This window comes from Sphaeramia orbicularis, chromosome 5 (genome assembly GCF_902148855.1).
Source record: "Sphaeramia orbicularis chromosome 5, fSphaOr1.1, whole genome shotgun sequence".
In the NCBI taxonomy this organism is placed as follows: domain Eukaryota; kingdom Metazoa; phylum Chordata; class Actinopteri; order Kurtiformes; family Apogonidae; genus Sphaeramia; species Sphaeramia orbicularis.
In genome coordinates this window covers 29,043,068-29,147,311 of record NC_043961.1, presented here as the reverse complement: position 1 = coordinate 29,147,311, position 104,244 = coordinate 29,043,068, and the positions used below count along the sequence as shown (strand labels likewise).

At 36.9% G+C, this 104,244-nt stretch overlaps 8 protein-coding genes and 1 long non-coding RNA gene across 13 annotated transcripts; 2 read left to right on the top strand and 7 right to left on the bottom strand.

Annotated features, from left to right (window-relative positions):
* Nucleotides 1–1,855: 1,855 nt before the first annotated feature.
* Nucleotides 1,856–3,285, top strand: ghrl (ghrelin/obestatin prepropeptide). The gene is made up of 3 exons (XM_030134987.1): nt 1,856–1,969; nt 2,991–3,068; nt 3,154–3,285. Exons 1-3 carry the CDS (start codon nt 1,856–1,858, stop codon nt 3,283–3,285), a joined length of 324 nt encoding a protein of 107 aa, XP_029990847.1.
* Nucleotides 3,286–4,849: 1,564 nt separating this feature from the next.
* Nucleotides 4,850–10,608, bottom strand: tatdn2 (TatD DNase domain containing 2). Its single transcript, XM_030134986.1, has 6 exons — nt 10,306–10,608; nt 9,822–10,217; nt 7,199–8,116; nt 6,482–6,609; nt 5,982–6,165; nt 4,850–4,990 (listed from the first exon to the last, which is right to left on the bottom strand). The coding sequence occupies exons 1-6, from the start codon at nt 10,606–10,608 to the stop codon at nt 4,850–4,852; spliced, it is 2,070 nt and encodes a 689-aa protein (XP_029990846.1).
* Nucleotides 10,609–19,626: 9,018 nt separating this feature from the next.
* Nucleotides 19,627–22,152, bottom strand: vhl (von Hippel-Lindau tumor suppressor). The gene is made up of 3 exons (XM_030134032.1): nt 21,729–22,152; nt 21,387–21,509; nt 19,627–20,589 (listed from the first exon to the last, which is right to left on the bottom strand). The coding sequence occupies exons 1-3, from the start codon at nt 21,913–21,915 to the stop codon at nt 20,399–20,401; spliced, it is 501 nt and encodes a 166-aa protein (XP_029989892.1). The 5' UTR covers nt 21,916–22,152; the 3' UTR covers nt 19,627–20,398.
* A 661-nt stretch (nt 22,153–22,813) lies between these two features.
* Nucleotides 22,814–25,040, top strand: LOC115419311 (vasopressin V2 receptor-like). Of its 3 annotated transcripts, none has more exons than XR_003935422.1 (3): nt 22,814–23,914; nt 24,113–24,771; nt 24,802–25,040. XR_003935422.1 is itself a non-coding variant. In XM_030134014.1 (3 exons), the coding sequence occupies exons 2-3, from the start codon at nt 23,074–23,076 to the stop codon at nt 24,319–24,321; spliced, it is 1,050 nt and encodes a 349-aa protein (XP_029989874.1). In that variant the 5' UTR covers nt 22,873–22,885; nt 23,043–23,073; the 3' UTR covers nt 24,322–25,040. The 3 variants fall into 3 exon arrangements, 2 of the variants coding, with proteins under 2 accessions (XP_029989873.1, XP_029989874.1); XM_030134014.1 differs by having other exon boundaries at nt 22,873–22,885; nt 23,043–23,914; nt 24,113–25,040; XM_030134013.1 differs by having other exon boundaries at nt 24,113–25,040.
* Nucleotides 25,041–27,693: 2,653 nt separating this feature from the next.
* On the bottom strand, nt 27,694–46,341 carry crbn (cereblon). The gene is made up of 11 exons (XM_030134000.1): nt 46,226–46,341; nt 45,835–45,956; nt 44,475–44,677; nt 43,587–43,736; nt 41,699–41,861; nt 39,715–39,777; nt 39,528–39,612; nt 39,277–39,392; nt 35,546–35,610; nt 31,112–31,243; nt 27,694–29,488 (listed from the first exon to the last, which is right to left on the bottom strand). The coding sequence occupies exons 1-11, from the start codon at nt 46,296–46,298 to the stop codon at nt 29,299–29,301; spliced, it is 1,362 nt and encodes a 453-aa protein (XP_029989860.1). The 5' UTR covers nt 46,299–46,341; the 3' UTR covers nt 27,694–29,298.
* Nucleotides 46,342–48,155: 1,814 nt separating this feature from the next.
* On the bottom strand, nt 48,156–49,425 carry LOC115419328 (uncharacterized). Its single transcript, XR_003935423.1, has 4 exons — nt 49,353–49,425; nt 49,228–49,253; nt 48,744–48,766; nt 48,156–48,461 (listed from the first exon to the last, which is right to left on the bottom strand). It is a non-coding gene; the product is annotated as an uncharacterized LOC115419328 (long non-coding RNA).
* A 543-nt stretch (nt 49,426–49,968) lies between these two features.
* Nucleotides 49,969–57,029, bottom strand: pa2g4a (proliferation-associated 2G4, a). Its single transcript, XM_030134010.1, has 12 exons — nt 56,846–57,029; nt 55,391–55,519; nt 55,028–55,133; nt 54,139–54,208; nt 53,970–54,062; nt 53,006–53,069; nt 52,736–52,814; nt 52,324–52,536; nt 51,675–51,769; nt 51,452–51,579; nt 51,304–51,357; nt 49,969–51,161 (listed from the first exon to the last, which is right to left on the bottom strand). Exons 1-12 carry the CDS (start codon nt 56,925–56,927, stop codon nt 51,099–51,101), a joined length of 1,176 nt encoding a protein of 391 aa, XP_029989870.1. The 5' UTR covers nt 56,928–57,029; the 3' UTR covers nt 49,969–51,098.
* Nucleotides 57,030–59,210: 2,181 nt separating this feature from the next.
* On the bottom strand, nt 59,211–91,167 carry erbb3a (erb-b2 receptor tyrosine kinase 3a). Of its 2 annotated transcripts, XM_030133957.1 has the most exons (29): nt 90,770–91,167; nt 83,357–83,508; nt 80,166–80,352; nt 79,770–79,895; nt 77,858–77,923; nt 77,654–77,772; nt 76,842–76,983; nt 76,535–76,648; nt 75,109–75,226; nt 74,942–75,015; nt 74,772–74,862; nt 74,490–74,507; nt 73,850–74,067; nt 73,085–73,214; nt 72,853–72,946; nt 70,782–70,936; nt 69,200–69,253; nt 68,954–69,095; nt 68,748–68,867; nt 68,173–68,271; nt 67,095–67,280; nt 66,817–66,972; nt 65,864–65,939; nt 65,616–65,762; nt 65,356–65,453; nt 63,840–64,037; nt 63,681–63,749; nt 62,384–62,645; nt 59,211–60,363 (listed from the first exon to the last, which is right to left on the bottom strand). In XM_030133957.1, the coding sequence occupies exons 1-29, from the start codon at nt 90,864–90,866 to the stop codon at nt 59,606–59,608; spliced, it is 4,266 nt and encodes a 1,421-aa protein (XP_029989817.1). In that variant the 5' UTR covers nt 90,867–91,167; the 3' UTR covers nt 59,211–59,605. The 2 variants fall into 2 exon arrangements, with proteins under 2 accessions (XP_029989817.1, XP_029989818.1); XM_030133958.1 differs by lacking the exon at nt 74,490–74,507.
* Nucleotides 91,168–96,200: 5,033 nt separating this feature from the next.
* Nucleotides 96,201–102,564, bottom strand: arf3b (ADP-ribosylation factor 3b). 2 transcript variants are annotated; one of them, XM_030134029.1, is made up of 5 exons: nt 102,496–102,564; nt 99,510–99,745; nt 99,290–99,400; nt 99,055–99,179; nt 98,190–98,351 (listed from the first exon to the last, which is right to left on the bottom strand). In XM_030134029.1, exons 2-5 carry the CDS (start codon nt 99,655–99,657, stop codon nt 98,190–98,192), a joined length of 546 nt encoding a protein of 181 aa, XP_029989889.1. In that variant the 5' UTR covers nt 99,658–99,745; nt 102,496–102,564. The 2 variants fall into 2 exon arrangements, with proteins under 2 accessions (XP_029989890.1, XP_029989889.1); XM_030134030.1 differs by lacking the exon at nt 102,496–102,564 and having other exon boundaries at nt 96,201–98,351; nt 99,510–99,657.
* Nucleotides 102,565–104,244: the final 1,680 nt, after the last annotated feature.

Genomic DNA, 104,244 nt, shown 5'->3' with positions numbered 1-104,244 from the left:
TTACAGATCCCATCATACTGATGCTCGGCAACCATGTCACCGTTTACACTAATGATCCCTGTGCAAAAACTAGTATCAGAATTATTTATTGTATAGTTTATTATCATTCTAAAGAGTAAATAACAATATAGAATTGTTATTTCTTTATAAAAATGCTTATTATTAGAAAACTGTTGATTTAAAAAGTGACGTGTGACATTCTTAATGTATGTATTGACGTAACATAAGCAGGATGGATCAGTACCATACTCCATACTGCAACCTGTAAAAATAAAACATGTTATATGTAGGATATAATCTTGTAAGAAAAAGTGAGGAATCTAAAAGAGTAGAATATTTATTTTTCAGGTAAATTCAGTTAAAATATAACTTGGCCATTTGTGACGTGAAAATATAACATTAATTGTGATGAAATTAGACATTTTTGACCTGAAAACATAGTTCATATGACCATCAACATGTTGCAACAGAACTGAAATCCTGTAAATTTGCATAACTTGCATTTACCAACACAAAGTTCCTTTGGGGATTCACTTATATTGATTTCTTATGCACAAAGACAGAAATAAGACCTCTAAGCAAATTTTAGCCAAAATACATTGTTCAGTTGTCTTCCATCTGAAGCTGCCTCTTGCCAAGGTAATCATAGTTAGTCACAAATGATTTTCAATTAACCTACCTGGTTGAATAAAGGTAAATTTTATAATAAATATAATTTGTTATCCAATATAATCATTTTAATTGTGTATTTTTTTTTCTGTAATGTTTTCATCACTCATATAAACTAGATAAGCTACTTTAAAGACCCTTAAAACAACATTTTAAGACAAACTAGATCAGTAACAATGTTGATCTGGAGTTGTACGATGTACTGTCTGGTTCTATTTGCATTTGTGATATGGCTGTTGTAATGCTCTATTCTTAGTTCCCTGCCTACAGAGGTAAATGAAAAGTAATACAGTATGCTATTATTTATATAGAGCGCATAAGGAATACAGATTGGGTGTAGGAGTATGTAAGTTTTTACTTCTTCCTACTCCTTTTCGAGCATGTTTAATTTTATTTATTTTTATTTAATTTCTTTTTTTTTTCTCTTTTGTTTACTTATCAACCTTTTATGTATCATTACTGAATATTTTGTTGGTTGGTTTTGATTTCACTGTCTGCATGTTCAAAATAAAGATTTAAATAAATAAAATGCTTACATCTGACGATACTTTTATATGGATGTTCATCAATATGCACTCTCCCTATTAAATAAGAAAGTAAAGACAAATCTGAAATATCTAACAGAATATTTTAAAAGTGTCACATATGTTGAAGACCATCCATTATGATTTTGTTTACTTTTAGGGTACATTAGCAGTGACTGAATGCAAACAATGTCAGTCTGGTTTAAATGACAAACACAGAAAAAGAAATCAACTGAAAGTCAGTGTTTTCTTTGAGTAAACAGCAAGTCAATTATGCTCTTGTCCTCGACCTATTTATTTGTGTAATGTTTCTGTTCACACCCACAGATCTATCAGGTGAATCGGTCCGTATTGTCGGTATCTCCATGACATGAATAGTATTATCTCCATTGTTCTATCCTTGTATACACATGATCAAGGTCACAACAGAGCAATGCCTACTCTGTTATCACCTTAACATTTGAACAGGCCAATGCTTCCATGGTATGACTGCACAAGTACATGTTCATTTAACACATTCTAGACCTCTGATTAAAGGTATATAAAGGTATGCGACAGCGTGACATGTACATCAGCAGACAGGTTCCATACAGTTCAGCACTGGGGGTTTGTCATCCTTTTGTCTGCATTATTAGATAACCACGGTGGGGACTTTTTCCACCATGTTTTTGAGGGGAAACACTTGTCTGCTGGTCTTTTTGTTCTGCACTTTGGCTTTGTGGTGCAAGTCCACCAGTGCAGGCTCCAGCTATCTCAGTCCCTCGCAAAAACCTCAGGTAAGTGCTTTCACATTTGAGATTAAATGTTACAAAGTCAACTAATTTATTACAACCTACTTCAATTAGAGCCTAAACAAACAAAAATATATAAATATGAATTGTCTTCAGAATGATGAGATGAAATAAGTGTCAGGTTCTTCTATTCTCCTTCAGTATGATGATGATGTGCTAATGAACCAAAATAGTCATTTTTTCACCTTGTGGTTTTATAATAAATTGGACCTCTGAGTCTTCTGTTACTGTGTGGGTATGATTTCCTTTATGTCATGGAAATTTCTTAACTCAAATAACAGAAATACAGGAAAAACTTCTAGATACCAAATAAAGGAAGCGCGAATAATGTGAGTTTTCATGTATGCGACTTGGTGTAGGATTATTTAATCAGTCACAGTGAATACTTACATAAAAGGCATTAAGTATGTCGAGCGTCATGCTCAGACTGTTAACATTCTTCTGCTTTTAGTGATGATTCAACAAGCACTTGTAAATTCATTTCACAGTATAAGTTATCTGCAAAAACATGCTAAGTACCACTTGTGTGTAATGAAGTGAACAGCTCTAAGAGCTGTGCATTAGCATAATTCACACCCTAATTATACCATAAACTTTTGGATGTATTCAGTGCACTTACCCAAGTGTAAGTGCACATTTCTATACTATTGTGAATTTACCTGTTAATATATTTCACAGAACATGAATTGGATTTTGATTATCCCAGTATTACTTTAAACTCTAAATTCATTCAGCATTAGACATTCTTAAATCAAAGTCTTATAATGAAAGAATACAACAGGTCCTGAAATATTTCATGAAAAGTATGAGAAAATTGTTGAATGCTACAAATTCTCTTAAATCCCTTGAACATCACATTTACAAATAAATATGTTTACATGGGTCTCTCTTGCATGAGGCCTATTGTATAGTAGATTTGATTTATGATGTTAAGATACAACTGAAACTTTAACTTAAAGCTTAACTGGGCTCGTATTTGACATTTATGTGTTCTGACTGATTTCAGAGCAAAGGGAAACCACCCAGGGTCGGTCGGCAATTGATGGATGAGCCCACTGAACCCACCGAGGACAAACACATCACAGTGGGTAGAAACCGTAACTACAGAGGAGCAACTGAAAAAACAACCAAGTAGTATTAAACCTAGTTTCTTCTTGTCCTTTGAGCAGATAAGTGCCCCTTTTGAAATTGGCGTCACCATGAGAGGTGAGGAATTTGAGGAGTACGGTGTGATGCTGCAGGAGATAATTCAACGCCTGATGGGAAAAACAGAAACAGGAGGTTCATCCAGCTCTGCCTGATTAAAAAAACTATTTCATCTGCAGCATGTTGATGTGCTTTGAAACGAGTTTTTCTTAAACGTTTCTCCTCATTTCAGAGAAACCATCTCAACATTGACGATCATGTAGCAGTAGTGATCATTAAAATGTCAGTAGCCTGTGACATGACAGTCTCATTTGTTTGTTTGTTGTTTTTTTGCATTCCTTAACTCATAACACTTGGCTTCCGACATTTAAAAACCTGAATAATTTGCAAAAATTAGCGAGTTTTTAATGAAGTCTTTACTTTTAAAATTTAATAATTTCAAATCTTAAAGCTACTTATATATCTGAAACAGACCTTTGCCCACCCTTTCTACCCAAAAAAAAAATGTCAGTAAAGATTAAAGATACAGTAAGAGCACCTTCCATCTCTCATTTCATATGAACTATAATTATATTTTGAAAGTAGTGGCTTTTTGATATCACCAGACAAACTGCCTCTTTCAGTGGAATCATGGAAATGGACGAGCCATAATAATAATAATAATAATAATAATAATAATAATAATAATAATAATAATATCTTATTTTTTAAAAAAGCCTATGTTTTGTTTTGTTTTTTTAGTCACAGAGCACTGAATAAATGACACCAACAAGATTTCCTGTTCACATCAACAGAACTAGGTCAAACTCGACCAGGAACAGGTACATTGTGATTCACATTACTTTGATACATGTTTCTCTCTTGTGCTGCACTTCGAAGTCCTTATTAAGAAAAGCTACACCACAATGAACATAGTGCGTTGACCTATTTTCAAGGCCAGGCCTAAATCGGTTGGAATCAAAGTTTCCATTAAGACTCTGACAAGAACAGAAAAACATGTATGATGGCACACACCTCTTATGAGACCTGATAGACAAGAAGCACGTCTGTACATCTATCATTAATCTGTCAATGCCATGGTCCATCCACTAGGAACCGTCACAGGAGACTGAACTAATCAGTGTCAAAATAAAAAGCACTCAACCCAAATGTGTGACAAACATGGTGCCATCCAAGCAGGCTAATGGAGCCGTCTCACAGCTCCGTTCTGCTCTTGAATACTAATTCTGCTTTGTGGAGGGAAAACACCATGTCCTTCATTTTAGCACTATGCCTTACGCCTTATGTCAGTCTTCTTTATTTAGAAAGGTATACTTCCAGAACAGAAAGGCAAACTGAAAGGCTTTTAATTCTTCTTCAGTGAATAAAACCAAACCAGACATTTTAGTGGCCACACAGACACATACAGACAAATGAGAACATGAGTGCAAGGTCAAAATTATGGCTCAGAAGCATAAAAAACATTTAACTAACAATGCTTTGAAATTAATATCTACAATAAACAGTAGCCCTATAATAGTCAGAATTTCTATCAAACAAGAGAACAAATACTTAAAATGAGAATGCAGAGGTAGAGGTAGCGCTCTTCATTTCTGCTCCCCCGAACTCTTACGCTAAACATGAGGATTAACACATTTAAAACAATATCACAAACAAGCCTGAAAATGTTTATTCTGTCTTTTTTTTCTTACGGACTTTTGCCCCTGAGATTTCTGGAGATCATATGCCATAGAGCTGAACAGTGTTGTTGCGAACGGTGCTGAGGACGGTGGACATGTCCTCGCCTTTCAGCAGACTGACTTCTTGCAGAGTATGGATGCCCATTCCAGGATGAGAAAACCGGCAGACGTCTTTACTCACCTGAGAAATAAGAGAGTCAACATCAGGAGTAGTGTTCTACTGCACAGTGCACATCCTTCACAATGATAAACAATCCTGAAAGTATACTCTGCTTTACTGGTTCTTCTGTGCCTCAAATTTACAATACTTAGATACACCTTGTATGTTGAAGTCCTTAATGCTGACCTACATTCAAGGATAAGCTTAAATCTCTTGGAAATGAAGCTTCCATTAAGAATGACAAGGGCAGAAAGGTCTTGTAAAAGCAGCTTTACAGACATTAGTGATTGAGGGAAACTTACAACATAACTATCTCAAAATCAAGTTAAATAACTAAAAGCAGGTATGATAAATGGGATTATAGCAGATGTTTCAGTCACATTCATTTGTAGCTAAACTTGAGACCAAAACAGCCCAACACCAACAACATTTACATGCACAAAATATTGTTCGAACTTTTTCTGAAAATCATGATCCCTAATACATGGGTATGTGGTTAATTAAATGAATAGCTTGAAGTTCATGTGGAGCAACGGATATAAAAAAAATTTTTTTTTAAAGCCCCCTGGTGGCAAATCTTTCACTTTGTGAACTAAGCCGTCCTTTCCCTTCAAACTCATTCTTGAAGGTCAGTTTTTTGGATATCTGTACATACCCAAAAACCCACAGATATCCTCTTTCATACTGTTTAAAAGTAGGTGTGTTTTGATATCAATTTACGACCAGTAATGTGAACATTTCTTAGGTACATTCATTCTGTGGTAAAACCCACAGTTGAGATGCATGTTTCAAATGTACTGTGTACATGTCTGCAGACTCATAAAACCAGATTAATACTGGTCTACTCTAGGTCACAGCTGGGAAATGCATCATTTAATAAAAGCCTAATTCATAATATCAACATAGAATATGCCGTTTACATGATACCTCTAAAATTCAGAACATATTAGTGTGTATCTAAACAGACTCACTATCTGTTTTCAGATTTTCCTGTGCTTCCAGTTAAATGTACCTGTCTTGGTAGGAAGTATGGTGCGTCAGTCTCCAACAGAATGCGGTTGAGAGGGATTTTGCGAACAGCATTTCGGGCATCAGTGGCGCTGGAGTAGGTGATCAGAGCCGTGAAACCCACATACAGGTTGGGAAACTCTGTCAGGAAGGGCTCTATCACTGGGTAACTGCTAGTGAAACAGTGCCTACAGCCCATAAAGGAAATCAACAATGAAATGTAGGTGAAGTAATTTACTTCATCATATAAGGGGTTGAATTATTGCTTATGAAAATGAAGGATTAATTTGGAATCTTTTTTTATCTTTTGATTTCAGCAACAACTATTTACTAGAAAATGTAGCTACAAGTTATCATCATCGTTTCTTTCAGTATACTTTGAGGTTCAGATTTTTTTCAGCACCTGCTAAATCTTGTCCATATTATTTTAGTAGTAACATATACCAGAGAAAATAAGACTGAAAAGCTACGATGAGCATATGGAGTAAAATGCATCACACACACCGGTGAATTTTGTAGTCCCTCGGGACACACTTCTTCATAATTGCCAGGAGGTCATCATCTGCATCCCTGCAGTGGATCACCAGGGGCTTCTGCATGGCCACGGCCAAATGCAACTGACGCTCAAATACCTTCACAGAGAAAAGAACATAACATCCTCATCTAAATATGCCACATTTGTAGGAGCAACATCATGCGTCCCAACAGTTATTCAAATATTTTTTGGTGTTGCTGGACAAAAATCCCAGTATATTGTAATTCAACACATCAGAGAAATTGATTTCTGCATCTCATCTTGACTTTAGGCTTTAAATAATCTAGCATGTGACTGGAGACTTTAACTAATCACAGATCTTTTCAGACGGTTGTTCCTATTAACTGCTCTACTGATGCAATATGTTTAGAGTAGTAGAGCTGTGACACCATGAGTGGAACCAGCCTGATTATGACCTTCTGTTTCAACAAAGGGTGACTGAAAGGATGATCCACTCAAATTAAACCTGGCTTGAGAAAGACATCAATGGCTTTTGTTATCACACTGTAATAGTGACAAAGTGAGTATTTTAATTTTAAAGTTGAAAACTGAATGTTCAGCCTTTGTTTCTTTAACCCTCTGTAGCAGAAAAACTGCTCATCCTATGGACCAAATGGGATATTTGTGGACATCCTCCTGGGCCTACCTCCTGATTTCTACCTACCACATCTTTAATTAGACCTCACCTGTTTCTGCTTGGAGGAGCGGGTGGAGTTTTTATGCGAGTAGTCCAAGCCCATCTCTCCAAACGCCACAGCTTTTGGGTGCCGCATGGCCATAAGTATGTTGTGCTCATGGTTTCGTGAATAGTCATTGGCGAAGTGAGGGTGGCACCCAAATGCCCCCCATACCATGTCCTCAGCCAGCAACCCTTCCCACAAGGCCTCCTTTACCATGAGCCGTGGGTTGCAAAAATCTGTAATACATCCTCGAAAATCTAAAGGAAAGCTGCTTTTGTACAAACGTCGAAAACTGGTGAACGTCCCGCGGAAGCCCAGCTTTCCATAGAGCATGTCCAGATGGCAATGTGTATCCACGAAACCAACCTGATTGTCAAGATGGTGGTAACTAGTCCATGCAGACTCTGGCCCCACTGACCATCTTCTTTTTGGAGTACTAGCATGAGTAATGGAGTAGGGAGGGTAATGCATGGAACAGCCAACATCTGACTGTCTGCGTGCGGTGGAGCTCAGAGCTTCTGTACGTGAATGTACTGGCAGAGCAAATGGATCTGATAAACAGGCCATAATGTTAGAGGACTGTATACTCTCAGCATCAACTCGGCAGGTCTTTGAAGTGCGATGCTGCTTGAAAGATCCAAAAACTGTTCTCTGTGACAGTGCAAACGGACTCTCTATTTTTTCAGTAGACTGATCAGGGGACAAAAAGGAGAACGAAGATGTGTCTTCTTGGGGACACACTAAAGGACTCGGGTGTTCCTGGCTGTCATGGCTATGCATGGGAGTACAATGACACAAAACAGAATCTGGAATATAGTCCAGAGCCGGAATGGGCGAGTCACAGTCCTGAGCCGGTAATTCATTTTGTGGAGTAGATATCTGTATAAACATCTTGGGTGAATCTTCTCCCTCCAACACAACATTCTGAATAAGATAAACAGAAAGAACAAATTACAAAAATATCTATTGTCGTCATTTAGCCTCATTTTCTACAGTAGGATGAATCCTCCAAGGTGCCAGAGGCTATTCATGAAGAGACATAAACAACCCACATAGTGTTCATCAGATACAAACACCTGCTGATGACTAATACATTCTCCATTCACTAGGAATAACAAAGACCTGGCGTGTGCAGCACATGACAAATAAAAGCTAATAATGAGCACCTGCAGTTAAAGGGACATAGTGCTTTTAAACACAAGTAAGATGAACGCAACTCTGCGATGGTCCATATTTTTAGATGAAACAAGTTGATTTTCTTTACACACATCGTTTTTCAACGAAAACACTCTCATCCTCTAAAATATGTCTTGATTCTTTAATACTTTCCATTTATTAATAATAAAATCAATGTATTTCATTTTACTGATTAAATAAATAAAAGCTTTTTAGAAATATAACCCTGGAGTGTGGAAAGATATAAAAAGCATTTTTGCCATTTATATTATGTTTAATTATGACTACTTTAAAGCATATAATTCTTTGATTAATTGAAAAATCATCCAAACAATAAATAACACTCACACATGATACACAAATGAAGTCCTTTGCCAATTTTCTGACCTGAACCATATTAAAAACCTCTCCAAAGTCATCAACCAGAGGATTAATGAATGGTTATTTTTGGTCTGGCACAAACCACCACTAGAAATGTCAAAGACTGGTGGAGGTCACACCAAGACCGAGGTTTTCTGAACTCATCCAAAGTTCATTCACACAATAAGAGTGTGAATATTAACAGTGAATATAAGGTCTAATACAAATGTAAGATGTTGACTAATAAATTCATGAGTAATTCTCAGTTTGTCTGACCTGGAAACACATTTTCCTCTAGTCAGGTCAGGTCATGGATCACTTTCACAGAATTCAAGACAAATCAATTAATTTCTCAAAAATCAGCAAATACCTTAATTTTCATTCAAAGTACTTTACTCTGATGATAACTGAGTAAACATCACAAATGAGTGCTGCTGATTCTGTTGAACTTTCTCTTAAAAGATGTATGGAAGCATCTGTTGAATTAAAAATCTGACATTACCTAATGAAGCATTCAAAAAGATTAATTTTTTCCCCTATTCAACCACTGAGAAGAAGTCTGAGCTGACAGCAGGAAAAAGTTGGCTCTTCATCAGCAGTTCTAAACGGGGGGGTGTGGCCCACTGGGGGGTCTGAGAGCTGCCAGGGGGGCATTGAGATGGTCACAAATGTTTCTAAAATACTCTGACAGATAAAAAGAGACACAACTATCTAACTAAACAAAGGATCAATCTGTAATGGTTCAGTTGTATAAAATAACTGTCTAACCCAATAACAACAAATAAATAAATTGATAAAAATGGTGTCAGGCTGTAGCATGACTGTACACATCACTGAGGTCCACACTGTCCAGAATCTACATGTGCATATTAATAAATGTAGTGAACTGTTTAGAATGACTCCACTCAGATGCAGCAAGGCCTTTAAACCAAGATCACACATATTTCTCCACAATGCACGTATGTGTGTCTGACATATGTAGGGGGCCATGGAATTTTTTTATTAGACACAGGGGGGCCTTGTTAATAGAAAGGTTGAGAACCACTGCTGTATATGACACATAAAAGACTCCTCAGGTTTCATAGAAACTTACCCTTACATCTGCTTTTGTCTCTGTGCCATCACCTGCATGTATAAACGCCTGAGATGGAGACCACTGAGCCTCTTGGACTCCTGTAAAATTGTCATCAGGAGATTTCTTGGGTGTACATGAGGAGATATTTCTAACTGCTGATGTCAGACTAGTCATTTTGGTTATAACTCGTGGCGACACTGAGGGAGAACATTGTAAGTTAGTGTTGGGGCTAAAAGAAGAGTTGGGCTTTGCTTCTGAGTTTCCAATGGCTGCATTCAAAGCTGTCCTGTAGATGGCCCTTGAGCCTTCCTCAGAACTCCTCTCATTCTTTTTCAGGATGAAAGAATGAGATGACTGTTGCTGGTCATCTGTAGATTTCACTTGCTTGGGTGTTTCTTCCACAGCCTTGGTCTTCTAACAGTGGAAAAAAAAATCAAATCCCATAAATTCCTTCACTTAAGTTGTTTTCACAAAATATACAGGTTAAATTGTAACCATTTACCTCAGAGAATGAGAGTGCTTGAAAACATTTCCTGGATTGTTTCCTAAGCTTGGATGTGTCTGAAGACTTGTGTTCATTGAACACCGCTGCTTTTCTCTTGGGAGTATCCAGACTTAGGGCTTTAAATCCAGTAGATGGAGACAAGCTGGTAATGGGGGAAGTGGGCAAATCATCTTTTGGTGACTTGTTCCATGGGGAGGGAGTGCCTGAGACAGCACCTGTCTTCAGACATGATGTTGGGGAAGCTGCAGTACGCAGCCACTTGAACTTCAGCTTTTTTCGGCTGTTGTTTACGGCTGACATCTAAATCAAATTAACAATGAAAGACATTTACCTCAAACTAGTTAATACATGCTTTGAACAAGGGGAAAATATTAGTTTAAACATTAAAAAATTCAGCGTTTCCCTGTGAAAAACTGAGTTCCTCCTACATGTACACACTACATGTAATGACAATAAAAGTGAACCTTGAACCTTGAACATATATTTTTAATGAGATGTACTATATTCCCTATAAATTTTAGTTTTTATGCTTCCACCCAAGATGCTTTTTTACAGGGTTTTCCTTGTCAGCATAAGATGGTACAGGGCAGAGGCTTAAGAAAAAAAAAAAAACACTTTGAAGAGTTTTTGCAATTTCTACTAGCCAGGAGAGTAAAGGTACCACATTAGCCTGAACAGATAGTGCTTCTTGGAAACAAGCTTTTTAAAAGTGTGGGGTTTCTATGATACATGAAATTGGACTTCAGTAACGAATAGATTTCTCTTACTATCTCTCTCTCTCTCACACACACACAGACAAAATATGAGATATTTTCCATATAAACATGGTGGAGGGATGTGGCGTTGTTTTATATTAGAGTCTTACACATGTCAGAGATACACTGATGTCATTGCATTAGTACTTCTTATGCAAGATTAAATGTCAACATAAGTAAAGGTTTCATTGTAAGGCAATGACACATTTTATGCCATGCAGGTCTTGCACTGCGGAAAAAAAATAAAACAAAACAACAACAACTAGGTAATGCAATTAAATCTGTGTTACTTGTAATCTTTGATAAGTCCTTTCATATGAAACAATTCCATATCCCTTGTTCTTTTATTTTAATAAAACATGTGGAATTCAAACGGGCATTTAAAGGGTTAAAATCCTGCAAATTGCTGAACTGTTGATAGGTTGAGCATTACGGATTTTTGCAGGCAAAACCTATTTAATTATGATAGCCTAGTATTATAGCAGTTTTTTGTACATGTACATGTATTGGTTGAGGGTCCCCAGGTAAGAGTAAATTAGCGGGATCCACATGGATCAACCTAACATGACCTTGGATAGTCCGCTTCATTCGCCTTTTTCACCCACACCAGACGAAATGTAAGTCGAGTTAGAAAGTTTAGCTAATTCAGAACATTCACTCAGACCATATACTCAGAGATAAGCCGAAACAAGATGGACAAGTGGTTTACCCACTTGGAAAGCACAGCGGGAGTCTGAACAGGCCTTTACATAAAACTCATAATAAATATGTTAACTTTCTGACCTGATCGGTAGAAAATACGCAGAAACAAACAAACCGCCGTTGAAGAGACATCACATACACAGTAAAACAAAGGCTTAATGCTAATTAACCGTTAAACGTTAGCATGCTAATAAAACTGTACTTTAATGTGTTTCCTTTCACTTATGAAACGACATAGGTTAATATACACCGTTTTTACGTTGCACACGGTGGCCATACTTAACTTTAATTAGTTAATTAAGACTTTTGTTAAGTTACCTTTACGGCTGCTGAACACAGGAAGTCGAAGGGTGTCTGGAGGTCAAAGGTCAACATAAAGTGTCAGTGGGCCGGTGTCTGCTTGTTTCTATGGTTTCTACTCGTCTGTTACTGATGGGAAAAGACGTAATGATACAGAAAATGGGAAAAGCTTCCGTGGTTCGTTGACAAATTTTGCTTGTAAAACAACCGCTAGATGGTGTTCAAGTTTAGTTTTTAAAAGTGCCACAGTCAAAAGTGTTGAGTTAAAACATCGCTAAGTCAAATTTCAATAGATTTGGCAACGTGGTAGTAACTTCTTTAACCTTAAATTAACCCAAAAGATGATTATTATGGTAATTTGAGAAAATAACAAAAGGAGCAAATACACATTGTTCCATATTAGAGTTTTTGGAATTGTAATTTTTTTTCTTTTTAATGGACTCTATGCACAGCCCCACTACTTCCTGAACTTCAGGTGGGTCCTTTATTTCCTGTCTTCCATTACTGGACACACTGATTAATCCAGGTGTGCCTAATCAATCAGTTGTCCCAACAAGTAGCAGACACACCTGGATTAATCAGTGTGTCCAGTAATGAAAGACAGGAAATAAAGGACCCACCTGAAGTTCAGGAAGTAGTGGGGCTGTGCATAGAGCCCATTGGTTTTTTTCCCCCTCCCTTTGTTTTTGTATGCGTGGTAGTCACCTGACTGACTGACTGACTGATTGATTGATTGATTGATTGATTGGTTGGTTGGTTGGTTGATTGATTGATTGATTGAAATAGTTTTTTGTTCTTTGTTTTCTTTTTTTTTTTTAGAAAGACATATTTTGTAAATAAAAAGTTTAATAAACACACCCAATTTAGCTAGAAATATTGGTTCAAAACTCCTTTATTTCATAGATTACAACAAAATCCAACAAAACAAGTGTAAATCAGATTTCAAATGATAGAGTTTGCACTGTATACATCAAAAACACAGTTTACTTGAGTAACACTGGCTGCCATGCTTAATTCACGCCATGCTTAATAATGAACAGTGATATTAATAATCAGCGATTTCCAGGTTTCTTAGTAGATATAAACTATAATTTAAGGTTTAATCTAATTTTAAGTAACTGCCATGTCCTGTGGTGTGATGTTGCAAATATAATGATCGGAGGCCAAATGTTTACACCACTCTCCATTTGTGAGTTTACTCCTTCGGATTAAGTTACACTGAATCGCTGATAGATTTTAGAATATGTTCTTGGCATGAATCTGTGTGGAGAAAAAAAATCAAAACTGATAAAAACTAGAGAGCGCAGACCTCTGCCAAGGCAGATCAGTGGTCCCCCCTCCCCCGATCACCACCGAAATTTAATCATTTGTTCCTTGTGCCAGTATCAACATTTCCTGAAATTTTCATCCAAATCCGTCCATAACTTTTTGAGTTATCTTGCACACGGACAAACAAACAAACAGACAGACAAACCAACGCCGGCAAAAACGTAACCTCCTTGGTGGAGGCAATGAACAGTCTTTGACTGGTAGATAAAAGTAGTTAATTAATAAATCTACTACTGGACATCAAATTACTGCAAACTGCTTGAAACAAAATCTACATGAGAATGTTGTTTGTTGTTTGAACTAATATTTTCTTTCAAAGCCAGGAATTCCACTGGAGGAGCTTTATATTAGCTGTCAGCTGATAGTTCTGCACTACCAGTGGCTTCTAGAACATTATAATCAATCAGTGTCCAATTTTGAACACTGAAAAATAATTTTGCAACAGGCTGAAATGAAATGTGCATCATGTCATAGAACTGAACAAAATATTTTAATTCAGCAAATTAAGCCAAGACAGGTGGTGAAACATCAGCAACTCTCTTAGACTTTTGGTAATCCCAAAGATGTCTTGTAGGCACCAAAACTGTATCCTTTACCTGAGGGGGAGAGATAAGGATTAATCAGTCTGCTTGATTAAGAATGTATTTCTATCTTTGTGGTTAATACTTGTTAAAGGGAAAGTTTTTGTGGCGGTAAAGAAGTTTTTTCATAAGTAGATTTGTAGATAAGTAGATAAAATATGGTCTGATTTTCCTCTCTCTTTCTTGTCTTCAGATAAGTTAATTCCAATTATCCTTATTTGTAACAGTATGCAACCTAGATATTCTACAATCAGTGAAAATGACTGACTGTCATTTATGTAATGGACTATGGGCTTTTACTGTACATCCACTGTAGCAAAAACAACAATGTTCCATAGAGACACAAAAATATATTTATTTATTTATTTATTTATTTATTTATTTAAAACAATAGTAAAGTAGAAGTTTTCCATCCTGATGCCCACAGAAATTCACCAAAATTGGACAGGTGAGAAAGCAGGAAGGGCTATGTATAAAATGTTATCAATGCCCTAAAATATACACTTAAAAACTGAAGAGGCTGCGTAAGACAAAGCTCTAAGCAGCTGGACTGGCTTGAAAAAAGATTTAGGATATGACCCTACTCCTTCCAGCCGCACAACTGTGCGAATGTGACGCCAGGCTGATACATATGGGGTAGGTGACATATTTCTATAGGGCTGTGGATCAGTATTTACATGTTGGGGCCTTCTTCTCAATGAGCCAGTAGCAGAAACCCCTCCTGGCACGATCATTGTATACATTCCTGTACTGGGCCATGTGGAGAGGTGAGGAGCTGGTTTTTGGCCTTTTAGGAGGAATACCTTGAGAACAAACATAACAGTGAAACAGCAGGGAAACCAGTGATGAAATAATAACAGAAATATATGCTGTTAACATGGGACCTACCGCATGATTGTATTGTGGATAAAACAGGTTCATTAACAGCGGTTTCATCCAAAGTCAGGGGGGGTAAAAGGCTGTTAGGAGCAACATCATGTAATTCATGTTCTGGGGGAAATGAAAAAGCCAAATTAATAAAGATCACAGGTCACACTGCAGAGCTTTACCTTCTCTGAAAAGCAGTCTACAAATAATTTTTTACCTCTGCCAAGGATTTAATGTGACATTCTCAATTATCTGTCAGCAGGATAGACCTTTTTTCACAGCAGATCTTTTTACTCATTATGAGTCATTATGAGAAATATCAAATTAACAGGTGTAATGATTTTATTTCACAATGCATTTCATAAGTGCATCAGATTTGGTTTGTTACTGCTTGCTCATTGCCTTGGCTTTCTGGAACCCTTAAATGGAGCAGATCTGTCATCAATATTGCCTGGATGATCCGACATTTTCCTGCTGAAACGAACCTGTGTGTAATTATGCAATAACTGAACTGATTTTACCATAAGCAAGGGACAAAACCCTTCTGGAGATCCACGGAAAAGGGTGCAGGTGTAGTTTTTGTGTTCTTTAACACTGGAGAGCCCCAGGATAACAAGGAGTGAATATAGGTAGGAAGTGAACACTAATATCATAATATTTGACTCTGATTCTTCCATTGAAACATCAGTACAGAACTACACCTCCACCATGACTGAAAGAAAAAATGCTGCTGTCAAATACTCACCACAGTTTCACCTCTTTGCTTTTAAACTCGTTGAGGATAGTTTTAAAATTGGAAATGGTAACAGTTAAATCAATAAACTGACTCAGTAGGCACCAATTGACACTGCAGTAAAAAAGGAAGTAAATTTGGTGATAATTTGTAGTTTCTTTGTACTTTAATGAACCATGTAGAAAAGTGGGGAATGGTCCCTGGCTAACAGCTGTGCTCTCTGAGTGACTTCTAGTCCTTATCTATCAAATGAGGTCATTTTCACAAACCTGTGTTCTTCAGCAAAGCAGCTGGAAGTGACGCAAGATAAACTGGTACCTAGGTGGGAAGAATCGTGCACATCATAACATTACAAGAGACAAGTCTCAAGTGTTTCTGTTTTTAGCGACTCATGAATGTATTTATATATAGATATGTATTATATAAATACTATACAGTGTATGTGTTTTGTTTTCTTACCATTGTTTTCATTTTACTCCAGTGGTCTGTCTGAAGATGAGGAAACATGACTGGGTGACTCCTTGGCCAAAATGTCATACTGGTGAAGGATATTGAAGTACCATGAATATTAGTCTCTGTCTTTTCCATCTTGTGACCAAAGTTCTGGATCCCAGCAGCCAAACAAATACTGTAAATGTGTGTGAGACAAACATGAAGCACTTGGCAGTGACTGAGAACTTACTGCTCTTGCCTGAAACGACTAGAGTCCCATGTTTTTCTCTTTTCCACAGCCTGCATACTCCTGGACCCAGTTAACTTCTTTGCATGCAGACAAAGATGGGTTGTGTTGTTTTGTCGCTTAGCAACAAGTCTGGCAACAGTATACCTGCTGTGGTAAACTGGAGCAGGTTATAATTCCAGACTTCGACATGTCACTTGGAATGGATATCTATCTGTAGTCTGTGTGTGAGCTTGTTCAAAGATGTTTATACATTTGTTAATTATGTGGTAATTCAGCTACTATGGAGTTTGATATATTACAATAAATGTTATTACAATTTTTCCACAATTCCTTAGTTAGCTTGCATTGATGTGCCTTCAAATCCAGTAGGTTTAGCAAAGAAGATATTTGAAACATCATAAATTATGTAAATCAGCTCATTAATACACTCCTAAACATATACTAATTATACTATGCTATACTTGATACTAACATATATATTATTTAATTTGGTGTATAGGAAGCTTTAAGATAATATTGATTACCAGATTTGTGTATTTTATATATACTTTGTTCATAAGGCAGGTTTATTTACAGGGTGGGGAAGCAAAATTTACAATATTTTGAGGCAGGGATTGAAAGATAGTATGACCAATTAGTTTATTGAAAGTCATGAGAATTTATTTGCCACAAGAAAATTTACATAATAGAAAATGTTTTTATTCTATGTGTCCTCCTTCTTTCTCAATAACTGCCTTCACACACTTCCTGAAACTTGCGCAAGTGTTCCTCAAATATTCGGGTGACAACTTCTCCCATTCTTCTTTAATAGTATCTTCCAGACTTTCTCGTAATAGTTTTGCTCATAGTCATTCTCTTCTTTACATTATAAACAGTCTTTATGGAGACTCCAACTATTTTTGAAATCTCCTTTAGTGTGACGAGTGCATTCAGCAAATCACACACTCTTTGACGTTTGCTTTCCTGATTACTCATATGGGCAAAAGTTTCTGAAAAGGTATGGATAATAGTGTTAGGTATGATTATGACATCCATATATGTTTGGTTTCAAAACAATTGACGTAGTGCCTGCTGAGAAAAAACAACTAAATGTTCACTGTAAATTTTGCTTCCCCACCCTGTATATAGCACATTTCATGTACAAGACGATTCAAAGTGCTTTACATAAAACACTGAAAGCATTACAGTGGTGTGTAGGGGAAGCAATAAAAAGTAAAAGAAAAAGAGAAAAACTTTAAGCTGAAAAGAAACAGTGCAGGTTTGAACTTCCGAATAAGAACTCTATTCAAATGCAGCTGAGAACAGGTGGGTCTTTAACCTGGATTTAAATAAACTGAGTGTTTCAGTTGATCTGAGGCTTTCTGGGAGTTTGTTCCAGACGTGTAGAGCATAGAAGCTGAACACAGCTTCTCCGTGTCTGGTTCTGACTCTGGGAACTGACAAAAGACCGGATCTAGATGACCTGAGGGGTCTGGTGGGTTCATACTGGGTCAGGAAGTCACTGATGTATTTTGGTCCAAAACCATTCAGAGCTTTATAGACCAGCAACAGAACTTTAAAGTCTGTCCTCTGAAGGACAGGCAGCCAGTGTAAGGATCTCAGAGTTGGACTAATGTGGTCCACTTTTTTGGTCTGAGTGAGGACTCTAGCAGGAGAGTTCTGGATGAGATGCAGTTGTGTAAAGTGACTTGTTTTAGCTTGGACACTTCAAACAGAATCAGTGTGTATGTGTCTTACATTGTAAAGGGTAATGCTGTAGTTGTCAACAAAAATTAAAACCTCTCCATCCTCTCCAAGAAAGGAACCTTCAAGGATTCATTTTTCAAGGATAAATCTATGTCATCAGTATTCACCAAAGGACTGTTCCAATGTCCAGGATCATTCCAAGGACTGAGTCCCTCTTCTAGAAAAATTTCAAAGATGCATCTGTTGAGTTTATTTATTGATTTTTTTAAGAAATGCAGCTAAGTGAAAAAGACACAACCACAACTGCAAATCAATCCTCAAAGAAGAAGAGCAAAAAAAAATTGATTGTAAAAAAACCTAGAAACGTCAACAAATGAAAGCACAGAAAGTACAAAATCACAATAAAACAGTAATATAACTGAAGAACATTTAATATGGTTAACGGAACCAACAATCCTCCAGAGCTTATTAAGTCATACAGCGAAATAAGAATTAGCAAAGAGTTCCATCACAGACCCATGAGAAATGAAATATTGCTCTTGGATGTAAAAATATCGACCTTTGGGATAAATGTAAATGAAGTGTATTTCATCTTGCATTGGAACATATAAATATTGCTTTGCATTTATTATTGCCATTGTCAATGTAATTTCTAGTTTTCTATTAAATCCAGCTGTCATGTATATGAATGTGCTACTCTGTTGATCTACAGTTAGTAGATGTCCTCAGTAAGGACCTCAGAGTAGGACATTAGTCCAACTCTGAGATCCTAACACTGGCTGCCTGTCCTTCAGAGGACAGACTTTAAAGTTCTGTTGCTTGTCTATAAAGCTCTGAATGGTTTTGGACCAAAATACATCAGTGACCTCCTGACCCAGTATGAACCCACCAGACCCCTCAGGTCATCTAGATCCGGTCTTTTGTCAGTTCCCAGAGTCAGAACCAGACACGGAAAAGCTGCATGCAGCTTCTATGCTCCACATGTCTGGAACCAACTCCCAGAAAGCTTTAGATCAACTGAAACACTCAGTTTATTTAAATCCAGGTTAAAGACCCACCTGTTCTTAGCTGTTTTTGAATCGAGTTCTTATCCCAAAGTTCAGATCTGCACTGTTTCTTTTAAGTTTTTATCTGTTCTGTTTTTTTGTTTTGTTTTTAATGCCTATACTTTTTATTGCTTCCCCTGTACCCTGCTGCAATGCTTTTATGTTTTATGTAAAGCACTTTGAATTGTCTTGTACATGAAATGTGTTATATAAATAAACCTGCCTTGTCTTGCCTTACAGAGTGGGACATTTTCTGCTCGTTAGACTATTTCATTCATGAGGAAGTGGGGAAACAGGCTCATATTCAGTCTGAAAAGACAGAAATATGTTTTGAATTTCAACAATGTGATGATGGCGATACTATTATTAATGACTTCTATTACTGGTGTTATTTTTATGGCTATGATTGTTGTAGTTTTCACTGTGTGCACACATGCATGCACACACACACACTCCCTCTGAAACAATAACCACCAAGGAAAATTTAACATGGTCTCAGCAATGCCATCAATCTTTCACCCCTAGTTATTGCCCCTCAATCCACTCCCCATATATCACTGATAATGGCATCTGTAAACACTGAAACATTGTTTATCACATGCAAACATTTGCACTTTGCAATAATAAAAAAAAAAAATCACTAAAAGAAATATGGTTCATTTATTTAGTACACAAAATACTACAATTCTTTGAAGTCCAGTAACAAAATATGAATTCAAACCAGCATCAGAAAAGATCAAAGCAGGCAAACAGAATACTCTGACCAAGTTTTGTGTAAAGGTGCCCCAAACATGGTATTTCAAACCTTGAGTGATTAACTTGAGAACAAATGTTACTGTGTTACACATAAACCACCGTAGGACACTGAGCATGTGTGGTTGTATATCCTCACACACTGTCTGCATTTAGCTTGTTTGTTTGATACTTTCAGCATGAGCTGGACTATAAAGTGGAACAATATCATAATTTTGACAAAAAACTAAATGTGCATAAACAGCATAAATGTTTTATAAACTGTACAGAAATTGTGATCTTTTGGACAGGAATTCAGGATACAAATATCATTTATTAAAAATAACACTGATTTGTGTAAAAATACCAAAACAGAAATAGAATTAGGGACTTTCATACAATGAGGCTTGTCTACATAAGCATCCTTGAACTACATTTTTTCTGTTACTGAAAGATAAATGCAACATTGAGTTCTGCTGTGCTAGAAAAGGAAGGCAGTGGCAAAAGAAAGTGATAAACAGGCAGCAGGGTGCTTGGAGCCTTTGGAGCAGCTGCTGATTTCCTAAAGAAATTAACCCAGATGTTGTATCTTATGGTTAATTAATTCTGATGCCTTTGCTGTATAAAAGTGTCCAATATCACTGTTCAAAAACAATCAGCTTCCACACTTCTGAGCTTCATGTCTCATCCGTGGTGGCATCTTGCAGATACTGCTCTACTCTCTGGTTTATGCGATGCAGGTCTTTCAAAGCACTGGGCTTGTCTTCCAGCTCTTCATGGAGACACCGCGCTATTTCCAACCTTCTGTAGTCTCCTGGTTGTACCAGACACCGAATAACCTGAAGAGCACGATCCTTGAGGCTGTACACTGTATAAATCAAACAAATACTTGTCAAATATTAAGAAAAGAGTACAGGAAGTTATTCCTCCTGCTTATAAAAATAGCATATGACAAAGGTTGTGACTGACAATAATGCAGACAAGGAACATTCAGTGAGTCCACTAAGGGTTATTCTCTAGGTAAGAAACAAGGTGTGACTAATTCTTATCATATTGTAACTCTTAATTCTTCAAAAGGATCCTTATTTTTTCAAGATGAAGGGTATCAGCTAATTCCTTCAGAGAGAGATTAAAGTAGGAACGTTCTTTTGTTTCCCATAAGATCACAACAACCATGGGAAATAAACTGCTGCTGCACTTTGTTTAAAACAGATGTGGTGTCTGATGTTCCAAGTATGATGATAAATATAATATATGATACATTTTTCCCATTAGCTTTGATTTCTAACATCAACTAGGGAGAGGAAATTGTTTCTAAAGACAATTTTGAGCAATTTACCTTCATCGTTATAAATCAAAGTGTAGTGAGACAAGAAATGTTGGAAAGAGTAGGGAAAGTGATTTGACCAGCCAGGGATTGAACCACCAAATTTGTGCCCTAACCACTCGGGCCGAACTATTATGCCAACAAACCAAGTAGTCAGTGAAATAAAACACCTTGTCAACCAAGTTGGGAAAGAAAGTTGATTAAAACTGTTTACATCTGGTCTAATGTATGAAACTCTGGACAAAAGGATATTCAATGTAAGCAACAGAGGGAGGACACATTATCAGTAAACTATCAATGGTCTAATCATAAAATGATAATGGACATCTAAAGTTTACCTGGTAAAGTGATATTAGCAATTGTAGGGTGTCTATTCTCTGCTGGTTTAGGGAGAAACAGCTCTTTGCAGTTCACCCACATTGGCTCATCAGTCTCTGCATCTCTGAAGATCCAGGGGTGACCTGAGAAATGTACGTATACACTTCATTTAAATACACTGAGAAATGATACTCAATAAACAGGGTGAAATCTGGATTTGTCGCCAGATGACCTCACAAGTAAAGCATATCTGTGTTGTCCAGTGAACTGATGTTTAAATATTTAAAACTATGACATTGTGTCATTTCCATAGTAACATACTGGGATGAAAAGAAACCAGTGCTGAAGTTCTTAGAGTTTACCAACAAAGGTGTTCATTCTCCGGCCAGTCCCCGGCTGTATATCATCGTAGGGGTGAAGTTCCCCGCTGTAATTTATCCACAGTGGTCGTACTACTCGGGAGCTGCGGTTACAAAACACAGCATAAACTGGTATTTCACTGTTACGGGAGCGAACCAGTGAGACGGGCTGGTCTCCGTCCTGAGGCATCTCTAACTTGGAGCTAAAGCAGGCTAACCGTTAGCACAGTGAGATTTACCACTCCGGTAACGCCAGCTGGCAGCTATCTTCGCAAGTACCTGGCAATAGATGCCACAGGAAAATTTTATTGTAAATATGATTTTATCGTTTATATAAACTACAGTCTGTAGTTACTGTGTTAAAGCGATGGTCTCTACTTGAGTCTCTTCTTCTTAAGTATTTTGTTTACATTGACACTTCCGGGTTGAAGCGCCAGGACGTCAGTGTATTCTTAACTGTGATTGGTCAAAAGAATCACATGTCAAGTTCACGGGGGAGGCGTCAAAACTGACTAGATGAAGAGTGAAGAGCCCTCCAAAAGCTGTTAGGCACATTTCTAAGGTCCACGGATTTCATTAATTGTCATCCTGCTGTATAAGACATAACTACTGAGTCTGAGGAGGAGGAAGTAGTTTTAAAAGTGCAAATATCAGTTTAGAAACACTCAAGTTAAGAGTAGACAAGTATCATTAGAAAAATCTACCTGAAAACGTCAAAGTAAAAAGAAAAAAAAAAAAACATTACTGCTGAGGATTCATTTCAAAGTGTTATATTATCGTAGAATATTATATAATTTTCAGAAAATCGATAACTAATACATAAGAACATGTATTTTATGTAGGTCTTCAACTATGTGGAGCCAGTTTGAGATAATTCTGAAATCTATACTGATATGACTGATAAAGTATGATATGATTTTTTTCCATAAACGCAAAGACCATATTTATTATTTCACTTTCCAACTGTGTGTAATTGGCTAATGAATATTAGTAATCACAGAGCGGAATAGAGGCTCCACCCACCTCCATCCTCATAAAAAGCAGCGACAAAGCTTTCCACAGCAAGACCACTACCCTTTTAGAGATTGCTAAACCTGACTAACTTCCATTCCCCCTTGGACAATATTTGTTTTTATATGTACATAAATGTTTATTTAAAGGTAGGGAAATATATTTTGTTTAGGCCTACTTTGTTTTTTTTCCCTGATTGATAGTGGGTTTCTAGGTCATCAGTAAGTCTGATACTTAACAAAGGAACTGTGTAAGTTTTAAGAATATTTTAAAAATAATTGTACAATAAATTATCTTATTTTCTAGCACTGCCGTTGGAAGTTAAAAGCCCTGAGCAATGCTCCCTCTCAATAACAGTGGCTTTATGGATGTGGAGGACGTGGCGAGAGATGAGAGTCTGGCCAAAGTGGAAATCGCGCTGCTTGGAGTTATCTTCATCAGCGCTGCCATCCTCAACACCGCCCTGCTGTGCGTCCTCTGGAGACAGCGCAAACAGATGACCAGGATGCGCGTCTTCGTCTTCCACCTGTGTGTGGCGGATCTGGTGGTCGCCTTCTTTCAGGTGTGCCCGCAGTTCATGTGGGACATCACAGACAGGTTCATAGGACCAGACCTGGTCTGCCGCCTGGTGAAATACTTGCAGGTTCTGGGCATGTTTTCTTCGACTTACATGATCGTGGTGATGACAGTTGATCGTTACCAAGCTGTATGCAACCCGATGGTGAAGTTCCAACGGACGCGCACACGACTCAACATCCCCGTGTGCATCGCATGGGGTGTTTCTTTGCTGGGAAGTCTGCCACAGGTTTTTATTTTCTCACAGGTAGAAGTTGCACCAGGTGTGTTTGACTGTTGGGCGACATTTGTCCAGCCCTGGGGACTGCAGACCTACATCACCTGGACCACACTGGTCATTTTCGTTTGTCCTGTAATCACTGTTGTCATTTGCCAAGTGCGCATCTGTCGAGCCATCCAGATCAACTTGTACCAAAAGGCGCAGCAGCAGGGCGCGTCTACCCCTCTCCCATCAAGAGCCAGCGGTATGGCTGGCATGTCCAAGGCCAGGGTGAAGACGCTGAAGATGACGGTGGTCATAGTCCTGGCTTATATCATCTGCTGGGCGCCCTTCTTCACGGTCCAACTGTGGTCCGCCTGGGACTCAAATGCGCCAAAAGAAAGTAAGTACTAACGTCTGATGTAAAACTGATTTGATTTATTTCATTTTCCATTGTTTTTATATTATAGTAGTAGTCGTATGTTGGTATTACGCAAAAAACTACATCCATTTACGCACAAACATTATGTAATACTAATTAAAGGGAAAATTCACTTCTTTGTAAATTTGTGACATTTTTTTGCTTCTCTTCTTATTTCAGCTGCGACATTCACCATCCTGATGCTGCTGGCCAGTCTGAACAGCTGCGCAAACCCCTGCATTTACCTGGCGTTCAGCGGCCAGTTCCCCAAAAGACTGGTGTCATTCCTGTGCCAACGACATTCCGACGGTAAAGATTCAGGGCAGGAAGAGCTGACACTGGTCAGCACCTTGTACATGAGCTTCAAAAATGCATCCGTGTCTAAATGAGGACCACGCATGAGTGTGGGAACTTGAAGAACCCGTGAGAAAAAGCAGTCGGTGCATCTGAGCCTTGTCTGATTTGGACAACTGTGAATCTGAACAGAAAATACGAAGAGATAAAACATGTCCAACAGTGTCTGTGACATATTGAACATGTTCCATCTGATCGAAGGAGTCCCACACATGTCAATGATACTCCAGATGTTGGACGTAAACGGATGACAGGTTGTAGATGGGTTATATCATCACATTGTGACCCTATGTCTTGATGGCAGATAGAGTAAAATACCCCTCGTTATTGCTTAATAATAATTAATAATAATAATTGCTGGGTGTGACCTTCAGGAACACTAGAAGCTTATGGGTCAGATCCAGTGGTGGAATTTAAGCTACAGTTTACGTGCAGAAAACAACCTCAGAAATCAAATGTACTGATATTTAATGGTGGCAGAGCTGGTGAGTGAAATAGTAACTGCTTTACTGCAGGATAATAACTCATAATGCAGTCCTGTCTGTTATGCTCTGATGTGAGATATTTCTAAAAGAACTGTATGGATACATATATGGAAATATCAGGACACAACTATGAAATGCAAATATATTTGCCTTCAGAAAGTCTTTACAAATATGATTGAATGTCAAGTTTGTGAAATTTCTGTGACTTCTGTAAATATTCTGTGATGTTGTTTTACTTTGATGAACTGCATTTGTAAAATATTGTCATATGTTGCCACTGAATTTGTTGTGTAATAAATTAATTGTTCAACTTACAGTCTTCTTTCTTTAATTCCTGTGTCCTGCTATAACATGTTCAGATTTCACACTTACGTGTCATGAAGAAGAAGGTCACGCCATCTACAATGGGAATTTCTATATTTTTCCTTTACTTCATTATTAACTATAGAAATGTTAAAACCTTAGACACATTGATTCTAAATAGACAGTAAATGGTAAATGGTTTGTGCATGAATGACACATTTTCATAGTGAGGGAGCTGCATACCGAAAACTGACAGGGCTTGAATTATACGCAGAGTAAACATGCAGGGAATGTGGCCCATTTATTTTTGGTTACACCACATTGTAGGTGGATGCTGTCGTTACCTGGATACATGCACAGTGCTGAATAAGACCAAGAAAAAAAATGCTTTAACAAAATGATACAGACATTCTGATCCGGAGGTTACAGGAGAAAATTACTCTTGGACATAATTTTCTGTATGACAGTATAGCCCAACTGTCTTCAACAAAGGAGGCCAAGAGTTACTGTTAAATCTGCAGAAAGGTTTTTGTTTTGTCACTATGGCAGCGGCAACAGTCTGTTTCATCTATAAATGTTCATACCTCGATATTGTTAGTGTACTTTTATATGTCATTTGTTTTTGGTGCTAAAGTGTTGTTCTTTTCATCACTGCAGTACCTTTATGGTCATTATAGTGCAAAAACATACTGAATTATCATTTTCAGTTTTTAATCACATCCACAACTTCAGATTGGGGAGAAAAGTTTCAATGAAAAAAGTTGCATATTTAAGTAACTGCTAACTTGTTGCTGGCTGAAGGTTTCTGTTGTCCACGGTTACAGTTTACTCTTGTCTTGGTCAAACAGACTCAGGTCCTGTCAGGCTATAAACACAGATATAGCGGTCATCAGACTACATAACCTTAAATGTTGATGTGATTCACATAATTATACCGTGAAGTAAAAACATTACACTCAGAAACCTAATGCCATTTTAACAGATTCTTCATTCCCTGCAGTCATTGCATCTTTAAAAGTTGGTACTTTTCTAGATTAAATCAGTCTTCAGAGATTATCTTTTCCCTTGTGAATGCTGCCACAATAACTTGATTTCCCCAAAGAGATTAATAACCTTTCATCTTATCTTAAAATAGCTGGTTCAATTGCATCAGGGCTTTTAATAAATTATTACAACCCAGACTCATTTACAGACATTAGAAATATACAGATGGGTTATTTTACTCTTTTCAGAAAGATGTAAAACTGACTCCTGGAGGAAAAATTGATGAATGGCACTGTATTATTTTGGGACATCGTCAAAAGGAATGAAGATGGGGAAATTACATAAGCCCAAGTAATTACACCCTGCTAGTTTAAGGTTCCCTTCCCAAGGTTCACACTGGTTTTAGCCAGAATTAATAAATACACAAACGCAGACCTGTATAAATGCGTAATTCACAATAAAAACATAACTTGTGGAAATCACTCAAATTCTACTCACTGCACCATTTTGTGTTCATTAGCAGGTTCCCTTTGCCACATAACTCTAACTGTATAAACTTAACACTATTCATATTGTTTTTTCCTCATTAAAAGATGTAAATAACATGTGGTTAAGAGTAAACAGACCTTGAGTGCTGCTTCAAACATCTGATATAAACTAAACTGAGCCTTTAGCAACTGTCATAAAGTCTCTTAACACAGTAAACATCTACTGATGGGTTCTGTAAATGAATGAACAAATGAACAAACTCTCAAGTTCATCAAAATGCAGTGTTGTTTAAGTTTTTGTTATTTTTTTCAATAATAATAAAGTTCTTTGTCCTTTACTCTCTTTGAATTATACAAGTTACGTAACAGCTCACTCAGTTTACTGTGGCAGTAAACTGTCAGTTATTTCCCTTATTTCCTTAAAAGAAGATAATAGCAACCATCTAAAATGAAAAAAAGAGTGTTTGGATCATAGATAAAGAAAACCATTACTCTGTTGGTTCATAGTTATTTAAGTTAAATTAACATTTCAATCAATCATCAACAAAGCATTTGCTTCCATCTCATCAAATTACAGATTTTCTTGTTTTCTGTTCATGTAATATGAAGAATAATCTTTCAAGAAACAACAGAAAATCAGCAAATCACTGCTTAAGCCACAGTCAAGTGAAAAGGTATTTATGATATTAACCTAAACTGGTGAAGAATCATGTTCACTTATTTACGTGTCTACTAGGACAGCTCCTCACGTCCAAATCCTCACACCTCAAATGCAAAATTCACTGCAATGCTTTTCCTCACATGGCTTTTTCCACCTGCAGAGGCTCATTAGGCCCTCATTGTGTTTGCATGTAAATGAACCCTGTCCACGTGTATCTGCACTGGAGCTTGATACTCTGTAAAAGGCATTAAGGGAGTTTATATGCAGACACATGACAACACATCAACAGTCAAAGAACATGTTTGTTTATCTGTGAGCGTGTGGATTAATGAAGACATCACCTTGACAGTTCATCATCTCAACACGGTCCTGAACAGAGACTAACACGTGGTCTCCTAACAAATTTATGTAGCATGTTGAGTACATAAAAGTATGATGTTCAACTATTATGCAACGGGCTGGTGACAAAAACAAGTGACATCGGGGAAAGCGATATCATAACTGGATGTTTATTTTTCTGTGTTTCACAAAATGACATGAAAAAACAAGCAAAGGCCTTCTCTGGAGTCACATCATCAATTTTCTTGAATGACGCATCCTTAATTTTATTACTGTTACATGAAAGGGTGGAAACCTGGCAAATGATGAAACTCTGCTGTTACAAAGAAAAGGATCAAAAGGTTTTAGAGCAGGATCTGAGAGACGATGAGTTATTCTTAGGCTGGTAAAGTCACTGGACTGGTTCAACTTGACGAAATAATATGATGTGATATGTTGTGAGACAGAAAACTGTAAGTAATCTAAACAAATATCTGAGGAAGCTCACATTTTAAGATATTTAAGAGTAATATGACAGTTAATTCTAAACAAAGTCTATGTGAGTTAACTGTATAACCCATGTGACATCGTGCTTTGGCCTCAATGATAATCCATGAGAATATTTTAATTGAAAGTTTTCCCACTTGAAGAAACTGCCTAATTACTGACTTTTTTTTTGACAATTCAGACATGAATAAGAGTTAGATTCTACAAACTGTAGATCAACAGTTATATTACACAACAAATTCCATAACTGCCTCTTATTTACAGTTACATTTATACAAACGCGAACCAGCACCTTGCAACAAAAATCGCAAGAATTAAAATCCTGAAACCTATGAAAAACTGCAACACTGAAATAAACCCTGATAATCTTTCATCCACTTACATTTCAAACCTATCAAAGACACTGAGCTGGACTGTAGGCACACCATGTTAACATGCTACACAAGTGAATCAAAATGAAGATGATAAAGCTCTCCTAACCCGCCCTCTGACCTTTAGGGAAAAAAAGAAAAAGAAAAACGCCTTTAGGCACCAAGACGTCTGTTATTTTCTGGAGCTTCTAGAGATAAAGCTTATCAACACTGAAACTCATCACCTGACCAAACGCTGTTTAAATGAGGTTTATTATCCATACTTATTGTAATTTTGTTAATTGCACAAAAACTGGTGTGATGATGATTGTGATCTCCACGCACGGCTTAGCATTTTGTTTTCACTTCCAATCTTCTTTCGTAAAAAAATACATCCAATTTAATTCCGGGGTTCAAAATAACCCCCCGTCATAAAAGATCTACACAAACATCAGTGCGATTCTCATTCAATCTCATGTCTGCATTCAGTCACATTCTCCATCATACAGAGGAAAGGAGTCAAGGGACAACAGCACTGTGCATTAAGCGGTAATTTGTGTTTCTGAGTATTTGCAGTGACCATGAGAACAACAGCTGAACAGGGGTGCAGATTAGGGAGCTGCATGCTAGGACGACCACATGCCAAAGATTCTATTACATCTTTCTTGTCATGTCCACGTCGTCTTCGACTTTTAACAAGCCCTTAAGAAATCACTACCTGTATCCTTTTTACTTTGCTGTTAGAATGCCATTTAAAGACCCAGTGACCTTTTCACTAATATGATGAATTCGCTGCCAGGGGTGACAAGTGGTGTGCGATGCATTGATTACTAAATGTAATCACGGCTCAGACTGACTGAAGATCCAGGCTTGGGGGTTTGCAGGGTTTTTAAACGACAGAGAGGATGGTCCGACGTCACAGGCAGAAGAGACGCGAGCCTTCCCTCGCCTCCTCGCCCTCACCTTCGCCCTGGGGGATACGGGGAAGCATGGCAGAACGAGTCAGACCCCAGAAACGAGGCGGCGACAAGTCCTTCTTGGTGGCTGTGAACTTCCAACCCATGTGAGATCCGCAGGTTCGACACTGAGCGATTGTCCAAGCGTAACTAAGAGAGAAATGAACATGTGTGATGATAAAAGTATCATATGGCCCTCAGCTTGACAAGACCTTTTATCAGTGCTGGCAGTTACATGTAACATTTGCATATGTGAATTAAACTGTGGTTTCACACCTGATCTCACACATATTTCTACACTTTGCTCAGAGATAAAACAGTTGCAATGATAATGAAAACTGAAACAAAACTGGAATGGAATCAACAAAGAAGGAGGTTCAATAGCTGAATTAATAATGCGTCTGTTGAAAAAAATCCTATCAATTCCCATTTTAGCCTAACATTGTCCTTCAATTTATCCCAATAATGGTGATGTTGACTGATCACAGTTTCTGCCAAAATGACTCACGACTTTGAACCAGATTTTCAGAAAATACTTAATTTCCATTAATTTCCCATTAATCCCCCCCCCCCCCACTGTAACACGGTGACAGACCATTCTGTGCAGACCCCAATCAGACGGACTGGAATTCAGGAGATCCTGACACAGAACGACAGTGGGTCGCAATAAACCGTCATGTTCAGACTGTGTAAAAGTCTTATGCTGCCTTCATGTGCTACCGGGAATAGTAAAATTCACAAACCGTCATGTCCAGTCCTGTGTAAAAGTGCTGCCTTGACAGACCGTTCTGCCCAGACTCAGATCACACGGACCACAGTTCAGTGGATCCAGACACAGGACACCAGTGAGTCACAATAAACCGTCATGTTCAGTCCTGTGTAAAAATCTATGGTCCATGTTGATATCAATACAAAACAAAATGAGGGCCATTATATTTGTTCCTAATCTATGTGTTACACCAGTAAGCTCAGCTCAGCTCCCCATTTTATCAGCTCTACTACTTCTAGAACCTGTGGATTCCCACAGGTCAATGTGCTAGTGTGAATATTAAGAGTTGGTTCATCCTTTTATTGTTGTTTCCCACCTAATATGACATTTATGTTTGTTTTTATTACATTACATCAAGGAATGTTGAATTATAATCTATTTCCACCGCATTTATTCACAGTTACCTTATATCGATACACCAACATCTCAACCACTCCTAACTGTAAAAACGTGTTTGCAATATTTCAGTTTATTGTATTTTTTTTACTTTTCCATTTAGAGTTAGTTAATCGAAACCATGCATTAATAACCCCTGAATGAAGAATATGTCAGTATTTTCAATGGGTTCTAATCCTTTTTGAAAGCATGGCCTTTTACCAAAAAATAATAAGGTTCTAATTTGTGCAAATGTATTCTGAGGTAGGAAACTATTATTTTATTTGAGTAGTTTGATTTGAGTAATAGCGCCCTGTGGGGGCATCTCTCCTGCTACTCTCAGAAGTGTGAGGTTGCCACACTCTCAAATAAGAGGAAGACACAGCACTTTGATAAAGTGAATGAAAAATTATATCACTGGTCGTAACACATTGCAGGACAGCTTTGATTTCAGACTCTGAAGAGCATCACTATGGATTAAAGCGACCCAAAATACAGTATTAATGCATGTCACGCTGACATGCATTAATGAAATTGCAAACCTCAGCAAGGTGTCTGTATAAAAGTATGTGAGGTTATTATTCTCTATGTTCAGGCAGGGAACTACATGCCACAAGTATCAGAATTACCCTGGAAACCAGCTGTGCAGTGTGGAAGGCCTGCCAACCAGGTTGAGGTTGTTGGCTTTGTAGACAGTCAAGGTTTCGTGAACGTATCCGTGGGGATTGACGTATGCCGCCATGGGGCCATACAAAGACAAACTGCAGCGAGAGAAAAGACAGATGGTGAGATGTCTTGAGTAGTTGTTCTGACTCCAGTAAATATTTCAACAAGCTATAATTCTTGTAAATAATATGATCATTCCAGAGGCTGCCTGCACACTAACACTGTCCTGACAAACTAATCTAAACAAACTAAGGCTTTTTTTCCTCAACAATATGTTTATTGACTTTTCAACAAATGACAAAAAAATTAGGTAAACCGCTACAATATATAAAAGAAAACATTAAAAAATGCATGTATATAGGTAAATTACTAAAGCTTAGAGTTAAGTACATACTCAAAAAAACAATACAAGAGTTCATCCTGAATAAGGTGAAGAAAATCCATCATCTTATTCTGACAAACCAGAAGAGCAGCCACAGTGGATGACTAACATCATTAAGACGCAGGATAAAGGTTTAGAAGATCCTTCATCAGTTTACAACACGTCAGTCTGATGATTCATGGACTAATGATTACTGATTTTTGTTTAGTTTTCTTTCTTTTTATTGTGCTGATTAAGGACCAGTAAAGTTCCTCTGTATCTGTACTGTTTTTAGGGAAATCTCGTGTTCACATATTGTTATTAAAGCATAAACTTACACAACATATACAATATAAAATCAGAGAAGGTACTGTATACACTTAGAAGTACATCACAAAATCACTACTAATCATTCATCTGCAGAGGTTACATGGAACGACTCTGATACCGGTGCAGAAAAAACCTTCACCCTACCTAATCTAACCTCCTCATCACTGTCCCTTAAACAGTTTATATAAATTGGCTCCAAATACTTACTGTGAAATCTGTCTAGTTTTTCCTTGTATGTATATGTAGTGATTTCCCAAGGCAAATCTAACCTTATATGTGTTAAATACAGGGAGTGCAGTATTATGACATAAACATTAGAAAAGTGCTGCAAAAGTAAAAATCAAGGATAGAATTCAGTCAAATGCAAGTTCAGCTCACTGCAAGTTTACAATGGTGAAGAGCAGCCCAGAGGAATCCAAGGTTCTAGGGCACAGGTGTCAAACTCATTTTAGTTCAGGGGCCACATTCAGCCTAATTTGATCAACAGTGGGCCGGACCAGTAAGATGATAACAGTGAAAAAAGTAAAAATACATTACAATCAGGTTTACATCTACAAAGTTTCCTTAAAAATCTGAATAACATGAACGACTTGAATTGGCTTGAGAAAAACAAGTGCAATTTTAACAATATTATGCCTCGGTTTATCAGTTTATTGTTTACACATATGCATTACAATCACACAAAACATTTAGTAACAGGCAGAATATTGGTAAAATTGCATTTACTTTTCTTAAGACATTTCTGTTTGTTCATATTTGTTCAGGTTATTCGTGTTTTTTGTAAAAGTATAGTTTGGCAATGTAAACACCTTCATATAATTTTACTTTTTTACACCTAAAAACACAGAGAGAATTTGGGGTTGTCATTATTTATAGGTTATTATGATAATATTTTACTGGTCTGACCCACTTGAAATCTAATTGGACTGTATGTGTCTGTATGTGGAACATGAATAATAATTATTTTGACACACTTCAGTGTAATTTTTGCATTTCACAAATTCATCCCGTGGGCCGGATTTGGACCCTTTGGTGGGCTGGACTTGGCCCCTGGACCGCATGTTTGACACCTGTGCTCTAGGGGATGTGTTTTACAATGTAAAAACTAGATTTCACCACACTTCACCTAAAAAATAAATCATTTTTAAAATAAAGGAAATGTATAAATAATGAGCCATGGAATAAGGAAAAAACTGTATCATTATGATTCACGTAAGTTGAAATTGAAAGGGTTAGGCATTGTAGCATCTACTACCCAACTAAAACGAAGCATAAAGTGATGAGTTTGTGCATATTGAGCTTGTTGAAATGTTGAAAACAAGTTTGAAATGTTAAATATAACTATAAAGACACTAAAACCTGTAGCTATAATACATTTCTTTTCTTTTTTCGACCCCTGTGCTTTGAGATGTTTCAAAACTGGTTCCTATAACACAAAAACTTCTACAAAAATAAATAAATAAATAAATAAAAAACCTATACATGTTGGATTGCAAAAGGTTCATTTGTGTTTCTCAGGGAGGGCTTTTCTTTACTCTGCTTCTGGCTCTAAATTAAGATATTTTTTGTTGGCCAGAGGAAGTGTGTTTTAAAACTTTTTACATGTCTAACTATAGAAAGAACCTTCGACAAGCATCACTCATTCACTAAGATTGCCTGGTCATTCTAAAGAAAAACCATTCTTTTTTTTTTTGCTATAAATACACTGAGAGGATCTGGACGATTTCATCAGCGTAGGGGTTTTTGTGTGTCGCTCTTGGACAAACATATTAACCATCACACATCACAGACAGTAACAAAATTACATTACATAACAGCGTGTGAGTGTGTGTGCACAGATGAGACCAGAGTGTAGCGTACGGCCACTTATGTTCATGATGTAACCTCTGACTTTTATGCAACCTCCAGACAGTTAAATTAGACCCCACTCTGACAACTCAATAATTATGGCTATGAAGGTTAACAGAAATACAAAAGGCAGCTCTGAATTACGCAGAGCCAGATCATGCAAAAGTGAACATTCATGTCAAATATTAAAGTTTCACCTATCATTTCCCAAATACGCTCATTTTTTAGCTTAAGGACTCTGTAATTTTATGGAACCACTGACAAATTTCAGCATCACTTGTAGAAAAAAAAGATATAAAGATATAATCAATATAAAATGAAACCTAAAAAGGACTAAAAACTGTAAATGCACTATTAACTTTAATAATAATATTTTTTCTTGCATGTATAAGTGATATTTTACATATTCTTCCTCTGGGGATCTAAGTCTTCTACAGTCATTGCCTACCAGGTGTATTGCTTCAAATTATTTTTTATTTTGTCTTACAAATAAAGCATATTGAGTATAAGTGTGTTCTCTTGCTATTGCTGTTTGTTGATTTCAGCACACAAAAGGCGTATAATTTCGACTAAAAATCTTGGATTGTGTTTTATCTTAAATTCATGTAGACAGACAGTCCATACAACCAAAAAACTGTGTGTTTTTACATTATATGACCTGTTCTTTTTCGGGACACAACTAAGATAAAGAGCTTTTCAGGCCTTTTGTTGAAGGAACAGAATGTGTTGGACTTTTTCCAAATACGCTACTGTAAGGCGCACATTTAGGTTTTATCACTGCTAGTGGTTACTACAGCCCATACGCTCCAGTCACCATCAGGTTTGGTGTTTTGAAAGAACTGAAACATATGGTAATTATGCAACAAGCATTAAAAACACTAACCTTCTGTTTACGTGAGAAGTATTTAGTGAGACCCGCCTCTGCATTTGAAGCATCTTATATAATGTGTCAGATCACATGAGATTTACTGCACAAATCATCAAACTGTTTTCATATAGATACTGTTAATCCATTCAGAGACCCCAACTTTAGAGCCAATCTTCTGGCAAGGATTCTTTGCTTTGATTTAGAAAAAACTCCTCTCTCAGGGAGAAGGTGGGGTTTAACCTGTTGCTAGGTAAGACAAAATGATCTGAAAGACATGATTGGTGGATCATAGTAAACAAAGTACAGAGTCATTTTAAAATTTTATCATCATTATTTTCATTTCATTATTTTTTTCACTGTGTTTGAACTTATTTGAGTTTAGATTTAACTCTTCCTCCAAGTGCTTTAGGTCATATCTTGTTAGTTTGAGCACAAACTAATATAAGTTTTGCATAATTTTTGAGTTTTCCAGGTATTATGAATTCAGTTCTAGATGCTGAAAAAGGTATAATGACAGAACACATAACATTAAATTTGTTTTTAAAAAACAAGTCCTGTGTCATGCAAAACCTTTTTAATTTTGGTTCTCTACAAACTATGAACAGTGGTGTAAACTGGGATCTATTTGAGCAGCATCTCCTGTGAACTTTAAGGGGAAATTCTTTGACCACAGCTATAATTTCTAAGCATTTTCTTATCATTTACTCCTTGGGAGTTTGTGTAAGGAATTTTAATAAATACATCCCCAGGTTTCATTCAACACGTCAAATGTTATTTAATGTTCATATATATCCTGTAAGAGAACAATAGATAATAAATAAGTAAAAAAGCTATATTCATAAAAACCCTGCAAAAACAAAAAAAAATCTTCAATTTCACAGTACAAATAAAATAATGTTAGAATTTTTAAAAAGTAATGAAAAAACAATATAAGAGTGAAAACAAGAGTAAAAGCTGTAGTGGTAATGAAACCAAAAACTGTGTTCTCACCTGAAGATCTCATTTTTCGTGGTGATCTCCGTGTCCTGGCACTGCTTACAGCACAGTGAAGTGCACTGAGGAGAGATCAGTATTAAAAAAATAAACAGAATAGTAAATGCCAAATGTTCTACCTAAAAATATCCCACTGATTATATATAATAATAATCATCCTTTATTCCTGCACAAGAGCATCTGGGCAGAGTGTGATTATGAAGACTCTCCTGCTAAAGGACTATTTTGTTCAATCATACAAGAGGGAATATCAGATAACAAGCAGTATATTAACAGTGCATCTGTAGTGTCAGCTTTACTTTCAAAGGCAAAGTAACATGTCACACACTGAGAGGTCGAGTGTGAACTTTTTATCTCAGCTGAAACTTGCAAGCACTTTGAAAAACTCTTTAAAAAGGGGCTATATGTAGTATTTCTACTTACAAATATTAAAAATGACCTAAAACTATTATTAGACTCTTTAAAATGAAGAGTTTGGGGTTATGACAAAGATGCCAATGTACTGGATTGTAAAGATATAAAGTGGATAATAATAATAATAATAATAATAATAATGGATTAGATTTATATAGCGCTTTTCTGTGAACGCATATTCAAAGCGCACACAGTGGATCCATTATTCATTCACTCTCACATCCTCCCTCTGGTGGTGGTAAACTACATTTGTAGCCACAGCTGCCCTGGGGCAGACTGATGGAAGCGTGGCTGCCAGTCTGTGCCTACGGCCCCTCCGACCACCACCGAACATTTACACACATTCATACACCAGTGTGAGTAGCAGCACTGGAGTCAAGGGGGGTGAAGTGTCTTGCCCAAGGACACAACAGCACATGGACAGAGCGGGATTCGATTCGCCAACCCTTTGGTTTTTGGACGACCTGCTCTACCAACTGAGCCATGGCCGCCCCATGGATGTGTTCACAGTGATGGTCTGGGGGATTTATGTGGCCACTAGAGGAAGCAGTGTGTCACCCTGTCTGTCTCCCGTGCTGAGGACAACTAATACCACAGTAGTGAAAAGATGGGATGAAAACCGTTAGGAAAAGGTTTAGAGTCAAAGAAAATGACAAAGCAATAAAATCTAGCGGGACTGTGGTTGTTTTCTCCACTGGACACAGCTCTAAATGAAAAGAACAGAGTTTGATGCTGAAATGGCAGCGTTTTTTCTACATGGGTGAGTTAGATTATCCCGCTTATAAAAGGTATAAATGTATTATGTGATATTTTTATCTTTGCTAAGTTCACCATTTGTCGATTCATGGTTCAGACTAAACTCTGACTGTTCTGATCTTGTTTGGACAATTCCGAACAGATCTTTAGTGCAGCTACCGACAAAAAAGCAGAGTTAACGGAGATTTAATGTAAACTATCAGCAGACGTAGGTTATAAGACAGTGTTATTTTGACTGGCTGTCAAAATAATCAGTTATGAGTCTTAGTTTGAAGAAGAAAACTTCATGATACCACAATGTGTGTAAACAATGAGCTTTATACTTAATTCAGTGAGTGATACAGTCTGTGGACATATAGCACTGATTTGTCTGTGGTTTTGTTGGTCCTAAGTGTGTTCTGATATCCAACTTCTTCCCATTGTGGGAGTTTGGAAAATCAATGCTACATTTAACCCCTTTAAACTAAAATATCTATATTGAAAGGTATTTGTTGTTAAATCTAGACTACAAATGTGTTAATCTTCAGCTTACTGTCTGTGTAACATGAATGTATGTTGAGTAGAAAAGTGTAGTGTGCCGCTCAGTCTGGTAACAGTGGACAGGCTTGAGGGTTCATTTTGACTTCATAATCTGATAACCTGTTACATTTTTCAGCTTGGTGGGAGGAGGATGTAAATGTGTTTAAAAACACTTGTAGCGATCCATCTAATCAGTTGAAATATATTTGAGCCAGGACTGAAGCAGACTGACTGTGTTCTCTAGAGTCAAGCTGTGAGTGTGGTTTAAATAAAACCTGAATGAGTACACAGACAGGAAGAGAAAGACCAGACTGTTTGGTTCTGTTTATGTTATGTAATGTTGGTGTTAGCTCGGGGGTGAGAAAGACAAGAGCAAGTGATAGATACTTCAACACCTTCCTCAATCTCTACTGTCTGGGTACATACTGCTCCTCCTGAACCCCCCCCCTCCCCCATTAGACAGGTCAAAAAGTTTATTACTATGCACAGTGTGGAAGTGACAACATGCTGTAGAATACTGATGCCACTGTTTACACTGAAAAATCTAAATATGCATCAATCAAATATCCAACTGGTTTCTGCTGGGTGAATAACAGATGTTCCATATAATAATACTAGATGATAAAACCATGTTTAATTCCCCGTATGGTTGTTTTTTTCACACTGTAACATGGCTGAAAAAATAGCTGCAAGACATTAATAGGAAAAAATTCTATAATATCCTTCAGTGGTAGAAGTGCAGAGTGCACTGAGAGGGGAGCCATTCTAATTGTGCATACATTTCATGCTAAAAGTAAGAACTCTATAACACTGTTTATTAATCATCCACAATTTACCCCATTTGCTGCATTACAAATGCTATAATTAGCCACCTATTAGAGGAAACAGTTCCACTACAGACAGTCAATATTTTGCTTTGAAAATGCTGTTAAAGTGATGATAAAGTTGCACAAGACAAAAATCAGGGTGTAATAACTGCCAGACTTCGACATATACATTGTCATCATGCAGGTCTCTCTAAATGAGTTAATTATAAATATGTATGATGTGTTGATCTGTGTTACTGAAAAGTGAAGCCAAAATATGGAAGTTATGGGTGATGCTTTATTGCATCTGTATCGAACCACATAGAAGAGCAGTAGAGTTCCATCTAATAGAAAAAGCTGTCGATGACATGTTTAACCCCCCGCCTCTCTAAAAACCCCTGGGGTTTAACCATCTACACCATTTGAATTACAATGCCGACAGGTAATTATTCTGAATAATTCATTGATTAATGTTGTGTGGCCAGTTAAATCCTGTTATTCAAACACTTGATTATAAACAGAGTGAAATTAAAATGCTTTATACTCCATGTACTCCAGACAGTATAATCAATAAACCTCAGACAAAAAAGGGTAATACTTTTTGGATGATACTGTGAAATGGCCACAGTCTCAAACAATATAGTGATACAAATTTACTGCCCAGCAATACTTCTGTATCCATATGAAAACAGTATATGAACAAATTATACTGTATTTATTTTTTATGTTACACATTTATATATTCATAGCCACTAAACCACTTGTTTTGTATGATTTGGTTTATCTAAATGTTTTAAAGAAAGATTTTTCATTCATTCAGACACATTGTTGATGATTTAATGATTAACAGTGTATGTGTACTATATGATAACATATTGTCGTTGTCAGGTGGAAACCTCGTAAGTCTATTTTGGATCTTTTTTGTCATAAAACAATTCTTTTGGTCAGTCTTCACGTTGGCCTGATGGTTTTAGAAATATCCAACCAATGAAAAGTGTTAAAAACTGCTTATGACTACATCTCTTAACTCCATTCATTTATTTAGAATATACATTGTTTTCCAGCTTCCTGAAAAATAACCATTTTGGACATCAGAGGGTTCCACCTGACAGCGACGATATGATATCGTCCACCACTATCAGTGGAACCAATCATAAAACTATCTCTGCTTGTGCTGCAAACTGGGAAACTGAAATCTTGCCGTAGAACCACATCTGCTGTCTGCTCGCTTACCCGGTCCATGATGTCGAGCTCACATCGGAGTCTCTGGATGGCACTGCCGATCTTCAGCAGCTGGAGCCGCAGAGCGTCGTCTATGGGCAGACAGGCCGCCACTCTGTAGGAGAAGTCTGACACAAAGCAGGCAGAGAGGAAGGAGAGGGCGATGAAAGGACAAAAGACAGAAATAATACAAACACAAGTCTCACAAGTGTATGTGGGTACACGTCTGTGATCCATCTGTAATATACTGAACAGAAGCTGACCTACGGCATTTGTTGGGAGAGAATCTTCCTTCAGGTTCTCGTCCCATTCGTGAAGCTGTTTCTTTACTCTGTTCATAAGTGACTCCTGGGAGGTGAAAGAAAGGAAGCAGATAAAACAAAGTTAATATGTTCTTCAATACTCTATTCACAGCCGGTTTCCATGGAAGCAGAGTGCAGTAGTACTCACTGAGTCATAGAGAGCGTAGACCCATGGTGGCCATGGAGTCACACTGGCACAGTGAAACTTCCTCTGAGACGAACAGACGAACAGATGACCCAATTAGTCAATTACATCTATTGATAATTATTACAGTTTACGGCAGTTTCACAACATTAATACAGCTACTAACGCAATGAACTGTTTATCAGTGTAACATAAACCCCTTCAGGGAGAGTCAGGCCCTCTGTTACCTTGCCAAACAAGAAAGAAAAGTATTTTATTCATCACTGTACACAAACCAAGTAGTCAACAGAGTTGAATGGCCTCTAGAAGAAATAAGTCCACATTTCTCATTGTAATGAGAAATAAACCAACATTTATAGGTCCAGTGTGTAAGATTTGTATGGATTAAGTGGATCTATTTACAGAAAAAGAATATAATATTCACAATTATGTTTCATTACTGTAATGCCAGAGTCTGCCATGTTACACTGCCATGTTTTTTTTTTTTGTTCCAACACAAACTGCATTAACCCAAAAAGAACTACCATTATAACAGGCCACCTAGATTTCTTTATATTGTTTTGGTGATAAGTATCAGAAAATGTCTTTTTTGTCAATTCTTTTACACTTTTTTCAGGAATAACTTAACTTTCAATATCTGGTCATTAATTATCATTATTATATGTAATATAGGCTTAAAACACTGAGTTATAGCAGAAAAAATTTAAATAACAGAATCTAATTTTTATCACATTTATTATGAAAAACAACTGGAAATGTTCATAATGAAACAATATGAGACTACAGAAATAAACTTTCAATTGTTTTACATGTGCTGAAACATTTTGGGTTGTCTAGAGAGCATTCTGTGTCCATGTTACAGCTTCTTAATTATAGTTATTTCTAGTCATTTTTATTAGCCTATGTGATAGTCTCTGTAGCACTTTCCCATCTAGTTGTAGACAGAGCCCCTCATTTCACTGAGAAAAATATCCATGATCTGCTTCTTTTGCAGACAGGGTATCTCTTTCTGCCTATATATTTACACATGTATATAAATATACATACATTTATATAATATTCACAGCTAAAATACACTGAACTATTCAAACACATTCAAATACAGATAAAAACAGTGGAAAAAGGCGAACCCCCCAGCAAAACACACTAGTCGAATACTCCAAAACAGCACTATCACTGCTATATACAATTCTTCACAGAAATTCACAGCAAAAACCCCTCTAAAATCTGGCTAAAATACTGCTAAAAGTAATACAAATCTTCCATCTCTCTCACCGACTGCACCATGGTGGTCTGTGCCCCACCCTCCACCCCTCCCCCTCAGGCAATGCAGGCCTCTACCGTAATGTGTTACAATCGAAAGCTCTGAATCTCAGCTTTTAGATGTCGTTTCAATTCTGTCAGTAGCAAGCGGTTCAGTGGTTATGGTAATTTGAATGACGGTGTATGCAGAGACACAATCATCTAAAAATGGTTAAGGTACTATACCATCCCAACTCCTTCTATATTTGAGTTTGGACCACAGTTAATGCCCCCTTTATAATATAGAATGGACAAAACAAACACTAGTACTAAACAAAGGACTTTTGTGTTTTCAATGCCAACCACAGGTCACAGTGAGGTCACTGGCAGAGTGGTGCAATATGCAATTTCACCACTAGATGTTACACATTTAAACAATATGCATTTCACCAGTATGAAAATATTTATATATCAATTGGCTTGGCAAAAACACTGCAAAACTTTTTCAGAGCAGTTGAAAGAATGAAAGAGGGTGTTTGCATTTAATGCTTTTACTCAGCATATACATGGAGGCATATAAACAGAAATGTTTGTTACGTAATCATTTTTATTAGCCTTGTAAGCAGCCTAATTGAAAACTTGTCATTTTTCTAACAAGAACATAAAGTGGAATACTCTGTGTACGTAAATGAAGTTCATTATGTGTGTTACAAATATGAAAGGATATAAAGTGCATGTTTCTGACCTGTTGATAGTTACTCCACCAGCACTGAGCCTGTTTGAAGCTCTGAGTCGGGGCTTTAGACGAGGGCTGCACGGGGAGTCTGGACAGGGACGTCAGCTGGACCGCTGACAGGGGATCTGGGAGGATTCGTTCTGGAAGAATCTGTACTTTAGCCTGTCTGATCCTGAGGACAGAAACCAAGGAAGATCTGTCACCACTATTAAAAAAACAGAAGGAAGAAGGGAAAGGGAGCAACATAACACAAGGGACGTTGTGCAGATGAATAACAGATTAAACAAATGGTGTGCTGGCTGTATGTTATCAAGTGTGTGACAAGATATTTGTAAATTCAAGTGCTCCCAGTGAACTCTCTGGAGCGTGCACATGCAAAGAGACTCCACATAAGTAATAAAAACACCTTCAGGGACAACTGTGCAAAAGAACCACATCAGAATGTATCACTGTCATCCCTTAAAAATACCATCTGTGAGGATTTATCTGTAATATGTTCCTTTCTGTGCCATTTCACAGACATTATGGCAGAAACCTGAAGTGAACATTTATATCCAGTACATATTACTTCATATTGAGGACACAACAGCAGATTATATCTGAGTAATTACATCTTAATTGCTATAATTGCCGGAGTCACAACAAGAGGTCAACCGGATTATGTCAAGCTCATTTGTACACATTACATAACAGCTACTATAAAATGAGGGAAATATGTCTTTATGAAAACTTGGTTTTATGGCCAGAAACCTCAATGATCTCCAGGGTAATGGAGGAATGGAGGAAATAAGCAGACATGATCTATAGTATGACCAGTTAAGTAGGAAGCTTTTCTTTGTAGATGCATTCATGGACATCTAACTTCCACCCTATGACGTAACTGACGTCACCTTGGGAGTGACTGAGTGTGTGAGGCTGCAAAGACTCAAAATGGTATAAATGGAAATGCAACAGCACTTAAAATAGATCATGTTACCTTGATGATGCCAAGACGTTTCATGCTACTGTGGGTGTGAGCTTTTTGATCTCCTTCACAGCCAGTTAGGACTTCGTATTTTACTATATTTTTCTTCATTAATTATCTTTTTAATGTTGCTTTCATGTTCTCAGCATGTTTTACTTGTGAAATTGTTAGATGCTAAAATTTTAAACCAGAACACCTTGGAGGAAGAGATTTTGTATCTCAGTGGGACCTTCCTGGATAAATAAAGCATTAATAAAATAAAATAAAGGCACTTAAGCAACCTATTGCTTGATCTGATCATCTCCCAGGCTCTTTTTTTTACAATGTACAAAAACATCACCATGAAACAAAATTTAAACATGATTGATGAATAAACGAGATGTGTAATGTAGCTAACGCTTGCCTTTATGGTTTTTATGTGCCATCTTAAATAAGAATGTAATATTCTTATGCAAATTTAAGCACACTTGTTTAACTTATTTAACGCTTTGAGGCTTCCCCTAGCAACCCTGTGTTTGATATCTGAATGCTATGATCAGTGGGTAGTTCTCTCAGGGAAAGTGTGTAGAAATGCAGATTGAGTATGCATAAAGAAAGAAAGCCCTCGTAAACTTGATAATTTGACAGTGAAACAGCAATAAGCATTCACAGAATTAGGAGAAATGTGCCAAAAAAGCCTTAAAAGAGAAGGTTTAGAGCATGTCATCAAACTGAAAGAAAACTTAAATTTGCAGTGTAAAAAAAATTGCTGTGTTGTCTTCAGTTCATTTTTAGACACATGTAATAGGGTTAGCCTGCCCTCTAGTGGTATATCATGAGAACACAGCCACAGTCTAGCATGGCTTGTACCCTCTTCTAATGCCATGTCATGTCATGTACAAGCACTTCCTCTTGACCTTTGACTTTCACATTTCCAATTCAATCTCTACGTACCCGTCTGCTTGAGTTCTTATCTCATGAACCTTGAACCTCTGTCTTCCTACAGCTTTCACTTTAACTGTTTCAATGCCATATTCCACCTCCTCTCGGTACGCGTAGATCTCAGCTGTTGTCCCGAACTCTGCCTCCGGGTCACCAGCATCACTGCAGAAACAGGAAGAGAATGGCGCTATAATAATTAAGACAACGCACACATTTCAAATCCTTCATTTCCCATAAAGCAAACTGAATTGTCTTTTCATTAGACCATGAAAGGCAGGTCCTCACCTTTGTCTATTTGGTTCAAACTCAGATAAAACTGAGAGCATTACTACATTAATTTCTCTAGAGATAGGCCGATAGAAATTTCATAATTCAAAGATGTGTCGTAATACCGAGACAATAACTGAAATGAATCGTGAGGCCACTGAACATTTACACCTCTACTTGTATTTCACTTTAAAAATATTTTTGAAATGTTTATGTACTGAGGTAAGTCACACAGATAAAAGTATTGAAAAGATATTGCTCTTATATTTTAGACTGTTGTAATTTGATTTTTGAGGTTCTATTCCACCAAACTACTTGTATTAAGTTAATTAAAAAAAGTACCCATATGCAGTAAAACAGAAACCTGAAGAAGGATTAACCTGAGATGCTTTGAGACTCTGTGCATTTGAGTCACTTACAGGTGAACCAGGATCAATCACATTGTGAAGCCAATGAAGATTCATCTCTTTAATTTCCTCAGACATTAGAGTGCATGTTTGTTTGTAAAATAAAGCTTATGCGAAATATGGACCCCTAGTGAACCTTTACGGCAAAAAGAAATGAAAGATATGCTTCCCATTTCCTAGATCTCTTCAAATGTATGGATTCACATGCTTTGACACTGATATGTACCTATGTGCAAGCACAGCAAAAGTGCGGTCTCTCTGGATGACGCTCCGCATCATGCTGACCTCCTGTGGCCTGAAAAGCTGCAGAGGCAGCGTCTGACCTGGAACCAACATCACAGCTGTGTGTGGCAGTACAGGAATAGTCTGACAGCTGTCGTCATCGTGGACTGTGCGGCCATGAAACTCCTCCATGTCTGAACCCAAATACTGCCAACACAGAGACCAAATCCAATGAGTTTAACCACCACACACACTTCCAGCAACCAGTGATGACGTGTTTCCTTCATGAGTTTAGAAAATCTTTCTCCTTCTTACGCTAAATAATATCCTTAAAAAACCATCTTGGACCTGCTGGAAAAAGCTTGGCCACAAAAATGAAGAGCCTTTCTTTTCTGAGCTAATGAAAATGTAGCTTTTAAAAGAAATATATGATTTTACAGAATAAGATACAGTAACATAGATGAAACCAAATAACAGTATATGAAAGTAGTTCAAATGAGATCAACTGTACACATGTACAGCAGCAAAATTCAACATACATATTTATGCAGAAATAAAATGACACAATAAATATATGTATAATTTTACTACACAGTGATAACTTTTAAATGTCATAGTTTGATTGACTGATTGATGTATTTATTTCGAACATGAATGTCAAACAGAAGAAAATAAATAAACAAAACACTTAAACACAAGACATATAATGCATATTTGAAAAGGAGTGAGAAGAAGTACAACTTATAAACTCCCACTCCTTCTCCTTATATAATTAATAACAATAATAACCTTCCTAGTCTAATCATATCTATACACTATGCCATAATATGACTGATACTTACTAGTAAATTATTATGTTTCTGGCTTTATATTATTATGAACAAATATAATATGATTTACATAATCACATATTACAATAACACATATATGTAAATACATATTCATACACAGATCTATACACACACATATATACCTACATATATACCTACACACCTATACACACACACTTACCACATACTTGTTCATCTTTATATCACCCAGTGATCTCCAAGCCCTCCCTCATCCCTGTACCTCTGAAAAATTGTGTCTTTGTACCTCCTTTTAAATTCTTTCATGCTTGGACATTGCTTTAACTCTATATTAAATCTGTTCCACAGTCTCACCCCGCTGACAGAAACACAAAAACCCTTCCTAGTCGTGCGTATTAAGGGAAACTTTAAGTGCACTTTGCTGATGACAGTTATGTAGACTCAGAAAAGTTACTGAACACAGAACTCTGTAGTGTTTTCAGGGGATAGCATTAGTACTAAATGCTTTTGTTCTGTCTCATAATGCAGTAAACATGGATCTTTGACAGCACTCACAGCATGAGAGGTGGGAAGACTGGGGTCAAAGGTGATAGTGTTGGGCTTCTCTGCCTCTTCACTGTCTCTGTCCTCAGTCTCCATGTCATCCTCCTCCTCCTCCTCCTCCTCTTCCTCATTGTCTGTCATGGCACAGCAGAAACACAATCGGAGTTTAGCTAAATCCGAGGCTGGTTGGTTCGCTGGGTGTCTCAAAAACAAAATAAACTAAGGGTTAATGAGACGCTGTGACGACTATAAAAGCGAAAGTAAAGGTTTATAATGTATCAGACAGGATGTGAGAACGGACAGTGGCCTGTTTGTGCACAACTGTTAGTTTCATTTTAGCTAACAGACAGATAAGACTCTTCTGGTCAGAGACTGAACGACTGATGTATGAGTATACTGTTACCTGGTAAGAGCTGTATCTGGTTTCCCATGTTGTCGTTAATGTTGTCTTCACCTCCACCCCTCTCGTCAGCCATATCCTTCTGTTTACAATACCAACTCTTCTTCTACGGCGTCTTCAATGAAAAGGTGTCATTAAATACAGTCGAGCGCCCCCTGCTGGTCAGAGTATAAACCCGCACACAGCACACACAACACACACACACACACGCACACACACACACACACACACACACACACACACACACACACACACACACACACACACACACACACACACACACACACACACACACACACAAGGGTCATTCTATGGCAGGGTTTCCTAAATGTTTTCACATTAAGACCCAAAATACAAAATACTTGTGGTCTCCTCAGGACCCAAACGTACAAAAAATCAGAATAAAATGCCCCTTCTGCAACCTGTTCTGTTACAGGTACATAGTCAGTACAACTAAACTTCCCAAGATTAGTTAAAATAGGTGGCACTTGTAGCACAATAAAGCCATTTGAGCATGAGTAAAAGAAAATAAAATTTTTTGGCAAAATGTAAATTTGAATTATAAAGTATGAAAGATAAAAGTAGGGCCTGATTCTGCTGAAAGTCCTCTAGAGATGATTGTGTTATAAAAAAAAAAAATTCAGTACTGTGTAAAAAGTCTTAACCTTTTCTTGCTGTTTTTTCAGAGGAGCACATAGCATATACATACACATATTTTGTTGAACTGCCTTTACCTCTAGTTATGCCATTTATTGGGGTATCATTTTTACCATGCAATGCTTATGCAATGTCACATTTACTTTAATCCAGATTTGCCTAAATTTTTCACCAACTTCTTGTGTTGATGAGTCAGGCCACTGCATAAAGTCTTCTTCACATGCCAAAGATTCTGAATGGGACTCAGGTCTGGAGTCTTAAACAGTCTGGATCTGATGAATCCTGGTCTTCTCATCTTGGAATGAGTCTGTTTCATTGGGAAAGAAAAAAAGTCCACTGATGCTCAGACCTGGTCATTCAGTAGAGCTTCAGCTGAACTAATTTTATGGACACAATAAGCATAACATTGTTGAACCTAGACCTGACTGACTGTATCAACCCATGATCAGAACACTGCCCCCACAGGTTTGTACTGTAGGCACAAGACATGATGAGTAATCACTTCATCCACCAGTCTTATCACCATGATGCATCCAACACTCTGGAACAGTGTTGTCTGGACTCAGACCACATGACCTTTTCCCATTGAAACAGTCCAACCTTTCTTTACTTTTTACCTGGCTGTTAATCGTTTGGTGACTGACAAAAATGTATGAGCAGTTCATTGAATCTGTCAGCGCAGATTGACTTATTTTTGCACTTCTACATAGATTAGCATAGTATTGATGTGGTACTTTTAAACTACAATATGCATACCACTGTTGGTACATACTTGTTCTGCCTCTAATGGCAAGCCTGGAAATCCTTTGACATTTTTGAAACTGTACCGTCACTATAGAACCATGAGGGAAATACTTTAACCATCAGTTTTAATTTCAGCCCAAATTTGAACTCATGATATTGTATGTCCACTATCTAGGTCTAGGACACCACTGTTACAGGTAGACTCAGATTAAGCTTAACTCATAATTTCACCTGTATGGCAGTCAACTAATTTAGGATCAGTGTGCTAAAATAACACTACCAAGTTGGCAAAGCCAAATCTAAGCCTACAACCTGTCAACTGTCCAGCCACACTAGGGAAAATGGTTACCTGAGCTGTTCTTGTTCTGAGACCACTGCAGTTATTTTTCCCTACTCCCTGCAAAAATAGCCATCAGCTGTTTTAAAAATCAGAATTTGAACCAAGTTCTACATCCACACAGCATACATGTCTGATGTTACACCAGAGCAAAGCTGGCATCATGTGAAACACTTAAGAAGCTGGAACTCAAGGTCAACTTTTAAGAACATAGTTCATTTATTGTTCAAAACACCACGAGTTGTTTAACAAGATCTTATTATGGTCCATGAACAAAGCAGCTGTATTTTTGATGTTCCAAGATCCGTCCAGCATCTTGCCGCATTCCAGTCGGCATCCACAGCAGGCTTCATGAGAAGTGTGGTTGTCTGAATTTGATGGCCAACAATTCACCAAGTCGGTTCCTCGTGATCGTACTCCGCCACCAGACAGGATCACAGCTGGTAGGGGATGAGGGCTTACTTTGACCTCTGCCTCATCTTTCTCCTTTTACGCTTCAGCCTGTTGAAGACAGTAAATTTTACATGATTAACACTACACTCATTTTAAAGAAATATTTGACCACTTAATTCAATCCAAGGAACTTGACTGTTCCATAGCCTTTACAATCAGCACTACAACATGTACCATACGTGCAATGTGACAATTCCTTACACATATACATTACTAGATCCATAGTATTTCATAAAACACCAAGCATCGAATTGGTTGTACAATTTGACTATTTCAAAATAATTTCCCTCTTGTCAGGTAAATACAAAGACAGAAAAGTATTTTAGTTACCTGCGCATACGCTTCTTCCTCCACTGTGGGGTAGAAAGTGATAGTAAACCATTAATGACGTTACACACATTAATGCACGCCACTTACTGACAGAACGACATAGCATGCGTGATGTCGAGAGAACTCAGGACAAAGGATAGTAGGGATTCAAGCCCAGAATGCAAGTACACACTTATAGTAGTTAACTTATGCAGATAGAGATTCACCAGTACCAATATGACATCGTGCACGAGTGTTAGCTTTCAGTAGCATTGGCACTGTTATGCAACAAAAATATTATTACTGGACCCACGTCAAGTCAGACACTTTTAAGATGACAATAAGATAATAATGAAATACACGGGTTAAGGAAAAAGCTCCAACAAGGCAAAATGAAGAAGAGCTCAGCTAAGTAAATACACGTTCTGATGCTAGCTAGCAACTGGGAAACTGCAAACGGAAAGAGCAAAGACAATTAAATCAAGCCAGTGGACTGTTTATTTACCTTGGCTCTCATCGTGTGGAGAGTTTCTGTTAAAAGAAAAGAAGTAAATACGTTTAAGTCTTTGGATGACAGGTAAAATTTAATGATTATTTTGGATTGTATTGCGGTGAAATCAGCTTCCCTACCTCAAAGCGAGAAGAGCAACGGAAAGAGGATGTGACGGAGGAGGAGGGCGGTATTTATAAGGTACCTACGTCATATTTAAGTGACACCCGCAGTAGCTCTCCGGGAACTGTAGTCATGTCTGAATTCCGTCATTTTATATGTATATCCCTTTTTTTTTTTTTTTTTTTTTTTTTTTTTTTTTTAAGGTTTTGAATGCTTTTTCCGACGACGTGTTATACTATGCCATACTTTTATGACCTATCACAAAATTAGTTAAAAAACAATTTTATACTTTTTAAAGGAGGTGTCCGTTTTCGGAGTGATATCCAGAGCCCATAAGCTAACACTGACAACAATCACTGCCATCCCCAAGTAAACATTACACACTCGCTATTTACTTAGTTATCTGTATTGCTTTGGGTTTTTTTTAGGCTTTTCTGGTTATTTCTGGGTAGCTGGATTGCTACTTAAAGCACTTAGTTTTCGAGGTGATATATCAAAATATCGTCAAGTGACAGAGCTCCTGATGCTCCGTTATTTTGTCTATCAACTTTGCAAAACTACAACTTAAATAGGCAGCAAGTCGTATGTGTTGAATCCTGAACCTCAACAAAGAGACCAAAGACACAAAGACAAATGTAGGAAAACATTTTTTTAATTTCATTAGATGTAAAGTTCCTTTGCCCACTGATTGAGCTACAAAGCAGGATTTTACTTTCTCAAGATTCAGTTGTTGACAAATCTGATCCAGTAACATCTCAGACCAACTCAAAACCTGAAATGATCGTACTCTACTGAAGACACCCATGGAAGGATTAAAAAAAACCAAACTGATCAATAGTTCATGCTTGACAACACCAATGACTGAGCAAAGCAGAACACTGGTGTAACTAATAGAAAAAAAGATTCTTAAAACTGGATCACACATTACTATCTTTCCATAAAATTCAAGGGGAATGGCAGTAAACATAGCAAGTTTGTTCCCTAAAGTCAAGCTAAGGACTGTTTTTTTGCTTGTATGTTTAAAAATATTCCAGTCTTTTGCTCAGGTTATTGCTTTACACAAGTAATTTTGTGTAATTATTTCCAATGTATCAGTTTCAGGATAAGACAATTTCATCAAGTTCACCCTTTACTGCACGACACAGATGAGAAAAAAAAAGTATATGAAACCCTGTCAGTTGTTTAATGATGGCTGGAGTAATAAAATTGGCATCTTTTCCACAGACAGCATGAGCCTATACCTTCCAGTAATGAATCTGAATCTTCCTCTGACCATAAATTTGCTGACATAAAAAAAATATACATTTTAATCGCCTCACTGCCAAAGACAAACAACCATTCAGCTGAAACATACAATTCAATTAAGTTTTCTAGCCTCAGTACCGCATCATTCATAAATTCCTCCCTGCTTGTCTACTATCAGCGCAAGTTCATTTTAAGCATGACAAGGAAACTTTCTTGTCACACTTATAATTTGGCAACAGATCTGTTAAAATTATATATTTGCAAATATTCTTTATTTTTACTGGTCAAGTTTGGGAAGAAAAAACAGCAACACATCGTCCATGTTCTGTTCCGTCAATGCAGTAAAGGGTTAAGCATCCTGGTCAAGTCCAACACCTGTACAATCTGAAAGTTAAAATTCCAGTTCTCGTGAATTTGATATTTTAATTAGTAAAACTTATGTGGTAGAAAGTTGGGGGCAATTTATGGTGTTTTCTCTCGTTTGTCTTTGGGGTCTTGCAGAAGTGAAAAGGCAGTATTTATTCTGCTGTTTCTGTTTCTTCAGTTGGCTGTCCAGTTGCATTTTCTGCCGTCTTTGAAGCCTGAAGGAAATTTTAAAAATGAAAGTTAAAAGGAAAAATAAGTCAGTAAATGAACGATATATTCAACGTCGTTTTAATTAACAATACCTGCAAACGCTGACATTAATGGAAAAAAATTGCCTGTGAGAGCAAAAACATTTACCTTCTTTTTCTTTTTCTTCTGCGTCTTACGGCTTGCAGAACTTTGTAGTAAAGTCTAGAAACGAGAGGAAAACTTTCGGTGTCAAGTTGATGAGATGCAGCTTCTGTGAGTCTTGTATGGACTCCATGTTAAAGATTTTCAAACCCACCTTCAGCTCTGGATCCTGAACTTCATGCTCCGACTTGTACAGGTCCGCATCAAAGGGCCCATTGGTGATTCTGTGAGGCCCGTTAGCCATCAGCAGCACTGTGAACTTAAACTGAGCTACACACTCTCCTGAGAACAAACACAGAGACCAAGACGAGTAGTGAATAAATTGTGACGCAACATTTTCAAGAACATATATGTTCAAAAGAGAGCAACAGGCTCACCCTCTTTCTCATGCAGCACACTGAAGGGCTGTAGCAGCTCATGCTTGGCACACTCCACCACACCGAGACGGGCTTTGCCTTCATCCTCAAACGCCCTGATGGACAAAGGATCAACTAGGTCAACATATGCATTCCCACAATTTAGGGCTGGGTAATACAGCCAAAAATTTTACAAAGACAAAAATTCATAGAGCATTACCCCAATAAATGTAAAATTATTTTATTAAGCTAATTTGTGCCCTAAAGGGACAGGTGAAGTTGGTTAATTGTAGTTTATTATCAGAACATGGCAACCACCAGCTAAACCACAGAACATTTCAGAAATTTGAGGAGAATGAAACCACCAGCTTTTGTGCCTGTGAACACAATAACCATAGAGGATAACAATACAATGTGCTGACCGTCTTCTTTGTGGGTTAAGCAGACTACATGCTACACAGCCCTTTTCTGGAACATGTCACAGGCAAATGTTTTGCAGATAGGCTAAGTCTCCCAAGTGCTGTCAAACCAATTCTTTTATATTGTCCATTTGGAGGATATTGGTTACACTGAAATTGACTGAATCCTGATTGCTGTTAACATTTTATCACCTACACCCACTAAAACTAGCACTTAACATGATAGATATGAAAAATGTGGTGTTTTTTACCTCAGAGTGAAGGGCATGGCATCAAAGCGTCGCTCCACCTCGCTGAAGAACGTGCGAGAAGTCTTCATTTTCAAGCCATACTGCTTGCTGGGGTCCCTCTTATAAATGGTGGTCCTCAGACCTCCATCGCGGGCCTTTCCTTCTCCAGTGCTGATCAGGACATCCACAGCATAGACTTCATGTACCTCAAACTCTGCCTTCTCATGGTCCTTCCTGGAAATGCAAAAACAGATGCATATGTAAATTGCCAGTGGAATGCTTGGATGCCCATATCCAAACACATCGACACCTGTTTGTTTGCTTTTTTTTTTTTATCTGGGGACGAATAATGTAATGTTGTGGTTAGGTCTTATTTGCTCAAGTTAAAGACAACTCCATCATTCCAACTCTAAGTACACACAGCAAGTGATACCTTTGCTGGTCTGTTGGGTTCTGAATGATGGTCTTCTCACCATCTATGACATGCTGCTTTAGCTGATGAGACAACATACCTTTAAAACACAAAGAAAACACATTAAGTTCACAAGAAATAAATCGCCATTAAAAAAAATATTCAGATTTTGTTACTATCACACCATAAGAAGAGACAAAAGGAAACAGTTTAAGAGCAAAACAACACTTTCACTTGGCCTGGATGCGTTGTCCGTGATACTACACACTTGATTAAAGTTTTAACACTCACCCTCAATAGGTGAACATTTGAATGACTTTGCGATCTTGTTCCAGGCCTCAGTCACCTGTGTATTCTGAGAGAAAGGGAGATATTGTACAGTTTTAGCATCAAATGAGCAACTAGAAGCTAACAAAACAGAAATCAAAGCCTTGCTGCTCAATTTTATGGCAACATATAATGCAGGGATACAATTGTTCCACTTTCCATCTCATATGCACTATGTGGATCCCCAATAAAAAATATTTTTACCAGGTGGAGATATGAACTGCCAAAATAACATGGATGACATGGAAAGGATTTGAGGATATCTACAGGCTGAAGTGGGAGAAGAGTTTCTGTGTATCCACAAAGTTGTTTGTTTATGTTCAGCCTGAGTCAACCTGCTGATACAGGTATGGCAGTGAGTGTCTGGGTTATATAATCAGACTGCAAAAGAAGAAATAATCAGAATTTCACTCTAAACCTGAGACTGCTGGTAAGCAGGGGTGATTGATTGGTATACAGTTTTTAGATGTGAAGACTGCATTAATAAATAGATGATAAAGAGGGCATTATTTGTTGATTGTTTAACAAGCATGGATGCATCTGGCAAAGTGCAAATTTATGTGCATTTTGAACCCCCCCCCCACACACACACACCTTTAACATTAGAAGTAATTTAGATCATCCAAAGGATGCAGAGTTTACTATTGTTTTGTCCAAATATTCGTGCTTTAGATGGTGCTTACTACTGGCAGCAGCAACTTGACACTGCATTGTAAATACTTTAAAGACAACACTTTGACTCTATTCAAAAGATATTTGGGGATTAATGAATGAATGTTCTAGATCTAGTGGGCTTTTCACAATTAAGATGCAGTGCAATACAAGTTTTGTTTCAATAAACCTTCCTGCTTCTTTTTAAACAAAGTTACACAATCTATTATGGTTTGTAGAGGAAAGTCTGAGAGAAAGTGATTGTGTATCTAGTTACCTGGTTGCCAGGTTTGACAAGGCGAAGAGCTGCTTCTGCACACAGATGGGCAGCTTTGATAACATCAGCTTTCCGGCCTGTAACAGGGTTCTCCTGCAGAGCATGACACAATTAGAGGAGGATTTCACGTACGCTACGTAAATACTGGTGAATAAAAAGAGGCCCTTACCTTAGTGGCTCCCACGATGAAGCTGTGAGCAACATTAGCAATGAAGCCATCAACATGAACCCCTAGATCTCTACACAGAATCAAAGACAAAAAAAGAGAGACGGGTATGACACAATAATCACACCAAAGTAAATAATGTTTCAATTTCACAGCAAGTTAAAGTGTCATCCAGCCGTCAAGATAAGTGAAGCAGGAAACAATCAATCAAATCATGTCAGAGGACGAGATGTCAGCTATCTAGAACTTTGGAAATGAGCCTAATAAAAACTAAACAAAAGAAGGTCGGACAAAAATAAAACCAATCTGTTATGGCCAATGAACGCACACTATTTTCCAAGGTGAATTACGTCTTGGCTATACATCAGCTGGAATACTGTGAAGGACTTATTGTGAATTCAGGGGAGCAACACTGCAGAGTCTATTAAATGGGCCAGACTTGCCCAGTCAGGGCGAATACAAGTGTAAATGCAAAAAACATACAAACTTATCATGTAACCACAGTTCAGTGAGGTACACTGAAAATCTAAATGAATCACAAAGTTACAAAGATGTTAGTGGCAATAAAACAACTAAGACGTATTGTGACAAATACATAGCCTAATGGGATCTTGCAGGTTGTAAACTATCAAAGCTAAAATGACATAAATACGGCACCTGCTGGCAAGAAAATGCCCAACCTTACTTGTCGTTTGCCACAGAGGACACACAGACGGACAGACAAGACAGACAAGACCTGACTGATGAAGTAGACAGACAACAGCAGAGAGAAATCCCTCACAAACAAGCCGAGCTACCACAATGAAAGAAGGGAGGACAACACACTGGAGACTGAAAGCACACAGGAGGAGGAAGAGGAGGGGATAGCATTAATGCAGAACATGGTGCCTACATTTTGACCAGATCCCCATCTTTAAGTGTGTAGTCAGGGTCACTCTTCAGGGGAGAGAAGTGGCAAACACAGTTATTGACTGAGACGCTGGTGGGAAAGGCAATGCCTAGAAGAGGGAAAAGAGAACCACCAAGTCTTCAATTGAAAATAATCCACAGCTTCAGCATGAGAACGTACTTATCAAGACTGTGACACCCAACATACTGACACTGTCACACTCTGCCACCATTTAACCAGAAAAAAAAAATCTGGAATCGCTCACAAACACTAGAAAAAAAATGTACACATTTAAGCTCCTCTCAATGAGTCCACCTGCATTCAACCAAACCCATACCGGACACAATGATGCCACCTTTGTCTCACCTTTCTTCATTTCCTTTTCCTTCTTGAAGACCTTTCCGGTTTCAGTCATTATGTAGGCGTCCCCCTTCTCACAGAGGCTGAGCACCGACACTCCAGGTTTGGCAGTTTCCACAACCAGACGGAGAGCCTCTAGATTATGAGAAATATGAACAAGAGAAGGATGTACAATGGAAACTAGACTTGGTAGATCTGGATAACAGATTCAATGAAAAAAGCCCACAAATCATCTAATACCCCATCTTTAAGTAATTCATCGGGGTTATCAGAATTCAATAAATGCTGAATCACACATCTCTGGTTTATCAAAATCAGGTCTGAGGGTCCAGACAGGAAATAACTGCATTTAGCTGATTCTGTCAAATTTTCATGACAGAACTGCTTGGTAACATGATATATCCATTAGATTATATAAATCTGAAAACTTTTACAGAATGTATCTGCCTATATTTATGTTTCTTTAATACTTAAAAGTACTTAAGATAATAAAGGACGTTTCTGTATGATCCTTGCACATTAGGTTTAGTACAGAACCTTTATCATCTTACATTACCTAGATTACAAAAAACAAATATCCAGAGAAACACTTGACACTACACATCACAATAGTAGTCATAAAAGATTTTAAAATTATATTCATGTATTTATCGGGGATAATGCAGTGAGACATGGTGGCCTTGTAGAATATCTGGTGTTCTGCAGAAAGAGTATATATAGCATTTGGCTAGTTACAACTCCAGTCCATGGTTGGGCTTTACTATAGAGAAAAACATTTACAGTGTAAACAGCAACAAAATAAAACAAACCTAAAAAACAGAATTATCACGAATTTCATATAACTTTAATGATCCCTTCTTCTTTACAAATTAATATATCCTACTAAAAAATATTAAATGTCCCATAAGCCTTAGGTATAAGTGTCAAGTGAATGACTTAAAGCTTCAGACTACCTGTAGAAGAAATAACTGCTCGTATTTTACCATAAACAAATGCAGTCACGGTCAAAACTTATGAAGAAACTACATTTTCAGAGTTCAGCATGAATATGAATGAAACATAGCCGAGCATGGGTTACGTGTAGTGTGGCTGGCTTATCTTTCAGCTCGCAACCGTTTACTGGTCGTCTGTGACTGACTGAACCGGGCAACAGGCTGAGCTAGCTGGTTAGTTAGCATCACGTTGGTTTAACAGACGGACGGACGGACAGACAGCTGCTCCGGTTTATCCTACAGCAGCGGGTACAGGGAGCTAACACTGTCTTCAACCGAAACCAGCGGCACCTGCTTGCCAGCTAGCTAGCTAGCTTTTCAGAGCAGCATATGTGTGCCTCGCATGTAAATCACATGGCTGCCGGAGCCGAGCGGGGGAACTAATGTTAGCTGATTCCACCACAGGCCGACACGGCTAGGTCACCCCACTCAGCCACAAACTCCTGCTCTGACATCTACACGGACTTACGGTTGGCGATGTCACCTCCCATCTTGTACTTGGTGACCACCAGGTCTTCGGCAATGGTCTGCTCTTGCTCATCGTCGGACATCTTGGCAGTGAAGTTTCAGTCGCTAGTGGGCCCCGCAGCCACAGTTCCCCCTCAGCTCCGGTCTACTCTACCCGCCGTAGCTAACATCGGCCTCCCGCTGCCGCCAAGCCCCGCCCACTGCACGATGACGCATGTTACGTCACAGGACTTAACCCGCCAAAAACATGGACCGATTCAACTGGTCAACAGATTCTAACAAATAAGTTAGAATTAATATTTGTATTTTGTTGTGGAAATTTTATACTTACGAAAAATTCTTGAAAAAATTCCCAATTTTGAAATTTTCGTTTGTGAATCTAAAATGTATTTTTAATTCAAGTCAAAAAAGGAACAAAAATGAATTGAATTTACTAATAATTCTTAAAAGTGGAATAATCACACCCCCATCTAAACATTTTGCTGTCTTTTTATTATATCTTGCGCATTGTCTACGTAGTGACTAACGTTTGATTGTATTGTCGTTCTTCAACAAAGTTTATTTAAAAAAACAAAAACAAAAAAAAAACAACAACAAAAAAACAAATTAAAACTAGAAGCATTCGGAGAGCGCAGACTTCCGCCAAGGCAGATCGGTGTCCCGGATTTGGATGAAAATTTCAGGAAATGTTGATACTGGCACAAAGAACAAATGATTAAATTTTGGTGGTGATCAGGGGTGGGGGGCCCACTGATCTGCCTTGGCGGAGGTCTGTCTGCACTATTTTCTAGAAAAGCACTCGGAGAGCGCCTCCTCCAAGGCAGATCAGTGCGCCCCCACCCCACCCCCGATCACCACCAAAATTTAATCATTTGTTCCTTGTGCTAGTATCAACATTTCCTGAAATTTTCATCCAAATCCATCCATAACTTTTTGAGTTATCTTGCATACAGACAGACAGACAAACAGACAAGCCAACGCCAACAAAAACATAACCTCCTTGGCGGAGGTAAAAAGGATAACCTCAACTGACAGGTTGACAAGGCCAATGTGTGATCAATGAACTGTGAGACCCGTTGGCAGAATCTGCCTAAATCCTGTATTGTTAATTCTAGCCTTTTGTTTTAGTTTGTTCAGCCTAATTATGATAATGTAAATGTCAAATGAATGTAGCCAGATACAAACTACCCAGCTAACAAATACCATCCCCAGAACTTTCACTTAAGATTTTGTTTTGCCTTGTGGGCCGGAAGACAGTCCACAGATGTCCTGGTTCAGATTTAAAAGAAAACTGTACAGTATCTTGAGATATAGGGATTTTTATACATATATATATATATATATATATATATATATATAAGATTCGAGGCCAAGGCCACAGAAAATAATTATATATATATATATATATATATATATATATATATATATATATATATATATATATATATAATTATTTTCTGTGGCCTTGGCCTCGAATCTTTCAAGGTCAAACTTTGTGTGGCACTAGATCTTGACACTCTTCATTTATGTATTTTTATTTCTATAGTCAAATCAGATGAATTTTATATGAGATTTTATTTCTAATCATTTACTCAAGGTAACAAACTGGAATGTCTTGGAATTTTTGACATTTGACCTAGAATGGCTATAGTATAATCCTCTGTAGTCACCAGGAACTCACACAGAAGAGAAGGGCTGATGGACACTGAACTGCAGGCAAACAAACAGTTGTAAACATAATCTAACTGGTGGTAAAAATCAAGTAACATGTATTTAAAGCTATATATAACTTATTTTATTGTTGTTATTATTATTATTATTATTTTATGCTATTTATTCTCTATGTATTAGTCCCTGGGTGTATTTAGATCTTGGATGTAATTTCATTGTTTACCCAAGTTGTCATTCACATGTTGAATAAAAGTTTTCAAGATGTTTGTTTTGGTATAAGCTGTTATTAACTGAAATGTCAAGCAAAAGATCATCCCTTATAACTTACCCCAACAATGGACTGGTTACAGATTAAAAATGAATCAGTGTATATAGGAGAGGTGAATAATTGGGAAGAATATGTGGGAAAATCCAGCATAGTTTAGGGTTATTGACAGTTAATTACATTGGCACATTCATTTTGACAAAATGTGGAAAGCAATCTGAAATATAATGATTTTTATGTTTAGAGTATTGTCAAAAAAAACTTTGAGAAAATCTTTAATATGTAAATTTAATCTTTTCATAAATAGAACAAGATGCAAACACTGGTAAAAGCTGATCAGATGACATTTCATGCTCATTGTTAACATGAAAACATAGCCAACATCACAAATGCAGTCCTGTCAAGTTCTAAATGAGATGTTCAGTCAAAATAGTTGTTGAAAATATTTTTATTGAATAGAAAATGTATTATATATTGTCATGAAAAGAGGTCTTAAAACATAAATTTCCAAACTCCAAACAAATACATTTGTTCATAAACAGGTTTGTTCATTTCAAAGTGTAAACAGAAAAAAAATAGCTTGTGATCTGTTCATTTCTGTTAGTGTTAACACTCAGTGCTATTTATTATGGAAATGCCCAAAATCATACACCTAAATACAAAACATATTGTCAGTCTGTAACAGACAATAAAACCGTACATGTTGAGTCTTTCATCTCATGTCACAGGCTACATTATCAGTGCGACATTTGATTGCATTTCCTATTCCAGGTCCTTCATGAATACATTTATTTGATAGGGAGCTTCATGAGCTTTAGATGCTCTTCATGTGGGCACTGCTTTGGGCTTCAGGTACATCCTGCTGTGCCAATAGTCTGGATTGTCAAATGATCTGTCACCAGCTGCCGGTTCCCCAACTCCAACTCCTGCTCGTACTTTTACATAGGGCTCAAATCCAGACTGATATGCAGATTCTCCTCCTCTTTGCAAGTTTTGATAAACCACAGCATCTCCAGGCCGCACCGCAGCAAAGGAGTCCATGTCCTCATACTCATAAGCTTCGTCCTCGTCCTGTCCCTGCATCTTCAGGTCCTTCTGGTCTTGCAGAGCTTGGCGCAGCTTTGGTTGTCTGTTCATGTAATGGTAGTTACTGTCCTCCACATATTCATCCTCATCCTCCAGGTCTCGTCCAGGCCTTGTTGATGGTGGTAGAGGAGGAGGAAGAGGAGGAGGGTCATGCGCTGGTGGGGCCTCCTCATTTTCACTCCCCCTGATGTCCATGTATTCATACTGAACTTCATTCATCTCCTGCTGTGGGTGAACCCCCCTGACCTCTACCAACGGTGTGACGTCGCCTGAACTGGCCGTCACTTGTGACGACACAGAGGTGGTTCGTTTCCTGTTCATCTTCAGCCAGGGGCTGGTATCTTTGAGATGGCTGTTCTGCCTGGAAATAGTAGGCGTCACATGTTTCTGTTTGTTCATGTACTCGTATTCATCTTCATCTGGGTCGTCCAGCAGTATCGTCGAATGAGTCTTCCCCATCCTGTTGGAAGTAGCTCGAGATGAGGAGAGCAGAGTATCTGAAATAAAACATAATAATTTATCAGACAAAAGGTAGGTGGGGAACTCCATCCTGTTTATTCAATAAAATCTAACAATGCAAAAAGTATGTAGGAAAATACAATTAAAGATGATGATTGATGTTTTGTTAATTAGTGGAATAAGTATTTTTGTTATTTCCATTTTATGCAGCTTTAAAGGCCTATGCTACTGCACAGCAGCTTTAATGTAAATATTTTAGTACTAATATAATATAATATGGTACTTTTTACTCCAATACATTTATCTGAGAGCTTTAATTTTGTTTCATATTACTATTTTGTATCCCCTTCCTGTAGAGCAAAACCACACAGGAAAACAAGGGTCAGGAAGAATACAAAAAGGAGATATACATCTGTTAAAGGGTTAAACCTAAACTGATGAGGTTTGGTTGTATCTACATATTTAAAATTAAAAAAAAAGTTTCTAAAATGGTGGTGCAATCCAAAAATTATGCAAGATCACAATATATGTTTTTCAGAATTTGTATTTTTTTATTTATTTATTTGTTTATTTATTAGTCTTAGTCTCTTATCGTTTTTGAGGGACACATGCAGGTTTCTTCTGTTTACATGCAGCAAATTAGGCCATTTGAAAGTATGAAGCTTTATTTTGACTAAAGTAATGTATAAATGCACAAATATTGGTATGAAAAGCTTAATACTCATCAAACTGTCAGCTTAGGTGACAGTGAATTCTGGATGAAAGTATGATTTGTCCACTTCACAAATTTCTTTTTATGACAGGTTTGGGGAACATTTTCACGTATTATATTCAGTGTGTGCAGGTTAGAAATCCTATAGACTGTGAATGCAAAACAATGAAAACCAGTTTGATGGTTCAGTAATGATACAAGTTATGTAAATGACATGGTTCAACACCTACTTCATTTGCAATGAGAAAATGACCTAAAACCTACGGCCAAAATCTGTCAAGGTTATTCAGAAAGAAACCTGTCAGCTGGAGTGTTATCTATTGTGGAATGTCCCAGTCACCTGACCCAAATCCACTGAACTTCCCTAAGATGAAGTGAGTCACAAGGTCAGAAAGAAATATTCAACCAGCGACACTACCGTTGGCAAGTTTTACAAGAAGTAAGGTGAAGTATTTCAGCCAGTTATTTGGAGAAACTAACTTTTCAGATGCCAGTTACAGCCACTGATGGACAAGTTTTCAAAGTGTGTTTTTCAAGTTTTTGTAAAAAAAAATGTGTAATGTGTATTTTTTATTTTTTGTCAAGATAAATTTTATAAAGACAAGGTACATACATGAGTCTTTCTAAAACAATAAAATTAAGTGTTTCCAGACTTTAGACAGGCTAAGTAGACTCGTTAAACATGTTTCTGGATTAGATGATAAATGTTACCAAGCTAAAACAGGCCTATTTTTCTGAGCACATGAAAAGCTGACTTTTTCAAGATATGTGGTCCTCATTTGGGCAGCACCACTGAAACACAATGATATTAAAGAATATGATGCATAATTGTAGATAAAAAAAACAACTAACAGTGTGTAATATCCTCCTGTGACCCAGGTAGGTAGAAGTTTGGGCTTTTTTACATTAAATAATTGCCTTGATTGGAAACAGCATGATGTGACAGTTTTCTAGAGACAATTTTTCTTCTTTTTTTTAAAGTAAAGCTGTGAAACTCTTGTCCGCTAAAAAGGACAAAGATGTATTGCTGGGTCTCAGGAGGATATGGTATAAATGTGGTTAAACTTAAAAATCTGTATGAAAATACTTACAAATACAACATAACAAGACACACATATTTAAAATACATACATTAATGAAACTTCAATACTTCTAAGTTTTGGTTTGCAGAACCTTTAATTGTACTGGGGTATTTTAACAGTGTGGTGTTAGTAAATATTCAGGCTACATCTACCATCACTATATTATAAATGCATTATGTCTGTCATCAGTTGTACAGGATAGACAGTTTGGGCCTTTTTTTGGAATTATTAAGGTATTACAATAGATAAATGTGGTGCAGTCACCTCTCTCTGGACCGTCTCCAGGTAGCACATATCCATTCTGGTCTTCTTCCTGCATCTCTGGGGATGGCGTCTCCGGCGGTCCACCTGACAGGCTGTCCCTTTGTGACATGTAAGCGCTGTCCTCACGGTGGCGTCTTTTTTTCAGGCTCCCTGTCAGAGAGATGTCCTCACTGATCTCCAGCTCCACTGCGGTGCCAAATCCCTCTGAGCTCTCAGACATGGTCCGGGCTGAGTTAAGTCGAGAGCGAGACTGCCACATACCCTGCACGAAGCAACACCGACAGAACAACAGCAGGAGCGTCATGAGGGATAATACTGATGAGATGGTTCATATTATGGGTTATTGGTGTTCAGCAGTCATGCTTCTCTGATAACTGATTTATATTCACATAATGTCATCTACATCAAATTTTGATCCGCAGATCTGTTTAGAATCCATAAATACCATAACTTCCATGAGTCCTTTATTCCAGAGCAAACATCTCCGATCACACAATGTTCTGTCTTATATTGAAAACAGCAAGAATATTCTTGAACTGTACGGCTTAGAAACCTATATCATATGTCTATACTCTGAACCTCCTGACCCCATTCAGTGTTTCTTACAGATTTAATCACTTTTTGTGATTTAATTGGGATAAAAGGGTGGACATAGTGTCTAAATCCCTTGTTCTTCTTGATGTGACTTACACTGGTGCAAATAAATCTGATTCAGGTCTAATTTTATGCAGAACAGTCTCAGTGCACAAAATTATGATGCCCCTTCAGATCCTCTTCATTACGTTGTGGGCTAAAACAATCTAATTTAGCCAAAAATATGATAAAAATGGCAATTTTGTCAAGTACAGTATCCAAATTAAACATACAATTATGTATGAAATATTGATGCATCACAGATGCCCTGGCTTACAAATCATAATCTCCAAACCTTGTTTAGTCTAGATCCAACAAAAAATCATCATCAGAGAAAATTAAATGCAAAAATATTGAGTCCCATGACAGTCCTAATATCTGCCCAAATAATCATCTTGGAACATTTTTGCTAGTTGTTCAGGCCTAATGTCAAATATTGGATATATTTTACATTCTAAACTGATATTTTAATGTTTCTTCCCTGTTTCTGATAAATTCTTTTTTTTTTTTCTTTTTTTTTTTTTTTTTAAATTCCGAGCCTTTTTAACATCAGGCCAAATTAAACAGATGGAAATAAATCCTGCTCATTTACAGTTCTTCTTTATTGACTTAAATATGTTAAACAAAGCAATAAATGACCAAAAATAAGTCCCTGGGGTTGTACCTGTCCCAGGTTATCGACACCGGGGGTCATGGGCAGGTATCCAGCCTCATTTGGTGGAGTCAGATGCACCTTTACAAAAACAACAGGAGCGAGAATTAGATGCCAGAGGTGAGAGATGTTAAACTGTGCATGAAATTCTCAGTCAGAGTTGTCCTTTACTCTGTGTGTGTCCAGCCTCGAGTGGCGACTGAGGCTCCTGGACTGAGACAGGTAAGGGGGGACTGAGAGAGATAAGCTGTCAGCCAACACTTCCTCCTCTGGGTCATCTAAGCCAAAGTCCACATCGTCCAGGTCATCCAGGTCTGCACTGCGCTGGTTCACTTCATCTGGTGCCGCGTCCTGTTGGCTGCAGTCCTCCTGATGGACACAGAAAAAAAAAAAAATATGCAGTGTTATCACAGGAACTCACAGTTTACTAAAAGAACAGCAGCAAAAATCTTATAAATAAATAAATAAATAAATAAATAAATAAATAAATAAATAAATATATACACACACATACATACATACATACATATATATATATATATATATATATATATATATATATATATATATATGTGTGTGTGTGTGTGTGTGTATACGTGTGTGTGTATAGGTGTGTGTATAGGTGTGTGTGTGTGTGTGTGTGTGTGTATTCTGAGCTCACTGTACAAAGTGGGCTGGGCAGGATATCGACATGAGGTGAAACATTACTGTTTATATTGGTACAATTTGATGTTGTTCTGTTGATTTTTATTCTTATTTAGTTTTCTGGTGTTGTTGTTGAAAGCAGCTCAAGCAGCATCCTCTTGGAAAGTCCTCAATTTTTCTATAATTAATTCATTTACACATTTTACAGTTGTATATATCTGAGTCTGTTTTAATAAGTGGCTGTCACAGGTCAGGTAAACCTTTGCTTGCGACTGAACATGGTGCTTACTTTGTCAAATACACCAAGACATATATTGTATACTATTGATTGTTTATTTATTCAGGGACAGTGCACATCAATCAACAAAAAGTGCTAGTGCGAGTGTTGACCAAAATGTTAATTTTCCACTGTTGTCCCTTGGCCAGATGTTAAATTTGGGAATAAACAGAGAAGGTCGACAGAACAGATTAACATCCTAGTGGGGTGACACAGGCAGCATGCAAAGCAAAACAAAGTAAATCACCAATGTAAAATAGAATAAAACAGACAAAGTTTTTAGGAAGACAACAATGCAAGAACATATATAACACACTGTTTTACAAAGAAGAATCAGATAAGCACCATGCAAAGTAAAAAAAAATGCAAACAAGTGATAAAAAAAATCTAATAATTGGTTGACATAGCCTACATGGTAAGGTGTTGGAAATTACATGGGGAGGGGGGAAACATCTCATATATCATGTATCTCCATTTAGACCAACAATATACTGAGATGATTTTTAATCTACAGGGTGTCCCATAAGTCTCCATACATAGGAGACATAATACATTCCATACATATATGGTTCTAACATGTATTTCTTTATATTTCTTCTTTATAGTTCTTCAGCATTGGAGGATATGCATTGAAATGTGTTCCCGACAAAATGGCAGTCATATAGAGCATATTATATAAATAAAAATGGTTTATGTCAAGAAACGTTTATTTTTCCTATGTATGGAGACTTACGGGACACCCTGTATATCAACCAAGTGTCTTACTTTGATCACCAGGTAGCGAGGTGGGTCTCTGGCCATTCTGGTGAATTCATTGGCCAGTTCCTTAAATGCTGGACGAATATTCTCATCAACCATCCAACCTGTAATTTAACAGATAGATAAATAAATAAATAAGTAAATAAATAAATATTAAAAGTCATAATTTGGTACTATATTTCTGTTACATTATTGGAGCTAATGTACTGATGATAGATAATAATTTGTTACAGCTACTGTGTTGGAAAAGATAAAATGCCACTTACACTTGACCATGACCATATATACGTCAATGGTGCAGATCTGAGGTTGGGACAGACGTTCGCCCTTTTCCAGCAAATCAGGAACATCCTGTGGACGCATTTTATCATATGGTTCTGCCCCATAAGACATCATCTCCCATATCGTCACACCTAAAAAAAATGTGAAAAAACACCACAGATACAGTTCAATCATTAACTTTAGCTCCATTTTCATATATCAGTGTTGATATAACAGGTGGTTTGAAACTCACCGTAACTCCAGACGTCACTCTGATGTGTGTATCTACGAAATAAGATGCTCTCTAAGGCCATCCATTTGATCGGTGTCTAAAGAAGTAAAAATGTGTGAATCTCTCTGATAGACACAGAAAGGTCTTACATATAGTGATGGGAGGAGTATTAGTATTTCTCAAGTGAAAATATTAATATGGCAGTGAAAATCCTCAAATGTGTGCATTTAAAACTTATTTGTTTAATCAAAAGTACGTAAAATCAACAGAAGGAAATGCACTTCAAATATTAAAAGTAAAAGCGTTACTGTGCAGTAAAATGGTCCCTGTCATGGTTTTACTATTAAATATGCTTTTGGATTAATTTTTCTGCTACATTAATGCATATGTTGCATTTTACTGCAGTAAATGTTTAAGACTGAGCTCATTTGAATTACTCTATATGCTGTTGGTAGTTTAATCCACAGCAATGCAACATTTTCTAAAAGATCATCATTCATTTGTAGCGTTGACATCCTGTGAGAGATATCCATTTTTAAAAGTCAACTTTCCATGAGATCAGAAAAAAGGCCTTTTTTGTCAAAATGAATATGTATAATCTAAGAGAATTACTACAAAGGTTTGTCATAAATAACACACTTAATCCTTCAGTTTATTACAAACTCCCAGAATCTGAATCTAGAGATACATGTATTTCGTTTTCACTGGACAGAAACTGTAACTGTCAGACTAACGTAGTGAAGTAAACTGTATCATATTTTCTTCTGCAATGTAGTGGAGGAAAAAGCATGAAGAAGGATTAAATAAGAATATTCAAATAAAGCACAACCAGGTTAAATCCATACTTAACTGCAGTGAATATTACTGGTTAGGTTGGTGTGTATGAAAGAAATGTCTAATTGTTTGCAACCTGAAGGCTGTTAATGAACTTTGATCGTTTTTCTAAGTTTCCACGTGTCTCTTCTCCTACGGACCTTGACTTCGTTGTAAAAATATTTCTTATCATCAGGGTAAAGCAGGTCTGCGATGCCGTAGTCTGATATCTGTGCTGTATAATTGTTCCTCAGCAGTACATTCCTGGCTGCCAGGTTCCTGTGGACCATCCTGTTCTCCTCCAGGTAGTACATACCCTGAATAAAACAATAGGAGGAGGAGTTAAAGTCATCATAATGTGGATATTTACAGGGAAACGTCTGTGAGCACACACGTTTAGGTGATTTTAGTTTAGAGTTCACGCCATGGGTTTCAGTACCTTTGCTATTTGGACACACCAGTTAAGGAGCCTCTGAGGGTTGAGTTTGTTCTTGTGGTTCCTGACGTGTTCCAACAGGGAACCTTGAGTGCTGAGCTGGGTGACAAGCTGCAGGTTCACACCAGTACAGATACCCAGGATCCGAACTACATTCATGTGGTCCAAGCTTCCCATCGCCCTCATATGCTGAAAGGACCAATGAAGGCTGATATTAATAAGATTTCAACAGTCTGACTGTCTATCACATACTCAACAAACTGAAAGTGGCTTCATTTAGCTTCGTCAGTTATATTAGAGTTACAAGACAATTTAATGTCTGGATGAAAGCTTCATTGTTCACAAAAAGCACATGCAACATAATGCACAACTCAAATAATCCTTATTTCCTTATAAATATGCCACTATCAACAAGTGATACCACATGACAAAGTGTGTGTGTATTTGAGATTTTATTCATTGTAAACAATGAGACAAAGTTCCTACACACTGCTTCACTTCATGTTGAAATTCTATCACAGCTTTTCAAGCTGTTCAACTGGTTGTAAAATCAACAGGTTTAGATTTGTATGTTTTTGCTGATGATGAAAATATAAACATTATCCTGCACTAGATATATGTAGTCCAGTCCAAGCAATGCTCCTCTTTTACCCATTTTGACATTCAAGAAATTTTCTTCTATATTCTTAACATTTTTTCCTTCTTTTTATCATATTTCATATTAGCTATTTAATTCTATTTTTCTAAGCATGACCTTCAGATGCATGATACTGTAGAAAGTTAGCTAGTATTTTTGGGTGATTGCATTCATGTCTTGTATTATTGGACATTCAAATGACTTGGGTGGCTGATATGTGTAGGTCAGACAATATATTTTAAGCAAGAAGGGAGACTGCATGCAGAAGTTTCTTGTCATGTAACCGCTGTCTGTATACTGTAGGCGTGCAGAGATTTTGGAGAAATTTTTGTCAAAATTTTATTAAAATTAAGATTTACATGCAACCATAGCAAAATGACGGGCCTTAGAGCCACATTTCAAGTATAACAATGTATGCATGTGTAAAATTTCTCTATTTCTTACGTCTGTTTCCTCATAGAAAGTCTGTCGTCCAGTTCGATCATGAATTGTCTTTATGGCCACAGGAAGCTTCACTGTGTCGCCCTCGGGAATCCAAATACCCTGTGAAGTTAAAAAGAAGCAGAGAGAGTACAGGTTAAAAGAAAGTTTAATAGAGGTCAACCAGCAGTGGATTTTAAAGGCTGAAGGAAAACAATACCTTTGAGTAAGAAAAAGCTGATTAAAGGTCTGGAATCAACCCATGAAAAAAATTACTAGGTCTGAAATGAATAATCTATGACTTTATTGACTGATTCTAAATATTAAAATGAACATACTAGTCAAAATAATAAACACTTAAACAAATATAAATGAACATCCAACTCAAAGTTATTAAATAATCCACGTGGAAATGACTGAACGGTAAAACTCTACGGAACTCTCTGTGCAGTTTTAGTTTTTTGAGTTATTTCCCTCACAGTCATAGAGTTGAGAAGCCTAATAGCCTCAATTTTCTGTGGATACCATTCCTACTGCTGTTGATTAATCACCCAAAGTGGTTAAGTACTCTGTCTCTAATGTCTGGTATCCAGCATTACCTTGTGAACTGTTCCAAATACTCCATTTCCCAGCAGCTTGATTTTACGCAGCTCTGTGGGCTTCAAGAAACGAGCACAGACTTTGGATCCTTTCTCTCCAGGATCTAGTGGCTCAAATCTCTGAAAGCACAGACAGCAGAAGATTAACATGAACCAAAATGAAACACACAACCGTGATGGATGTCAAACCACAGAAGAGGACTGACCTCTCCATTCTCCATGTATCTCCTCATGGCTCGTTTGCGACGGATGGCGAGACCTCTGCGGTAAAGCACAGTCAGCACGAAGATAGAGAATCCAACAAACACCAGGGCGATGACTCCCAGCACAATGGCCGTTGTAGTTTGGCTGGTGATGGAGATAAAAATGACAAGAACAGACTGTGAGCAGCTGATACTATACTGTGTAAATACAGTCCTATCTGCATTTATGTTTAAGGAGGACAAAGTTACCTCTGTGTGTTCCGAGACGACCCCACACAGTCGCCAATGCTTGGACCAAAACATCTAAATATAAAACACAACAAAAAGAGGGAATGTAAATACAAGTTCTGCATTTCTGAATTAGACTTATTACAGTTTTTTCTTTCAGTTTGGTTTTTATTTTTAACCCTAAAAACCCAAATAGCTGCTGGTAACCAAAATCATCCACTGACCATCCACTGGCCTGTTTATTAACTTTTGAACCACTAATCGTATCATTACAGTTAAATAATTCAAGCCAAACACAGTTTCTCAGCTTTTCATTGTATGATGGGGTGAGGATAAAAACTCACTTGCACAGTGTAATCAGGTTGATGATCTTTATTAGACAGCCTTTAACATGATACAGAAAAAAAGGACCAAGGGTCCTGTAGTCCAACAGCATATTTTAAGAAATTGACATTCATTTGACCTTTCAAGGTCATTCAAGGCCAAAGGTCATGGAACCAAATGAAAGCCCATGTGTGACTTCCTATCTATTGCCAATAGTAACTATATCAATATCTACAACTGCTTTGAAGTTATAGCATCTTGAAATTTGTCCTATTATAAACCAATGGGGATTTTTAAAATTTCAGAAATTCATAAAAAGGTCAAAAATCAATATTTCTCAATTCTTTGAGCGAACTTGGCAGACCTTGCCCCAAGGAACTTCTGCTATAAATTTCAATTGATCTTAGCTGATGGTTTTGGAGAAGAAGATTCTTGAAAAATTGTTTATGGACGGGCAGACAGACAATGGACGCCAAGTGATACCAACTGTCCATTGGACCTTTGGATTGAAAACTCTAGAATGAATGATACAGACTGAGGGACTTGAAGTCTTCCTGAATGAACGCAACAGTCTGACAAAGACTGGAGAAACTGAGTTGCTTATATGGCATGCTCATCAGCTGATGAACTGCAGGTGTGAAAGTAGCTGCAGGTGTGACCTGAGGAGGGCAAATAGGCTGCACAGCCTGGTGTGGACCATGACACACTAGCATCTGATATGACCTTGATATGACATTCAGTGGCTCCGTCATGAACATAGAAACACTGTCATCTTCTGCAACATTGATTCACCAGCAAAACCCACATAGTTTGAAAAATACAAAGGTTATAGACGATTATTTTTATGTTCAGTTATTGATATATTTTGCTGAAAAAAGTCACTTTTTCTTCAATTTTCTCAGTTTTTGCTAAAGTAACCCTCAACTTAACTCTGAGCATTTTCGAACATCTGCATTAGGGGTCACCAATCCTGGTCCTTGAGAGCTACTATCCTGCATGTTGTAGATGTAGCCCTCTTCCAACACACCTGATTCAAATAATAAACCTATCATCAGCTGGAAGAGGGAACATCTAAAACATGCAGGATAGTAGCTCCCAAGGACCAGGGTTGGTGACCCCTGGTCTACATGGTCACTAATTAAATTCCTGCTTATCACTAAAAATGCAAATTACAGAGGATAACATTATAATAAATGGTGACTGAATTACTTAGGAGAGGTTAAATAGAAAAATCATTTCTCTTAGTGTTCAGCAGAGCTCAGCCTCTCCTGGTTCCTACCCTTGGGTACAGTTGCTGTGACACGGTTCGCAGCGGCCTTGTTTGTTGGGGTATTTAAAGATGACCCCCTCCCCTGCCATCACCCCCTCTGGACACGAGGGCACACAGTGCGGACCGTCCTGCAGGTTAGCACAGGCCACACACTGATCTGCTCCCTGAAGAGGAAGAGGAGGAGAAGGAAGAGGGACACTTTAAGTAAGAAAATATATTGTGCAAGGACAAACAAGTGGTTCAGAGTCACTGGTAGAAACCTTTATGGGAGTTTATTCCAATTTCTTGTCACTGGAGGGCAGCAACACATCAATCGAAGTTAATATCAACAAAGATAAACTCGAAAAAATATATGAAGGAATTCGAAGATACATGGCTAAATAATAGCAATAAAAGCAATAGAAATCAATTCAATAAAACAATATCGAAGGAAAATAAGGTAACTATAAATAGGGTTATTAAATCTTTTTATTTTTTAGACATCGTATGGTTTTTATCTTGCACTTTACAGTTAATTTAATCTTTTCCACCTCTCACACTTTGTTTTATTGTTTGTTATACTTTCTTATGCTTATACCGAGTTACTGGAAACCTCAGTTTCTCCCTAGGACCAATAAAGAGACTAACTATCTGTCAACATGAAGCAAATGAGCCAGATAATACAACAGCTAAAACTAAAATATAGTTGTTTTTAACTTTATTATCTATGTCTTGCATTAGTTTCCTGTTTTTGCTTTGTAAAGGTCTGTTTTTAAAGGTGCTATAGACAGGCAAAACACCTTCCGATGCAATCTGTGAGACCTAATGTCATAAAAAACATGAACAGTGGTCATTGGCGAGACGCAAATAACTTTTTAATACAATGTTTGATGATTTAAAAGACAAATTATTATCATCATTTAAGCTAACATTTGTATTAAAGATAGTTGTGTGGAACATATCAACTGGCTACGTCAGTTTTTGCACATGATACATGTTAAAACTGAATTCTGAATTTAAGAAGTGCAAAAATTACACTGAAGACGATAACAATCAAGGGTGTCAAACTCACTTTAATTCAGGGGCCAAATACAGCCCAATTTAATCTCAAGTAGGTTGGACCAGTAAGAGAAGAGCATAATATAAGAGCATAATAACCTAGAAACAATGACACATCCAAATTCAAAAGTATAAAATTTTACCAATTTTATGCCTATTATTAAGTGTTTTATGCCTTTGTAAATCCACTGTGATCTGTAATGCACTTGTATTAATGATAAATTGAGGCATAGTATGAAGAAATTTCAGGTTGTCCGTGTTATTCACATTTTTTGTGAAAACATAGTTTGTAAATGTAAACATTTTCATACTTTAATTTTTCCTTTTTTGCACTAATACAAACAGAACATTTTTGAGTTATTATTATTTATAAGTTAACATGTTATTATTTTACTGGTCTTGTCCAGTTGAGGCCAAATTGTGCTGTATGTGGCTCCTGAACTAAAATGAGTTTCATACCCTTGCTTTAAATACAGAATTAAATTCTTTATTAATAACAATAATAATAATGGATTGGATTGGATTTATATAGCACCTTTCTAGACACCCAAAGCATATTTCTCTATCATATTAATGATAGAGAAAGAATATTTGACATTAAACTCTTCATTTTTTGTGTCAATAGTCTCTCGCTGTTGACAGAAATACATTTTTTCCCATGTGCCACAACCAGCAGGTGTGGGACTTCATCTTTCTTGATACAAATTATATATATATATATATATATATATATATATATATATATATATATATATATATATATATATATATATATATATATATATATATATATATATATATATATATATGTGTGTGTGTGTGTGTTTGTGTGTGTGTGTGTGTATATATGTGTATGTATATATATATATATATATATATATATATATATATATATATATATATATATATATATATATATATACATATACATACATATATATATATATATATACATATATACATATATATATATATATATATATATATATATATATATATATATATATTAGACAATGAAATGGGGGGTGGGGGGTCTGTGTACCGGTCCAGTGCAGGTCTCCTTTCCCTCTTGGACCTTACACTCAGGGTGACAGGGCAAACACTCTCCTGATGAAGTAGCGAACTCTCGCCTCTCCCTGCATTCACAGCAAAAAGTCACTCACTTTCAGAATGTTTCAGTAAAATACAGATAACATTGAAGCGCTCGGGACAGCACCGCCACAGCAAACATTACTCATATAAGTCAAACAGGCTCAATATTAATATCGACTGACCCAGTTAAGAACATGCATTCTGGCACGCAAGTTCCTCCTCGGCTGTATTTCCTACAGGACAGACATTGGCTCGGACCCGGACCCCAGCATCCGTCAGCACACAGGGGGTCGCACACATGACCCTCAGCAACTACACAAAACAAAAAACAGACATTATGGACATTTACACTCAGAAACACACTCAGGAAATGACCAGATTAGATCATTCACTTGTGTCTTTGTATCATTCATAAAAACTGACATGACTGACCTGATCCTTAACAATACTCCCCCAATTATAACCAAGAGAAATTACATTTCACATTTTTTCCATCATTGTTCCACACTAAAATCTCTGCCAAGACCTAAAAACTTTGCAAACAATGACATTTTTCAGCATTCAGTATACGTAATGAACATATATAAGTCAAATACCCAAGTATTAAGTGATAAGCCTCATTTTAAATTCTCTGTATGTTTTTATTATGTCACTTTATCTACACAAGTTCATTTTCTTGAGAGGTTGTAAAATGTGAAAAAGTTTCCAATGATTTTTAACTTTACCACTTAGTGCCATTTATTTTCCCCATTGTTGACTGTATTTTTTTGTATATTTTCAGTTTTACTTATTTTTGTATTTTACCACCAATTTTAGCCCTACTGAACTGATTTCATGTAAAATATGTTATGTGCTATTCTAATATTACAGCTTTACATAAATGTATTTGTGATGTTTCAAACTTTTTATGACCGAAGCTGCAGATAAAGACATCCATGGTCACTCACCACACTGACTCCGAGGGCAGTTGTCCTTGATGTCCGTCTGCTTCTGGCGTCTCTGTGGACGGGAGCTGCCGCTGAAGATCCGTGTCCAGTTGATCGTGTCGTGATAACAGAGCTTTTTATTCCCCGTGATATAGACATTGCCATCATTTATTCTTCGAAGAGATCGTAACCCCAGGGACGTCAGAGAGGGGATCTTCACCACCATCAGAGAGTAGGTCCTGAAATTATACACAGTGAATACATGCAGCTTAAGAGAGAAGAGTTGATTGAGGAAGAAGAAATCAGTGCAGATTCTTAGTTTTAATCAGGAAAAAGCAGAAAACCATCACCGAATAAAGTGGAAATAGACCTTGTAGATTTTTTCACCTTTTCATCCAAGATTTATGAGAAAAATGACACTTTTTTTTTTTATTATTTTTAATATTTGCAGTCAATTATTTTCAGCTTCAAATGATCATAAGCTGTCATGTCTAAACCTTTCTTTTTTTTTGCACTTTTTAATCAGTAAAAACATGCAGAAAAATCTTATGAAATCTCTGAAGAGTTGTGCCCACCACCAAACCCAAGACATGAACAGAACTTAATTGAAACCAAATAAATAAAAGGTGGAAAGAGGCATCATTTGAAATATTTACTGTACCTTTTAGAGCTCACTCCTCTAAATGATGTTATTATCACAAGAGAAATACAACAAGACATAAAAACATCATTAGATTCATGTAAAGGAAGCAAATAATTAAAGCAAAATAGATATTTATTAATTATATTACATTATGTACATTTTATTCACTCATGTATATTTTAACATACACTACACTGATATTTGTTTGTGGAGATGCTTTCAAGTGAAAATGTCTTGTACATATTAACTTAAATCCTTGAAACAGAGAAAAAAACTCTTAGGGAGAGTAAAAAGTGTCACCTGTAAAGACTTCTGCCTTGGATGGTTTGGAGGTTGGAGAAAACTGACAGGTCAGACATGCTTTCAGGCCACGACTGGATACTGAGGATATCTGAAAATGGAGACAAGGAATTTTAGAGTTGATAAACTGGCTCTGAATAATGTGATCTAAAACCAAACAATCCACACACCTGTAATTTCCCGTACAGTGTTAAAGATTTTCAACTTCTCTGGATCAAGAGGTGGAACACTGTTATAATCATCCCTTGAGGAAATAACAAAATAAAAGTAAATAAGGAGATGCTTTAGGGAATGAACCTGCTGAATGTGCTCAAACACACATAGCATCATTTTTTACCCTTTGATTCCTGTGACCAGGAAGTGCAGACTGCCCTGGATCTTAGTGCAGTTTATGAAACTGTCGATGTTGAAAGCATCCACTGTTTGTCGGGTTTGAGTTCCTGTGCCGTGACAAGCTGAAAGGAAGACAGAGAAAATGAAGTTAAGAGAAATTTAATCAGACTCCAAGAAGTAACAAAATATTGGAGATTAGGCACTAAATAATTAAAATTACTTTATAATCATGGCATCAAACTAAATCCAATACGACAAATAGCACATAATTTACTAATATTGTCTATATATTCATTCATTGCGCTTTCACTATTTTGTTCTATATAGTTTTATTTATTGTACATATTACTTCTCTATTCCCAGTATGTTTTTACTTGTTACTGTGTGTTTATTCATGTGCAAACCATGTAAACAACTTGCCTGTGGTGCAACATAATCATAATGTTGTCTGAATCTGAACTGACTAAAAAAAACTGTGTGATAAAGATAAGAGTCAGTGTTTAATAATTTGTTATTATTAATATTATTATGATTATTATAATTATTTCTGTTTTCTGGTTTCTCTAATCTGATCTATGACATCTCATAAGGATATAAACCTACATGTGACAGCTTTATTTAATTTGCCAGTTCTCTTCAACAAATAAAACAAGCTACACATTATGCACAACATGCATCACAGATTATGAAGTTGAAAAGTTAAAAAAAAAAAAAAAAGAGCAAAGTAGTTTTTATGTATATGTTTTTTATGGGCTCATACCAACAATGATTATAAATAATGAACCCAATAACTAAGATGAAAATATTGCCATAAAATTTTAGACATTGGTGAAATGATTTGAGTTGATTTGTCAAATGAATAATACTGATTACATTTAGTCATAATTCAACAGTTATCTTTGAGAGTAGATTACGTGGTTTAAGACTAATAATATGTTTTACAGTTTTATCGATAGAAATTGCCATCCATGGTGGCTAACAGCTGATAGTAGACATCAAAACTGGAAATACTGATTTTGAAGGAAATTAATAGCTCAAAAAAAGTTCCCACCTCCATTTTACAGTTAGTTTGATGCTCATTTTCAATTATTTTAATGCAATATTTAGTTCAACAGCTAACCAGTTTCTCATGATGTCAAAAATAAAGAATTTCTGATATAAATAATACTTTTTCATTGTCAGGGATGAAATTGGCTTATTGATCAGATGTCTCTTCATTCCTGCTCCAAATGATTGTTGTTATTTCTGTATTAAATCTCCATATTCACACTGACCTAATCAGTGTATTTTTACATAAAAAGCCCATTTTTTATTTGTTTATTTTATGAGATACTGATAATTCTACAAAGTGAATATAAACTCTTATACCTCTGACTTCAATGTGAGATCAGTGGCTGTGAAATAAACCCGTGCAGTGTTGTGTTGAATACCTTTCGGACAGAGGCCTCCACAGGGCTCACACCTTTTCACTCCGTTTTTCTCCACTTCCATTGTATTTGGGGGACAATTGATCACACATGAGCTGCCATCTACCACGAAGTTCACTGAAAACACAGAATTGTCACGAAATAGCTGAATAAATGAGCTGCTCAAGACATAAATAACATTTAGCACAGTGTAGAAATAAATGTGAAGTGAACTGAAAAAGTCTATTGTGTGTGTTGTAGATGGAAGAGCAGCTGTATATAAACTGGGAGTCAGTGGAGTGGGTACAAAGGACCATGTGTGGGGACTCACGGGGACACTGGGCCACACAGATGGAGCCGTACTGGTACTTGGCGTTTGGGTTGGGCTCCATTTTGAATGTATTCTTGTTGTATAAAAGGGCCTGCGGACACTGACGCACACAAGGCCCGGAGTTGTTGAAGTTCCTGCAAGCCTGTAAGACATCATGTATGAACAGTCAGTGATGTGGTTTACAGATGAGCTGTATGAACCCTTTCATGCATGAATTATGACAATCTTAATCAAGATTTTTTTCCTGTGTGTTTTATTCCTCTTTAGGCATGAAAAAACAATGCAATTGAAAATTTTTTTTATGACCCTATTTGTCATGGAGTCAGAAAAATGTCCACTCAGCTGGACACCATGCGTTTAGTTTTTGAAGCAAAGAAACATGTATTTAAAACCTATCATCAGAAAGTGATATACTGTGTGAAAACTATAAAATAAAATAAAAAAAATTCATGCAGCTAATCTGATGTTTTCTCACATTTTAACATACTCTAATACTAGTTATTACTCATTTCATGGAGATAATATGCTAAAAATAAACCTTTTTGATTAAGAAAACAGTTTACAGTCTAATAACAATTAGCAATTAATATACACTGAAACATATTACTGCAGATCAGGTTTATCAAGAACAGCAAAGTTACAGTAATGGTATGAATTGCAGTGTATGAGATGATGCATAAGCGTCCATTGTGTTGGCTGATATGAAACTAAAGCAACAAAACCCATGAATATACAAGCTGTAGAATAGTTGTCCACTGTAGTGACCAGTTTACATGAAAGGGTTAATTTTTGTGTGCTGATGTTTGACTCACAAAGCAGTCAGTATCCAGAGGTCCAGAGCAGCCGCCGGCGCACTCGATGTGACAGCACTCACTGGGGTTTTCACCAAAGCATCGACCGTTGCACTGAGGGGCGCACACAGTCTTTGTCACTGAAATAAAGTAGATATGCACGTGTTAGCGCCTCAATCTGATGAACAGCTGAGATGATGTGTAAGAAATGCTGATTTCACTCACATCTCTGGCACTTGTCTTTTCCTGGACCCCAACAAGGAACGTCACCGCATGCTTCATCACAGGCGTCTGAGTTTATTATCAGAACACAAGCGTTTTTATGTTTATATGCAGCCCAAAGCAGAGTGACAGTAACATTTGTGATCCGAGATTCATATATTTTACATCTTCTGCCCACATTTTAGCACAAATATCTGTACGTCCTACTCCTCACATTATCCAAACAGGCTCTTTACGCCTCAAAAACATCATCAACTATTTCAAACTAGATTAGATTAAACAATAATTCACATAACTGATGTTTAGAGGAGTGTATATTACACATGACAGAAAAGAAGATAAAAACAGACAATATAAGACTGGATCATGATGAAGAGATGGCCTTTTACTTGAAATTATGTGAGATGATGTGAGGGTCAGATATTTTGCACATAAGTGTAGGAATATTTTTCCTGTTGAATACATTTCAGAGCTTGTACTTCTGTAGTTTTACTTCAGTAAAGACATCCAATTAGTATTTCTATTTAAGTAAAAAAATGCATACATGTGTGTCACCTTTGTTCATTTTGTCTTTCATGCATGAATTATGAGAAAATATTTTGGATTATTTTTATTACTTATTACTAAACTGAGCTGAAATTGTAATATTTATTTATTTATTTATTTATTTATTTATTTATTTAATACAAAATACTGTTTAAAGATGACATATTAACAACAAAAATACTTTACTCAAGTAATACAGATATGAGACAAGTAAAAGTAGAAGTAGTAATTCAAATTCTTTTAAAAAATGAAAGTGTATAAGTCTGAAATTTACTCAAAAGTAGAAAAGCAAAAAGTAGCCACTGTAGTTTTCTATTGACTCACATAAATCTAATGTAGAGTCCTGAACTTCTGAATCATATCTTCTCCAACTTAAAACCAAAGGCAATATAAACATAATGAAGATTAATTTCACTTTAATGTGCAAATGAGTTTTCTGTGTTGCATTTGTTTAGTCCATTAATACATATATTTTTTTAATGTGAAATTGTCTTTTCTATGTGTTACTGTCCTGTTTCAGCAGAAACTGATCTTGCTGTTGGGAAGGGTGATGCAAACAAACAATAAACAAATGAACAAATAAACCCTGAAAAGTAATAAAATTGAAGTAACAACTCTTTTTAAAAGTGCAAAGAGCGGAAAGTCATCTTATTTGTCTCAAAGGATAAAGTAAAGCCAGGTGCAGTTACCTAAGTAGTAACTGTAGTATTTATACTTCAAAAGCTCCTTCATCTGCAGAAAATAAGCTTTAATCTGCTGTAAACTTTATTCAAGTGTGAGAGAAAGACTAAGATTAACCCATAAAGACCCAAACAGCCACTGGCATCCAAAAGCATCTACTGATCTAACATGTTTAATAACTTCTGATCCACTCATTCTATCAATACACATATATAATTGGTGTATAATGCAGTTTGTCATCTTTTCATGGTCATCAGATATGACCCATTTGGACGTTCAGAGGCTCCATAGGGAACGTGGAAACACTGTCATCTTCTACAACATTGATTCACCAGTAAAAACCCATGGAGTTGGATCGATGACAATGAATGGAGACACTTGGTGTATGTTCAGGTATTGATATCTTTGCCAAAAAAGTCACCTTTTCTTCAGTTTTCTGTTTCTGGTTTAATAACCTTTGAATTCACTGAGCAGATCAGTAAATGAAATATTGGAAAATACATGATTTTCACTGAAAAAAGGCAAAATACAAAAGATAATATAACAATAAATGGTGATAAATCACTTAAGAAAGGTTAAATAGAGAGGAAAAATTAATTTGGGAACTGCCACAAAAGTAGCACTGGGTCTTTATGTGTTAATGAAGTCTTTTACTGTCAGATGTGTAATTTTCCAGTTTTTCACTCACTTTCAGGCCCATTGTCCTGGATCAGGATGTCAGCTGATCCATCCCTCACTATATCGAGCCAGTTCACCTGCGGGGCGTAGCTCAGGTACTTATTCTGGATGATCTTGACCCCTCCCTCCAATATCTCTGTGGGAGGCAAACATGTAAATTGTAAAGACAATTAAACAAGTCAGAGCTGGCCCGTGACTCATCCTCTAACACTGCGGTATTTACTACAGCATTCACAAACGCAGTGTAATGAGCTCATGTTTCACTGACAGTTGAGCGTATGAGGCATTCCTGAACCCGACAGTCCCACACGCCTGCTGCTGCTGCTCTGAGGGAGTGGCTGCACTGTGTGGGTGTGGGAGATCCAACAGCAGCCGAGAAACACATTAAACACTGCTCTTCCTGTACCTGTAAGGCGCGTCAGGCCCAGTTCCTGAAGGCCATGCTGCCCGTCCTTCTGGTAGTTGATCATGACGGCCAAAGCGTACTGGTCCTCGTACAGCATGGTGCCTCTGATGACACGCAGGTGGTCCAGAGGCAGACGACTGAACTCATTTACAGCAAACAGGATGTAGCCTGTCACCTCCCTGATGGACTGAAAATACAATGACACAAAAACACATTTGTTTAGAGGAGGGGTGTCAAACTCAGGGGTCACATACAGCCCGATATGATCTGAAGTGGGTTGGACCAGTAAAATAATAATATAATAACCTATGAATAATATGAATTTCCAACTTTTCTCTATGTTTTTGAATGAAAAAAGTAAAATTGCATTATAAATGTCTACATTTAATCAGTGACTAACATGAACAACCTGAAATTTCTTAAGAAAATTAAAAATAATTTTAACAGTACATAGCCTCATTTTATTATTTATACATGTGCATTACAATTTACAGATCACAGTAGATCTACAAAGGAATAAAATGTTTAGTAACAGGCACAATATTGTTAAAACTGCACTTACTGCTCTTAAGACGTTTCAGGAGGTTCATTTTTTATTTTTTTTTTAATTGGATTTGTCATTACTTATAGATTACTATGATAGTATGTTACTGTGCCAACCCACTTCAGATTGAACAGGGCTGTTTGTGGCCCCTAACCTAAAATGATTTTGACACCCTTGATTGTAAATATCTCAGTGTAATTTCTCCATTTCACGAATTCATCCCCCAGGCTGGATTGGACCCTATGGCAGGCCGGTTTTGGCCTATGTTTGACACCCCTGGTTTAGAAAATAAGTCTTGCTGATTTTCACCTACGTTTCTCAATCATTATACTTATTATCAAAGTCACAGAGTCAGAGCAGAGGTGTGTTTTGCTTGTGTTCTTAGTCACTATGGGAGTAAAGTGGTGATTAATTAACAAGAGAATTCAGAGGAAAACATGAATAAGCTCATTGTACTTTTCAGACGGAGAATCATCCACGGCAGACGGTGACAAAAATGTGTCATTGTTTTTCACTGAGGCTTAAAAAGACCGAACAATATCATAGAGAAAGAGTATCACTTATTTAATGAGAAGTCTGAGACCTGCAGAACTAAGACCATGTATGATATAAGGCTCAGTAGCTCTGCAAAGAAACATCTGGTAGAAATATGGAAATGCTTTTTACTTATTATTCATAGCTTGTTCTTCTGCAGTTTTCCTCGAGTAGTTGAATCAGTTCCTCAATTTTTGCCAGAGACAAATATCTGCAGACGTGACAAGAACGTGTTTTTACTTTTCAGTGAGTCTTAAAATAGCTGATCAATATCAATCTCTAGCTCTTCTCAGACCACATACTGTAAAAAAAGAAGTGAAGATGTATCAATTCTGGGTTGTCAGTCTTATTTTTTTCCTTTAAAGAAATGGTAAAAGAAGCTCCTGGCATACTTTTCTTTACTTAATACAAGACAATTTAGTGTAAATTAGGGTTATTAGGCTTTGTTCTAATAAGGCTTATTTTTGCAGTGTACTACAGTCAGTGTTGCTAGATAATAATTTGATCAATTTTGACCAATTTCTGAATCTTAGTATTAGTTGGCGCTCACGCTGCTATGTTCTTAATGTATTTATCTGGATGTGAAATTATTCTTAGTTCCCTTTTAGTTACATTTGTATACTCTTAACTGTTTTAATCTCTTCTTTTTTATATACTGGGCTGATGACAATAAACCCGATTTTATTCTATTATGATCAGTCTAAACAAGCCTTTTCTGACCCAAAAAATTATAAATATTAAAGCATTTTCTATCTCCTCAGGACCCAGATTTACAAAAACATATGTCATGAGCTCATGTTGGTTGCTAAGTGTTGCAGTGGCTGGCACTATCAGTTCCTAAATGGAGTTTGTGTGGGTTTTCTCTGAGCATCCCATCTTCCTCCCACAGTCCAAAACATCCACTCTAAACTTTATATAGGTGTTTATGTGGGAACTGATGGTTTTTTGTCTCTCTATGTCAGCTCTGTGATGGATTGGTGATATGTCCAGGATGTAAATTGGCTCAAGCTCCACTGCGGCCCTCCAGAGGATTAAACAGTATTGGAAAATTAATAATGAAGTGTTATATTGTCTATATACAGGGTGGGGAAGCAAAATTTACAATATTTTGAGGCAGGGATTGAAAGACAGTGTATGACCAATTAGTTTATTGAAAGTCATGACAATTTATTTGCCACAAGAAAATTTACATAATAGAAAATGTTTTTATTCTATGTGTCCTCCTTCTTTCTCAATAACTGCCTTCACACGCTTCCTGAAACTTGCGCAAGTGTTCCTCAAATATTCGGGTGACAACTTCTCCCATTCGTCTTTAATAGTATCTTCCAGACTTTCTCGTAATAGTTTTGCTCATAGTCATTCTCTTCTTTACATTATAAACAGTCTTTATGGACACTCCAACTATTTTTGAAATCTCCTTTGGTGTGACGAGTGCATTCAGCAAATCACACACTCTTTGACGTTTGCTTTCCTGATTACTCATATGGGCAAAAGTTTCTGAAAAGGTATGGATAATAGTGTTAGGTATGATTATGACATCAATATATGTTTGGTTTCAAAACAATGGACGTAGTGCCTGCTGAGAAAAAACAACTACATGTTCATTGTAAATTTTGCTTCCCCACCCTGTATATTGCACTTCACTGGAATGCTTGAATGTCACCCACAGATAGGAAGATAACAATCACTTCTAACACTGATAAGTATGGTAAACACACCAACAGACACTTCACACCTCATGTAATTATTAGTTTATTTTCTCTGCGAACCATTTGGGATCCCGATTATAAGTTTGTGAAAGCCAGGAATTAGACAATTTACTTCCCAATACACTCATTGGTTTTGATGTATCTGTTGACTTGTTGTTGTGATGATGATCTGTCAGAAACATGATGTACCTTATATTGTATACAGTGAGTGACAGGTCAACATTATAGTCACCCAGTTGGAATTTCTATGTTATGACTTGTGTGCGATAGTTGTGCATACCTTTATTGATGCTGCACTTGATAAACTTAGTATGATACTTTAACACTGCAGATATGTGAAATCAGTACTCTACTCTGTATTAGGGATGTACAGTACTATTACCTCTATGTGTGGAAAGTCTCACCTGCAGGAAGGAGAAGTCTCTGTTGTGCTCCATCATGGTGATCTCCAGGTTGCCCATGACGATCTCGCATCCCGTGTACATGTCCTTCATCATGTTGTACTGGATCTCTGAATTCCCTGTTGTACTCAGGGCATTCTGGGTACCTTGACATACTGTACGGCAAAGAAAAGGGCTCTGTTAAATGTCAGCATTGTTTAAATGTTGCATTATTTCTAATTGTCAATAGGAAAATAAAATTATGACTTATACAGTTAATCTATGATGTAAGACTGAGCCACACTGTTGTACTATATTCAACCCCAACTAGTCCAAGCAGATGACCATCCTCCAAGAGCTGGGGTCTGCTCTAGGTTTCTGCGTGTTAAAAGGAAATTTTTCCTTACCACTGTCACCAAGTGTTTGCTTCTGGAGGATTCTGTTGGGTTTCAGTAAACTGGCTCAAGAGTCTGATTTAGACCAGCTCTAAATGTAAGGTATCATGAAATAACTTTTGTTATGATGTGTTGCTACATAAATAAATGTGATTCGATTTTGATTTACACAAACACGATACAGCTGTTGGTGATCTGTTCAGCAAATATGTATTAATCCACGGTGGCAAATAGTCCCCATTATACAGTTATTATTGGATTTTGTGTACTGTTGGCTGAAATTTAAAGAGCCTATGAAATATAGGAAATGATGGGTCTTGAATAATGTCAGATATATCATGAAATACTCTATATTACATCCTCCATCAGAAAACAAAGAGAGGAACACTAATGAATAGTTTTGCCTTTTTTATATGATCTGTTGCCTTATCAGATGTGCAGTTTTACATATCATTATTGTTATTGGTTTAATACTATCTATGTGCAATCATTACTCCATAGAAGAAGGGAGTATAAAGTAATACGTCAAAACAACGCTATAGAAATTCTATGAAATTATTAATGAGACGCCGACGTCAGAGCTTATAAAGACTGTTTATTCCTTTTACTACAAACCACTGTGTTGTGCTGGCGCAATATCAATGAAAGCACTGTAACAGAGTGAAAAAAGCTGAGGACTGTATACAGTCCTTCTCTGAGACAAACATACAAGGCCTTGTTTATGGTTTGTGGGAGTTCAGCCATTCAGCGTCATAAAGGGCTGCTTTGCCAGTCAAATGTCGCACACGAGAGAAAGAGCAGAAAAGGAAGAAAGAAAACTGAGGAAGAACGTTCGATCATGGCTGTTAATCGAAATGCCGTCAAGGAAACAGTCACACACATAAACACATCACACAAGGTTCTTCCAGGAATTCAGGTCATGTTTTTTAGGTATTTGCATTTCCTTCTTAATCCTATTGAAGAATGTTTTACCCAGTGACATTTAGCATATATTTGTTAAACTGAATGTGGTCTTCGATAATGTATATAAGAGTCTAACAGAATATTTTAATCAGCAAAGTATTTGTTTTTTGTGTTTTGGTAAAAATTAGACTCTCTTATGCTGAAAAAAAAAAAGAAATATGTGACAGCAATAATTAAACCACTTGTGCTTTTCTGTAGAAATTCAATATTGTCACTTTTCTAGATTGTCTTACAACCTCATATCAATACAATATATGCTATTTGTTACTGTGAAAATTGCAATTATTCTGCTTCTTTTTTAAATGTGTACAGAAAATATTTCACGACATCAGGTTCTGTAATGAAAATTCAGTTGTCATTATTATTTCATGTGTTTGACCAGATTTTTGACTTCTATATGAAAATACTGACAACATTGCATGTCACATGTATGACAAATGTTGATTTTTCACTACTTTATTATAGTGGTCTAATAATTATTTCCAGTGTGTGTGTGTAGTGCGTAGTGTAATAATAATCAACACATATGACTTCGTGGTAGTGAAATACATTGTATGTTTTAGCAGCATCAGAAAGTTTTGTACAGACCTTTCTAATTAAAAGTCAGTGAATTCAACTGTCTTATTAAGTATGTTATGTTGTTCAAGCCTCACATCGCAGCAAATAAACTAAAACCAGCATGTTGCCATTTAACGCAACTAAATATTAGCCAAAAGAATCTAAAAAACAAAAGAAAGAAAACCACATGTCTAATTAAGCCTTGTTTTTTCACCATGCGTGATAAAATACCTTCATAACCTACTTCTCTCAGATTGTTTTGAAGATATGTGTAGTGACGCCTTTGTGTTAAACTACTGACACAGGTCACAAACAAAAAGAATGTGAGACACAAACTCACAAACACATTTCTGACATCTGAGTCAAAACAGAGTTCAGTAAAACAGGATCAACAAGGGCACAAAGGCTAATGATTATTAACCTCTTGATTATTAACCCCAGTGTGTGCATGCGTGTGTGTGTGTGTGTGTGTGTGTGTGCGCGCGCGCATGTGTAGGTGTGTGTGTGTTATGTCCATAAAGTTGATAAGAGACAAGAACTCTGGGTTTACAATAAGTGACTCTGTAACAAGTGTTTTTAAAGCGTCACTTCACCTAATTCATTAAGAATGTGATGTAATCCTGTTTAATAATTAAAAAGTTTAAATAAAGGTCTTGCTTTATTTGAAAAGACTTGAAGATAATTACAGCTCTGGAAGTTGCTCCACCACTCCTGGACAACAGAGGTGAATGGAATTTTGTTTATGCTGCTCAAGGTTTCATTTCCAGAAATAATGTCTTACTCAGAATAGCAACAACTTAACAAAAGTGACTGGGACACTGTTTCTGGGAAGAAATAAAGCTGATGGATACTTTAAATGACCTTCTTGTCCTTTGCATGTGCTTTTTTGGTAACTGTCAGGAATATCAGAATAACCATAAGTTCTCATGTGGGTAAAAAACAGTAATGATGAAAAATCCAGGCATGAGCTGGAAAACTACAAAGTTGCAAAGGTACAGTATATTCTGACAAAACATTATAAATCTTTATACAGACAGCCATTTCATGATAAGACTCTAAAATAGCCATTTCATGATGAGATTCTAAAAAACAGCTATAACCCACATGGCTGTACAGACAGTTCTTCTTCCTTGAAGAAACGTGAACTTCTGAGCACTGCACTGCAGATGTTTTTCTGTAGTCAGTTACATATAGTGTCAGTGAAAAAGAACAGGCTACAGAGTTGCGTTCAGGGAAATAAGTGCAGGATTCATCCTCAGATTTGTGTGGCTATATCTTCATGTTCTGTTGTTCTAGTTCGGCTGCCTATTGAATTTGAAGCATACACCTTTTTGGACCCTTGTTTGCTCTATCTTACATGGGTTTGTCCAGATCAAGTATGTCAAATTTATCTGAATATATAATAAAAGTGAACTTTGATCACGGACAAAATGAGCATTGGCTAAACACTGATCATTACAAACTCACACAATACCAGCCTCTATGTCTTTCAGATCTGTCAAATTGTCACTTAGTAAAGTATGAAGTGTAAAGATACAAGAGACTGAACTTAAAATGTCTCAACTTGTGCTACTTTGATTTAATCCTGTTGTTTTTTTGTTTTTTTTTTGCTTGACCTCTAACATGAACAAAGGGCACTAAGTAGTTCTGCTTTAATGTTACCTTCTATGTTACTAAAGCCCATTTCCATGCATGTGTTTATTAGCATACATAACAGTAAACATAACTGATTTGATATATGCTGGGTATGAGAATGAAAATTAATACTAATGCCTGCAACTTTAGATTCCATTTGCCCCTAGTCATACATACAGTGATGCAAATAACAGATGCTCTTATATATTTCTTGTTTCACTCTTGAATTTTCTGCCCATCTTCTGCACTTTGTTTTCTGTATTTTGTTGTTGTGAGCAGTTTCCCCATGATGGGATCAATAGAATCATATCTTATCTTATCATTAAACTCTAAGGATTTATTTTGTGAAATAATGCAAAACATTGGTTTTGCAGGGATTTTAATTATTTTAATGACAGGGCTTGCTTCTCTACATGCAAATGTTGCACCAAAAAAAGTTTCCCCAAGACTTTTTGCTAAGGCAAAGATCCAGCATTGTTTGTTTAGCGCTACCGAGTATAGTTGTGATTAGTTTAAAGAAATAAAATAGGGAGGATTTCTAAAAAATGTTTTATTACAGGGGAGACGACTATGACACTAAAACATTTCAAAGATGCAGGATTTAATGGAATCTAGTATTAAGGTTGCAAATATTACAATGGAGGAAAACCTATGGTGGCAGCTAAAAACACTAACAATGCAAAGGGCCCTGATTATGGCTGGTGTTTGGTTTGATTTATGGCCACACAATTAGGTGAAAAACTCATATTGCAATCAATATTATGATTGTGATTGGAGTTTGAATCTACTGAATCTCAAACCTACATAATATATTTTGCATTTTTGCAATTAGATCATTCTAAATCAATCCTAAATTATGCAGCCTTTTCAATAATGCAGTTGCATAATCATTACGCTGTGATAAATTGTGTGTAAACAGCTTATTCCCTTATACTGTCGCAGTGCGATATGGATGAAGAAGACCTACTGTCCATATAAATGCTCCACTCTCCAGTAAAAACCTCACAAAGTCTCTGATTTGCAAGTGATTGTACACTAATAAAGAACAACAATGAATATTATATCCAGTTTCTGCAAACAGATGCACCTAAATCTTACACAGTGCACCTTCAATCAAACGTTGCTCACTGAAGGGCATTAAATTAAAATGATGTCTGTTAAAAGGTGACGCTCTTTATCTACCCCACCTTAGTTAAGCTATGAGAGCAGCTCAGTGCTATCAGTGGATGACTCGTGCTGTTGACTCTGGTCGTTTTGAATTGCCTGTTGGGAAATAACTTGAACACCTGCCCACATACGTTCAAGAATGTTCCACATGCTATACAGTATGAAGAGAATCCATCCAGTAGGAAAACCAGTAATGCTGTACATCGACAGTTCACTGAGTGAGAAAATGGTATGTGAACCATACAGACAATGCACAAGGTGCAGCTGTGGAAGGCGAAAATCTCAACAGGCTGAGTGGGTTTTCTCTGTCAAAGGAGGACTTTCAGTGTTGGCAGATGGATGATGGAGGAAAAAAGAATGGGGTGGAGGGTTTAGAGTCAGTGCACATACACACAATGGACCTATTTTGAAAGACTGCAAAACAAGTGTCAGTGCATCCAGATTTGCAGACGAGACTCTGTGTGTCTGCACTGACACTTTACTCTCTGTGCATCTTCTTATTCTGTATGTCGGCCTTCCTACTTATTTCATCACCAACTATCACAAACAGGACAGGAACTCACAGAAAAATGGTGTCATTGTCCTCTGTGCTGAAGTGTAACCCAACACATGATGAAAACATGACACGGTGAAAGTAAATGAGGATCGGGTTTAGCTGTTATTTTCATTCAGCTGTTACCAGGGTTTCAATACTCAAAAAGAGGCAGAAGGGAAAGAATAGAGGGAGGAGGAGATAAACAAGCTTAATAAAGCGGTTGAGATGATGGCAGAGGTAAACAGAAACTTGGCACTGGATGGCAAGAGATTACTGCATACCTCACAAGTGAGCACGTACACATGCACAAACACAAAGACAGACACCTGAGTGCATGACCGATTTCATTTCGTGGTGCATTCACTGTCCACAGATAAATGTATATTTTTGAGTCCCCATGACACAGGACTAATAAAGAGCAGACTCAAAGACAGAGAGCTGCTTAGTTAACTCCATAGTTTTGATGGGAGTGACTACATATTTTCTTTTCATGCAGCAGTAATTTGGAACGTCACACCTGCAAGAGCACAATTTAACAACATGCCACCTACTGTTGTTTTCTTAAAAGTTAAGAATAACCTACTCAAATGCAATGACAAATAAGAAAACAAATCTTCCATAAATGTGTGATACCTGTGCCTCTTTTCTGTATTGGTTATAAAATTAATCCTGCACAACAAACTTCCCCAAGTGTTTGCTGTAAAAAATCCTGCAAAAACACTTGACCGCCATCATTTGCATTACATCATTTACAAATGTGCACATGACGCTTTATTTGTGCATCAGGGCTCATATTCCTTAATCTCTTGAGACCCAGCAATGCATTTTTGTTCACTATGGGTGTCAAGAGTTTCACACCTTTACTTAAAAACAAACAAAATAAAGCAGTTTACTGCAAAAGGCATTTGATTTTTAAAAAGTATCTGAAAAAACAGTTGAATCATGCTGTTTCCAATCAAGGCAAGTATTTAATGTAAAACAATGCAATATATGCAATTTCTGCATCTTTTGCAAAACTGAAGCACACATTCAGTTCATCAGACTCTTTCTGTGGTAGAAGCATCCTAATGCCCCTCTCTATCTCTTGTGTGGTTACTGTTTTTGTTGTTTTGGTGTTGAGTTCGGGTGCCAGAGGCTCTGTCACCTGAGTATCACCTGTTTGGAATCAATGACCTCATGCTGACATTGTTTTTCTCCAACTCAGAGTGCGACCTGGTTCACCTACAGCCAGGTGACGGCAACAGGGTCAAAGTTCACGTAGGAATTTAAATCACAACACCTCATTCTTTCCATTATGTAAAATAGGAAATGTTGATGTATACATTTAGTCTGCAACTTTGTACTTGACTCAAATGTTTCTGTCAACACTTCAGTGTCATTTATGAAGTTTTGATGGACAAAAAGTGTAAGTTATGAGATATATTCAAACAGTTATATGTTAGATAATGACAATTAAACCACACAAATATGGACACATTGTAATGATTCTTAAATATGAATACATCTACAGTACACGTAATATCATGCATTATACGATAATCTGACCATTTGAGTATATTTGGGCTTCAAAATAAATTATCACATGGCATATGAATGGCACATAAATTGTCATGAGATAACTTTTGTTGTGATCTGATGCTATATAAATAAAATTTGATTGATTGATTTGATTGCTTTTCCCCTGTAAGTCGCTTTGGAAAAAAGTGTCTGCCAAATGTATAAATGTATAAATGTAATGTATATTATTGGCTTTTCAATTTGAATTTTTTTTTTTTTTTTTTTTTTTTGGCTGTGGCTGTCTGTCAAAAGGTGAGTTACAACGACAAAACCCTGAAAAAGGCAGACAATTGAGATAAACTTGATAAAGCACACAGCCGTGGGAGAGGTGCAGTTGACTCACAGCAAACAAGTTTCACGTTTGCGAAACAGGTTCTGTGCGTGTGCGTGCGTGCGCGTGCGTGGTAGTGGTGTTGTGCGGACAGGTGTTTCCATACATCAGAGCTCCTCCTGCAGTGAGTGGTTTTATCCAGGTGTTTAGAGGGATTTGTCAGAGGTACATGGGTGGATATACAAAGTGTCATGGGTGTCAAAAAGTGATCACAGGAAAAGTTGTTTATTCTGTGTGTGTGTGTGTGTGTGTGTGTGTGTGTGTGTGTGTGTGTGTGTGTGTGTTTCAGAACCCACCTGCTTGAGTCTGAGCGCTGCAGAGATGGAGCGCACACGGCAGCACTAGGACGCACCAGAGCACCTGCACCTTCCTCATGGGGGCGGTCATCCTCATCCAAATACCCAAATATCCAAACCGGGCAAATTTTAAAACAGATTTACCATCCTAGAAATAATCCTAATAATGCGTCCTTTTCACATCCGAAATAATTCCCGAGTCCATGTGGTTGGATAAAGCCTGATCCAGCCTGTTTCTTTTTTATTCCCTTGGTTCTTCTCCTCTGATCAGGTGAAGGAGTGGGTTTCGTCGTGTGGTGAAAACTTGTTTGTGCGTTTCTGTGTTTGAGATTTGACTGAGCTGAGTTCAGGACCTGTCGCTCCGGTGTGACTGAGCGGTGAATCACTGCTCCTCTGTGATTGGAGCAGAGCTGTGCGCCTCTCTGTGGCACTGATTTGTCTGGGTGGGACCTGATGCGCAATTCTACAAAACCAACAGCACTTTCACACAGTGGTAGGTTACTTTAACCCAATAAATAGACATGAATACAGCTTCTACCACTGATTTTATGCCAATATGTAAATGTATAACCTTTACATACGCAGATGTCAGTATATCCAGAATAATTAGCCTCAAATCAACATTAGAATAAACAATGACAAGGACTGTAACATCAACTGTCAAAACACACTGAAAGATAGACTTACAGTACTGTACAAACAAATGTCATCAGCAGTCTGTAGCTTTTTTTTTTTTTTTTTTTTGCATGGTTTAAATCAGGGGTGTCAAACTCATGTTAGTTCAGGGGCCACATTCAGCTAAATTTGACCTGAAGTGGGCCAAACCAGTAAAATAATAACATAATAATATAGAAATAATGTCAACTCCAAACTATTCTCTGTTTTAGAGTGAAAAAAGTAAATTTACATTATGAAAAGGTTTACATCTACAAACTATCCTTCCAAAAGATGTGAATAACATGAACAAACTGAAAATAAGATTAATTTTAACAATATTCTGCCTCAGTTCATATTTTCCACATATACATTATAGCTTACACATCACAGTGGATCTACAAATACACAAAATATTTAATAACAGACAGAATACTGGTAAAATTACTCTTAAATCTCTTAAGACATTTCAGGTTGTTCATATTTGTTCAGGTTTTTTCCACATTTTTTATGAAAGGCTTGTCTGTAAATGTTAACATTTTTTGTAGTTTTCCTTTTTTGTTACACTAAAACAAAGAGAAAAATTGGTGTTTTTTGTTATTTATAGTTTATTATGATAGTATTTTACTGGTCTGACCCACTTTAGATGGAATTGAACTAAAATTATTTTGACATCCTTGATTGTTAATATCTTCAGTGTAATTTTTGTTCATCCTGCGGGCTGGATTGGACCCTTTGGCGGGCCGGTTTTGGCCCCCGGGCTACATGTCTGACACCCCTGGTTTATATGTACAAGTGTCTTTATTTCTAAAAAGAAATTTGCTGGACAGTGTGCACAGTGTTGAAACAACTCAGTCTGCATGACCACACATATGCATTTCTCAGCCTTTGTAGTAATATATGTGCAACTGGAACATGCAATTATGTGCACTGTATTAAAAACAAAAATGCATTTCAGAAAAAATATATTGTGGAAACTGTATGGGATCATCTGGACAGAGAAAAAAAAGACCATGAAAGCTTCTGGAACTTCCTGAAAGTGTGTGATTTAACACAATATTATTTGACAAAACATCCTGGTATGATTCATTGTTGTGTTGTGTTACAATACTGTGCATATATGTCCTGCATGTTTCTTGTTAGAAATAAAGACAAGCTCCCATTACAACCCTACAAAAACAACAAAGCTAAATGCTGCCTAAACATTTCCACTGTACTGTGAGGTTTTTTTTCTTTTCTTGTTTTGTTTAATGGTTGAAATAAGATTTTTAGTCAGAACAGAACTGAAGGATCAAGTCAAGTGAAGTCATGTTATTTCATTTGTACACACAAGTTAATTTTGCAATAAGCTGGTGACATCCACTTTAACAACCATGCAACATGCAAAAAAAAAAGAAAGAAAGAAAACTATTAGAGTGTAGTAAACAAATAATAAAAGGGCTCAATCAAGACATAAAGAGAAACAAATCTAAATGAATAATCAATCATTAAGAGGACTCAAATGACCAACATACTGTAAAAAATGACTGTAAAAAAAGTATATAAAATAAATAAATAAATATGTGCAAATATTGCTATTTTTATATCACTTGGTCCTTCATGGGACTAAAAACCTCAGTCTGTTCACTATCTATCATGAAATGTGTATTCTCTTAACTGATTAGATTTATTCATCAATAATTAACTGAGATTTGGCTATGAATATAGGCCGACTGAATTTAAGTCATCTTTAAGGAATACCTGTGATCTGCAATATAGTTTTGATTTTAGGGGTTTGGTTACAGTGAATCACCCTAAATATAAAATAAAGAAAAATGATACAAAAGAGCTGCAACAACAACAACAGGGCTTTCACAGAAATAAATCTACATCTCTGAGGCTGTTTTAACCCTATAATCTTCTTTATTAGATTTTTTAAATATTTATTTATTCTTTGAATCTTAACAATTGTTTCATTTTTTGCTAAAAATGTTGATTTCACAGATCTCAGCTAACTCACAAACTTAATTTTAAGTTTGATCAATTGTGGAATCTCTGGAAACCTCTACACTCTTTTATACAAAAGGTTTGATTCTTTGCCCTGGGATATTAAAGGCTGATGGAGCTATGTATTTGCCCTTATGTCAGTATTAATGTGAGTTGTGTATGGGTGTAAATTTAATCTTTATGTTAGATTGTGTTATCGTTGTTAGTTTTGGATGGGCCTATGTTTGTTTGTATTGTTTGATATATTGAAAAAGGTAATTAAAAAGAATCAATTTAATTAAGATGATGAAACAAGTGTTTACAGATGAGGAACGATATGTCCAACATTTTAATGGAAACATAAACCTGGGATCCAGATGAGTCACTGTAAACGTCTAAATTATGAATATGCAAACATGACATGAAGATGCTGCTGTCTGTCAACATCAATATATATTTTATTTCAGTATAATTGGTTAAGGTCTTTATCTTTAGAAACTTCAGGTGCATTTGGTCAGATGATAATAAAAATTCTAAGCCATCTTTTCTCTTTCATGGTTCCTTAAAGTCAACATGGCCTTATCATTAAGATCAGCCACTTCCTTTTTCCTTCTCACATGTTCCTCCGAGAGACTTGATAAACACAAAAACAATAGGAAATTTACTTAACCAAAAACTTTTCTTACACAACGTTTGTGCCCACTTGCAAACTCATAAAATAACACTCTACATTGCGTGTCACTGTCATATTCTCATATCTGGAGTCTTAACAACAGGACTTTGACCTCTCCACTCCTTCTATTGGTGGCAAAGAAGTGTAAGATCATTTTATTGCCCTATAGTTTTACTGCTGAATTACTTTACTGCTGAATAGGCCACAGCAGTAAAATAGTCTGTGTTTGAATTGTGCATAACAGTTAATGTAAATGTATGTTTCATTCAGTGAGTCAGTCAGTTTTAGGAAGGAAAACAGATAAGGCAGCATATAGCAGGATGTTTTCTTCCACAGCCTTGAGTAACATCTTGTTTGGTTGGAAAATGTTCTCTCTTGTCATCCTGGTTGTCACTCAAGCTTCATGCAAACATTGTCTGCTCGGAGGAGTGGGTGAACCAGACGGACCACTCTGTAGAAACTGGCTCACCCGGCAGCTCCAGTCCCCCTCCCACTCACACATGTACAAATGCACATACATGCACAAACACAGCTGCCAAGATGCACTAACAATGGTGACAGTGATGAAAATCAAAATGACATACAAGACAGCCTCCTCTGCTTAAATCTGAGCAGGTTTCATTTCATCTAAACAGTCTTCAGTTCTCTACAGACTGATCTTTCCTGTCTGTCAGAGTCATTTCAGGGGATAAGAGTCGCGCACAAAACCGATGGTTAATCTTTCACCACTGGTACCAGGAAGTCAATCTCAGACATTTTTCTTCCCTGTTATTCTCACAATCAGATACAGAATATAAAAGTTCAGGGAAACAAGGAGTGTAACATCTGCAGCAGCTGTGAAGCAACTGTGTAGCAGATGAACAGTAAGAAACTCTGATGTAACTAAGTACTTTTACTCAAGTTATGGACTTGTACTTGACTTGAACCAGTCCCTTTTACTCTACACTTCTTCTCCACTACTTCTCAGAGGCACATATTGTACTTTTTACTCATCTGCATGTTTCTATCCAGTGTAAACCATATGTCTCCAGTTGAATGTTTGTGATGAACTGGAGGATTGACCGTCTTGACATTCTTAAGTTAATGATCCCTTTTTGATGTACTAGAAATGCACATGGAGTTGGAAACAGACCTGCTTTTCTGAGCTCATGAACGAAAAACTATGGTGATCGTATTGGATTTGTTGCATTTCTGTAACTTAAACTGCTTAACCATAAAAGTGGTCAAATGAGCCCAACCTTAATCATCTACAGTAATAAAACTGCAACATATGCATTAATACAGCAGTAAAATGAGTCCAAAAACATCAGCTTACTTTTACTTTTCATACTTTGAGTGCATTTTGCCAACAATTACCACAAAATGTACTTAATTCAATTAACTTTGTCTTATAAGGGAGTATTTACACGGTATGGCAAGTTTCCTTGAATGAAGTATCTGAATACTCTTCTACCACTGCTCTCAGGAACATGTACGTTTCCAAATGTATCCAGAAGTTTTTATTTCCTGTTATCCCTACAGTCTGCCAAAGAACAGAAGGAGTTCAAGGGTAAAGGGAGCGTAACATCTGCAGCTGCTGTGAACGCCTGTGTGGCAGATGAACAGTAGAGAAACTCCAATGTGAACTGGATACACAGATAGGTTTTGGGAATGCATGCATATCACAATATATTTCTAATCAAAGTATCATAAATTAGCACCTTCATATGCAAAAGGTTAACATGATTGGCCAGTAAACGTGTTTCATAGTTTGTGTTTTGTGCCTCTACTACATCATTAAAATGATATCTAATGGAATTATAAAGCCTAACTGAAGTTACTGGTTGACAAACAGTGCATGGTGAAATGAGTAAACATGATAGTCTGAAGTCCAAACAGATGACCCCCAGTAAAAGTAATGCAAATAAAAAAAAAAAAGTCTGTTAAAAAAAAAAACAAGAATCTTTCACATAAGGGTCACTGTTGGCAGTGGCTTATGCTGCTAGACACTGCCCCCTGCTGGTGGAAGCTCATTAAACCAGAATAATAGTGTAGTTTCTATCTATCGTTATCCATCATTTTTACATGTGAATATAAAAAGTTCAGTGTAAAAATGAAAACATAAAGTGCACCACAAACATTTCAGTTTGACGAGACAGGTCATACAGAAAATGGGTTTTATTTGTAATACAGCAGGATTTTGTCGTCTTACATCACATACAGATGTCTCCATGCATTCAGCATTGAAACATGAGCTTCACTGTTCAGTTTAAATCTACTTGTGTAACTATAACGGTACAGAATGAATCATCAGATTTTTTTATTTTATTTTTTTTGCACTGATTATCATTGTTTCACAGACACAGTCTACATCAACGTTTCTTTACACCCCAAGAAAAAGAAAATTGACCACCAAATATGAATCAAGTGCACTGGCAAAACAGAACATACTGTTGGATGAAACTATTATCGTATCCTGAACTGTGGTGCAAGACCTGCCTTTTCCGGGCATAGAGAAATAAATCTGTAAATTATTTCTTTATAGATAAATATATGCAACTCAAAACTACAACCAAACCAGCTTAAACCAATTTAAAGTCCGTTTTTACAACACTAAATATAAGGCCACAAAACCCAAATCATCAAACTCATGATTTAACAAACAAGAGATGTTGAATATGAATGCACGGATACGTTGTTGGAGTGGATATACTGTTCATTATGTCATATTGTTACTTGCATTGTACTATATGACTGATAGTACTCTTGTATGGCACAAAGAAATCACTTCTTTGACAGATTGTGCTGGTATCAGTGGTGATGTGGTGACTCGTCCGTTGTGGATGTGCTGATGAATCTTTGCAAACAAAAACACCGACGTACTGATCTGCTTTCTTTCAAACAAATACAGTGACAAAAACACATAAATAAAGGAATATGCATGTCAAATAAATATCCTTATAGCCATTAAGATTCATCAACAATATTCACATTCAGTAACACAGACTTATTGGGTTACAGCAACATAATCAACCCCCAATACACAAATCTGAGACAAAACACACATTAGCGAGAGCAACCTGATGCAGTTTGATCACTCATATTGACAAGAAGGCAGGCAAGCTGTGCATTGAAGATGTTAAACTATACTTGGCTATTAAAGTTAATCTACTAAATTTGTACTATTATGTATATACGTCGACAGCTACTGCAGAAAAACATTAGTTCATGTTAGAAAAACGCAAATTCTTACTGTTAGTTTCTGTGGTCAGGCAGTTAGAGAGGATTTACAAACTGTGTCAGCATCCATGCAGGTCAGCGGATGGAAAAGCAAGTAACCAGGTCGATAAGCGCTACCAGGATGCATTCAGTTCAGGCAGTCAAGAATCCATTGTGCATTTTGAAACATTTAAAAAGGACGGCTTCAGTGTGTCTGGTTGTACTCGGGGAGTAGAAACACGCCGTGGATATCAAAAGACTGAGGCAGTAGGAGGACATGTGGCAGGGGATGTTCGTCCCGTTATCATTTCCCAGATCAGAGAGTTGTTCAGGATTAACACTGATGACTGGCTCGCACACATGTACACGCTTTGTCTGAGTGTCAAATTGCCTCAGCATTGCCCACAAATTGAAACAAGAGCGCTAACCATTAAACCAAATAAGGTTTATGGTGACATGAATGCGCCAGCTGTGATTGTTGTCAAAAATGGCTTGGTTACCCCACAGAAAAGACAAACGACTGACAGTTTAAAAACATACATCAACAAAAGTCATATCTGACTCAATGTCGACCCAGTGGAGTCACACATGACTCAGTACAGCATCTAGAGACTAACATACAATACACTGCACCTAAGGACAAGATGTGGAAACATGGAAGAGTAAGTGTCTGCTGTGATTGCTTGTGGTTTGTGTGTATTATTTGTGTGTTTGTGAGAGTGGTTAAATATGGTGTACATGAGAGTTTGTTTTCACCTTGCGCTCAAAACTACTAGGAATCTCAACAGACTGGAAATGAAAGCCCTAAATGTCCCCAAAACATCAAATCTTACTTTGTAAGTATCAACCAAAAGCCCTGCTCCTAACCTGCATCCCCATTCCCAAAACAAAGCTAAAGGTGGGTGGTTGTGGCTGCTGGTTTTCCTCTTCTTATTTCTTGTTCTTGAGCTGATTGGCCAGCCAATCAAGGCCCTCATAGAGGCCATCCCCGCTGGTGGCGCAGGTGGCCTGGATGTACCAGTTGCGGTGACGCAGGGAGTGTAAGCCCAACTTATCTGTGATCTCAGCAGCGTTCATGGCGTTTGGTAAATCCTGTCAGAGGCGAGAATACAGAGGATAATAGGCAGAGATCAGTGATTTCTGTCCCTTCTCAGTGAGTGATGACTTGGGTGTAATGTCATTTTCTGATGTTTGTCCACAGTATACAGTATGAGTCCTAAGTCAGCGCAGTTGTCTAGAAGAGAATTTAGAGCACTTCATATTTGTATCGTCTGAAAAGGTTTGTGAAAATGTTGATTTCCTTTTCCAGCTGGACTTAGCATGTACCCAGTGTCAAAACTACTCAGAAATGGTTTGCTGACCAGCGTGTTGTTGTGCTTAAATGGCCTGGCAACTCATCTGACCTGAACCCCATAAAGAATCTATTTAGTATTGTCAAGAGGAAGATGAAACAACACCCAACAATACAGATAATCTGAAGACCACTACCGTAACATCTGTGCTGTGGCTGATCACCTCCATGACACATTGATGCAGTAATTTGTCCAAAAGGAACCACAAACAAGTATTCAGTGGATAAATGAATATAATTTTTAAACCAGAAGATCAACATGCCATCCTTTTCCAGATCAATTCATGAAATATTCTAATATTTTGAGATACTGGATTTTTGAGTTCTAAGCCAGAGTCAGCAAAATTTATACAAAAAAGGCTTCAAATATTTTACTCTGTGTAACGTGAAACTTTTCCATGAGATTCTAAATATTTGAGCTCTAAGTATGTAACAGCTACTTGCCTGTTTGTTGGCAAACACAAGAAGCACAGCATCTCTGAGTTCATCTTCAGCCAGCATCCTCATCAGCTCCTCTCGTGCTTCGTTCACACGTTCTCTGTCGTTACTATCCACCACAAAAATTAGACCTGAAAAGACACAGAGTAAGGAAATAATTACAATTTCACAAAAGATCCTGTTAAGAAGAGGTACATGTTCACTTTTAGCTCAGTGTTACCCTTTGATTAGCTTAGCTCACCCTGTGTGTTTTGAAAGTAGTGTCTCCAGAGGGGGCGGATCTTGTCCTGCCCACCCACGTCCCACACAGTGAAACTGATGTTCTTGTACTCCACCGTCTCCACGTTGAACCCTGGAAAGAACAGTTACGTTACACAAGCTGTGAATCAAATACTGCTCCTCTTCACAAAAGCATTCAGCGACTTCTCATACTGAGCAACATCTACAGTAACTGCACACACCGATGGTCGGGATTGTGGTGACAATTTCGCCCAGTTTAAGCTTGTAGAGGATTGTCGTTTTTCCAGCAGCATCGAGCCCCACCATCAAGATCCTCATCTCCTTCTTCCCTATAAGACTCTTCAGCAAATTTCCAAAAATGTTCCCCATGATTCAAATGAGGTTCTTAAGATTCAGTGTGTGACTACAGTCCTTACGCTTGATGTCTCAGTTGTCAAGCAGAGATGAATAATGGAGCCTGAAAGAAAAGAAAACAAATTAATGCAACTATATGAAAAGGTACCTTGTTACAAAGTACAAATACTCATAAAATGTATCAAAATAAACTACAAAACACTTTACTAATACTATTGGAAAATGTATTTAGTCAATACAGGCTACATATAATTTTGAAATTACAACGATGCTTCTCAATCCAAATGCTATGTATACAGAAAATCACTTTGCTAATTTAATGTCAAGATAAGAAATATAACAATTAATCAAGTTAGGAAATAGTGCCAGTATCAGTAAAATTTGACGCAGATATGGCTAACATCAGGGTTGCCAATTCACACCTGCAAAAAAACCAAACCAAACCAAAACAAACCAAAACAAAACAAAACAAAACAAAACAAAACAAAACAAAACAAAACAAAACAAAAAACCTAAATTATACCTAAAATGGCCTGGATAATTGATGGTTAGTTTATGTCAAGTTCCAGATTTAATTATTGATTGATTGATAAATTTAATCAATAAGGATTTATTAGTCTAACTTCGATATTTGGTTCAATTTTGATACAAAAATGAAATGTAAAATAGTACATTTCCAACAATGTTGAATCTAAAAAAAAACCCACAATAGGTCTACCTATAGTTGAAACTGCTGTCTTTGACAGCAGCAGTAACACACATACCTATTAAAATATAATCAACTTGTATTTCACCTGTTGTGAGTGTGACTGAGGCTAAATTGTTGCAGTTTGTTTTTACAGTTAAAATATATGGACAAAGTGTCTTATTTAGAATTGTCACAGCTTACTATGCTGTCTTAAAAATGCATTATGTAATGCAATTCTTTTTTTAAACAACAAATTACATATAAATTTTAATTTGCTCCCAGGCAAAATACAAAGATAATACCACTCATGCTCTTGTCATGTTATCAGGTACAATAAAGGGATATTCATGTTCACTTTCCCTCACCTATCTCAAAAATAAACATTGCACCAAACCAGAACATCTCACTTTTATATGTGTACCCCCCAAAAGGTGCAAGAGTTACTAATCACCCTGAGCCTTTATCAAAGAGAGGATGAAGGAGATGTATGTCACTGTCATGACTCCAGGCTGCAACACAATCTGTTCAGGCTGTTTTCTCATTTTTTCTCCTTCAAATGTAAGTCTGAAACAATGCCAAGCCCTCAGAGCACATGCAAAATGTCCTACATTACCAGGCCTGTGTGACTTTTGCCATTCAATAAAACCCTACACTAGATTGCTATTCATTAGCTGCTTGCAAAAAACAAAACAACAAAAAAAATTCTAAGATTTTTTTGTGATTTTTCAAGAATGAATGAGAACAGTGTGAGCTTTCAGTCTCCTTTTTTGTGTTACACAACAGTCTGTAAAGTATATTTAGGTTGTGGGCTTTTAGTTGCTGAAAAAAGTCTCTCAGCATTTGAGCTACAGGAGAATATACTGGGCTGTTTTTTTTTACTTTTTTTTTTTTTTTTGTACTATTTTCTTAACCTTTACGATAAACATCAAAGCTACTCAGTCTGTGGGTAGAATTTGCAGCCAATCAGTCTGTAATTAACAGTCTGAAAATGTTTGCATATTACACTGTAGCAAAGCACACAGGTAAAGCACATTTTAGAGTCCAAAATACAGTCACCCGTAAAATTGGAATAATTTGTTTTCAGAGACATTCCTCTTTTTATTTCTATTTATACGACCAGTAATCCCCTTTGAGCAGGTACAATGATTGCATACTGAGCTCCAGTTACACTTCTAGAGTAGTATATAAATTGAATAAAACTGAATAGAATAAATATAATTTGCCCCAACCATTTAATAAGAGGTAAATATTTTATTCAAACTTTATGTAGTATTTCCAGCATTCAACAACCTTCAGCTGCATCCCATCAAGCTTTATTTTTACACTTATTTTTATATTCAGCTGATGTTAATCACCTCAAGGTTTTCAAAAACGTTGTGTTGACCTAAAAAAAGTGTAACTTGGTAGTCCTATTTACATAATCGGTGTTTTTCAAAACTCGCCCACAATGGAAGATGCTGATTTAAACATATTACAACAAAATATGACAACAGTGAAGGCTGACAATAACAGACAGGCTTGAAAAAGTGACTCTGAAATTAAAGACATGAGTTGATTTGATGAAGATGCAGCCCTGTCCATGGTGCTGAAGAGCATCCCAGAAAATACAACTGAACAACATCATGAACACAAGTTGTTTTTTTTGTTTTTTTCTCATACTCGGGTTTTTGAAGGTGATAGGTTAAGTATGGTGGTTTAAGATGGAGACCCAGTAGGCAGCAGGGCCGTGATATGCCGGTTTGATAATGTTATTTCAGCTCCGGGTGACTCAGGTGACGTTAGCCGACGATGCTACGCGAGGTAAGGTTACAGTCCCCGGCCGCCACCAGCCGTTAGCATCGGTCCTACACATTTTTTTCGCTTCAGCCAGCAACCTAACTGTCATCTACAACTATCTCTCGTTTCTTTATCCTAGCAGAAACCAGTTAGTAAGTGTGGTGTAGCTTTGAATCGGTGTGGCATAACCGTTGCTAGCGAGTATCTCCGTCCTGATACACCCCATTCATCCATGCAGCCACTCTCATCCCTGCAGCGGGCATCCTACCACCACCACAGCCCGGACAACAACAAGGATACACAGCCACACACGACACACACTAAAAACATCCGTAGAGTCTAAGACCTATGTGTATATTAGCAAGTTGAAGCTGCTGTCAGTTTCTTACCTTAGCCGACTAGTCCCCCACTAAACGTCTCACGATATTTTTCAGGGGGACAACTCAGCAGTAACGGAGGTGAAATCTCGCGAGATCATATTTAAAAACCTAAGCAAATTTTGGGTCCTTTTGAAGAAAAATACAAGGCTTTGTTTCTTTTTCCTTATGTAATAACTTTTTGTACATTATTATTTTTAAACAACCCAGCGTGGAAGAACTACCCTATTTTCACAGGATGCAGAGATCTTTAACCCTTTCATGCATACTGGTCACTACGGTGGACAGCTATTCTACAACTGTTCTCTTATATATTCATGAGTTTTGTTGTTTTAGTTCCATATCAGCCAACACAGTCGACAGTTATGCATCATGTAACTTTGCTGTTCTGGATGAACCTGATCTGCAGTAACATGTTTGAGTGTAAATCAATTGTTATTAGACTGTAATTATCATTTTTTCTTTAACAAAATAGGGTTTGTTTTTTTTTTTGTATATTATCTCCATGAAGTAAATAATAACTAGTATTAGAGTGTGTTTAAATATGAGAAAACATCAGATTAGCAGCATTAAAAGTGTTTTTATTTCATAGTTTTCACAGTGTATCAGTAAATACATGTTTCTTGGCTTCAAAAATTAAACGCATCGTATCCATTTGAGTGGACATTTTTGCAATTCCATGAAAAATAGGTTCATAAAAAGCTGTCAGTGACATTGTTTGTTTTTTTTTATGCCTAAAGAGGAATAAAAACAGGGGGGGAAATCATGATTAAGGTTCTCATAAGTCATGCATGAAAGGGTTAATCAGAGAAGTGAGTCAAATCTTCCTTCATTTGTATTCTCTTAACTATTTTATGTCAAATGTAGCTTACAGTCATTGTTAGCAAATAAACATCAGTAAGTGAGCAAAATACTATCAGCAAGGCAGCATACTGGATAATTACAAAGTACATTTTACATTTAATTTTAAAATTAACTTGGTTACCACCAAGGATCAGTTTAAGTAGACTAATCTAAATAATCAAATTGAATTACTACAAAGAGTCTTCTTTCCAAAAGAAGGTGACGCCTAATGTAATGGTGTAAAAAAATTAATTAGTACATTTGTTAGACTGTGTCACACTGCAAGCACAAGAATGAATGCCAGGAAGGACACCAGTTCTTCTTGCAAAACAAGTTCACCAAGTTTATCAGGGGAGTTACTGCTGAATTCATTTATGTTAATTTAAATTCATGTTTAGATAAGCAACTTCAGCACTGATGTTGTACGAGGAAATAAAATGAAACTGACTTGAAATTAAATTGTGAATCTGAAAAGCAACAGATCTAACTGCCACTGGTTACATTTGTCGATTTTGCAAAGAAGTTTTCAGGAAACTAAATGACAAATGCATGATACTTGGTCCTTGGTCCAATATTTTCACTTGTCAGTGTCAAGTTTCTATATTGATGTTTTATCAGATTAATTATTGAATATTACTTTAAAATGTGCATCAATCAAAGATATCATGTGGACCACAGATCCGACACGGAAACATGTTGGATTCATGATGAAGGCTTTATAATAGTTAGAAATACAGATGAAATCATAAAGACCATAACTGCTCACATTCATATATTTAAAAAAATACTGTTACATAGTATAATACTGTTTTACCAGCATACTGTACACAGTTTGTTAGTCTGAAGGAGTGAGTTTTCCATTTATTTTGCAGGCAAACATGAGTCATTGCACAATGACAGTGTTATTTTTGTGTCACT

Coding starts and splice junctions, on each gene's coding strand:
- tatdn2 (XM_030134986.1), bottom strand. CDS start 10,608: ATGTCAGCCGTAAACAACAGCCGAAAAAAGCTGAAGTTCAAGTGGCTG. Junction 6,610..7,198: donor GCTCCTCCAAGCAGAAACAG/GTGAGGTCTAAT, acceptor TTCTCTGTGAAG/GTATTTGAGCGTCAGTTGCA. Junction 6,166..6,481: donor AGGGACTACAAAATTCACCG/GTGTGTGTGATG, acceptor TATGGGCTGTAG/GCACTGTTTCACTAGCAGTT.
- vhl (XM_030134032.1), bottom strand. CDS start 21,915: ATGCCTCAGGACGGAGACCAGCCCGTCTCACTGGTTCGCTCCCGTAAC. Junction 21,510..21,728: donor GAGAATGAACACCTTTGTTG/GTAAACTCTAAG, acceptor TACATTTCTCAG/GTCACCCCTGGATCTTCAGA. Junction 20,590..21,386: donor TGCTAATATCACTTTACCAG/GTAAACTTTAGA, acceptor TGATTTATACAG/TGTACAGCCTCAAGGATCGT.
- pa2g4a (XM_030134010.1), bottom strand. CDS start 56,927: ATGTCCGACGATGAGCAAGAGCAGACCATTGCCGAAGACCTGGTGGTC. Junction 54,209..55,027: donor GATGGGGATCTGGTCAAAAT/GTAGGCACCATG, acceptor GATTCTGTGTAG/AGATCTAGGGGTTCATGTTG. Junction 51,580..51,674: donor TGTGCTGCATGAGAAAGAGG/GTGAGCCTGTTG, acceptor GTTTGTTCTCAG/GAGAGTGTGTAGCTCAGTTT.
- erbb3a (XM_030133957.1), bottom strand. CDS start 90,866: ATGAGGATGACCGCCCCCATGAGGAAGGTGCAGGTGCTCTGGTGCGTC. Junction 80,353..83,356: donor GAGACTTCTCCTTCCTGCAG/GTGAGACTTTCC, acceptor TTGTATTTTCAG/TCCATCAGGGAGGTGACAGG. Junction 76,649..76,841: donor CTGTGTGGCCCAGTGTCCCC/GTGAGTCCCCAC, acceptor CTGTGTTTTCAG/TGAACTTCGTGGTAGATGGC.
- LOC115419311 (XM_030134013.1), top strand. CDS start 23,074: ATGCTCCCTCTCAATAACAGTGGCTTTATGGATGTGGAGGACGTGGCG. Junction 23,915..24,112: donor CTCAAATGCGCCAAAAGAAA/GTAAGTACTAAC, acceptor TTCTTATTTCAG/CTGCGACATTCACCATCCTG.
- arf3b (XM_030134029.1), bottom strand. CDS start 99,657: ATGGGGAACATTTTTGGAAATTTGCTGAAGAGTCTTATAGGGAAGAAG. Junction 99,180..99,289: donor CTACTTTCAAAACACACAGG/GTGAGCTAAGCT, acceptor GTGTCTTTTCAG/GTCTAATTTTTGTGGTGGAT. Junction 98,352..99,054: donor TTGTGTTTGCCAACAAACAG/GCAAGTAGCTGT, acceptor CGCCTCTGACAG/GATTTACCAAACGCCATGAA.
- crbn (XM_030134000.1), bottom strand. CDS start 46,298: ATGGCTGACGAGAGGGGTGGAGGTGAAGACAACATTAACGACAACATG. Junction 43,737..44,474: donor TTTGCTGTGCTTGCACATAG/GTACATATCAGT, acceptor CTGTTTCTGCAG/TGATGCTGGTGACCCGGAGG. Junction 29,489..31,111: donor CTGCACAGCTGGTTTCCAGG/GTAATTCTGATA, acceptor TTTCTCTCTTAG/TTACGCTTGGACAATCGCTC.
- ghrl (XM_030134987.1), top strand. CDS start 1,856: ATGTTTTTGAGGGGAAACACTTGTCTGCTGGTCTTTTTGTTCTGCACT. Junction 1,970..2,990: donor GTCCCTCGCAAAAACCTCAG/GTAAGTGCTTTC, acceptor GACTGATTTCAG/AGCAAAGGGAAACCACCCAG. Junction 3,069..3,153: donor CCGAGGACAAACACATCACA/GTGGGTAGAAAC, acceptor TCCTTTGAGCAG/ATAAGTGCCCCTTTTGAAAT.